We start from the raw sequence: 144,179 nt of genomic DNA on the forward strand, positions 1-144,179 counted from the left end.
TACATTATTGCCCTACATATGATTCTCAGATTCAGTTAATAATCTGGATAAATATTTATTGAGAAAACCTGAGTCTGCAGGTCATTGCAGAACTTTTATCTGGAGAAGAAATAGATGGGCTTAAGAACATTTTCAATGCAATGGACGTTAACAAAAATGGGTTGATTAGCTATGAAGAATTGAAGGCAGGGCTTCACAAGCTAGGGTCTCAGCTGGCTGAAAACGAAGTCCAACAGTTGATGGAAGCTGTAAGTGTATTTTTGCTTGTTTATTTGTCATTCAAAATTATTCGTTGAACATGCAACATTCATTATTTTGATTCAGCAAACATATGACATTTACAGTCATTAATTCCCTTTGTAATCTGAAATAATGTTCATTTACTATATGTTTGAAGTTATTTTGCCATTCTTCCCATCACTATAGTTTTTTTCTTGAGGTATGTGAGAAATAGATCCTATTAAAACTTCAAAATAATGGACCTTATCATTTTCAACGATATTTTAAGATAAGTTTATGTGTAGTAAATAGTGGAAGTCCAGTCTATTTGGTCACCAGTGTGAAAAATACAATCATTGTGGCAACATTGCAAGCATGGGAGGTGAAATTAACCTGTGAGACAATGTTGAATCTGTTATGTGACATCTTAGGAGCTTGAATGAGATGGAAAAAGAAGAAGAAAAAGAGTTGATAATAAAAGCGTACAAACATGGTTGCATTGTGATCTCATTCATTCGTCAATGGGTCTAGGATTGTATGCAGTTTATACTTGACTGTTAAGATCTTCATTCAACATGGGGTATGGGGAAAAGAAGAAAAATATACTATCAACTGTGTGGAGGAGGAGAAGCAATAGGGTAAAGAGTTATGGAGAAAACTGTATTAGGTGAATGCAAGGTGGCTTGGCAGGGAGGTGGATAACTATTTTTGAAATTTGCATTGGAATAATCATTCCATGGATTACTATACTTAATGCCTTCAAAAGCCTGAAAATAACAGCATGCACTCTAGAATTTCCATCTACAATATCAATTATTATCTAAAAAGTATTAGTACATCTTACTTCTGCTTTACCTGGCATGAAGCCCAATTTAGCATGAATTGTGTTTCTCTTATTTTCTTTGCAACTGATTATATTCTTTGTATTGGGTACCAACTATTGCATTGGTAACATGACATTCTAAGAAGTTAGATTATAATTGAGCTGATATTATTATTTCGTAGGCTGTAGAGTAAGCCCAAAGTGCTTCATCCATATTCTGATGACAATCTTTCCTGAATTCTACTACCATTTTTATGAGTATATTCTGCAAATTAATGCTCTTCTTATATAATGTCTCACATGTGCTGTTTTTTCATTTCTTTGTTCACAAAATACCCCCTTGATCTCACTTAGGACCTTAAACCAAGTTATAGTCCTCTCTTACATAAATTGGGGATGTTTTTGTCTTGAAAGGGCTTCACTATTAGTTTCATCTGTTCATGGGCCAGCCAAGCTTCACTTCTACATTCAATCGAGCAGAAGAATACAGCCATGTTAAGATTGAACTTGGACATTAAGTATTTTACCTTTCTGTTATGGATGCCTAGATTTGGAAGAGATTTAAAGCTCATGATTATTTAATCATGAAACATTACAACTCAAACGAGGGTGCCAACTGTCGACTTTTGGAAGAATATTGTAATATAATGCTCCACATAGTTTAAGTGTGCATTGTGGGTGTTACTTTCCATGTAGATACAAATAAAAAATCCAAGAGAGTTTTTTTATAAAATAAACTCCTGCTTTTCGTTGGAAAAGCATGGATTTAGAATGACGACAATGTCTGGTGAAATGAGTCTGTGGAACTTCCAAAGTGCAGGAAATCATCAATCAAACCACGTATTCAGCTAATATTTCGTCAGGGGTGTAAATGTTATATAAATGAAGAAACATCACCTTATTATTTTGGATTCACGAAAAACTTATTTCATACCACGATGCTAGATTGCTCCTGGACAAAGGCCGGCATTGGGGTGCTAGATTGGTTCTGGACAAAGATTGGCATGTTGGCTCCTTGTTGGCCCTAAAGACCGGCATCCCTTTTGGTATTCTTTACACACACACACACACACACACACCACCAAAAAAATCCAATGCTAACTAGATCGACGAAACATCAATTTGATCCTCTATCTTAGGGAATTTAGGGAATAATGGTTGCATGTCGGCTGTTCAATGAGGGTTCTGATGCATCTGTGAGGATATGAAGTTGCTTCGGATTAGTTGATTCCATCTGAAGCTTAAGATGAATGGGAAAGTCTCTCCATGATAATCAATGATCATTTGCAAAACGAGTTGGGACCTCTTTGTAGAAAGACTGCATTCATCCTCATATGACCATGCACATGCATCCTTATCACAATTCCATAAGCAGATGAGTTGCAACTTCTCATAGGCTACTCTGTTGCATACGGGCATTGCAACCCGACTTCTGGCATGATCATGGTCCTTGGGTGTTGCAACTGGACTTATGGTTCCCTCTTGTGATGTTCATTGATGATTCAGCTGTTAGTACCCCCACTTAGGAAGGAGTCACATACAAGATGATTGCAACCCGATTTCTGGCATGATCATGGTCCTTGGGTGTTGCAACTGGACTTATGGTTCCCTCTTGTGATGTTCATTGATGATTCAGCTGTTATCAGTGGCCACTCACCAGTTACGAGTTTTTACTAGAATAGTACCCCCACTTCTTAGGAAGGAGTCACATACAAGATGATATGTTGATTTGGTCTCATAGGTCAAAATTGTGCTCATCATGGACGATAAAATATCTATTCTATATCACTTCATATTGTCAATGGATAGATGATTCCTGACAGCTAGTAATTTTATTATTATTTGGATATGAGGGTATAGGACAGATTATTTGTGGACTTGCATTTAGCTCTATTTTCATTCTGGTATAGATGGCCACAACTCTGTCTTGTTTTGGATTCCAGGTCACTTGATATAGCCTTCAGACACTGTTAGACTCTGTATTCTCCTTGTTTCTACACTTTTCTTTTTTCATGTGACATCTTGCACAATGTTCCAAGTTTGTTGCATATATTTCTGACTCCATTAGCATAGTGATTTTGCAATCTGATTGTGTTTTTTGACGTTTGTTGTCTCATGTTCTACTGTACTCTCCATCTTGTATTGAAATAATTAAATTTTAGTATGCTTTATTTGTGTGTCAGTTCAACTATTTTGAAATAATTAAACATTAGTATGCTGTGTGTGGATTTCCGAATAAATTTTTATTTTCAAATGTATATGTATATTAAACAAAAGTTTGGCATTTCTGGTTTCATTTGTGCCTGTTTCCCCTGTTTTCCATCAATACTGGTATCAATGATACATCCTTTTATGTGTTGCAAACTTTGATTGAACCCATATTCCGTTGACAGCCATTGAATACAAATGGCATCATCGTTTGTACAACCTTCGATTAGTGCCTATGCTACCATATATAAGAGTGTTAAATAATGGGAATAAGTCTTCTATAATGTGTCTATGAGATTTCCTACTAACATTGAGTGATAAGATATCATGAGATTTCTTTCAAAGATACCACGCCGCATTTATCATTTATCTTACTAAGCGATGCCTTATATTTCTTTTTCTATCATAAAAAATGTGTTCCTTCCAATGGGTGTGCTATCTGTTATTCAGGTTGATGTTGGCAAAGATGGAACTCTCGACTATGGGAAATTTGCAGCTCTTACTGTACACCTCCAAAGAATGGATAATGATGAGCATTTGCACAAAGCTTTCTTGCATTTTGATCTCGACAGAAATGGTTTCATAGACTTTGAAGAACTAAAACAAGCATTAATGGATGAAATGGCTCCTGATGACACCGAACTTATCAAAGATATAATGACTGAAGTAGATACTGATAAGGTGAGTACACAGTATACTAACCCTCATAAATTTCTCCTTCCTTCATTTCATTTAATGTACAGAAAGATGTCACACATTGGTAAAAATCAAAGTGTTTCATATACATTTATAGGATGGACAAATCAGCTATGAAGAATTTGCGAGTATGATGCGTACGGGTACTGATTGGAGAAAGGCATCTCGTCATTATTCACGAGGCCGATTTACTAGTCTGAGCATCAAGCTAATGAAGGATGGATCTCTTCACTTCGATGATATTGAGAATGCTGATGAGAAGAAGTGAGTGGATTATGATGGTGATGGTGATGATTTCATGTTATGGGATGATCATTTGTCCAAGTTTTGTCTTCTGGGAGGGAGGGGTCACATTTGTTGCCTCATTCACCTTGCAACAGTGGTAAAATGAAAACACAATGTGGAACACAGCATTAAGATCGCTGTCTACTATAAAATGGCCAGATCAATCGGTATGTGTTCTTTGTTAAGCCTGTGGGTGGATGGTGAAACACAGTTGTAATATGATTGATTTGACTGCTAAAGTTAGTTGGGGCCACTGGTATAAAAGGTCAGCAATCATTCCTTCTGGTGCTTTGGCACAAGATAGTTCGTAGTTTGCTTAAAAAAACTTAAGCAATCAAATGAAAGAGAGGCTTTCACATTTGCAGGGTCCTCACCCATCTTTTCTGATTCTTACAAATATCTAACTCAAAAGGATGAAATGTTTTTTTGGATACATGCTTTTCTGATAGTTTTTTTTGTACAGTGCTTTTCTGATGGTAAAACATTGGGTGATTGGGGAAATTATGGTCTAGATTCAACATAGTATTATTTGTGAATTGATTAGCTTCAAATTGCTTTGCTATCAATATAATGATGGCTTTAATGAAGACATAACTTTAGGTTTGTACATGAATTGGATAGTGCTTTGCTTGAAACTACACATACATAGGTGGTCCATGTCAATCGTGAGTAGTGTCTCCAATGTGGGGAATGTTCCAAGGAACTGGAAGATTTGGTCGATAGTATGGATGACTGGCTGAGAAGTGATCGGTTTGTTTTTGTAAGTTGGTGTGGCCTTCTACTTTTTCCCACTACATGGTTGGTTTACTGGTACAACCTTTGTCACCTCATGGTATATTTGCTCATGGGTTGTGTACTTGTTGATATATTGTGAAATTGTATGGACAAGATATATACAATGAACAAGTAACCTTAAACTTGAGCCCTCCATTGTGATGTCTTAACGTTGGGCCATGTGCCAGACTTGTATGGATCATGTATATGCATTGATAAAGTTGCCCTTACCTTCTTCATGCATGGAGTAGTGATATGGATTAATTGTAAATTAGAATATAATTTAAAAATTTATTCAAATTTGTTGCTTTGTTTAGAAATGTTTTGATGTACGCCATCATATGCTCAACTAGTTGCATTGTAATAGTTAATAAGAAATTTCTTTGGAAAGAAAGAAAAGTTAATAAGAATTAGAAGGATTTTCCAAATATCATTGATTGAGACTCACAAGAACATTAATACTCTATAGCAAGCAGAGAATGAATGCCCTAGTCCACTAGGTGATGAGACAAGGACAACATATGCAATGAGCATGACAAAACGTTTCTATATTTTGGGCTCCCTTTTGAAAATGTAAAGGTGGTTGGATGAGAATGCCAACATAACTTTCGTTCTTTTATCGTAACATCTCAATGTGTGGTAGGAAAACATTCTCATGCATAGTTAGTCCATTGGCACATGGAAGAGAGGTGTGCGATGTCAGAACCAATGGTACATATTGATTGCAATGGGATGGGCAAGTGGGAAGGAATGATTGTGATTTACATGGTCGGCAAAGGTGGGGTTCCTACTTCAGTGTAATATAATGGCTTGAACGTGAGCCTTGTTTGACACTAATTTAAGCTTCAAATTGGCTAATTTAAAACCGTTATGTATGTGAGCATTCTAATCCAATTTTCGTGATGTTTATGTGAAGAGAGAATCTTACAACCCATCTCAGGTAAGTTTGGCTAAATTCTACAAAATGTTTAACCAGTTAGTCACACGTAGTATGTCATATATGCTTGGTTTTTATATAACTAGAGGGTATCTTAACATTTGAACTACAAATATGTTATGGGATTAGCTACATATCAGTGAGTTAACCCTTGGATCATTGTATGAGCCATGACTAGGAGCAACTTTTGTGAGATTGTTGCTTGATTTAATGCTTAAACAAATTATTTATTTAGTAGAATACTAATTGATTGCAACTTATCAATATCGATATTTGCACCAAAACAAGCTTAGATCTCGAGATATGATTTCCCCAAATCAACTCAATTTGCATTACTAAACATTATTTTTTAACTAAATGACCATGTTGATATGAATTACTTCATATTTTTATACATTCGAATGGTGGAAAATATTATAAAAGTATCCATGAGAACGTAAAAGTAGTTTTGAGCTATTTGATTTCTCTACAAATTAAAGCTTGGTGATGATATTGACCTTCGAAACTTTAAATTGTCCTCTATTATATCATCAAGTTGTGGTATTATTTGTGTTTGTTATCCATTCGATCAAGTCAACTAATGGAATTGGGGCCTTGTGTAATTAGGAAGTTCTTGAAAATCTATAACACATTTCAAATAGTTAAGTCCCTAGATCTTCCATTCTTTAAATAACGAGTGGACATCTCGTAGTCTGTTCACCTTATCAAGACTTTGGGCAATAGTCACTTGCCAAAAGCATCTATAGGCTTATGGTTTATAACCTTGAGGTCTCTCTCTTTGATGGATAACAATAATATAATTTGGGTTTCTCTTTCTTTTCTTTGTTATGTGGCTGATGGCTCCGGCCCTCCAACATATGAGATAAAGATCTTATGGATGATAAGACAATAATGTGAATGGTTATGTTGGTACCTTCAAATTTTTTGTATATGGAGATGGACACCACAAGTTGGAGTATGAGTTGTCACTGATGGCAACAATGCTAGTAGCATTGCTATCACATGGCGATCAACGAGAGAGTCATGAAGCATTGCAAGATGATTCATCTTATTACTAAATTAAGAATATGATTTCCTCCTTAGCTTTTATATCATTAATGTTATCTTTGCTCACATTAATAGCATATGGTTTTGCTACTAAGAAATTGAGCCTAGTGTGAGAGATGCCGCTTGATTACTACTATCAATATTCTAATATTTCCAACAATGTTGACACCATTCAGCCACCATTGCCAAGGAGTATGTCTGTTAAAAAAACTGAGCTCGGCCACAACCGAGGAATAGGATCAACTCACAGAAAACAGGAAATACAAAATGCACGAAGACAATGGAGAGCAGAGTACACAGAATGTTTTACGTGGAAAACCCTAAATGGGAAAAACCACGGGAGTCCTCCAACTCCAACTATCACTATAAGCAGAGATGTACAATGGTGAAGCTACAAGGCAACAACCTTGAGCTCACTGTCTTCGCCACAAGCGGCGGTAATACACAGAGGCAACGACCTCTTCGTCTCTCTCTCTCTCTCTCTCTCTCTCTCTCTCGGCTGCTCACTTAGCTCCCTCTAAGTGGAAAACCAGAAAAATGAGTAACAACATTTAAACTGTTTGCCCTAAGTCATATTTATACACATATGACTTTCGGGCTATTTACAAATATAGCCTCAAGGGCCCTTGGCAAACATATTCACTAAAATGTCCCCGCATCCGGATCTTTCTCCGGGTACATTCATCATCCGGCTCCGTAGCCGGGGTCTTCATCATCCGGCTCCGTAGCCGGGGTACTCATCATCCGGCTCCGTGCCGGGTACTCTTCATCCTCCGGTTCCGTAACCGCAACCGGGCTTGCCGTCATTCATCTCCGGACATCCCATCCGGAGGGACCGAAACCCCAACAAACTCCCCCTTCACTTCGGCATGGGATGTCTCTCCAATCCGATCCTCTTCCGGCATGCTTCCAGCTTGTCGGGTGTGAGCACCTTGGTCAGCATATCCGACCCGTTCTCGTCCGTGTGGATCTTCGTCAGCACGAACTCCTTGTCTTCTATCCTTTCCCGGATCCAGTGGTATCTACGCTGGATGTGTTTCGTCCGGGAATGGTAGGCCGCGTTCTTCGCAAGGTGAATGACACTCTGACTATCGCAGTAGAGCCGGTACTCCTCCTGCCGGATACCGAGCTCTCTAATGAAGTCCTTCATCCATATTATTTCCTTGCCGGCTTCAACAGCCGCCATGTACTCCGCCTCCGTGGTTGACAACGCAACCGTCTTCTGCAACCTCGACTGCCACGAAACGGCTCCCCCTGCATATGTCATTACATACCCAGATGTAGACCGGCTGGTATCCGCATCAGCCGACATGTCCGAATCGGTAAATCCATCGAGTTCGGGCTTACCGGAGCCGAATCGGAGGCACATGTTCGAAGTGCCCCTTAAGTATCGGAGTATCCATTTGACCGCGTTCCAGTGCTCCTTGCCGGGATTACTCATATACCGGCTCACCACTCCGACTGCGTATCCAATGTCCGGTCTTGTACACACCATTGCGTACATCAAGCTTCCGACGGCAGAGGCATATGGTACTTTCATCATGTCCTCCTTCTCAGCCTTTGTCTTGGGACTTTGCTTGCTGGACAACTTGCAGTTTGCCGGGAGGGTTGACCCGACCGGTCTTGCTTCCGACATGTTGAACCGGTGAAGCACCTTTGTCACGTACTTCTCCTGTGACAGCCACAACTGCTTCTTCTTCCGGTCACGGATGATGTGCATCCCTAGTATTTGCCTCGCCGGACCCAGGTCCTTCATTGAGAAGGTTCGGTGAAGCGCTTTCTTCAGCATCCGTATCTTGACCTAGTCCCGTTCGACGATCAACATGTCGTCCACGTACAGGAGGAGTATTAGAAAGTCTCCTCCTTCGAACTTCTTCACAAACACGCAGTGATCGGACTGCGTTTTGTGGTACCCTTCGTCCGTCATGAAAGAGTCGAACTTCCGGTACCATTGCCGGGGAGCCTGCTTCAGTCCGTAAAGGCTCTTCTTCAACCGGCATACCAGGTGCTCCTTCTCTTTCTTCTCGAATCCTTTCGGTTGCTGCATGTAGATCTCTTCTTCGAGGTCACCGTGAAGGAATGCCGTCTTCACGTCCATCTGTTCTACCTCGAGGTCCATGCTTGCCGCTATGCTCAGCACTGTCCGGATGGAGGTCATCTTCACTACCGGGGCAAATATCTCGTCGAAGTCGACGCCCTTCTTCTGCTGGAACCCCTTCACCACGATCCTGGCTTTGTATCTCGGGGGGTTTTCGGCATCTCCCGGTTTCAGCTTGAACACCCACTTGTTTCGAAGTGCCCGCTTTCCTTTCGGCAACTCCACAAGTTCATATGTGTGGTTCTCATGCAGGGAATCCATCTCCTCCTGCATGGCACTTAACCACCTGCGGCTATGGGTGTCAAGCTTTGCTTCTTCAAAACTCTCCGGCTCCCCTTCGTCGGTTAGCAGCACGTGCTCTGGTTCCGGAAATCTCCGGGGGGCCCTTCTCTCTCTTAGAGGATATCTCCGTTCCGGGGCTTCGGTAACCGGCTCCTCCGTTTCCTCTTCATCCGTATCCATTTCGGGATCGGGGCCGGTTTCGGTATCAGTTTCATCTTCCTCGGTCGGTTCTGTTTCTTCACCGTCTTCGGCCGGATCCTCGAGTGCTAACCGGTCCCTTGCCGGTCGGGACTGCTCTTCGTAGAGTTGATCCTCACCAGTCGACTTGGAGCTCTTCATCTTCTTCTACGACTCCCAGTCGGCGAGTGTCTTGTCCTCCATGAAGATGATATCGCGACTCCGGAATATCTTTTTGTCGACCGGGTCCCATACTCGGTAGCCGAACTCGTCATCGCCGTAACCGAGGAATATGCATGGCCGGGTCTTTGGATCTAGCTTTCCTCTCCGGTCCTTTGCCACATGCACATATGCGAGACACCCGAACACCTTCAAATGCCGGTAGGATACTTCCCTACCGGTCCACACTCTCTGCGGCGTGTCTCCGTCCAAAGGTACTGAGGGTGATCTGTTTATCACGTATGTCGCCGTCGACATTGCCTCAGCCCAAAACCCCTTGGGTAATTTCGCATGCGCCAGCATACTCCGGACCCTCTCCATTATGGTCCGGTTCATCCTCTCGGCCAGCCCGTTCAGTTCCGGCGTCTTTGGCACAGTAAACTCGAGCCGGATTCCCATCGAACGGCAATACTCCTCGAATTGCCCTCGGTATTCTCCTCCGTTATCCGCTCGTATCGCTTTCAGCTTCTTGCCGGATTCCCTTTCCACTCTTGCGTGGAGTTCTTTGAAGACGCACAACACTTGGTCCTTTGTCTTCAATGGTGCCGTCCACAGCTTCCGGCTGTGGTCATCAATGAATGTCACGAAGTACTGGGCTCCGCCATGTGACTTCGTTTCTACCTGACACACATCAGTGTGTACCAACTCCAATGGTACACTACGTCTCGTCGGTGGCCTTGAGTGGAAGGAGGTTCGGTTCTGCTTACCGGCCAGGCAATCGGTGCACTTCTCCAGGTGCACATGCTTCACTGGGATAAGGTTGTCTTCTGCAAGCCTCTTCATCCCCTTCTCACTCATGTGGCACAGTCTCTTGTGCCACAACTCACCGGCAGTGTCGGCTGCCACGTTCAACTCCTCCGGACACAACCAGGCATTCATAAGGTACAATGTGTTGGCTTTCCGGGCCCGAGCCACTATCAGGCTCCCTTTGCTGAACTTCATGACACCGTTCCGGATGCTACCCGTGTAGCCTTCATCGTCTAGCCTCCCGGCCGAAATCAGGTTCAATCGAACCTCCGGAACGTGTTGGACATCCTTCAGCAGCATCTTGCATCCGGTTGATGTCATCAGCCACACGTCTCCTATGCCGGCAATCCGGCATGTACCTTCATTTCCCATCCGGACACAGCCGTGCTCACCGGCTGTGTAGGATGAGAATTATTTCTTCTCCGGGGTCAGGTGGAACGACGCTCCGGAATCGACCACCCAGGTCATCTCTTCACCGGCAAGGTTCAGCTCCCTCTCTTCGGTAATGAGCATTATCTCTTCTTCACTTGCCGCGAGTGCCGTTGTTCCTTTCCGGTCCTGCCCTCGCCGATCCGGACCTCTCCGGTCCGTGGCTCCCCGGTATGCACCGTTTCGCTCTGGTGACTTCTTCGAATCGGTACCGTCGGTTCCGTTGTCTTTCCGGAAATGCCGACAGTTCTTCTGGAAGTGCCCCGGCTTCCCACAGTAGAAGCATGTAGGTCTTCCCCTCGACTGCGACCGTGTCCCTGACTTCTCCCGTCTTTGCGGACTCCGGTTCCGTTGTCTTCCCCGTTCCGATTCGGTAAGCAGCGCCTTCGAGTCGGAGGCCGGTTCTTTATCTCTCCGACGCGCTTCTTCATTTAGAATACTTGTCTTTACCGTTAGTAAAGACAAGTTCTCTTCCTTACAGGAGGTGCTGAGAGTAACTACCAAGTTCTCCCAGCTCTCCGGAAGGGTACACATCAGCATGATGGCTTGCATTGTGTCATCCAACGGGAACTTGATCGCCGCAAGCTGGTTCACGAATCCCATGAACGTGCTGACGTGTTCGACCATGCTCTCACCGTCCCGGTACTTAAGATTCACTATCTTCCTCATCAGGGAGGTCCGGGTCAGAGCATTCTTCCTCTCATACAGTCCGGACAGCTTCTGCCACATCTCATAGGCGTTTGTATCGTTCGCCACATGTTGCAGGACACTTACATCGACATATTGCCGGATCGTCGCTACGGCTTTCCGGTTCAGGAGCTTCCACTCCGACTCTATTACCCCCTTGGGTATCTCGGCATTGTCGATCGGTTCGTACAGGTCTCGGACGATGAGAAGGTCTTCCATCTTTATCTTCCAGTCGGCGTAGTTCTGTGAGTTCAACACCATCATGCCCGGAGGCCCACTACCGCCGCCTTCCATTTTCTGTGTTACCGTCGCTCTGATACCAAATTGTTAAAAAAAAACTGAGCTCGGCCACAATCGTGGAATAGGATCAACTCACAGAAAACAGGAAATACAAAATGCACGAAGACAATGGAGAGCAGAGTACACAGAATGTTTTACGTGGAAAACCCTAAATGGGAAAAACCATGGGAGTCCTCCAACTCCAACTATCACTATAAGCAGAGATGTACAATGGTGAAGCTACAAGGCAACAACCTTGAGCTCACTGTCTTCGCCACAGGCGGCGGTAATACACAGAGGCAACGACCTCTTCGTCTCTCTCTCTCTCTCTCTCTCTCTCTCTCTCTCTCGGCTGCTCACTTAGCTCCCTCTAAGTGGAAAACCAGAAAAATGAGTAACAACATTTAAACTGTTTGCCCTAAGTCATATTTATACACATATGACTTTCGGGCTATTTACAAATATAGCCTCAAGGGCCCTTGGCAAACATATTCACTAAAATGTCCCCGCATCCGGATCTTTCTCCGGGTACATTCATCATCCGGCTCCGTAGCCGGGGTACTCTTCATCCGGCTTCATGCCGGGTACTCTTCATCCTCCGGTTCCGTAACCGCAACCAGGCTTGCTGTCATTCATCTCCGGACATCCCATCCGGAGGGACCGAAACCCCAACAATGTCTTGGTTGCTACCAATAAAGTCATCATCATTGCCATTGAGATGCTACCTCTAGTATGACATTGTTGCCAATGGAAACACCATGACCAATGGCGCAATCAACAAAGGAGAGGGCAAAGAAGAGGCATTATGATTTAGTAGATGAAGAATGAGGTAAGGAAAGACACTCATAAAAGAGCGTACAACAAAGACATTGCCATGTTGTGGCATACGCCTAGGGAGGAGAAGGTACTAACGTCATATTTTATTCATTGTCGTGTTGTGGCATACATGTAGGATGAAAAGGTATTGAAGTCATGCCTTATGGTAACTCAGTTGTCTTGTTGTGGTGTATGCTTAAGGGGGGGAAACATAAAGTCAAAACTTTATGGTAGCTCGAGAATCCGGTCAAACTGACCATTCAAAGAAAGATGAAAAGAAAGAATTAAAAATAATGAAAGATAGCTCAAATGGTAAAAAGCTAACAATTACCATAGGTGTAGAATATTTAGTATACAATTTAGCTACAATATGTATGCTATGTATTCTAAAAGTATTCTACATTTTTTTAAAATACTTAGAATATATATCCATAGATTAAATACGATCAATATTAAAATGTTAGATGGCAATCACATCTTCCATTCCATGCAAAGGTGTTTCTTTGGCATGTGATAGTTGGTGGCTTGCCTTTGGTGATGACCTTAAACCGAAGACATATTTTGAATGGGACATGTTTTTTTTGCACAGTGGTTGATGAAGATGCCAGACATAGGTACATTACATGTTCGGTTGCTAAAGCGATTTGGGTGGTTATATCACAAATTTGGGCATCGATAACAAGAAATATTTTGTCACCTTATAAATGGGTTTTTATGGATGAGGATAAAGCTATGCCCACACCATCATATAAGGTTGTTTTTTACTACCTTAGATATTGGGGGACATGGTTTAATTGGACCATGAGAAATGGGTTCTTGTTTTATGGACTTCATGGGGTAACACAACAACTCCGTAGGATGAAAGGGAAATTGATTTGACAATTTTCACAACTATATTGTATGGGGATGTTGTCCCAAGAGGAGATAGAGGTATGCCATCTAGTTTTGCAACACTTGAGAGGGTTTCCCTTGCACTATTACTATTTAAGAAGTAGTGAAGACAACAAGGGTTGTATTATCTTCTTGTTTTAATAACAAACATTGATTTACGAAGAGAGAGAGAGAGAGAGAGAGAGAGAGAGAGAGAGAGAGAGAGAGAGCAAGCGATGACATTCCAATAATAGTGTTGAAACATGTTTTGATGTAACTTTGTACTCGGATCCGTTTTTTATGATATTTGGCTTGTTGCGAAGCTCATTCAGAGAGCTTTCTAAGGATTATTTGGAAGTTAAGTTTCGTTGTTGTTACAAGAAGCTACAATGAAAATTGTCATCATTGTGGTGTTATTTTGTATTTCACTAGCAAACTTCCTTTGGTATCATGGATTAAGCGGTGGTTGAATTCATTCATAATGCCTAATTGTGTTGAGGATGTGTATGTGGGTCCAAGAGCTATAATGTGGTTTTTTGGTCGTCAAAATACCGTACAACTTTGATGGCAAAGGTGCCAATCTTTTTTGATAGACGATTAGTGCATGTGATGGAATGGGTTCCGGTGGTTGATTATAAAGATTTATTAAAACAACAATGTCCAATTTGGGCCTACTTTGGGTGACTGTTGATTGTAGTAACTCATTCTTTTGGGATTTACTACCAGGGTTGATGTCTCAGATTGGTAAAGTTTTGGTTGCTCCTCATGTTAATTCGTTGAACAAATGTAGATTTTGCACAGGATGGTTGAGTATAGATACATCTTGATTTGGTTGATTTCATTTTAAGCTTCAATGGGAGACTTTTGCACGACATTGTTTTAAATGTGGTAAATTGGGGCATTTTATGGTTGAATGCCAATATCATGGTCAACTATCCCCGAAAAATTATGTCAAAGGGAAAAATAAGGAAGATGTTGAGAAAGTATATTGTCTTAACCGTTGATATGGTCATGGATGAGGGAACATCTCATGGGTTAGAGCGAGATCCTAAAGTTCACGGTCATGCCAGAGGTGTTGGGGAGGAGATTGGAGTACATATTAATGATGACCCAGATGTTGAAGATGGAGAGTGGCATCAAGTGAAGCATAAGATAAAAGGGAAGGGTGTTGTCGTACAAAGGGACATAAAAAATACTAATGGTAAGACATTACCAAAAGATAATTTGAGATTGAATGAGGGCTTTAAAAAAATCCTTAGCAGAAAAAGTGCAAAATCAGAGAGTGTCCAACCATTTACAATTCAATTCTTCAGGAAGGGTGGCACGACCTCAATTAAATCAAGGACTTCGTTCTCGTGGATCTAGACAACAAAACCCTATTATTGGTGGAGGGGATGTAGTACACATGAATCTTTATGCAACTCTTGAACAAGTAGTCAGTACATTCATGAATACACTTGCTCATAAAGAGCAAGTTCTTACTAAATGTGTTAAATGAAAGTGGTATCATTGAATGTGCGAGGGGCATCTTCTCCTCATAAGAAATTTATATTATGGAAAACTTTATTTGATAAAGAACGAGATGTTTTATGTGCAGTTGAGCATAAGTGTCATGATTTAGGATCTGTGTTACATTTGTGTGGATATTCCGCATATTATGCAGGACAGTTATCACATCATTACTCAGGGGTAGTCATGATTATTCGTGATTTTTTTTGTCCACATATAGTCTATAATGATCCATATGGACGTTTTTTGGTGATGGAAGTCAAGTATTTTGAGGATTTGATATGGTTGGTAGGAATCTATGCACCCAATAATGCTAATCAACGCATTGAGTTATGGTCTTCAATGTATCCACGGTTATTAGTAGGCCGTGTTGGTTTGTTAATGAGTGATTTTAATATATGTGTTGATGCTTCACAATCTACTTCACGATTCTCATTGACGGATTCTCTTGAGCAAGCAGTTTGGGACAAATTGGCATAAGAGGTTTTGAAGTTGGATGTATGGAAATGGTTGCATCAAGACGAGGTTGGGTTTACATTTCAGTCAATGCAATATAAGGAAACATGGAGTAGGTTAGATAGAATGTATGTTATGCATGATGAGTCCTTTTTGCCAGCGATGCTTAATATGTCAATTATGCAAGAGGTTGTGATATCGGATCATTTTCCCATATGTTTTGAGTTTAATTTAAAACATAGGGTAGATATGTACAAAATATTGTTTGATTGAGTTCCTTTGAGGTTTAATTCTTCTTTATTATTACATTCCTTATTTGATGCCTATATGCAACAAAGTTTTGGCATGTTTTCAAAACAAGTTATTTGCTCTACTTGGGAGAGTTGGGCTATTGAGATTGTTTTCAAATATTCTTATTGGATTAGACTCATGTGTAGTAAGGATTTGATTTACCTGACGCTTTGGTCGATTGGGACAATTGACTGCAATATGTTCAGGAACCCCACAATACAAGCATAAGCGATTTGCTCAACGTCTTTGCTTTTTCTCATCTGATAATGGTCCCCGTCTTCGTGTTGCTTCAATCTCCATTGGCGTAGGCACATCCGTTGGAGTAATATTAGATGATTTCCTAGAAAGTGGTATTGCCGCAACTGATGCCTAAGTAGGATCTAATCTTGATTGGACCATAAGTTGTTGCCGCTCAGAACACCTTTTGAATTGTCTATTGTCACATCTAACCGCTCTACTTATTGCCTCCGTAAGTGATTTGGGATCCTCCGAAAAAGTAAGAAGCAAATCCTTCACATCATTGTGAAGGCCATATCGAAATTGTTCCCTTAATGCCTGCTCATCCCACGGGATGTCAGATGCGAGGAGACAAAAATCAGCGGCATAGGCAGAAGTTGGACGATCCCCTTGTCATAGCCTACAGATCTTATTTATGGTTGTCCTTACACTGTCTGTATCTCCAAAACATGCTTTTAATTCCTCAATAAAAGCTTCAAAATCATCTAACAATGGAGATTTTTGTTCTAATAGTGGTGCAAACCAAGACAAAGTTGAACCGCTTAATAAAGTGCCTACTAGTCCCACTCAGGATGCCTGAGTTGGATAACGTGTCGGGTGCATTTGAATTACTAATCGTACCTAATTCAGAAAGCCCCGAAATTGCGAGCGTGTCCCATCAAACCTTGCTGGAAGACTTATCTTAGGTTCCTTAAAAATGCCTTGAGTTTTGACTGCTTGTTGTTGTGAAGAAGCTAGCGCCATCTCTAATTGTTGAACCCACTCCTCATATTGTCGTACTCGTTGTGTCAATTCTTCATCATGTTGTCGCTTCTCCATTGTGACTTGTTGTAGATCTCCACGTAGATGTTGATTCTCTTGTTCAAGAGCCAGGAACTTGCCTTTCAAGCATTCAAGCTCTGATAGGACAAATTGATGTTCCTCAAGGCTAATGGAAGCCATCAGAGTGTTAGGAGATTTTGGGTAGAACAATAATTCCGGTTCAAACTGTCAGCACGCGGACAAGAGAAAGGGATAAGGATATTTAGAAGAAGCGGAATGGAGATATCATTATTATTATAAAGAGAGAATGTTACAACTAGAGAATTAAGAGAATGATCGATAATGTAGGCTAGAAGGGTGGAGACTGGTGTTGAACCGGAATAACTTGAAAATACTGAGGGGCTTCAATCTATAGGAGTAGGTAATGACACACGCAAGAGTAAGCAATGCTACATGTCATCCCTTCATGAGTTTCGTTAAATGTTCTAGAAAGTTCCACAATGTTCCATAATGATCCAGAATGTTCTATAATGTTGTATGCATACATCTCTTAATAATGACATAAATTATTATCACATAATCTAAATGACCTAGTGGGTAAGGTGTTATAAGATGAGTGTTAGGGTCGAGGGTTTGAGCTTTGGCATGACCAGTAATCATGACAATGGCAAGATGCATTATCTCTTTTTGAATGGGAACCATCAAGTGATCGAGAATCTTGTAATTCATTACAAAATGAATTTCTTGTTTCTTCTTGAGTGTTGTTCTACCATGGGAAAGAGAAGTTGAGATCTCAATTCAATCGTTTATTTTGATTGGGGATTGTACATTTGGAAGATGTGGTTGATAATGAATCTCAAAGATTGTCGGAATTTGAAGAATCTGTTAAGCGATGATTATGTATTCCCCCAAATTGTGGATTTATTTGGGAGAAATTACAAGATATACCATTGTTGCAAGGATGTTTGCTATTGAAAACAAATGTTGCAACTTGGGTGGTTACAAGATGGTACACGCTTGTTACATGTCACTACAAATATATTGTATCATCATGCAATGGCATCATTATCTTGGCTATCTCCTAAAGCAGCAAAGTTGTGGAATGTATGTAACTCAAATGCAAGGTGGTGGAAAATATTACAACGTGGTTGGCATTCCCATCTACCATTTTGTGCAAAGGTATTCATATGGAGAGTCATGATTGGTGGGCTCCCATTAGGTTCGGCCTTAAAGAGACGAGGACTAGGGTGTGACACTTGTTTCTTTTACACCGTTCCATTGGAGGATAGTGCACATAGGTTCATTAAATGTCCTATAGTGTGTACCATTTGAAAATACTTATTGGACATTTGGCAAGTTTTAACCCATTGTTGTTTGAGACCTCAATATTCGGTTTTTTCTCAATATGTTCAAAATGGTCCAAATGATGAGATTGAGATATTGTTCCAATTTTTACGCTATTGGGGACTACAACACAATTGGAATATGCGTAATGCTTTCATGTTTGATAATAGACATGGAGTGAAAGCTTATATAAAGAAACTGAAAATGATGAGATTTGGCAAGTTTTAACCCATTGTTGTTTGAGATCTCAATAATCGGTTTTTTCTCAATATGTTCAAAATGGTCCAAATGATGAGATTGAGATATTGTTCCAATTTTTACGCTATTGGGGACAACAACACAATTGGAATATGCGTAATGCTTTCATGTTTGATAATGGACTTTAGAGCATGTGGGGATCATTTCCTCAAATGCATATTCAGGTTTTTTAATGGCATTACAAGACGTCCCTCTCAGCACATAGTCATATGATAGGTAGAGGAGAATAAGCAGTGTTGTAACTTAGTGGATTTTACATAAAATTAATATAATTGTGTGCTTTTACCAAAGAGAGAGAGCTTCAATAATAAGCTAGTAGTTTCCTATTTATATACATATAATTTTTTTGCCATTGTAGTGCGTAGCTTTGGGACACTTCAAGATATCTCACATTGCGTCGCATAGTGACATTACAGAAGTGACACATTTAGTAATGTGTTTTTGCGTCACTAATGCCCTATTTTGTAGAAGTGCTCAAAACCTATTGTTGGGAGCCTTCAAAACTATCTCTATGCAAACTTTCATTACTGATAAAGTAGTATTAAAAACGAGTTTTACCTCTCTCTAACATCACCCTTTCTATCTCTCATATTTAAACTCCCCACAGTTTTTTAACATTGAGGGTTGATTATCTCCTCCATACACAAATATGTGAAGTTTTTCCACTTTAGTTTTATTAACCAAATTTTGACATTTGAGGATGATAGAGAAAATATACATCTATTTTTCTCACTCTCTCACTAAATTGGGATATATGTATATAAAGCATATAAGGAACCATGGGATTGTGGCTATGTAATTTTTGTAGAGTACATATCAAAGACATTTTCCCAAGATGAATTCATGGCTTATCATAACAATTAAGTCTATTGAATTTATGAAATTGTATCAAGAGGGGGTGAAAGACAATCACAATGCATGATTGTTTTGCACCTTGGAAGTTGCAAAAAATAATTAGTTATGTAACCTAAAATATGTTACATGAAAAAAAAAATGTGAAGGGAATATTTAATGGCCCTTGGAAGGAAAGTATAAGAACCCCCTAAAGTTGTGCTTAAACAATTATAAGAAGACCTTAAAGTTGTTTAGTGGATGCTCATGTAGACTTTACATTTTTTGTCTACAATATTGTCATTCTTTAATTGTGGGATTTAACATCATATTGAGGTTTTGCAATAGTAGTAGAACCTATGGCAAGAATAAATGTGTCTACCCATTCGGAATAGATGGCAAAGAGAGTTTACACGTAGTGACCCCCTTTCATACAATGGCTCCCCTATTCAAGTCTGAACAAAACATCGAGTCACTATGACCTTATGATTACAAGGAACTTGAGGATGAATTGCTATTGTTCATCTCAACATAGTTATAAGGGTGCATTCACATAACTTCATTCAAAGATCTTGCTTGATCATTTTGCCATATTATCCGCTTCATTTTTCCACACACATTTTTGGATGACAAGTAACTAATAACTTTATTAAAGCTTTTAATTTGTTGAGAGTTTAGCAAATTTTTGTGCATTCGGTAAGAGTAACAAAAAAAAAAAAAAAAACCCATTTACTTGAATTTTTCTATTTCATTTTCATTTTTCAAACCCATGTTTCTATTAACTCACTGTGTTTTAATCCATTAAAATAATTTATTCAACCTCCCACATGTGAATCTGAAATGCTCCCAAGACGACTTTGAGAAGAATTTCACAATTTTTATTTATGTGACATTCCAATTTGAGTTTTAAACAAATCATTGGTTCAATTGTCGACTTGCTCAAGCCAATACTTTTGTACATTTAACATTTAATCTTGTTTTTCGTCAATAATTTGGTAGGTTATGTATACCAATTATTTTCTTGTAAATGCCCACCCTAAGATTTCATTAACGAAGATAAGATTTGAATCTCTTGAGTCACTTCTACTCTTTCAAAATAATCTAGAAGATACCACATTTTTTAGTGAGCTAAAATATATGGCATCCCACAGCTGGCATTGTCCCCTTCTCTGACATTCCATTTATTATTTGGGCACATTTCAATGTGACAGGACATTTCCTTTGACAATTTGATAAACTAGAACGTTGAATTAAAACGTCACACTAAGAATGCCCGTAGTACAAATTATCGAACATATAAGTATGAGTTGCCTTGATATGGTTTGGATTTCATAGGCTTACAACCATGTTAATGTATAGTCAACATTAACGACCCAAGAAGATTGTGTTAATTGTGCCATGCTACTATTGTTAGCAAAGAATCATATGAATCCAGTATTATTTGCTAACCTTAAATGTTTATAATTTAAATGTAACAAAAACAACTTGTGTAGCTTAATTGCACAAAGGACAGGGCTGAATATTATCAATGACACTTTTAATTGATTACTTTATCTAGATTACCTACTACAAGTCTCAAGAGGAGAACTGAAAATAATATCATAAATTATGCCTCTTTATGTATATAAATAGCTTTGTCAATGGTCAAGAAGTAAACAGGCACACAGTATGCTAAAGCACATTGTTTCGCTCCATTTGAAATTATAACTCAATAAGATGTGTGTGTAGCTTTAAATAGGTTCTCAATTAGTCCAAATCAATAGGTCCAATGTTGCCTTCAATGTACAAATTTACAACTTCAATGATGAAACCTTTTAATTAGCTATCAAATTGTATGTTTGCCCAAAAGAAATGGCTTTATAAATTTTCCATTCTTGATGGTAGTGCAGAGTCTAAAGTGGCCTTGAAAACTACTCTTTGTTAAATTCACGTGATATGTTACATGCTCCATGACTAGACCCCTTGGTAAAAATAGTTGTATCACCTCGTGATTAAGATTTACATGTTCCGTACATAGTCACACACTTGTGAATGTGTTGACAAAAACGGTGATTCTACTGATAAATATATCGCTTGATGATAGACACATCGATCATTTATAATTTATTGGTGCCATTGATGACAAGAAATGGTGTGTTTTTTATGGCCATCATGCAAGTTTTTGGCTATTCCACTTGTTTTTTCTCGACGGAAAATCAAAATCAAAATATCAATCTCGACGAACAAACGTTTTGTAAGATTGTCAAAACGAAACATATACTTTATATTAAACTATGAAAATTTATTACACACTCTACATATATGACACACATAATACAAACATGATTATATGATAAAATATATAATATGCTCTTCTTTCATAATGTAGGGAACAAATTCCCATGGGATAAGACTTGTTGCAATGATTTCAAACCTAAAGGAATGATGCCTCACATCGATGCATCACCAGAAACTTGAAAGTTGTATTCAAATGTGTGAACGAACATTATGTTCAATTGATAGTAGCTCAAGTAAATGCAAGGTTCCCATATTAATGCCTCTTTAATGCAACAAATTTTTTTTGTCCATGCCATTATGCCCTTGATGTAAGTGTTTCAAATGCAAAAAAGATGGTTGCAATTTTTTATTACAACCAAATCTTGATGTCAATTTATGCACTCATCAAGTAAACAATCCAAAGGCTTGTCGAGTTCAGCTTAATAGTTCCAAGCATTTCTGCACTCATGATACATTCTTCCTCTTGTGTTGTATGTATGTATTATCTTATCTAAACATTGGTAGCTAAAAAATCATACCAACCATAACATGCAACATCCATAAGTATCAAGTAAAAGGTTGCATTGCCAACATTATCATTTCCTCTTCTTGGCAATGCATGCATTGTCCATGGGCTCCATTGGTCTTTTGCATTCAGGAACGGTTTGTTGTTTATTGCATTTTCACTCCTTACATTGTAGAAAAACGTCCTTCATCAATAATGTGGTAAGCGATATTACTAAAAGATTAGAGTATAAGTGTCTACATGACCAAACTAGAATTAAAAAGTAATCAAGATGACTCAATAGGCAAATATGAGCCAAGTATCTAGTATGATGTACAAACTTCAAAGGAAACACTTTCACATTACATGAACACATTCTTTACTAAATCCTTACATAAATAGCAGATTATGCTATATATCCTTATATCAATACATTTACTAACATGCAAATATCATAAATGGAGGGAAAAGAGATTCTTCCAACAACATCATAATGTCCACCTCACTAAAACATGGCTCTATTTTGAATATCGCTTTTTATTCGTCATGTTGCTTGTTTCCTTTGTGGCACACATATATTGTATCATTAACTTGTTTGCATCCCTTTCTCTATGCACAATAAGAAATGCTTTACCTTAATTTCACGGATTTTCTACCCATGTGACATGTTTCATCAACTTTCATCATTGTTTATGCTTCCAAATCAACCTTCAATCACATATAAACATATCTACCAAGTGTCCATATTTCTTCTTGCAAACATACTAGGTCGAGCTCCTCTATTTGCTAATGTTTTTGACATGGTATTAACTTAAATACATGTTGTCTTATTGAGCATTTACAAAAGTATATTTTAAAGGCTATTTTGGACAATTGATGCACACTCTCCAATGAACCAAAAGAATCATATATGAGCCCATTGCCCATAATGTAATTTGCATAACAAGCTGAAGTAATTCAAACCCTGGTGGACAAAGTTCATGAGCATTATGATGTTTCACTTGGCCCACCCAGTACATTCCAGTCAAACTTCGAGTGAAAAGGTTGAGTGACAATTTGAACCATGTCCTACTGGATTATTGTAAATCAGTTCTAGTAACTGTATGAGAAATTGTATGCGCAAGAAAGGACACGAATGGTCAGCTGGTAAAAGAAAGGGCACTGAAATGCGATCCGAGAGGACAAAAGGTCTCGAGCTGACAAAACCTTCAAACTTGGGCAAGGACAAAGTTACATATATGTACATATGTACTTGTGTTAAAATAGTATGGGATAGATGGTAGATCCCATTTCATTATTCATTAAGTCCATGCCCATGGGCCATGGTTCTCTCTCTCTCTCTCTCTCCAAAAGAACAAAAAGCAAATCTATTCCCTTACATTAATATGCTTCCAAAAAATCTCTCTCACACACACATACCCTGTGTCTGGATTGGCTTTTCCTATTTTACTTTTTTGTAATGTTTTTGTAGCTTTTCTTGTGATGATGTCTCTGGCCTCCTCCTCCTCCTCTTGTCAACCCCCTCTTCCCCAAAAACAAAAAAGCAAAAAAGCAATGAATCCTCTTTTGTATGTACTTTTCTCACTTGTGCTTGTCCTCTCTTTATCCAAGAGAGCTTATCTTTTCTAGAATATATTAATTAATAATTTAGTCAAACCATCTCTTCTTCTCCTCCTCCCCTTCATATCTTCATCCTTTTCTTCTTCATTCATTCATTCATTCATTCATTGCATTTCATCTCATTTCAATTTGACAATTCTGATTTTGATTTTATGTGGCCCATTGATTCCTCATTCCCATTCATTCATTCATTCATTCATTTCATCTCATTTCAATTTGACATTCTGACTTTTTATTTTATGTGGCCCATTGATTCTTCATTCCCATTTGACACTCATTTCAATTCATTCTGATTTTGATTTTGTGTGTGGCCCCCCATGTATTCTTCCTTCCCATTCATTCATTCATTCATTAATTCATTCATCAAGCAATTCAACACACAGACACACACAGAGTTCCATGGCTTCATGTACATGTAATTAAGCAAATGTATGTATGCATACAATGGCCAGACTACTCCTCCTCTGTTCTTCTTCCTCCTCCTCCTCCTCTCAATCTAGACTTATTTCCTGCAATCCATGTTCCTTTGCTTCTAGAAGTAGCCTTTGCTTCTTGCTGCTTTTGTTTACCTCAGCTGCAGGATCATTAAGTAACCCTAGAAGGCAGCTTACAACATCACCATTACCATCAATCCAATCTCTTCGTAACAAGACTAGCCATGATCATCACATGATAAGTACATGTCAGGATCCTATCATTGTGTCACAGGATTTTCTCTTCCCACTTGGTGGTGCACCCTTCCCAAGTTGCCATAGCTCCACCATTGTGGAGGTACATCATCATGGATGCTACTACTACTACTCTATACCACATACATACATAACCTACATACATACACACACATACATAACCTACATACATAACCTACATACATACATACATACATACATACACACACATACATAACCTACATACATACATACATACATAACCTACATATGTACATACATACATACATAACCTACATACATACATACATACATAACCTACATATGTACATACATACATACATAACCTACATACATACATACATACATAACCTACATATGTACATACATACATACATACATCACCTACATACATACATCACCTACATACATACATACATCACCTACATACATACATACATCACCTACATACATACATACATACATCACCTACATACATACATCACCTACATACATAACCTACATACATACATACATACATACATACATACATACATACATACATAACCTACATACATGCATAACCTACATACATTACATAATGTAAATTCATTCATTCATAGCCTCTTATTTGTTAATAATGTGTACTGCTAATTCAATGACATGTGATTTTCCAATGTCCCGCCAGGCCGAGCCCGGGGTTTTCGTCGTGGCTTATTTCGGGGGTAGTCATGAAGGCGCGCCAGATGTGAAAATTTGGATGCAGACATACAAGGTACACACACAAAAGAACTATTCCATGATGTGGTTTGGTATGCATGGATTTGATTTGATTATTTGTGTGTGAGTGAGAGAGAGAGAGAGAGAGAGAGAAGGGGGGGTGGGAGATAATTGCTTGCAAATTGGATTATATTCATTGATTTTGCATGCAATTAATCCGATCCTCTGCATAATTACTTAGTACATAGAAGGAAGAGAATGAAATTAACTGGCAATTAAAGATCATGATGTGTTTAATTATTATCGCAAAAAAAAAAAAAAAAACTAGCAGAATGGGTCTTGGTCTTGGCCGGAGGTGATCGATGAGGAGGCAGGGGTGCCGCTATGGAATCCAGTGCTCTTCAAAATGCCAGACAATCAGATCCTCATCTTCTACAAGATCGGGCCGGAGGTCCAAAAGTAAGTCCCTCTGCTTCAATTTAATCTTCACCCTGCAAATCCACTCTTCCTTTTCTCTTTTTTAGAGGAGAATGGTCATGTGTTGTTTGGTCAAATGCATTGACTTTTCACTACTCCATGGCAAGACATTTCACTAGTCAATGGTCATGGTCATGGTGTTAGGCAAATGTATTGACTTTTTAACAAGTCAATGGGCATGGGCATCATGGTGGTGTTGTTTGGCAAAATGTTTTGACTTTTCACAAGTCAAGATGGTCATGGTCATGGGTATGGGCATGGCAATGGTGTATTGACTTTTTTTTACTTTCATAAGTGAGTGGGCATGGCGGTATTATTAGGCAAATGTATTGGGTTTTCACAAGGCAATGGCAGGACTTTTCACAACTCAATGGGCAAGGTCATGGTGGTGTTGCTTGGCAAATGTATTGACTTTTCACAAGCCAGTGGCAATGCTTTTCACACCTCAATGGGCAAGGTCATGGTCATGGTGGTGGTGTTTGGCAAATGTATTGACTTTTTACAGGCCAATCGCAAGACTTCTCACAGCTCAATGGGCATGGGCATGGGCATGGTGGTATTGTTTGGCAATTGTATTGACTTTTCACAAGTGAATGGCAGACTTTTCACATGCACATTGGTCATAGTTGTAAAGCTAGCCTCTTTCGTTTGTTCCTTTGTTTGGAGGTACCTCTTGGAGATCCCCCCTGTTGGCAACCACCCAATGACCCATGTGTCCATCGCACGTGGCTCATACATATATATTTTAACACCCTTGTGTTCCGGGCCACCAGCCCTATGATGTTGCTACGTCAAAGGAACCTGCATTCATCCATTAAAGGCAAATGCTTTCACATTATGCGTTCTGGCGCCATTATTTTAGAGATTTTTCTTTTTTTTAAGTTTGTTGGTGGAACTTGGAAGGTCCCAAGTGCTAGTGGATCAACTTTTACATAACTTTCTTAGATGTGTAATGCTTGCATTGAAATTACACCTTTTCCTTTTGGCATGCCTTTCTTACATTCTATGATTTCGAATAAATGCTAGAGTATTTCCTTGATTGTAGCTGTTTTTTCTTGGAAGAACTTTCTTTGATGGACTAGTGGATCCACCATTATACACAACACTATGTACTAGGAATGGTCGGCCACCAATAAATAAATGCTAAAATAATAGTGGAAGCGCATTACCATATATCATTCGGAATACAATCTATGAAAATGTTCATTCATAAACATGTATTCATGTTTGAATGAATTTAGCTGCAATGTTCCTAAGGCTACACTTAATTTTCTCATATGAACTCGAATTGTTTTCACGAGGTTGGTTATTGACTTTTGTTAGGTGGAGTGGTTTCATGAAGAGATCAAACGATGGTGGAAAGACTTGGTCACGTCGAAACCAACTACCACCAGGAATCTTGGGCCCTAGTAAAAACAAGGTATTCCAAAAAATAATAAACAATAGAAATAAAAAATGTGCCAAATTTCAGTTTTTGGGAAAAAGTTTCGGTTGTACTCCCTCGAGTTTTCTATCATTTTGGGTCCACCAAGGAAATTTGAGGAAATAACAAAAAAAAAATCAAGGGTATTTCACAAGGTTTGCTACTAGCGCATGAGAAAACGCAGAAACTCGAGGTTGTTTGGGGAAATAAGGGGAATTCATGGGTACTTCCAAGGGTTTTACCTTTTTCTTACTCTACAATCGTTGTATCATATTTTATAGATTTCATCCTTTTAAAAAACCCAACATTCTACCCTTCTTGTCAGCCTCTTTTATTGGAGAATGGACAACTTTTGTGTGGATCCTCGGTGGAAAGCTTCATGTCATGGGGAGCATGGGCGGAGGTAACAAATATGGAACTTCCTTCTTATGATAATGTTGAATGAATGTTCTTTCTATTTCATATTCATATTATTACAATCAACGTTGATGTCTATAGATTACACACGATTTTGGTGAGACATGGTCCAAACATGGACCCATTTATGTGAAAAATATTCCTTTCGGAGTCATTCAACCAGTGCCCTACAAAACACAAAACAATACGATCCGATTCTTATTGAGGTCCACGAGGTTTATCGGGAAAGTATGCATTGCCGAGTCTTTCGATGGAGGATTAACATGGGACTACGTGAGACCAATACAACTCGAAAATCCAAATAGTGGTACATATAATACCCATTAAACTTTGTCACAATAGTGTTATGTCTTTGCTATGGTATTAAAGAAAACCTTCACCAAAAAACTTATGTAGATTCCCTTAAGGAATCTTTATTATTCTTGTACTTTAACTATTTCTCATTGGAGAGAGCTACAAAAATCGTTATATTCATGGATTACATATTAACATTAGGGATATTGAATGTATCGATACTGATATTGATTTAGCAACTTTGCCCAGTAGATTCCGTTTAACTATGGTGTAGAGCTAAGACATGAGACCAAGGGTTAATATTATATGAAGATCTAGCTACCACATAGTGGATTTTCAAATGGTAATATAACAAACTAAAACTCAGAATTTGTCGAAAAAATCAATTTAGGTATTGATGGTGTGAAGCTACCAGACGGCCGTCTAATCCTTCTTTACAACACAGTGTCACGTTCTGTTCTTAAGGTTGCAGTTTCTTATGATGATGGTGAGACTTGGAAAGAAGTGTTAACTTTGGAGGAAAAAGAGAATAATGAGTATTCCTATCCTGCAATCATCCAAGCAAGTGACCAATTACTACATGCGACATACACATATAATAGGACACAGATTAAGGTAAAACCCATTCAACATCTCTTCTAAATTTTTAACAAAAATATGCAACTGATTTCCTTTGAGCAAATCTCTAAGGAATGGAAAATTTTGCTGCAATATTAATGGAAGTATATCATAGTATAAACGGGCTCTCTTATCTTACAACAATATGTATCAGAAACAACATTTTTGTTTTTTGACCATAGATTTAATCTCATGCCTGATGGAGATAAAACAAAGCCATGCATTCAACCCCTACATTCTACACTAGCAGCTAGTACAAGTAAATTAGCTTATATAGTGATATTGGAATCTAGGCTCAGAATTAGAGAAATACTTTTAAAAAAAACCACAATGAACTCAAATTGGATGTAACACATGCAAGTAATATTAATTTTGATGTTTTGGATAAGAAATAATACTCATATCTACCTATTTCTTTGTGCAGCATCTCGTGCTTCGAGCTGATCTTCTATTATAAACTCGGAGCAAGCAAATGTTGATCTTAACAAAAGAAAGAATTTATAAATGTAAAAGAATCCCTTGTACATACGCTCTAGAATTGTAATATCGGTAGAATTGTAATATCAGATACCCTTTTCATCAACAAATAATCATTTGAACACATACATAGTATACGATGAGTTCTCGAAAGCCTCCAAAAAACACTCTCTCAAGTCACATATGATTATGAGACTTTGTAATCCTCTGTAACCTAATGACTTGATTGGCACTGAAGAATAAATATTGTTTTGAATGTTCAAACCACATTTTCAAATACATGAGACTTGCTGTTAGCAACAAACTCTTCCAGTTCGATGAACTGATGTAGTAACTAACTCTTCCATTACAACAGAATGCAGTAACTGATCCTTCTAATCCGATATGACTTCATAATAGTTGTTCTTGTCCAATGACTTGATGTTGCAGACACTTTCACATGACCTAATTTAAAAGGTCATAATCATCAAGCCTATCATTGTATTGTAGAACTTTCCTTCTTATCTTGGAAGTGTCGACCCATGTAACAAAGTCTTCCATGTTGCGCGTCACTAGGTAGGCCGGATCAGTAATTGTCTCTGGACCCACTCGTATATCTATAATATAGGGGATCCCTCGTGTGTCATAAAACTGAATTAAAAAACTAGAAACTGAAAAAGAAGAGGACAAGATGTGAAACGTACGGCCTTGTTCAATAAACGTGACAGCCTCCTGGAGGTTCTCAGCTAAACGGAGCCGTGCCATCACAACAGAAAGCCTTCGCCTAAAACAACATAACCCCACACAGGAATCTATATATGTGTGTGAGTGTGTGCATATGCACACGTGAGCATGCATGTATACATGTATATGGATTAAGTGCATGTATGTTTTGCCTAAAACAACACAAAATCATGTTAAGTGTGGATACAGATATGGATATGCATGATGTCTGATGCATATCATATGCCCATATACATTGTCCACTGTGCATTTATCCATTACACCTTATGCCTTATGCATGATCCATTATGCAATATTTTATACACTATGCATGTCATATGCCCATAACCATATGGATATGGATCTGTGTGTGTATGTGTGTCCCTGTGTGTGTACATACCTACAGAAAGACGATACCGACAATTTGTCACACAATGCCAGGCTTTTCTTGCTTGGAATCACACCCATGGAATACCTGAAAGAACAATGGTTATTTTGCCAATGTTTTTTAACTTTTTATCTTTGATAGGCATGTATATACAGGAACGCATTTAGAAAAATAAGGACTCACAATTTTTCCAGTAATTGCTCAGTCATCTTTAGTCGGAACGGATCATTTGTATCAAGCTTCCTCACTATACTAACCATTTTTGTTATCATTCCACATATCTTATTGTACCTAGCATCCATAATGTTTCTTTAGTAAACATATGAAAATATCTTGTAAAATGGTTTGCTTAATATATAAAGAACTTAGACATAGTTATGCATATATTTCTATAAGCAATAAGTTGGTAACATGAATCTAGCGAAGATCAAGAGATACGCGTATGCAATAGAACATTTACTATCACATTTTCCCTCAAGTTATGAATGAAATTTTCCCAGCTGATCCAAACTTGTAATGGTTTCTTGCAAGTTTTGGCAAAAGACGACTACAGGATGTAATACTATTACAGTGTATATATCGGGACAAACTAACAAAATATCAAAAAATCCCTCTTTCTCTACTAGAGTGGAACTAGCTCTCCTTATATTGCTTTCCAGGTCTGTTTAGCCATACTTGGCTTTCCAATTCTGAGAATCTATCTAATTTATCTATTGATATGTGCATTTCCTTCTTCTTAAGTCTGCCTCCTCTATTAACTATAATGGCTCCTTTCTTTTCTTGATTCTCCTTCTTCCTCCTCATATATACTTCAATTTCTCCTCCTCCTACCTCTTCTCAAATAAGTAATCTTGTAGACTTCTTTCCATATATACATCATTATCTCCTCATATACTCCTGGTGATATATAATACTCCTTTCTTGACTCTTCTTGCAATTACTCCTGTACTACTACTACTACTTATTATAATAATTATTATTATTATTCTCATATATGCATCTTCTTAGCTCTTCTTTCTATACATCTTCTTCCATCTCATTACTATTATCCTTCATATGCCCTTTCCTTCCATCTCTCCAAAAAAAATATCTTGGCTTTCAAAAAAACACACAGAGAAAACAAGAGATAGACATAAAAAGGAAATACGAAGAAGAAGAGCTCACTGTTTGTAGTCGTCTCTTCCGGTGATGTGATATCGGCGCATGATCAACGCTTCTCTCTGACCCCGCTCTCTTTTCCATTCCAGGAAATTCACCTTCTTCAGAAGCTTCTGCTCATGATACTTCAGCTTCCTCATCTCTCTTCCCTCTCTCTGTCAGTCTGTCTATCTGTCTGTGGGTCTCGCTGGGTCTCTGTGGCTGTGCCGCTGGACTCCGCTCTGTTTCTTCGTTTGCTCAGAGCAGAGTATATACCCTCCTCCTCCTCCTCATTTGAGCGCTCTTTATATTCTTTATTTCCCCAAATGCCCCTGACAGAGCTTCCACTTTATTTATTTCCCCAAATGCCCCTGAGAACTTCCACATTATTCCTTTTCTAGAAGTACCCCTCCCCCCGCCTCTTACCCTCATCGTTCCCTCTAACCATCGGCAACGGTTCGGTTCGGTTCGGTTTGAGAGGGTCAAAACTGAACCATTTTAACTTTTTTTAAACCTGAACCCGAACCAAACCACGAAACCGTTAAACCTTTTTCAAACCGTAAAAACCGCGGTTTCATGGTTCGGTTTCGGTTTTCAACTTAGGTCAAAGTTTTTATTTTATTTTTAATTTATAATATTTCATTATTTTAAAATTTTAAAATTTTAAAGATGTTGGTAAAATGTGAGAATAAGGTCTAAAAATGAAAAGATTGTTTTAAAACAATTTTTTAAATTTTATTTAAAAAAATTAAAATATAAAATATAAAAAACCGTTTAAACCATGGTTTCTGACTGTTGAAACCGAACCGAACCATTTTTTTAAAGGGAAAAGTACCAAGATACCCTTGGAAGTTTGTCTATTTACCAGAATGCCCCTGGAAGTTCCAAATTTACCAAACTACCCCTATGTCCAAAAAATTACACTTTATAAAGTATTATACACTCAAATCTTTGATACATAGGGCTAGTTCTTCCATCTTTGGTAAATAGGGCTTGTAGATTTGAGTGTATAATTACTTTATAAAGTGTAATTTTTTGGACATAGGGGTAGTTTGGTAAATTTGGAACTTCCATGGGCATTTTGGTAAATAGATGAACTTCCAAGGGTATCCTGGTACTTTTCCCTTTAAAAAACCTAAACTTGAACCGAACCGTTGAAACCGTTAAGTTGTGGTTTCGTGGTTCGGTTCGGTTCAAACCAAACAATTGATGTTACTTATTCACCGGACAATGAGAGAGAGAGGACACGTAGCTTGAAACCAACACCACCGAGAGTGGCGGCTTAATCCTTAAGCAAGAAACTTTGTCAATCTAATCAAGAATAGCAAATAATATGTATGGATTCGTCACATACCTTTCAAAAAAAATAAAACCCCACATTGATATCTTTCTAAAACCATCATTTTGGATGAAATACATCAATAAATGTTTACGTTCCATAACATTAAATCAATTGTTAATACAGAGGAAGTTTACAGACGTTGAACCACGTGTGTTCTATCTTGCACAACCCATTCATTGATCACCTACCTAGATGCATTAGCATTGTCAAGCAGTAAATATCTCGTTGTTTTCACATTTTGCTAGTTGCTTCTGTGTTTGATTGTGCGCATGAAACTTGACTTGTTGCATTTTCTACTATATATTCTTCTAGTTTGGATGCTTCAAGTAGTCAAATCGCAATAAATGAACATTCAACCCGCATAAGTAGCACCAAACTGCATAGTGCTAATGATTTTGAGTCATATCAACATGGCAAACACCAAAGTGACCAACTAAAAACACTCTTTCACTTTATCGTACACATGTAGGTTCAATCTTACATGGCACAACTTTGTTTGCTCAATATAAGTTTGTCTAGCCTCAAAGGTAGCTAATGAAATACAATCAACATGAACACTTATTTCCACCAAGGTGCTTAGTTTGAAAACAGGCCTAGTCCGTCCACTTCTTTTTGTGGCTAATCATTTTGAGTCATATCAACATGGATTTCAATTGCATGGGGAAACCCATACACAATCTTCACCTTAGTGTTTTCAAATGATGATCAAGAATAGAAAACAAGCGTTGCTTGACCTAGTGACTACCCAAATTTGAACCTTGTATGCTAATTGACCCAAACACGAGCACATGTAGCATGATCCACAGATGTGGCCATGATCCTGGCCAGGCGCAAATGTGACCATGATCCTAGCCTAGGCCCTAGCCCTAGCCCTAGCCCTAGCCCTAGCCCTAACCCTAACCCTAACCCTAACCCTAACCCAAGCACACACATGCACTAGCACTCAATGTTAATGTGAACCCTCACCCAAGCCGCTCACCCAAGCCCATGCGGATGTACCCAATGTAAATAACTATGTATGAACTCTTTTCTTTCTTTCTTTTTCATACTTCTATGTTTGTGTTAAAATAACATGATAATCGAAAGAAAACCTTGCATTCTCAACTACTTCATTTTTTAGCGACATGGCAAAAGTTTACCCTCTCATGTGCAATAATGCTAGATGACATAAATCTACCTCTTCTTGGGATTTATATGAACTTTTTTTCCCCTCCGGAGGATGTGATTTTCTCGTTAATAACTCTTTTCTAGTAATCAAATGATTTGGGTTCTTCATTGTTACTTCTTGCGATCAATGATTTTGGGTTTTTTGTGACTTGTTTCAATGCTTTCTCTTCTTCTATAATGTCTTGTGTGAGTGTTTGTTTTGTATATGCAGAGGCACAACCCAAATCAGATACACATTCCAAGCACAAAGAAACCCATGAATCCTTATGTGGAGAAGGAGAGAGGATTCTCATTCCACAAGATGAAGAGGAAAAAAGGTATCGGGTTGTGGATACCTGCTTAACATGAGCTTTGTCCATTCATTGGCTTTCCTGAAAGAAAGTAGAAAAATGGGCATGGAATTGGTGAAATTGTCCATGCATGGGCGTATTTCTCAGCACTTTTACTAAAGTGTGGAGATGCTTCAAGGTATCCAAATAATATTTATTCATTCATGAAAAATAAAGGGTTGGAATCTCATCTCATACTAGGAAACCCACGGGATGCTGAACAAGGCTTCCATAACTTCTCTCATAAGGATGAGGTAAAATGGAATCACCTGGTCATTGGTTATATAAGGAGTGGTAAGCTACATCATGGTATTGCCCTATATGATCAACTCCACAAAGACAACAGTTCTATACAACCAAGGGAGCACACCTTTGTTGCCTTACTGAAAACTTGCGCAAAGCTCAAAGATAGAGAACAGGGGATTCGATTACATGATCACATTGTGAGGATTGGATTGCTCAATCGAAGCCTTTTTGTTGGAAATGCCTTGGTTTATATGTATTCGAAATGTGGTTTGTTGGAGAATGCACAGCTTGTTTGCAATATGATCCCCGTCAAGGATGTAATTTCTTTGACCACTTTGATATCTGGATATGCCGAACATGGACAGGGCAAAGATGCATTAGGTTGTTTCAGACGAATGTTTTTGGAGGGCATCTTCCCAAACTTGATCACATTTATTTGTAGCTTGAAAGCATGTGGTAGTATTGGAGCAATAAGAAAAGGACTCGAAATTCATGCAGGAATTGAGGGGCTTGAATTGCCTGAACAAGATATTGCCGCCAGTACGTCTTTGATAGATATGTATGCTAAATGTGGTTCGCTCGAAAAAGCAAAGGAAGTTTTGTATAGGCTTGGGAATCGAGATGTTGTTGCTTGGAATGCATTAATTGTAGGGTATACCGAACATGGACATCATGAAGAAGTTCTCAAGCAACTTGAACAAATGCAGCTTGAGGGCGTTTCTCCTGATTCTGTCACATTAGTTTCTACTTTGAGAGCTTGTCTTAGAATGGGTGCATTTGTGAAAGGCCAGGAAATTCAGGCAGAAATTGAAAGAAATGGATTTCTTGAAAGAGAAAGAGGGATTGGCAATGTGTTAGTTGATATCTATGTAAAGCATGGTTTGCTTGGTGAAGCAAAACGAGTTTTCAACAAACTTCCAGTGCGAGATGTACTTGCATGGAACATGTTAATGACAGGATATGTGGAGCACAGACAAGAGGAAAAGGCTCTAGAGTGTTTTGAAGAGATGCAGTTTCAGGGTGTCCATCCTTCAGCCATAACATATGTTTGCTGCTTGAAAGCTTGTGGCATCTTACAAGCAATAGATAAGGGCAGAGAAATACATGCAGAGGTTGAAAGACAATGTTTACCAAAAAGAAACATTGTTATTGGAAATGCCCTGGTAGACATGTATATCAAATGTGGTTTGTGTGAAAAAGCTCATTGTGTGTTTGATAACCTTCAGACCCGAGATGTGGTCACATGGACCTCTCTTATTTCAGGATATGCTGACCATGGGAAACCAGAGCAGGCAATTAACCTATTCGAGCACATGATACATGAACATGTCATGCCCAATGCTATCACATTTCTTTCGATCTTGAAAGCTTGTAGCGTCATTGGAGACCCCAAGCAATGTGATTATATTCATTCTAAAATCGAAAAACATGGTCTATTTGAGAATGACCATGTTCTCAGCACCATGTTAGTTGATGCATATGCTAAATGTGGATCATTCAGTAAAGCACGGGATGTGTTTGAGAAGGTTCCAGTTCAAGATGTGGTCTTATGGAATACGATGATGTCAGGGTATGTTCAACAAGAGCATCATGAAGAAGCACTCAAGTGTTTCGATCAGATGCATGTTCATGGCATCTCTCCTAATGCAGCTACATTTGTTTCCATCACAAAAGCTTGTTGTAGTATAGGTTCCACCAATAAAATGGCTGAAATACATGCCGAGATAGAACGGCTGGGTTTACTAGAAAAATGTAATGTTGTTGGAAGCTCATTGGTTTATATGTATTCAAAATCTGGAAACTTAACAAAAGCGGAACATGTGTTTCATAAGCTTCCAATTCAGGATAGGGTCTCATGGACCATACTTATGGGAGGCTATGCACAACTTGGAAATTTTGAGAATATGCTCCTTATCTTTGAGAGAATGCTTGGAGAAGATATTAAGCCAGATCCAGTTGCTTTTCTTGTTGTTCTTGATACATGTACTCGAGCAGGTTTAGTTGACAAGGGTTACTCATATTTTGAGGCGATGAGCAAGGATTATGGCATAGTTCCAACTCTTGAGCACCTTGTATGCATGGTTAATCTATTGGGAAGCCAAGGCCAATTGCAAAAAGCATTAACGATGAGCGAGGAAACATCAGCTTCTCATAGTCTTGCAGTATGGCGAACGGTGTTGAATGCATGTAGAAATTGGGGAAATGTGGAGTTAGGGAAACAAGCATTTAAACATGCAATGCACTTGGAAAAGAAGGACACTGTTTCTTATGTGTTCATGTCACTTATCTATGCAAGTTGCTATGATGTAGGAGCAAATGGATAATTGGATGTATTTTAAGCATGAGTTAGTCATATTTATTGAAAATTTGAGAGGTATATGCTGGGATATGTGCAAGGTGCAACTTGATTTGAGTGTCCAATCAAGCCTCTTATCAAGATGATACCACGGAACTGCATCACATTGATAAATTCCTTCTTTGCCTTTGGACATGTTCTGAAGAACAATTTAGTCAATTCAAATGGGACAACTGAACTGGGTCGTTTGGTACATGTCATCATCCATCCCAGTCAACTTGGGTGGGTGAGAAGGAAAATCATCCTACTTATGTAACCAACAATAGCTAGTGTAATACATAAAATGAAATTCTGAACACGATAGCTTGTGTCTTGTTGAAGTCAATAATATATAAATTGTGATTCTTGGAGACAATTTAGCCCAGCAACATTGTGAACTGCAACAAAACCACATTTATTTGAGTTCAAATTCAATTGAGCTTTTCAATTGTGTGAGTCACAAGCTGATAGCGTTCATCCGTTATGTTGAATAGTTTAAAATTATCCAAGGACGCCTCCATAAATGTCAAGATGAATTTTTAAGAAATTGTAATATGCGTGTGGCATTCTTGTCAGGCCGAATATAATCACAATAGCAACAGATACATGCTGCAATCTCACATGGGAAACTGTTTGTCCAATCTCAAGGTTGGTGAGTTTGATTCATGCTATGGGTGTGCTCATACTACTATATGCATAGAATGTAGACTTGTATTTAGCAGGGAGCGGAATTGAATTTTCGAGGTGGCTTAGAAGTCAAGGGCATAAATCTCTAGGTCCATGATAATAATACAAAATGTGTTCAAAATTTTGCCTTAATTAATTGATTGGTAAAATTATGGAAGATGTCATATTTCATTGTTTCTTGCAATCATATAGCTCACAACACTTATTACATGGTAACTACATCCATATAACCATCAACAAAGATTCTCCATTTCACAAGTTGGATTTGAGATTGGAAATGGGCAACAACTTGTCATATTGTATTGGCACATGGGGTGAATAATGACGGTATAAATGGTTTCTTGTTGAGTCAGAGCATGAGAACATCTCCTAGCATATGAGCTCAATTGGAAAGAGAGTTTTGCTGATAACAAGGTCACATGTTAAAAACGTGCGTGCACCAAAAGTGGGAGTTTTGATGGTATAATGAGCATCAGAACATCCCCTGGCATGCTAGCTCAATTGGAAAGAGAGTTTTGCGGATAACAAGGTCACATGTTCAAAACGTGTGTGCACCAAAAGTGGGAGTTTTGATGGTATAATGAGCATAAGAACATCCCCTGGCATGCTAGCTCAATTGGAAAAAGAGTTTTGTTGATAACAAGGTCACATGTACAAAACCTGCCTTCACCAAAAGTGGGGGGTTTACAATAAGATAAAAATTGATAAGTTCATACAAACCTGTTAACTGAGTGAGACATCTTCATAAATTAGCACCAAAGCTAATTTTTGTCTTTTTTTTCTCGAAGGGCTAAAGCAATTCAGCTACCCTTTGTGATAAACCTTGTAAGGTTGAAGAGAGCACATTCTCCGATCTAATAGTTTTTTAATCTCTTCTAATCTTCTTTCCCCTAATTATTGTTTCTCCATTTTGAAGGTTTTCCTAGTTGGTAATATGTACTAAAAATGCTTATAACATCATTGAAGTTTGACCCAAACTAAGCCTTATCCAAAGACAAGTAAGAGTCCTAAGAGAATTTTTGACATCATAGGAACAAAATCCAAACGATGAATGTTTATCTGGGTATGTCGACCGCATTGCACAGGCACTCCAAAGATCACAAGTTCAAAGCCATTAATATGGTAACCTGAAAAAGGGAGAATGTATATTAGATAATCCAGATCGTAACATGGCATGGAAATTTTGATAAGAATCCATACATATCTATAAATGTGTACATGCATGAGAGCAAAAACCATTCATGTTGTGCTGAGAAATAAAACCCTACTGACAATACAATAAGCATGTGTGTACATACATATACATGTATACCATTTTCCGAGACATTTCGCATATGACCTTTTTTGTTTGCTCTTGTTTCGGTCTCTGCCTTCATTTTTCACAATACTCCGCAAAATTGAAACCTCGCTATGAATGTGAATCTGTTTCATCTGGCAAGAAAAAAATGGTGATCATCGAAGCTTTTTATACTATAATATCAAAATGAGGAGACAAAAAATTAGGGGAAATACAAATGACGACATTCAGTGGTAAAAGTTATGCGCACTCATGAATTGTAAAAACTTGGAATCATAACATAATGCTTTAAATATGCTAACATCAGGCAAAGGTAGTTGATACTCCAAACTGAGCAAAATAGAAATTTAGTATATCAATAAGCAATGAGAATGTGTCTAAGATGATTCATCATGACGATAAAAGTTGCAATCATTAGAAGAGTCAAAAGATGTATGTTTATATCAGAAGTCAATGCATAAAAATAAAATAAGAGTTCAACAGTGCAACTAGTCAAAGAAGGTAATGGAATAGAAATGGCGTTTTGATAAGTACCTTGGGAAAATTAGTTCATATTCAAATTTTGAGTCAAATCAATTCCATGAATGCATCAGATTGATGCATAACTCATGTTCTCATATTTCCTTGGATCTCTAGCCCATTTATTAGTAGTTTCCAGCTTTGAGCACTCTCTTTTATCATCATAAACTGAGCAAACATGCAAATTCTTCTCCGATATGAGACACATGTTTTAGACGTAATTAATCCATTCTTGGGTTTCATTGGCCAAGTCTGACCTGTGTGCAATAGAGAGAAGTAACCATTTGGCCATCATTTCTTCTGCTGTTCTCCAAGATGAGACAATATTTTCAAACAAGACCACATTAGGAGCTCAATGGACATTCTTTCCTATAAACATAGAGAATAATCGATAGTCTTCGTTTCCTTATGTTCTCAAAGATAACATAACCTTTCATATGTAAATTCTTGTAAGGTGTCCACAGCCATTCTATGACCTATTAGCATTATATAAGTTGTCATTTGGCCCCTTAAACAACACTTTCAGATGTAATATCTTGTTGGTGCCATTAATGCCATTATGATGTATCTGCATAGAGAAATAGCATTTGTGACCCTCATTTGTTTCTATTATTCTCTAAGACGAGACAAACTATTTCTGATGTAATCTTGTGGCATGTTTAATTCAAGAGATGTTTAATATATGTCTTCTTTTTTATCTTTATGGTTCATGTCACCTAGTTCATTCCTTGTTCCATAGCAATGCTTTTCGATGTACCTGGAATGACCATCACCAGCGTATATGTGAGATAGAAAGACATAAGCTGAACCATCAGTCTTGTCTAAAAGAGTAACATGCTTGAAAGCCTCTTTTCCATACTCTACATTCCCCCAACTTTTGCAAGCACCCAATATAGTGTGCCACACTACAACATTTGGACAAATCGGAAGCTTTTCAATCATTCCAGACGCCTTATCCAATTGACCCGCACGACTAAGTAAATCAATCATGCAAGCATGGTGATCAATGATGGGAATAATACCATAGACTTTACTCATTGCTTGAAAATACATCTCCCCCTTAGACCATAGTCCCATACGACTACACGCATTTAGAACTACAATGAACGTAACTGAGTCAGGTTCTGTACGTTCTTCTAACATCTTATGAAAAAGATGAAAAACATTTTCGCTTTCACCGACGTGGTTATATCCTGTCATTAGGGCATTCCAAGAAACTACATCGTGAACCCGAAGAGTGTTGAACACTTGCTGCGCTTTTACTAGAGAGCCACATTTTGCATACATGTCAACCAGAGTAGTGCCTACAAGAGAGTCTCTTTCAAGGAGTCCCTGTCGTTCAATGTCAGCATGTATTTCTCCACCCCTGTCACTTGCTCCTACTCTACTACAAGCCTTCAAAGTGGAAAGGTAAGCCACAATATCTGGTGAAACACCTTCAAGTTGCATCTTATCAAAATATTTCATTGCTTCTTCACCTTGCCCTTGTTCAGCATTTCTTGTGATGAGGGCCGTCCATGACAAGACATCTTGTATAGGAAGTCGATTGAAAATTTCTTGGGCTTTCACAAGCAGACCACACTTAGCATATACATCTACCAATACAGTACCCACAATACAATTACTTTCCAGAACGCCTCTTCTCTCAATGTCAGCATGTATACCCATCATTTTATCTATTGCTCCTATCTTGCCACAAGCTTTTAAAATGCAAACATATGTGATATCACTGGGGGAGATACCCTCCGCTTTCATATGCTCGAGAAGATTGATGGCTTTTTCTCCCAGACCATAATCAGCGTACCCCGCCATTAAAGTATTCCAGGATACCACATCCCGAACAAAAAGGTCATCAAACACTTGATGCGCTTTCACAATTCTGCCGCATTTAACATACATATCAATCAGAGCATTGCCAACCAAAATATTTGTTTCAAGAAGCTTTCTTCTCGATATATCAGCATGTATTTCTATCCCTCTCTCAAGGTCACGGAGTCGGCCACAAGCCTTTGAAATCGCCACAAAGGTATGCCCAGATGGATCAAATTCCATGTTCTCATACATTGTAAAGGCATGTTGAGGGGTCGACGAATTGGCATAAGAATTCATAAGGGAGTTCCAAGACAATTCATTCCGAACCTTCAATCGATCGAAAACTTGACGCGAATAATGAACACAACCCGTCGATCCAGCCAACATAAGGACAAGATAGTTCCCTACTGATCTCTCTCTTTCAAGACCTAATTCACATATATAAGCATAAACAGAAAGTGTGAGTGATTTATCCTTACCTTTCCTACATCTTTTCAACACAAAGCTGAGTTCGTCGATGGAAGGAGGAAGGGTCGTGAACCCATCTCGCAAGGAAGCCAAGGATTCTTCTAAGCTGAGCATCTGAAACGCCCACTTGCTGTAGAAACATCTCTGAGGTATAATGCATTCACAGGACAGGGTCATGTTGGGGTGGGGTGGTCATGGGTGATGAGGAATTACCATAGCTATATGTACTAATGTGAAGGAATGAAGAAATGAAGAAATGAAGGGTAGAGCCTATGAGTGTGTTCCTCTTGTTTTTTATGAACACTATATGATATGATCTATATATGCATGCATATGTACTATACATAAGTATGTTGGCATACAATACCTGAAATACCCTTTTGGACTATCCTCGCCTTCACAACCTCATAACATCTGTGGAGGAGCTCTTTGGGGTTTGGGGACATGGCTCGGCATGTTAATATTTTGTCTCCTTCCAAAACACCTCATGATGCGCGTTCAGACTTGTGCAAACTAAAGTAACATGATCCGTCGAACATTTTCGGGGAAATGTGAGTGTAAAGTTCCTGTTGCACCTGGTTGGTTGGAACCTTGTGTTTAACAGTGTAGAAGAACATTGTAGGGGAATATCAGTGATAGACCTTACATGCTCAAACCAATTAGTCAGGCAAGCAATACCCCAACTAGTAGGAGGATCTCTCTAACCTATACAGAGTTGAGTACGTTCAACTTATTTGTGTAATCAATCTTCATTAGTAGGTTGTTGATCACCTTAGCCTTCGCGAATAATGGTATTGGCTACTACTGTTTTATATGCTCGTCACCATACTTCTTCTCTTCATTACTAGGGGCATGATAGTCCTTCTAAACGGGGCCCTTGTCACACTCCACATTCTTCAATCGGAACTTACTTCGATGTTAAGTCTTGTCGTCCAAAATTCCCCTTTACCTTTTGGTCTAGGAAATCTTACCATGTGAATCTCGTGCATTGTATCCCACTACACCATTGCGATTGTCCCTTAGTAAGAAGCATGCCACATACATCTTTCTTTACATGAATGTATGTAATTGGCACACTCATACTTAGAGACATGCAAAAGATGTGCCATAATCTAAATAATGTGCACAAAAGTGTTACCAAATACATGAATGGATCCATCTTCATCTCCAACATATTCAATTGTTTCAATTGTCAAGTGATTTCATCATACCTGTTTATGTGGCTAGTGATGGAGTTAATTCCCTTTATCCAGAACTCGTGCAACTTCCTCATCCATGTCTAATGAGTCTCTTTTTACTAACGAGTTTCCACTAGCTCCATTGAATAATATATCATGATTCTATTTTTTCTATCGCAAGACGTTATTTCTATCGAACTTAACATCCCCTTGCCTTTGCTTGATTGTGATTTTTTTCCCCCGTTGCCATGATGTGCAGGACATCTCTAATGACATTTCTAGTGCCACATGTTTGTCAAATAATTTCATAAAGGTGGGCCATTGATACCCAGCCTAACAAGATCATTGACCCACCAATTATAGGAGACATTTTGGTGCGACCATGCTCCCACCACAGGTGGATTCCTATACGCAACACATTGCAGGATTGCAATATATCGTTCGGTTATTTTAGCTGAATAGCCATAACACCATGTCTCCTATAGTTTTTTCCATTGTGTGCTCGAATTGGCTCTCTCTCTCTCACACACACACACACAACCTTTTCTGAATCGTTAGACATGCGTCTAATGGTATCGGGGGGGGGGGGGGGGGGGAGCCGACAATTGTGATCGCCACCAAAGAGTGGAAGGTTTGGACTAATATCTCAGGTGGTTAGTGTATTACGGACGGACGGATGGACGGACATTCCTCCGGGAGTCTTCTCGGGATGGACATATGGTATGTATAGTCGAGCCGGACATTACATCCATCCCATCCAAGTCCCTCAAACATTTGACCCCACGAAGAAGAAGAAGAAGAAGAAGAAGAAGAAGAAGAAGAAGAAGAAGAAGAGTGAAGAAAAAGATTATGGGTCTCTCTTTCTCTCATTTTTGTTCTCCTTGACCCTTCTTTCTTCTTCTGATTTTGTCGCTCTGCAAGGGTTTCTAAAACCCCTTCCATCCTTCCATACCTCGCCATGGCCACAGGCGCTTTTCTACGCCTCCGACGACCTTCGCCTCCCTGCGTTCTTCTTCTTCTCCTTCTTCGCCATCGCCATCGCCATCGCCATCTTCATGTTCACCATCACAAGATCCATGGCCATTCTCGCGGCTTCAGGTTTGCCTTCTCATTTATGCTTCTTCTTCCTCTTCTATTCAGGCCTTTTCTATATCTCTCTCTCCCCCCCCCCCCCACCTTCTTTCTTTGAATAAACATGGGTTCTCAGTCATTCGTTTTCTTTTACTAGTGATCAAACTATGCGCTTTCCTTCATCCGCTGTGGGAGAACATGCGGTGAGTCTTCCATTCGTTCTTTCTCGTTGTTCTCTAAGAACTCATCGCAATTTTCTCCTTCTTTCTCGTTTTCTCTGAACTTTGGAGGATTCTGAGCCCATTTCTTTTTTCTTTTTCTTCTTTTCCGACTGTAGTCAGTTCGAGGTATGGAAGCATCAAATGGTGTACACACCTCTACTGGAGAGATTCATGTGCTCCCACTGGCAAAGAAGCATAGAAAAAGTATGGAAAAAGTACAGTCCCGTCTCTTCAAAGAGTTCATTTCGCATTGCAAATTATGTAACTATCATATTTTCATTGCATAGAAAATTTGAAGGAATGCTATGGAATGGTAACCTTCATAAAAAGGATATTATTACATGGAAATTGTGGAAGAAAGAGTCATTGACATCGTTTTTTGTTTGTGAGAGGTAACAATGATTAACATGGCATGGTAGACTTGAAGGGGTTCTCTATTCCACATTAAAACCTCGAAAGAGAGAATATTATCAGATGGAAATCTTGGAAGAATGAATGATTGCCCTGTGAGGATATTGAAAATGCAATTAGGTAACTTTGATGTGCACCATGAAGGAACCCACAATTTGGTCCTCAGAATATAGATTTCACGAAAAAGGATCAGGGGGAAAGAAACTATAATGCTTTTCCTCCCTGGTATCCTCTAATTTCTGTGTAGGGAGGCCATGACCATAGCATGTCTCAAAAAACCTTGCCTGCTTGCTGTAGATTGTGCAAACTTTATATTGCACAGCATGGAAAGAGAACTCAAAAGCGGGCTTGCTGAGCGGTTGCATTTTTGTGAATGAAGAACAAAACATTCTTCTTTCATTGATTGATTGAAACTGTTTTGACTTGCCTTCCAAGAACTTTTGCCATATCTGAATGAAAAAGATTTGGTTAGAGTGGAAACGTAAAATCTGTTGAAGGTTTTCTATGGAGGTTCAGATACTGCCTTCCCCATGATACTCTTGTCTTATAGAGTGGAAACGTAAAATCTATTGAAGGTTAGAGTGGAAACGTAAAATCTGTTGAAGGTTTTATATTCCTAGTTTTTTCTAATTCATATAAACATGTTAACAAGTGTTAATTTCTTCACCGTTTTCAGAACTGTAGGGAACTATGCTCACTATCTTGGTTTTCAGGATTGACATGATTCCCCCAGCCTCTATGTAACTCTAGCCGGTTGTTTAGTCTAATTGGCAGAATCAGTCAATAGGTCTTCTGTGTGTCAATCAATTCACATCAATGCCTATTGACTTGGTTGTCAACAGGTGCTACCAACTACTAAGTGGAATACTACTTGATAGTGGATGCTGCTACATAGATGCAGTATTGGTTAGATCTCTTGGTTGGTTGGGAACTACATCTGGGCTCATTTTGGATGACACTGTGATTCTCCTATGCAATAATGTGAATTGGCTAGATACACAATATAGATGCCATCCCCCTCAGTGAACTTATCCCTGTGACTGGTGTGGCTTCTTTTGCAAGTTGCAAGCCTTGGTTCTGGTGACACGTTATCTTCAATGGAAATGCTATGGATGAGTTTCTTCTGAAAATTTCTGATAACAGTGTTCGTGAAGATTGTGATTTTATCTTGCTCCTGCATTTGAGTGGTGGCTTCCTTTGGGAAGCAATGAGCAGTTCTCTTTTGGTGACTACTCATGCATTGTCTCAATGGTGACTATGGGAGGGTTGGCCTCTGTATCACTTACATTGGGTCCTGGGATCTTGGATAGTGGTCGTGGTCCTCTGCTTCAACATTGGCAGATGTCGTGGTATCTTTATTCCTATTTTTCGTATTGAATGATTTTGACAAGATAAATTGGTTGTGATTAAGAATGGTGGCTAATGTTGATTAAAGATGATATATCAAAATTGTCCCTTGTATGCAGGGTAATATTGACTCTACTCTTCACAATTCCATCAATTAGACATTTAGGGTTTAGGTGATTGTTCTTGAGAAGGATGTAGGGGTACTTTATTGATCTGGTCCATATTGGTGTTTTCAACTTCTCTCTCTGTCTTGTGATTCTAATCAAGATAGTCCCAAGAAGTTTTGGTCCTTGCATTCCATTATATTGCGGAGTGGGCAAATCCTTTGTGAAGAGGGAGTGGTATCTACCCCTTTCTGAGGGATGCTGTCTCAATTTCCAACTGATACGAAGAGATCCTGAGCTTCCCTATTGCACTATAGAGTCCATGAGAGATATGTATCCTTATAAGGTGTTCAAGTATAGATCCATCAGGTGATAAATGTAAAAAGAGAGCCTTATAGTGACCCATCTTCCTAGCAACTGGTGTCGTGAGGCTGATCCATGTTGTTTATGTATCTAGTTTGATGAATTCTGTTCATATCAAGATGTGGGCCGTTGAGGCTGTATTGGAATGGAGGTATTGTATCTATGGTCATGTGGTGTGACTTAAACCTTTCTTTCATTTGATTGTTATTAACACCATAAAGCTCTAGAAGGACTGAAACAAACACATTCTTCACCTTATGCAAGCCAAAAAAATAACTTGCATATGCAAATTTCTATGTCAGTAACTATGCTTCTGTGGTTTCTGTGCTTATATTTCAGTTATAATGGATAGAGAACATACAAAATATATTCTGGTCTATGCTCTTAAGAAAATAAAAATTTCGAATTTGTAATGCACCTTTGCTGTTATCTTACGAGTTTTTTAATTTTGAAGCTATATCCACAGCGGGAATGGAGTTTTTGTGTGCTTCCAATTTGAGCTCGCAAAGGAATTCATGTCAGATGTCGTTGGCCTTCACTCGGCCATTCTCTTCTCGGTCTCAGGTTGCCTATTTATGCATTAGACAATAAAAGTTTTGAAATCCATTTGAAACCTGAAAAGGATGAGTGCATTCTCTGTCTTGTATATCTAGAGCAGAAATACAGGAAACAGACCAGTGCATGGCAGACCGGTGCGCGATGTGGGAGATACGGCTGATACTAGCGAAGAAATTGATGGTGAACACAGAAAAAATAATTCTGATTCTGAAGATGAATATGAAGAGGAGCAAATCATAGAAGATGAAGAAGAAGATGAAGAAGAAGATGAGGATGATGAGGAAGACCAGGGAATCACACAATCACAACCGGTTAAAAAGAAAATGGACAAAAAGTATGCTAAACCTGCACCACAATCATTAGATCAGCAAGGACGTGTCTTAAATGAAGATATTACCGCGGAAACTGTTCGTCTTGTGATCGATGGTGAAGGTGTATGACTTAGCTTTACTAAGAAATCGTTTCATGTACCTACCTTGTATATGTTTCAACCTTTTACACATACATTTATTTCCCTATAAAAAGTGTGAAATGGTGCTGATAATTCACATTTTCTAAATTATTGTTATCTGGTGTGCGCCTGCGATTGATGTAGGTCATCGAATTGTTTCTAGGAAGGAAGCGTTACATTATGCTAAGGAGAGGAACTTGGACCTTGTCCAGGTGAATGCACATTTCTTCTATGTTGTATTCTTATTCCATGCTTTTGAGTACATACTGAATGCAATGACCGTCTTCTCTTTAGTTGTTCTTGTTTGGTTCATATGGAATGTAGTTTGTGTCTGGTTACTCTGACTTGATTGATTTCCTAACTGCAATTCAAGGACAGTAAGCATCTGACATATGACAGTGACTGCATGATACATTGTAAGTCTTCTGTGTTGGTTCATTGAGCTATCATGCCCTAGAATATATCATATTCCCATGTAATGTGATAGTCTGAAACTGAAGTTACTTGGTATTATTATTATTATCAAAAAATTCACCCACATCTACTGCAATTATTGTTTGATATCAATGGCATACTAGTGCTTGATTTATAATGTCTTTTGTTTGAGGAAAACTCATAGGAAGTACTGGCTATAGCATAAATACTTTGTGTCCAGGAAGGCAAAAGAAAATGAAGTAAATTTTTCTTTTTTTTCAGTAACTTGGTTTGAAGTCACAATCTTTGGTTATCATGGAGATTTTTCTTTGAATGCGAACCTTGCAGGTTGATGGCAAATCAAAACCTCCTGTGTGCAAGGTGTTTAATTTTCACAAGGAGGAATACAGGCAAGAGCAAGTTCAGAAAGATCGCAAGAAGAAGAAGGTCAGATGGAAGTCTTATCCGTGCCTATTGTTTAAATTGGTTTTCAAATTCTATAAAATGATATTTTTATTAAGTTTGTTTATTTTTATTTATAGGGAGAGATGCTTCGCTTAAATGATATTAAGGAACTTCGCTTCACCTCCAAAACTGTAAGATTCGAAGCTTTTTAGCTCTTTTGTTATTCCAATTTTTTGTCACAGAACGGTGTTTGATGACAAGAATTTCTTGCAGGAACGGAAGGATGTAAAAATGAAAGTAGACAAAGCTAAAACATTCATGGATCGTGGACATCGTGTTAAGGTATATACTACTTTACAGACATTTGTTTGAACCTGTATATTTGATCTCATTTTGTAAGACTTCACCTTAGAAATCTTGGTTCTATTAAGAGGTTCTGGTTTGGCCCCAAACTATTTGGGTCCTTTCCATAGTTTCTGAAAGGTATGATGCTTAAACATGCGGCAGTAGCCGTTGGTTGCGACATGCCTTTTTTGATGAAATGCATCTTGGTGTAAAATTGTCAGGCACTTGTTGAAACTGAATGTGTGCCTCTTTGTCAAAGTTTTGAGGGTAGTGTACAGGAGGCAGATATCCCCAACAACAATGGTTACAGAAGCTTGTGGAGATTCACCTTCTGCGAGGGTAGGGTGTATATTGTAGGAATATTGTAGGCAGCAACCTTTTTGGTCAATCAAGGCAGCATGGTGGTAGAGCAGAATTGAAGCAGTTAGAAAATAAAAAAGCTGCAGAGTGGTTGTGGCATTGCTGAAGACAAATAAACTACTACTGGTGCTACGAAGGCAGTATCGAAAAAGTAAATAATAACTGTGTGATTGTGAACCACAGTTTCTTGTGCACATGAATTTTGGAGAATAATAGGGTCTCTTCAGAGTGACATAACGTGGTTTTTGGAACATCAGAGTCCATTTCAATTAGCAGCAGAGAAAAGATAGAGGAAATGAGCTTGGCTAGTTGGCAAAGGTCAGGTACGTTGGACACCTTTGGCCTGGAAGCTGCAGAAGAAGAATCAGATTTATTGGGCACTTGCAGATTATCATGGTTGGCTGAGTTCGCTGAGGAACTTACTGGACAGCAGCAAACAGGAATTGTGACTTCATGGAGAAGAAATGACGACAGTTGTGAGATACAACAAGAATTATAGTTTTAAGTTAGGAGGAAAAGGGATTACAGAGTCGTATCCTAGTTACTATTGCCATATGAAGGTGAAAATTCTAGTGTTATGGTTTGATGCATCCCAGTCGGCTTGTGTTTCCTTGGCCAAGTAATCTTACAGTTTATTCAATAGAAAGTTCCAAATCTCATGGTTGAGAGAGGTTTATCTATTATTTTATTGATAAGGTTTCTGTGGTGCTAGATGCCATCAATATAGGCATCCTCCACACGCTTGACCCACCAACATAATGACATGCTTAAGACATATGAACTTAAATAAAATATTGCTCTTTTTTTCAGTTTGTTGCTATTTTCAAGGGCCCAGATGATGAGAAGAAGCGAACTGAACAAGAAAAAATGATTAATGAAATAATTGACATGGTATGGAGATCATATTTGTTTTTAACTACACTTTTGAACGTTGCCAATTATAATCTATCTCTGTGAAACAGGTTGAAGATACAGCAACAATAGATCAAGGGCCAAGAATAGAAGCTCGTCAAGCCTGGGTGATGCTGCGTCATGTGAAATTTGGAGTAACCAAGAAAAAGGTATTTGAGTGCTGCAGTAGCTTAACAATGCATTGTTGTAGATTCTGATAGACACAATGAATTTTGCTTGAATAATAAGATTGTATATTCATTACCAAGTCTATTTGGTCCAGAGTCAACCACACCCATCTATTGTTTCTTTTACTTTGAAGACAAAAGTGAATTTTAAGCTTATAACGATGCAGGCACCTCCAGCATCTAAACTTCAGGCAGTTGCCCAGGATGTATCACCAAAATCAACAGCAATCAATCAAGATTTGCCTGGTTCTTCAGATGATGTTTGGGAAGATGTTGAAGACTCTGAATCACAAGACCAAATGAGACGGCTCGAAGAAAAACATTCAGAAAAGACACTTCGTCAGGGTACAGCAATTCCCTTTCGTTCTTCATCAGTTGAATCTGGATATTCACCAGCATCCAGGTTTCCCCAAAATGCAAAAAGTTCTGAAAACGGAACTCCAAACTTACCTTCAGGAGGTTCCTTAAGATCAACACCGGGTTTTTCACATTCTCCAAGATTCTCTGAGCAGGGAACTCCAAGGTTACCTTCAGGTGGACCCTCAAGGTCACCACCTAATTTTTCACAAAGTCCAAGAATTTCAGAAAAGGAAATTCCAAGGTTACCTCCAGAAAGTCCTTCAAAATATCCTTCCCATGCAACTTCCCATGCACGACAGCGAGAAGGAAAAGTTGAACCCTATGGAAATAGTGAAGAAAGATTCTCTCAACCATTGCGCCATGCTGCAGAATCAGTCCAGAGTGTCAATGCAAATTCAGGATATCCCATTGCTTCTAGGTTGCCACAAGGTCGGGGCCAGGCAGTTACGGGTTTATCTTCACGAGGTCGTGGAGTGGGGTTATCTCCACAAGATAATGGACATGTAGATCCTGGATTATCATCACAAGGGCGTGGACAAAATCTTGATAGCCCCCTTCTAGATTTCTTTGCATCTCCAGAAAGGTCATCACAACCATTGCAAGGATCACCATCTAGCAGAATGCCAAAACATGCTCCACCTATTGGTCAACAGAGATATCCTTCACATGAGCAATCAGGAAAATTCGATCAAGGTGCTGAAGGATATCAACCAAGGCAAAGTCTATATCAGCACAAGACTGACCAAGATTCACCTAATTCTTCTGGTACTCGATATGGATCACAAGATGATGTTAAGCCCATTTTTCAAGGTCATGGTCGTGGATCTGTACCAAATCCTCAAGGTCGGGGACAAGGAACTTCACGGGTACAAGAGTATCCGAGGTACCAACCATCATCACCCCCACACCTTAAAAAACCAAGTCAACTGCCCAGCAATCCTCCTGGAGCCCAAGCAAGTGAATATCTGGAAGATCAACAGCGTCCACCCACTAGAACCATAGGGAGAGGGAATGGTCGGAAGTAGAATGTAATGTCTCTCACTTATACAGAAGATTTTTTACGGGAGAGAAAAATGTAATCATCGATATTATAAAAAACAAATTATAGAACTTGGCTAGTATCCTGCTCTCTACAGAACTACAGAAGTCATTTCGAGTATATTAACTCAACAGTCTGTGCAAGATGGTTGCCAAGTTTTACAGATGCAATTGATCCTCAAGAGCAGTTAATGGCGTAATAAGACGATTTTCCTACCATGTCGAATACAATTTTGATTTGTTTTCAAGTTTTTTCTTTTACTTTTTGTCACTGATACCAGGAATCATTGATAATGTTACTTTGCTCAGCATAATGAGATTTGCAGTTGCCTCGACTATGATGATCAGGGTGGTGGCCATTGTGTTAAGAGGTTTGACAGTTCCATCGTGTGAAGTTGGTTGGATTCATTACAAAGAAACTATCAGTTTCAAGTCCATTCCTTTTTTCTATTATTCATAATTCTAATAAAGAATGTCCAAATTTACCTAAGAATCTTAATTTGTGTGTATGATACTGTCTCTATTTGAGAATCTGGGAGGATGTAGGACAAACCAGAATGTTATGCTTTTATTGGTAAACATTATTGATTAAGTGATATGAATCTTATAGTAACAGTTCAGCCTGAATTTGACACTCAGTGTATCTTTTATTTATGATATCAGTGTACACAGTTGTAGTTTTCAGTTTGGCTTTTGTTATTCTTTCAATTATAGATCATGTACATGTATTTGCGATCAAAGATTATGATGTTTGATGAGATGCATCAGCTCTCTTCCCTCAGACAAGACGTGAGTTAGTTAATAACCATTGTTTCTCCTCAAACTTGAAAATAAAAGGTTTTAAAAGCTCCCTTTCATCCAGTCCTTGGTAGGTTGAATTGTATGCTAAGATGTATTGTCTTCAGACTTGAGTTAGTTAACAACCATTTTTTTCCCTCAAATCTGGATATAAAAGATTCTAAAGCTCCTTCTCATGCAGTCCTTGGTAGAGATTGGTGACATTGTGTGCTAAAATGTCTTTTTGAAGTGTCAACTTTTGATGTAGTTCATAAAAATGTTTGAGAGGTGGCATTGTATTCTTAGCGTTCTTGTGAAAAGGTGTCCCAACTACTCTGACGGTTTAGTTTTTATCTAGTTTGTATGTGAGTTTACATCAGTAAACCCATGAAATCCACCGGGTTTGGAAAATTAGGCAAAGGCTGTGCAGCTGGTGTACAAGCTTGCATGTTTCAAGAACTCTTTCTTTGCTTGTGGTAGTACTTTTTTTCATGACCTTATGCCTGTGACCTAACTAAAGTCATCCAAACCAGAACCAGCTGGCCGGACTTGAAGTTGTAACATTGTACTAATTACTGATAATGCCTACACACATTTGGAAGGAGAGTCGATTAGATTAATGAGGGGGGTATGTTAAGAGAAGAATGTATAATGCAAGAGTTTTATAAAGACATAATTGTGGGTCAAAAACCAAATATAACTGCAATTGGATTGTTGGATCAATCGTTGGCTTGTCAATGTTTGAACCTGTTGTCAAGTTGGTGGGCCAGTGGCTTTGGGCTTGACTACGTATCTCAAACATTGGTACTTTAGCTAGTAGCTTTGGGATGTGCCACTCCGGATTGATGTATACCATATCGTGTGATGAATGGAAGCCAATTGTTGTATTCTTCCTAATTAATTGCATTTAAGGTTTGCTCCAATTTTGCCCTACCAATGCAAGGCATTCAATGTTGCTGCAACCCATCATCATTTAACATATCATCCCATTCATTTCTAGTCTCTTTGAGCATTTCCGGCTTTGATACATCAAGATCATGCAGGCTTCCAGATTAGAACTTGGATTGGGCTATGGCTCAGGCACAATATGGTAATGCTCATGTGCCCTAAAATTCAAATGTTGAACTTGAAAATTATCTCCTCATTAAAACTTGAGCCACGAACAATATATCTATGATTGTAATTAGCTACCCAGATCATGGCACATTAGGAAATGAGGGTTCTTAATCTTTCGTGTGTATATTGCATGAATTATCCTCGAATAGCAAGTCACAACATCCAAGCAAGCTTTTGTTTTCAATCATTCATTGTCATACATGATTCATTTTTATTTATAATTTATAACAAAATACACATTCCTTTCTGTCTGCATCCTCTCTACAAATCGAAAAGACAACAGAAATTGAAATGTTTGAGATGATAAGGAATGATGAATGTGCGGAGAAAGAGAACAGATTAATCAATATATATATATATATTATGAATTTTCATGTTAATGAATATCTCATGTCCGGATGGTGTAGTCGGTTATCACGCTAGTCTCACACACTAGAGGTCTCCAGTTCGAGTCTGGGTTCGGACAGAATGATTTAAGATTAGCCATTTTTTGCTTAAATAATGATATCTTTCTTTATCCTTCACAACTCCTTATCTAGATATATACTTCACACTTTATTTGAGATGCCATGAGACATCTACATTTTGATGTATGTATCTATCACATAAGATTTTCACCTATTTTTACATTACCATATATATCTCTTGTCCTTTCATGATAATTAGTTACACACACCATTGTCATAAGGCATGCAATTTCAGACTTCCTTACAATTATTGATATACATATACATATATAGTTTTTGTGAGGCCATTATATAAATACATGTCTAATGTTTGTAACACAAATGCCTACAATGACCACAATGTATATTTGGTCTTTGTAGGCATTCCCCGGAGAAGGACACTTTTGCTCCTTTCAAGTGAGGAAAACTAAAGTTACTACTACGGTTAAAAGAACTATGGTCAGAAGCAAACAAGAAAGCATTGCTAGATATATCTTCGTCTTGTTCTTGGATGTCTTGCTACACAATTGTTGTAAGGGCCATTTCATTTACTTGAGACTATTCTTCTAAGATATAGTCGGTCTAAGACAATTGTGGGGAAGTTTGGGACTTCCTAGTTGTCGCAAAAATAGTTGTGAACTTGTGAAAATTTGAGCAGAACCAACTAGGACCTAGACTAGGAAAGATGGCTTTATTGATGGCATGGCTGATGAAGGGTTGCAACATTTTATGTATAGTCTGAGATGAGATATTGCTTCTAACAAACTTTCCCTCAACTTGCATGAGTGTAGTTGTAGGTGAGTGCTCTATGTGGGGGGAAATTTTGATGTAATAGAACCTTCTATGTGTAGTGTGGTTTGGATTGGTAGATATGTGATCTGGAATATGTAAATGTGTATGAGAACTAAGTGAGCATGTCTATATTTACATGATTGTAATATGGTGGAGTATAATGTATATAACTACTTTTGTTGTTTTCTATGGATATGGATACCTTGAAATGTGTCTATGGAATAGCTTGCAATTAGTGGATTGTTTTCTCTACTTTTGCCATCCAATATTTTTCTTCTTTGCTTAATTTATAAGAAAAAGACTTTTGGTTAGAAAACTCTTTGTTAAATAATTGTGTAAAAGTTAACACAAAAGATTGATTTGCATTGATCATGAAAATTGAAACATAGAATTGTGGTTCTAAATTTCTTGAACCATTTGGCTTGACCTTGAAAATCTCCAAATTTCGATTGTTGATAATATAGATTGTCATAAGGCTGACACAAGAGTGGCTTGACAATTTGTAAGATACATATTCATGGTTTCCCCCCTTTCAATTGGGGTGACCACTTGGCCTAAAGCTGTAGAAATGTTTTTGTTTGATCCCCATTTTACCTAGTATTATAGTAAGTTTAGTGTCAGATACATTGGTGTTGATGTCTTCATGGTTAGTGCGACGTATTACACGTACTTAGCATCTTGGCCCTCAACCTAATGAATGCACACTCTTGGGTGCACAATGTTGTGCCATGACCCACATGGTTGAATTAAAATTAGAATTAGAATTTTTATCGTCCATAAAGAGGCTAGTTTTGACTTATGGGATCAGAGTATACATGTGTTCTTGATATGTCTCCTTCCTAAGAAGGGGTATTCATACATTGGAGCACAAAGTCTCTATGCGTGAATAAAGCATACACATATGAGCTCAACCTTCTAGGTAGTGTCTTAAGTATCCATTTCTTCCAATTCATCAATGCATAGACCAAATAGTGTTGGTGAGAGTGGGCATCCTTGCTTAACACAAGAGAGAGAGAGAGAGAGAGGGGGGGGGGGGGGGGGGGGGGAATGAGAGGAAGGTCTTTATTTATAGGCTTGAATATAGCTGTTTTTGGGAGTCGCTCTGCTACGTTTACCAAAGCGCATCACTAAACCTGTCTCACAATGATAGGCCATCAACGATGTGTTTTGTGACGTGAAAATAAATCACTAATGCCCCCTTTTGTTGTAGTGATAATAGGGAGGATTTTTAATTCATGCTATGGACAAAGAACACGTTTGCGTTCACAAGTGGAAGGATCGCACGTTCTACTTGTAGATTCCTTCTGTAATTATCCAAATATACCCTGTCTACAAAAACTGGATGCACCAGTATCACATGTTCAACTACTTGATTAGAATTTGCAAAATTAATAATACACGATAGGTCTCAACATTTGAAATTCACTCAACTTTGAAATTGTTGATATGTTGATGCGACTTTAATAAAGCTCAAGAATGGCTCAATAAGACACTTATTTTAGACATGTCAAACACTCAAATGGAAGTATCTTTGTTTGGTAAGTTTTGCCAAACGTTTAGGTGTAATTGTATTCATGTTAATAAAATGAGTTATAATTATGAGTTTGACCCATACTCATAATGGTCTGTATAGTCTTACATCTACTTCAACTTGTCCATTATGAAATAGTACATGTCACGATTGGAAGTGATATCTATATAATTGTTCTTAAGGTTGACACAAACTAATCCATAAATGAATCATGCAAGATAGTGAACCTTAGGATAATGTTATTGAAATAACAAAGATATTTAAACTTTCCATATTTGGGATTAAAGTTGATGCAATCTAATCCTTAGGTGAATCTTGTAGGATTGTACACCGAATGATAATGTTAGTTAAACTGCAAGGGTATTAAACATGTGGATATTGATGAGAGGTGTTACTCTCGGGTTGTGCAACTAACATGAAACTATAGGTGTGTCCATTATCAACACACTATCCATACTAAGTAGCAATAGAAGATAAACAAACATAATATGTGGACAATATATTAGACACACTTTGACAGTCTTGACAACCACTCCCAATCATCCACTTTGATAGTCTTGATAGTTTCCAAATTGACAGTCTCCACACTGTGCTGTGCAATGGGGATAATATGTTGGGTACACTTTGACCCGGAAGATTGTCACTATCAATAAGTCATGTTTCTCCAAATTAGATACAACAAAAAATGTTCCAAATCGAGGCTTAGGTTAAGTAAAGTTTCCAATTGTATAGTGTGGCTTTATTTTATTCAAAACATTATAAACAAACCAATTGTATAGGAATAAAATTAAAACATATAGAACAATGTAAACAATCGACCACATGAATGATAAAAACCAAAAGTTATATTAGAACGTGGAATTCATAAGTTTACATTTGATCAAAATTACATTCTATCACATTGCAATCAAGTTATCTACGTCATTATCTTCATTTTCCTTTTGAGGAGTTTCGTCACCTATTTGTGCATGGACTTCTTCACTAGTTCGCTGAGCAACTATAGGATCTTCTATAAGCTTGTCATCAAGGTCAATTAGCTCCCTAGGTTCTCCAGCTAATGGAGGAATAGGCTCTAGGAAGCTGGTTGAAACCGTTCCGTATCAGCGATGTGCTTTGCATCAACCTCCTCGTCTTTGTTTGGGCATTCCCACAAGGACTTTATCCTCATATTTATAAATATAACCTACTCCTCGTCCTTCTCCAATGCAACAATATTTCGGAAGAGTTTCAAAGCACACGTAGACGTTGCACCTTTAAAGAAATGGGCAAGAAGACTATGTTAGCCAACCATCAGAATCTATATTGATTATATGAGCAACCTAAACCCGGTTTTAAGGATTCCTGTGCCAGAAAAAAGTTTAATATCCATTCTCCTTCATTCGAAAACATTTCGATCAAGCGCACCATAAGTTGTTGAGGTTTTTGTTACAGGTTGACAAGTTCCCGTTCTGTGGTGGTAACATGTCGCAATTTGCGTGTAGCTGTTGGATATACCAGCAGGTTTGAACCCCCAACTTCATTAGAGTGCTCCTTGGTTCTTTGCTTTTTTATTTCGTCGAAGTAACCAACTATAATGTACTCAATTACGTTTACAAACCGCAAGGTCAGTCCTCTATTCACATTGGTTTTTATCCTATCAATTACAAGTAGGTGAGTTAACAATAGATTCTATAAATTAAGAACAAAAGGGCTATAGATAATCCTTACCATGCAAGGTTCTCGATGCCATGGCAACGAGATCTCAACGGTTGAGCCACTAAGTACCCGTGGTCCATGTAGTGAAACACAACTATCCTCCACAAGGATGCCATGGTCAGCTCATCGAAATCTTTCACCATTCTTTCTAATAGTTTGAACCATAAAGGTTCATTGTTGTAAGATGATCCAGCCATACGAAAGCCGTAAGGTATATTAGCAATCAACAATGTGTAGTCTTTCTTTGGCACTTTCTCGATCATCTCTGTCACAACCCCACAAATAACATTGTAGTATAGATATCTCGTAATATCTTTCTTGTGGCTAAATGTTATGAAGGCGCCGCCGTCTTCAATCTCGTATGCCTTGACTATGCGACGATCCTTTTCTTTTTTGATTCTCTCTAGATGTGCAAGTCGGTACTAGAGGTTTCGGCTACCTGTGAAGTCGACCTTGTGTTGTGTGTTGGGCCGTTGTGAAGGGTTGGCACATCCGAAAAAATTACCCTTCGGACTTTGATCGACTTTTCGGCTGATTGGTGCATGGCTGACTCACTGAACACAATGTCGGAAGCTAATTTCGCTGTCTGGTCCATAACCAAGGAAAATACATTTCCTGAACCTTGGTGCAAGTTTGCGGCGATCATCTTTCGGGATGAGGGCGCACGGCTCGCACCTGAAAATCCTTAGCTTATCATAATTTGGTTTATTGCCGGTTCATAATTCATAAGGTATCCAAAGTCCTAGAGGCCTGCTGTGCGACATATTGATTATGTGTATTGCCATAAGTAGTGCCTCTTCCCAGAAGCTATCTGATAGTCCGAAGTGTTGGAGCATGGAAACTATCCTTTCTTGAATTGTTCGATTCATCCACTCAGCAATTCCGTTCTTCTCCAGACTATATGGTGCCGTAAATTCACGTCTTATGCCGTATTGTCGGCAAAATCTGACGAATTCCTCTGATTTGAACTCTCCCCCGTTATCTGCCTGAAAGCATTTCAGTTTTCGACCGGACTAATTCTCAACCATAGCGAGCCAATCGGAAAAAATCGAGAACACTCGATCCTTAGTTTTAATTGGGTAAGCCCACACCTCCGAGTCGAGGCATCAATAATGCTGATGAAATACAAGGCATTGCCGAGAGACTGATGTAGCATAAGACCACAAATGTCTGAGTGGAGTCTGGTCCAAATTGAGGGGATTCGATTCTCGCGGTGCTGATATTGGATGTGATGCAGCTATTTGTTTGCCGTATTCGCAATGCTCGCAAAACTGATGATCCAAGAAGGAGAGTTTGGGAATGTATCCGGCTCTGGATAAATGCGTGATGCCGGTCTTGCTGAGGTGTGTCCAAGTATTCCATGCCAAAGTGATGACATGGGAATCTCGACCAAGAACAAGTCACCCTCTCCGAGTGTGACATATAGCGGGTACAATGAGTGTACTTTCGGTCATCGAGCAAGCAAGAGGTTCCCCCTGTGCAGTGTCCACCCTCCTAATGAGAAGCCGACACAGATGTTGTCTTCATCCAATTGTCCGACTGAGATCAAAGGTCTTGAGAGCTCAGGTACATGTCAGACATTATGTAGTACTAGTGTAGAGCCGCCCGAAAGGTTGAGCTCTATTGTGCCAATTCCGATAATCGCGCAATGTTGTGAGTTTCTGACTCGAACTGAGTTGGAATGTTGGGCCAAATATTGCTGAAATTGTGATCGATGAGAAGTCACATGATATGAAGCGCCCGATTCCAAGAGCCATGTGCTCGATTCCTCACTCGTAAGTAGAATTTTTGATTTGACTAGGTTTTCAATGGATAGAATGTTCAGGTCGTTCGACAATACTTCGGCTGAAGAGCCGACGTAGTTGATCTCCTCATGCCGGTCACTCTTCTGATCCGCTCGATGAGCCTTATCGTTTTTGGCCTTGAGTGCATGAAAATCGGCTTTGATGTGTATGGGTTTCTTGCAATAGTTGCAGACTCGATTATCCTTGGAGTTGCTCCGACTTCACTGGTTGTTTGGCTGCCATGGAGAACCTCTTCCTCGGCTATTCAATCGGTCGGTCAAACCTTGTACTACATACGCATTATTGGTAGAATCTTTTGCAAACGATTTCCTTCGAGCTGCTTTAGTCAGAGCTGCGCTCGTGACTGAGGAGTATTTCACAACCGCAATTGATGCGTTGCACACAGTTGTGACGAAAGTTTCCCACGAAGGAGGGAGACTACTCATAAGCAACATTGCTCTTAGTTCATCCACGATAGTCGTCCCTTTGAGCCGAAATTTGGGAGCTTAGACTTTCGTACTCATTGAGGTGTGCTTGGACCGAATCAGATTCTTTCATCTGAAGGTTATATCGGTGCCGTATCAAATATATCTTCGTGGCGGTGACCTTCTTTTCGTAAGTGTTCGAAAGTGTCTTCCATAGTTGGAAGGCAGTTGAACACGATTGCATCGTAAAGCACATGGACTCCGATAGGTGCATCTGAATAGTGTTAGAACCAAATAGTGGCTCGGACAATTATGTTGAGCTTCTCCCGTTCAAGGGGCTTGTATCCTTTTGGAGAATTTTCATTTTCAATGGGGTCGATTTGCCCCTTGACTATTAAATAGTCTTGCATTTGCTCCTTCCAGAAGTTGAAGTTCGATCCGTCCAACTTCCTTAGACTCATCTCTGATGAGCCGGATGTTGATTTCATCCGTGTCGTTTTTGGGGGGCTTTGTTTGGGGTTGGCTATGAACAGTGGTTGGGTGTAGCAGATTGGCTTGCCCGAATTTGTTCTAGCCGAGTTTGAACACAAGTCGAATCTGATTCGAAATTTGGGAGACTCGATCCGAAGTGACTACAACTGACTAACCTAGTCGAGTTGCACCCAAGTATGTCGATTTGATTTCGAATGCCGATTTTCTAGATTTCCGAACACAGAGTATGTGCCGATTATCCAGGTCGATCTTGCTTCAGATGACTACGACAATGAGAGGAACATATTCAATTTTCGAATGTTTTCGAGCCGAATGAAGCACGGAAAGGGGTTGTTCCTGGAGCCCAGACAACGAGTGATTATGACAAGCGAGTGACTAGCGTCAGGTGACCTATTCGATTGTTGTCTAATCCAATGTAGTACGGCTGAGGCAGAGATGTTGTGAAGCGAAATCTCACTCCGCGCGGCTACAATCACAGGAGTGAAGTGCAACCGATTGGCTCACTTCAATGGTGATTTAGAATAGTGGAGTACAAATTTTGCCAGTGTCTCTCTTTGCGAAAGCAATCTTGTAGAGAGTTGCCAACTAAGATCTTCATGGTGTATAGAAGAAGAGTTGCTAATGGAAACTAGATAGACGGCACGACAACAGCAAAATTGAAAGAACCTCAAGCTCTGATATCAAATGTTGGAGACGCGGCCGTCTAGTGTGGAACAAATCGATTCAACACTCTTCTGATGGAAGATCAATAAGCAGATACAATGAAGGTAGATTGATGGCAACAAAGACATAAAACAATGATCCACTTAGAACGCAAGAGAGAGAGAGAGAGAGAGAGAGAGAGAGAGAGAGAGAGAGAGAGAGAGAGAGAGAGAGAGAGATGATGGGCACAGGATGAATTAAATTATATTAACCAACTTTCAACCAGGTTACAAGGTCAGTTAATATATTGACTAACTTAGGGAAACTGCCCTTCTCATTATTTACATAAATAGCCTAAACCTAGTGTGTACAATGGGAGACAATGTGAATACGTCCATTAGAGACCTGCATTCAACACTCCCCCGTAATGGGCATATACATCAAAAATCTGTAAATTGAAATGAATGTACAATACATATTGATACAAGGTTTTTGAGCAAATCGAAATTTCGTTCGAGTTGGTGACTTCGAAAAACAGAAGGCCAAACTGGCCAAAGTTGTGGAAACTAAGGTTGAACTTCGAATTGTCGAACTTGATTGTTCGAAAACATCCTAACTACCCGACTTAATCATACTGATTCTTCGTTACACCCATTTGGTGCCGAAGGTATCAGAATCGATCCGCCGAAAGACACTTGGTCATCCCATCTACAACATTATCGGCTGTGAATATCTTCTCGAGGTCAATTTTCCTTGAAATGACACAGTCCTGAACAAAGTGATATCGAATGTCGATGTGCTTCGAGGCATTGTGATGAACCGGGTTTTTCGACAGAGCGACAATGCCCTGACTGTCACTGTAGACAACTGGAACCAAGTCGGATTCGACTTGTCAAGTGTGAATATATCCATTAGAGACCTGCATTCAACACTACTCTCCACAGAGACAACTTCATGTCATCGGCCGCTTCTTCAATCGTGAGGTCGATTTTCTTGGCCGTTGTTGATTTCAACTCTAGCTAGGGGTCCATTGTAGATTTCTTTTGCCGTTGACCCTTGACCTCCTTATTCTCCCACATTGAAATAATTTGATCTTGACGGTCCCAAACTTCCCCATCTCTAAATGCTAGTTGAAACCATGACTCGTATTTACGTACCATCTAACTTCACATTATCGTCCACAACAATGCCGACCTCATGAAGGCATTGACTTCGTAGTCCGGGGTGAAGCTTTGGACCAAATGTTTGTTTGACGTCTAGGTACTCGTGATGGAAGAACCTTATACGCTCAATGGATGACATTTTTTGCCGATAGTCATTATCATTATTGTGGTCCCATGCCAAACAGTTTTCCCTCTTCAGTTGTGAGGCCCACATAGATTTTACATTCAACATACTTGAAGAAAAAGGTTGTTGGGTGTTTTTGCTTACAGGTTGTCATCATGCTTCAACGGAATGTGACCCACCAATAACAAAATAATTGTATTGGACGTGCTTCCTCACATCAAATGATTCAGTTGTAGCACATTCATCAAGATCCACCATTACAATGAATGGTACAACTGTGGCATGTGGATTTATTTTCATTTTTTTCTTGAGATTTTGTACATGGATTTTATGTGGCTCCCTAATCTCAAGTGGTCTTCATCCTGTTTTAACATCTACTGGTGGCCTCTAGATGTGTGTGATAAGCAGATTGAAGACTTGACCTTTTCTCACCAGTTTCTTTTGCATTATCTCTCTTCGAATCTTGTTCTGCTCAGAAGACAGAACACCAGATGCTATCTCAGCACTTGATGTGGCCCAAGTTTCCTCAGCTTCTGTTGAACTTGATGATTCAGACTCTAACATTTTTGAGACCTTTTTCTTCGCTGGTCTCGAATGCACCACCACCTTCTTTTGTGGTGCCTTCACTGGAGATGATTGCGCATCTCCCAAAGTTATGTGTCCTCGAATGTATGGTCTTAAGTTGTTATAAGATTGTTTGAAGTCTTGATGGCGACTTTGAAAGATTCATGACCACATGAATCTTTAACAAGTCGATTTTCAAACACAAACATTTTTCGGACTCCCTTCGAACAATCCACTAACAATATTAGATTGAGGGAGTTGGGGTCTTCCTAGTCAAGCTGTAATATTTGGCCATAACCAAAGGGTCATTCTTTAATAAGTTGACCATGGCCCTTCTTTTTATCAATCAACAAAACGACTTTCTTGTTTGTGTCGACATATTGCATGGCCCACTCGTGGTCTGTTATGTCCTGATCAGGTAAGTCTTCCCCACCAACGACTTAAACCATCTTCTTCTGACTAACAGTGTCAAATGGTTATTCCGTTATGTCATCGCTAAAGAGTAGTTTTTTTCCTTTCTTCAAATTAGTACCCACAGGCTGTTTGGGAGCCTCCACCGATGAGTTTTGATATGTCAACCTAAATTTTTTCACCGGACGGTCTAAAAGATTCTCAAGAGACCTATTATAAGGAAGAAGTATTGAAATATAACTAACTTGGATAATTAGGAATTGACTTGTATGTCGAAACACCTTACAAATTCTAATGTAACTTGGGGTCTTGTCAATAAAACATAATTGAATGCTTTAAAGTCTAAATAATGGAAGATAGTTGTATACTTAAACATTTGTCTATGTAATATGTTGTTGACAAGTTTCTTTAGTACTTTGTATGTCTTTAAAATGTGATGTTTCTAAATTGTATTAAGAAATCTTGAATTTTGTAGTTATAAGGCTAAAGTAATGCCATTTTCATGTATATTTTGGCAATAAATTTGCCATTCTACCTATGTTTTTTGACGTCAATTTTCCTATATATTTGGTCCTAAAGTCACAAACTTCATTTGATTCTATGGTTATGTCTCAGTTGACCATCTAAAATAGTACCACTCTATGGATTTTGTCCTCGATATTTCTATTTTAATTAGGATCTCGATACAATGTATCAAGTTCTTGTTTAAAACTTGATACAATGTATCGAGTTCGTGTTTAAAAGTTCCTCTTCGTGTGACTTCCACGAAATGAGGAGGTCCTATTTATAGGGCGTTTAACTTCCCATATTCTTCTCTTTCTTTGAATAAGCCTTTTGTACTCATGCAAATGCTTTTGGTAATTTTCTTTATCTTTAACTACATCCAAAATCATAAGGTGCTTTTGAGCTTCATGACATTCATTATCAAACCATTTTTTCTTTAAACTACATTTCTTGGTGTATTTCGAAGATGTACACAGAGAGAGAGAGATAGAGAGAGAACCAAAGAAGTGACAGTTTGTTGATGTTCAACAATTCTCTTGTGTAACACAATAGAGACCACCCAATCAACCAGTCACAATGTTTATTTGACACTCTTACACCTTTTTGAAGCACCTCATTGTCGTATTTCTTTAAAAACTTAAATATATTTTCTAGAACTTGAAATTTGCCCATAATCTCAACCTCTTATTCTATAATTGAACGATCTCTATCATAGTATGTAACATACTCGAATGCATTTGCAAACATTCTTTTTCATACGTTCGCAAATGAATGTCATGAGTAGATGAAACCCCATGACGTTTAGGGTGACTCGAACCTCATGGGGTTACTAGATCATTGGCACTACGCAGAAGCATTTCTCCCAAACCTACAGTTGATACAAATAATGAAAATTTTGCCATAACAGTTTTTGTACATCACACATAATCAATGGATAATGGAATGGATAATAATGAGCGAATCAAGAGAAAGAATCTGGATATATTACTAAAAGTGCTAACTTGAATACTGTCAGGAAAAACCGGAAAAGACTTTACCTCCCACTAGTACAAAAGAAGAATCATGCTTATTACCAGAGATAGTAATGAGATTCTATAAAGCAAAATTTTGTCTCTTCCTTTATCCAATAAATCAGTGGCAATAGTCATGATTAAGCCGAGAATCAATATAGATTTCGGAAGAATTGGCAAATCAACAAATGAAAGCGAAAAATAAGTTTTATTCGTAACCCCCCAGGAGCTTATCACAGTCTGGGTGGGACTGATTAAGTGAGTCGCCTACAAAAAACCCGGATCAATCAACGATACAGTGCAACAACTAACCTTGCAGCTAAAATGCTTGTTGCAAAGGCACTAACAACTCCTAAGGAGAAGCACTTAGCTCTAGCCATTAGGTTATATATGTTGTACATAAAGATATTATAATTTACTTTATTATAATATTGATAATGTAACCCTATAAATATCCAAAGGGTGCCATGACCCTTCAATATCCCAAAGGGTATCATGACCCTACAACATCCCAAAGGGTATCATGACCCTACAAACATCTAAGGGGCACATACTACTCCTATATAAATAGGACATATTGTATTGTTAGAACCATTCTGGTTCAACACCAGTCTTTGGCAAATATTCTAGTTCTTGCTCTTGTATATTTTCCTATTATAATCAAATATAGTCATTGTTCTCTCTTTCTTTATCTCTCTTGTTCAATAGACTTCTTTTGTCAAGCTAAGGACTTGATAGTTTGAACCATAATATCTTCTCTCTTTCTCTCTCTCTTTATCGCCAACTCTCTCTCTCTCTCTCTCTCTCTCTCTCTCTCTCTCTCTCTCTCTCTCTCTCTCTCTCTCTTCTTTCCTTCTTTTTCTTGAGAATCCTATCAAGCGTTATCCTCACCATGGAGTTCGTTAGCAAGCAAGAGTATGTTCGAGTCGTCTTTGAGCTCGAGCATCTCACAAATAAGTTTTTGGCTCTAGAGCAAGAGAATCAATGATTGCTTGGAGATTTACAACAAGTAAGCATAGAAAAGGCACAACAATATGATGAGTTATCAACATGTGTATTGCAACTCGAAACAACATTGCGGTCTCTTCATCAACAAGCTTCGATGCAACAAAGCTCTCCCAAAGAACCAAAGATTTGTTTGCTCGGGAAGTTCGATGGTAATCGATCACAATTTCGAGGATTTCTAAATCAGGTGCGTCTAGTAATTCATATGTATCCTAATAGATATCCAACCGATACAACTCGAGTTGGACTAGTAGGAACCCTCAACAGGAATGGCATTAGCATGGTTTGCACCACAGCTAGAAAAGAAATCTCCTCTCCTTCAAGACTTTGAAGGTTTTATTAAAGAATTTCAAGCAAACTTTGGAGACACTGATAAACACGTTTGCGTTCACAAGTGGAAGGATCACGCATTCCACTTGTAGAATCTTCTTGAAACTATCCAAATATACCCTCTCTACAAAAATTGGATGCACTAGTATCACATGTTCCACAACTTGATTAGAATTTGCAAATATAAAAATACATGATAGGTCTACGAGTGGAGATCATTAGAAATTCAAATAAGTTTGGACGTGTTGATAAGTTAATGTAGGCATAATAAAGTTCAACAATGGCTCAATATGTCACTAATGTGCGACATGGGAAACACTAAGTTAAAGACTTATATTAATTTGGTAAGTTTTACAAAAATATGAGGTGTACTTGTAACCATACTAATAAAATGAGTTATAATTTATACTTTGACCCATACTCACATGTATATAATTGTGGACAATGTAGGATAGTGCACTTTAGGATAATGTGATTGGAATAACTAACTTATTAAGGTATTTGATACTTGTATTTAAAGTGGATCTAATCTATTCCTCAGTTTGTTCGTATGGGATCAAACCATATGTATATAATTGTGGACAATGTAAGACAGTGAACTTTAGGATAATGTGGTGGAAATAACAAACCTATTAAGGATTTCATACTTGTATTTAAAATTGATCTAATCTATTCCTTAGGTGATTCACACGGGATCAAACTCCAAACGATAATGCTAGTGGAACTACAAGCGTATAAAAACATGCGGATAACGCTAGTGGAACCATTATCAACACACTACACAATCTAAGCAGCAATGGAAGAGAAACATAATAGTTTTAACAATAGAAGACAAAGATCCATAATAACAACATGGACAGTCATAGCAACAATTCTACGACCATGTTATGTTAAGGTAAAGTTTGACCAAAATCAGCCTCAATTTAAACTAATTCACGTTTCTCCATAAATTTGGTAGTCAGCAATGCACGCGGTGAAACCAATGTCATAAGTCTACTAACCAAGTATATAAAAACAAAATTGAAACGTATAGAAGATTATAAAAAATAGAATCCACCAAGTAAAACCCAAAACTTGTATTAATAAGTGAATTCCAAACAATACATTTCGCGTTTTTAAAAGAGTCTATTACATAGCAAGCAAATCGTCAATGTCATTTTCTTCGTCATCTTGTATAGAAATCTCTTTGGCTATACGTGCATTCGCTTCCCCTGTTAGCCGAGCCAACGAAATATCTTCTATAAGCTCATCATCAAGCTCTATTACCTCCCCCGGTTCCTTGGCTAACGGAGGAATAAGCTCTCGCGAAGCAGGTTGAAACCTTTCGGTATTAGCGAGGTTCTTTGCACCGACCTCCTCGTCCTAGTTTGGGCACTCCCACAAAGCCTTAATCCTCATGTTTATAAATATAACTTGCTCCTCGTCCTTCTCCAATGCAACTGTGTTTCTAAAGAGCTTCAATGCACATGCAGACGTTGTCCTTGTGAAGAAAGTAACAAGAAGAATTAGTTCTCAAACAAAAAAGATTCAGTATTGGTTATCTCAACATCGTTAACCTAGTTCGAGGAATACCTGTGCCAGAAAAGAGGTCTAATATCCAATCTCCTTCTACAGAAAACATCTCGATCAAGCGCATCATAAGTCGTTGAGGTTTTTGGTATTTGGGTTGACAAGTCCCCGTTCTGTCGTGGTGACATGTCGCAATTTCCGTGTCACTGCTGTATATACCAACAAATTTGAACCTCCCACTTCATTAGAATGCTCCTTGATTCTTTGTTTCTTAATTTCATCGAAGTAGCCAACCATAATGTATTCAATGGCATTTACGAACCGAAAGGTTGGCCCTCTATTTACATTGGTTTTTATCCTATAACAAATATTACATCGAGTTAAGAATAGATTGAACAATCTTAAGAAAGGCAATATAGTGAATGAGACATATACATAATCCTTACCATGTAGGGTTCTTGATGCCATGGCAACGAGATCTCAAAGCTTGAGCTACTGAGTACCCTTGGTCCATATTATGAAAGACAACTATTCTCCACAAGGATGCAGTCGTTAGCTCAGCAAAATCCTTGACCATCTTCTCTAACTGTTTTAAACCTAAACGGTTCATCGTCGTATGATGACCCTGTCATTCGAAATCTGTATGGAATATCCGCAATCATTAGCGTATATTCTTTCTTTGGCACTTTTTGGATAATGTCAACGACATCGCCGCAAACCACGTTGTAGTAAAGATCTCTTGTAATATCCTTTTTGTGGCTAATTTTTTTGAAGGAGCCATCTTCCTCAATTTCGTACGCCTTGACTAAGCGACGATCCTTTTCTTTTCTGGCTCTCTGGAGATGTGCAAGGAAGGATGTCGGGAAATCGTGTATATCCTTAACTTCTCCTTGTTTCTTGCCACGACATGGTTTCTAATATAAGCAATAAGACATCAAGTATTATTACACAACCTCTACATGTGAGGAAAGCTTAATGAAAAACCACCAATACTAACCCAATCCTTGAATGCAATAAAATACTCGGATAACGCCTTAATTGAAGACGTTAGAGGATAATCCTCGGTCACTTTTTCCCAAGTTATATATCCAAGTTGTTTCATCATAACTTCTAGGATATTCATGTACACCTTATGACTGTGAAATTAGAAAACGAGATTAGAACTTTCAATTGCACCATATTGAATTCAATATCACTATTTGAAATACTTACTTATTGAACGAACTTAGTGACCATTTCTTCAAGGCTTAAATCTTTCGCCACAACCCTTGACAAAATAGACACAAGAAGCTGCTCGTCCTTAATACCTTGCATCGCTCTCCATAGAGACACCTTCATGTCGTCAACCGCTTCTTCAATTGTCAAATCAATTTTCTTGGCCGCTTGTGACTTTAATTCTAGTTGAGGGTCTACCTTACATTTCTTTTGTCATTGACCCTTGACCTCCTTATTCTCCCACATTGAGAAGATTTGATCTTGTAGGTCCCATACTTCTCCATCTCTAAAGGCAAGTTGAAACCAAGACTCATATTTCTGAAGACCATTAAACTTAACATTATCATCCACCACAATGCCGACTTCATGCAAGCATTGACATCGTAGGCCTGGATGTAGCTTCACACCGAACTTTTGTTTGACGTCCAAATACTCGTGGTGGAAGAACCTTATACGCTCAATCGATGACATTTTCTGCCTATAGTCATTATCGTTATTGTGGTCCCATGCCAACAACTTTGCCTCTTCAGTTGTGAGGCCCACGTAAATTTTGCACTCGGCATACTTGAAGAAGTAGGTCGTTGGATGTTCTCTCACAAATTGTCGACGTGCCGCCGCCGAATGCGATCCACCAATTACAAAGTAATTGTATTGATCATGCTTTCTTTTGTTGAAATCTTCAATGGTTTCGCATTCTTCGGGATCTACCATAACAATAAAAGGCACAACGGTAGCATGTGGATTAATTTTCATTTTTTTCTTGAGATTTTGAACATGCATTCATTGTGGCTCTTTGATCTCAAGTGGTCTTCGTCTTGTTTTTTCATCTATAGGGGGCCAATGGATGTGTGTTATAGGCAAATTAAACACTTGCCCTTTTCTGACTAGTTTATGTTGCATTAACTCTCTCCATATCTTATTTTGCTCGGATGACAACACACTTGATGCCAGCTCAGCTCCTGGCGTCCCCTTAGTGTCCTCATCTTCGTTTGAGCTTGATGAGTAAGAGTGTGACATTTTAGTGGTCTTCTTTTTTGCTGGTCTTGATTGCACTTTAGATGCCCATTTTGGGGCCTTCACTAGGGAGGGCAAGGGCTCCCTTAGAGTTACATGGCCTTGTATATAAGGCCTCAAGGTGACAATAAGGTTTTGTGAGCTTTCTAGATCTTTTTTAAAAGATTCTGGCCCACAAGATTCCTTTACTAGTAGATCTTTAGAAAGGTACACTTTACGTACCCCCTTAGAGCACTCAATCATTACAAGTATGTTGGCTGAATCTGAATCTTCGTAGTCAAATCTTAGAATATGGCCATACATAAATGTGGTTTCATTTTCAAGCTAACCTTCTCCCTTCTTCTTTGCTGTATACAACACAACTTTTTTCTTGGAGTCGACGTATTGCATACACCATTCCTTGTCCATTAGAACACGGTTAGGAAGGTTCTCACCACCAGTAGTTGCTAACATTTTCTTTTGGTTGACCTCATTGGATGGTTGAGATTTTGTCTCCTTGTTGAAGAGAAGCTTTTTTCCTCTCTTCATGTTCTCAGGAACTACTAGGGTCTGGGTTTCAATTGGAGAGCCATGTATCTGGAGCTTTATCTTCTTTAGAGGTCGGTCCGACAAGTTCTCAAACAACCTATTTAAGAAAGGACATGCGAAAACATAAGTTAGGTGGTCACGTAGATTAAGGTTGTATATTAAAATATACATAATTAGATGAAGACTAAAACTAGCAGGCGATTTGTGGTAAACTATAAATATCAATCATGTATTGAGTGAACATGATAGTCCTTTATTTGGAAATCCATTCTAGTAAGGGCTATTCAACTTCGAAAATTATATATCTTAATAAGTATACAAGGATATATATCATCTTGAAGGGTAGGTATGGCTTATATTGATTCTATATCCTTATTGTAGAGAATTTGCATATTACAGACTTAAATTGGGTATAATATAGGTAATTCTTGGGTTATTTTCTATTATTTTAAGCTATAATAGGTCATAAAACCTGTTTAAGTAAGGCCCCTAGTTATTACAAAATATGGCAAATGTCACTAAAAAAGTTTGAATTTACCAGAAAGTTTGGTATCTTTCCACACATATACTAAATTGTTCCCCCAAAGACACAATATTCTTGTTTAAAATTTGAGTTTTGTACAGTAACTCGATATGCCGTATCGAGTTCTTGTATAAAGTTCATGTTTATAAAGGAACTCGATACAGGGTATCGAGTTACACATACTTTACATAGGAATTCGATACGAACTCAATACGTCGTATCGAGTTCCTGTGCAAAACATAAACTTTAAACAGGAACTTGATACGGCGTATCGAGTTCCTTTATAAAACACATACTTTACATAGGAACTCGATACGGCATATCGAGTTCCTGTATAAAACACAAACTTTTTACAAGAACTCGATAGTTCCTATATGAAACAAGAACTTTATACAAGAACTCGATAGTTCCTATATGAAACAAGAACTTTATACAAGAACTCGATACGTCGTTTTCGTGTGTTTTTTTATACACGATATGAAAACTAGTAAAATAATTATTTACGATTAGCTTAATATATGGATATGGAAAGATAGATGTGTTAAAGAGCTTCATAGCGTATTTTACTACGCATAAAACCGATAAACAAGTATCAAGTTATGTGAGTGTGAAGTTTGAAGAAAAGAAAAGAAAAGACAAAATTGTGAGATATCCCACATAAATAGGACAACATTGGAACCCATAATATATAAGGGAAACCAAAACATATTCATTCTATCAATGTGTGGAGCATAGGATGTTCAAGGTGACTTGTGCTACACTATGTGGTGTGCACGTTTTGGGTGTACGCGCGTGTGCATGGACGCGTGGACGTTTTCGGAAGTACGCGCACATGGACGTCTTCGGATGTACGTGCGTGTGCAAGTTTCGGGCGTATGCGTGGATGTTTCGGACGTACGCGTATGTGCGAATGCGTGTGTGTGCACGTGCTCATGTGTGGACGTACGCGTGGATGTTTCGGACGGACGCGCATGTGCGGCGCCGACGCGTGTGTGCGCACACGCGCACGCGTGGATGCGCACACTACGGCGCGGACGAGACTTTTGTGCGCGGATGCGTATATGGTGCGGGTTGGACGCGCGTGCGCGTAGATGCGTACACTACGGCGCGGTCGGGACGTGCGCATGCGTGGATACGTACACTACTACGCGGTCGAGACTTTTGCGCAGTGACACGTCTATGGTTTGGTTGCGACGCACGTACGGATTGCGCACGGGCTAAACTTTATGGATGATTGTGTCATTTGGCCGAATTATACGGACAATCGCATGCAACCAAAAGCCAAGGCCATGCAACTAAAAGTAAAAGGCATGCATCTAAAAATGGAAGCATGCAACTAAAAGCAGAGGCCATGCAACTAAAAATAGAGGCCATCCAACTAAAAGGTGGCATGCAAAGTAACATTGGGGAGGAGGATCAACGAGGAGCTCAATATATGTCCCATTTTTTCCCTCCTAGTTTTTTCCCCCCCGTTTTTTTTCTTCTTCCCTCTCGGATTCGAGAAACAAATTATCTCACATATTGATATCAAACTCCTAGCTTTGTTTACTTGATGTTTCTTGTCAAAAATTATCTCTGGCATTCATATCGGACCACTCCTTGCATGGTTGTTGGATCCTTTCTTTGAAAATTAATCTCTCATTTCTATACCCAACCCATTGTAACACGATTCTAAAATTACAAAGAATCGATTTTCTTTTGCAATAAACTAATGATTTGTCTCTCCCACTTGTCTTATGCTTAAAGCTTGCTTGTGTTGTACATGTTGCTCTAAATCCTTCTAGTCCAGAACCCCGGTGGTTCCGTCTCACGATCCGCACATAGGGACGGATTTTCACGACACCGTATCAAGTTCCTGTATAAAACACGGACCTTATACAGGAACTCGATAGGCCGTATCGAGTTCCTATATAAAACACGAACATAATACAGGAACTCGATACGGTGTATCGATTTCCTGTTGAAAACGCAAACTTTATACATGAACTTGATATGGCGTATCAAGTTCTTGTTTAAAACAAAAACTTTAAACAAGAACTCGATACGGTGTATCGAGTTCCTGTTGAAAACACAAACTTTGTATCGAGTTCCTGTTTAAATAAATTTTTTTAAACAGGAACTCGATACGCCGTATCGAGTTCTTGAGTGCCAAAACATATTTACAAAAATGTCCAGAGTGTCAGACGCTTAAATAGGAACTCGATACGGCGTATAAATTTTGTGTTTTAAACAGGAACTCAGTATGCTGTATCGAGTTCTTGAGTGCCAAAACATATTTACAAAAATGTCCATAGTGTCAGACGCTTACCTGGAGTCTTGGCACTCGATTTTCTTTGAAGACATGGTGGATGTTGTCGATGCTTAGGGGGAGATCTCAGTTTGGTGCTTCGTGCTCTGTGTGCTCTTGTGCTCTGTTTTGCGTGTGTGCTTCGTGTGATTGAAATATGAGGAGGTCTTCCTATTTATAGGGATTGACCACAGTGGTTAAAGTAACCATAGTCACTTTAACCAGGGTTGGCAACCTTAAGGTTAGTTAGTTAGTAACCACAATCACTTTAACTAGAGTTACTTTATTTAGTACCTAATCTTGAGTGTACCAATCACTCTCTAATGGATTTGAAATAAATGATGCTTATGAATGCATCAATGATTAAATAGTCAAACTAACATAATAATGATTATTTTATTAACACGTTCGTGTTCAGAAGTGGAAGTATCGCGCAAAAATGGAAGGATAAGGAATATTCCCTCAAATTTGGGGGTTTAGATACTCTATTCACAAAATGTAATGATACCATTATCACATGTTCTCAAAATGTCGTTGGAAAACCTCAAAAAATCATCATTTCCTAAACTTGGAAAAATGCTAAAATTATGCTACAATCGAAATGGTACAATGTTCACTATCACTGAGAAGTCAAGAAGTAATGTATTTAATGTCTGTACAAAGCAATAATATTTCTAAACATAATTTACGCATATTTCGAGTATTACAAACGACACTCTCTTACATTAGATACCAAAATATCATTGAGGAGTGTAAAATTTACAAAAATCACTCGTATCATGATCCAGAGTCGCTACAATAACTAATATACAATGCAGATTGTTCCTCGCCATCTTCGGATGTACCTATTAAGGCATTGTCTTCATCTAAAACTAGATGTTGACATTCCATGTTATGTATAGACCATCTTGTTTGCCTTCAACATGAGACCCCTTGTAGAATAGGTAATTTCTCCTTGATAATATCTATTGTAGACTTCCTAAGACATCCAACTTTTGTTAGTGTGAAGTCGTAAACAATAATATCTACGTCACCAATGTCTAGGCATGAAGTGCTACAAATATTTCTTTTCCTCTTCTATTCCCCCTTGACCGTGGACATTCCATCATCTCTAAAGAATACTTGCTAGTAAAGGCATTTTTGCTTTTAGTGTTGTACCAATGCACCTTTATAGACTGGATTTGGCTTTGGTTCTCATGCATCACCACATCCAAAACCTTACCAATCCAAAATTGATGTCCCAGCTCATTATCATCAGCAGGTGTAGCAATTAACATACCCATGTTCAATTCTTGCAAGTTCCCTTGCCACCTTGCTTCCGCTATTTTTGTCAGCCTGGGTCCAACATATATGTCCCTTTGTGGTGGATGGAGCAAGCTATCATTAATTGCATTAGGTGCAAGAGGAGAAGTCTGAGAATTATGACATTGTTGTATATTCCAGGTGAAGGGTATTTGCACGGTGTCGTGCCTTTCGGCTCCGAATCGTTGCATGAGTCGGGCAGGAACCATTGAGGTTTTGGACTAGGAGAAAAGAAAATTCTAAGGCAATTAAGAATATGAAATATATTGTAAGAAAGAAAGATATGAAAAACTCGTGAATCCCACGAGTATAGTGTATTAGTGAGTACTCGGATTAAGAGAGAAAAATAGTTAGCAAATTCGTGAATCCCACGAATATATTATATTAATCACCCCTTGTAAAATAATCAACAACCCCATACATCTTTTTCTCCTCCTTATATAAGGATGGAAGAGGCTAAGCATAGCTTCATACTTTTTCTAAAGTGTTCATACACACTAAATGTGCACGAGTAATTTTTTTATTGGTGTACGTTTTTCTTATAAATAAAGTATTCATGCATTCTAAAAATGCATGAATTACCTTTTAATAAAGGTAGGCGTAAATAAAGGTCTTATACGTATTAAATCTATATTTAAAACACTTAGGATAAGTTAGTACATTGGTAAGGTTGGGGTTTGTCTACGTAGAAGTATAGGGTTTGAATCTTGCCCTATGCACGTAATAAATATTTTTAATATTTTATTTTATTTATTTTATGTACTTTAAATCAGATATAGTATTTTACATATTTCACGTAGTGTGTGATTCACACTATGATAACAGTCCAAGTACCAAGGACACAATTGTCAACAATTTGTTCTTGACCTTTAAAGAACACATCCCACCATGATGTGTCTTGTTCCATAGCATACTTCTTCGCATTGTCAATGTGCTTGCGTTTGGCTTGCAGCGCTTGCATCCAAATATCCTTTGGATTATCAACTAGTACATTGGTGACAACTTTCTTAGTCTCAATCGGCATTTGTCCTGCACCATAAACAAAAGTGGAAGGCATATGAAGTAGAAATTGACACCCGCCTTCAGGCTCCCATTGGGGGGAGGATGAATACTGCTTTGCATATAATAATGTACAACCACTATGATCATTTTTATTTATTAAGAATACGTGGTTGAAACTTATATTATTTAAGGGCGCTAACACTTTGGCATTTCGCTCACCACCATCTAATATGTATCTCTTGAAATCATATATTTCCTTCAAGTGTTCCACGATTGGGCGTGGCGTATATGCATCACGAATGATGTTGAACAACTTAGGTAACGTAAAAGCATCATATCGTGATAACTGCCTAGAGAAGTTACTAAACATCTGATCGATATGGTCATGTGTGTGACCAACCAATAGAAAGTTAACTTTCACTTTCCTAAAAATTCCTTGGTTCACTAGCATACTTAGATAACCAAACACCATAGAATTTTTGTTTTCCCGAGCAGTATTGTCTAGTTGAATATATAAAACCGGTGGCAAAGACTGCCCCCAAGACATCAATACTTTTTGAATCACAGTGATTGTTAAATTATGGTCATTGTGGAAATTTGGGTAGGTGACGAAGACATGAGGCTTCACACTTCCATTATAGGCTAAACAACCCACCAAGTGCATTTGCACGAGACAATCGTCGTTGACATATTTAGGAAGACGTTTAAGATGAGGTAGACACGTCTTCTTTTGGTCCATTCCATCTATCATTAAACATATGTACTTACTTGGATTGTTTATCGACTTTTCCCTATGGTGCATAGCTCTTTTTCACTCTAATGCTTGGGCTTCTTGGTGATCTTGTAACAATTTCTTATTTAGCTCCTTCTCTGTCACTATCTTTGCCCCTTTACACACGCTCTTTAGGTTTGCACATATTGAACAATACCCCATACGTACTTTACGAGGTATAATAACATTACGTGCAATGTCCACAACCTTGTGAACTGACTGTAGGTGACATACTTGTCACAACAAGTTGACATTTCCAATATATAGGAATCATAAACTTCTCGACGTGTGTAATTGTCAGAGAGATGCAACCTACCGGTAGTTGGCATTATCTCACAATTGAACTTGAAGTATGTCTTCATCCAGCAGATCGCATTTCTACCTAATGCACCCTTCATACTTGGCAAATTATCATCTTCAATAGGATTGTTGCCATTTAAAACTCTTTGTTGCACTCTATGTAATCTCATGTTGCTAACACAAAGTGCGATCTTGAATGCCACTCTACAACATTGTCGTGCCGTAAAAAGGTAATACTCGAAAGAGATCGAGATATCTGAGGCTTTGTCTGACACCATTTGTAAGTGTGTCATAAGATAGGTGTCTTGTTCATTACCATTAAGTGAAAAATAGTAACGTCTCAAAGACCGCAAGTTTTGCTTTCCAATCATCGCCATACACCCACGAGCACAACATGTCTTTTTAACATCTACGGTAAGTAGAGCCTCAGATGTCACTAAAGCAAATTGTTCTTGACTAATACGTCTTGAGACCCTTTTGAAAAATAAGGGGCTCATTGACCTATTTTCATCCTTAGCTGATATTGGTGTGTCCTCCTCTTGGCGCACATTTGTTCTCTGTTGCTGGGTAGAAATACTTTCGGGACTTTGACAATCACCTACATTCTCACCCGAGTCCGCGTATGGGTCATACTCTTCAATTGAGAATTCAAGGCATCTTGTCGTATTGACTGGACTGTCGGAGATTATATACTCCTCAACGGAGAAATTAGAATCTTGAGACCAATGGTATTCTTCTACCGAAAACCCTAGAGAAGGTGAGGAATCTGATGACAGTTGATATTCCTCAACAGAAAAGGGTGAATTATTTCCCATTGTTTGAGGTTCTAATATCCTTTATATTTCACTCCCTAAGCATACAAATTGTAAGACATACTTAAACTACAAATAGAATTCTAAGGAAATATATATGTCCACGTCACATAATTGCATAATACCACTATCCTCACCCAATTAGTGAATGTTCTCAAAATCAAAATCATTAGACTACCATAAATGTAGATAAGTATTCTCAATCATAGGACTAACCTTGCACATGTATTAAATCATAATAAGTACTAGATCATAATAGGTACTAAATCATAATACACATAAGTATGAAATCATAACTACTAGATCATAATGATCATATTACACATAAAGTATAAAGATAATCATTATTTTATGATAATAATAAATACAAATTCTAAGATAAATAACTAAAGACACTATTGGCATTTAATTCTAACCATGGTTACTTTTTTAACTATGGTCCCTTCCCCTCCCATAAATAGAACCGACCTCTCTTTTTCATTCCCCACAGTTGAGCGTAACCACTCTCCAGAGCGCCAAAGCACAGACGTGAGAACTCCCAAGATACCTCACGCATCCCCGAACTGACACGATCATCATGTCGAGCAAAAAGACTGCCCGTTTTGACACCAGGTAGGATCTAAACCCTAAACTGTACGGACATATGACCATCTACATGCTTTATATTTTGTATTAGAACTCGTTACGCCGTATTTAGTGGCTCCTAAGGCTAGAACTATATACGTTGTATCGAGTTAAGACGCCCAACTCGATACGTCGTATCGAGTTATGTCCCCCAACTCGGTACGTCGTATCGAATTGTTGCCCTAGGTGTCACAACTCGTTACGCCGTATTGAATTGGGGGATATAACTCGTTACGACGTATCGCGTTGTCATGGAGAAAACCGTCCCTAGGAGGAAACGAGAGAAACCATGCACGAACCGGCCCTTCCATGTGTGGGCGTGTGAATCGATAACTTGTACATAATTATGTGTAGGGCGGCTGATGTAAATATACTAGGTGCGACACATTTATTAGGAAATCGATGCGTATCTTTGTCCGAAGGGACAGAGAATAAAGTAATGTGAATGTGACTGAAGGAGAGGGGACTCCCCCCCCAACGACCGAGATAAGGAAGACGAGATGGAAGAACAGACCATCGTGTGTTAACGAGGACGAAGTGCTGCCGGACCGTGTACCAAGCTCTTTCTGTCTCTCCTCCTTCGGTTGTCATTCTTTGCGTGTTTCGGAGATCGTCGCCTCTACTTCGTGGACAGCCCATGCGCTTCCATCAGAGGCTCTCCCTTCATATTTCTGTGTTTGGCGTGTGACATCTGTGTGTGTGTGTGTGGACTCCTATGTAGGGTCCATTGTCGGTGTGCCGATTGTAATCGTTATTGGTGTTATAATCGAATTGTTCTGTTTCCTCTCTCTCTCTTTCATTGTGTTCAGCAAAACGCTCTCTCTCTCTCTCCTCTCTCACGCTCCTTGGTTCAGGGCCCCTGCGGTGCCGTCTTATTTCACCCGCGAAAGCGTAGTAACACAACATATTTGGTGAACCTGACGTGAAGGAGGTGGCAAAGGAGTTGAAGATGAGGGGATCTGAGCTTGCTGAAGCTATGGCATTAGCCGTTGACCAGCTAGTGAGCACTTGTGAGGGAACAACTACCCTCGACAGAGCCATAGAATCGATTGTCGGCAGCATAGGCCGATTTGGTGGTAAGAACACCACGAGCTATTTGGAGGCCTATCGGGCCAAGATGATCATGAGAGACATCCCTGAAGATAGGCAGTTGTCCAGATTCCCTCGAATGGTGACGCTGAGCATCCATGCAAAGGTGCTCGAGGTGCTGGCCGGATGCCAGACGTGGGAGGTTTTCGGGGAGCGGCTCCTTGAAAAGTATGGGTTCGACGACTCGCTTCGACTGTCGAAGCGGGACTTCATGGCATGGGTCGAAAGCCCTGGGAAGGGGAGGATCACATTGGCGCTCCTTCGGGAATTCGAAATGCGGTTCGCGCGGTTGTCGGCGTTAGACTGGACCGTGCTCGATACGAGCCGGGTACTGCTGTTCGTCAAAGCGGTTGACGCATTGGATAGAGAGAAGGTAGGTCTCTTGTTGGAGACCAATGGAGGGCTCACGACTGACTGGGCCGTGGTTAAAGGAGTCTGTAGCCGTTTCGACAAACGGCAGGAGTGGAGTGATGAAGGGTCGTCGGCAGCAAGGCCCATCCCGGCAAGGCAGTTCGAGGAGCCTTCGCCGGCACGAAAAGAAGAAACCTGAAACTGGCTTGAGACGGGGTCGGCGTCAAGCGGTGTGGTCCCTCCGAAGGGACGACGCTGGAAGAATTGACACAAATGGTGCGCGACCTCCAGATCGCACATGCACGATGAGAGAGTGGCGACCAGTCTCGCGATCAAAGGCCACCGGTAGGGCAGCGATGCATATGGTGCGACGCATTCGGCCATGCCCGTAGAGACTGCGCGGATTTCACAGATGCGCTTAGAACTAACACGGTGTACCTCTAGGGTGGCCAGGTGCACTCCAACGAGCTCGGAGAGCCCTGGAAGTGAATATCAGGCGTGGTGGAATGAAGAGTCTGATGGAAGAGGCCGCCGCGCGACACACTCAGGCCGTGAATTATGCGGCGTCGGTAGGAATCCGGGTCGGGGGCAACGAAGGACAGAGGGCAAGCCACTCCGGGTTCTGGCCACTGGTGCTAGAAGGCCTCTCTGGAGTATGGTTGAAGAAGGAAGAAGCGGACCGCGTGGAGCAACGGATCCGAGAAGAGACCGGGTGGGAGGACCCGATCGAAGAAAAGTCTGGCTTCGTAGAAGCTGCATGCCAGAACTACGAGGTTCTGGTGGAAGACAAGCGCGTGGGAAAGGCTGGAGGGGCCGGTCCCTCACAATGGTACGACACCCAGTTTGGTCCGAAAAAGAGTGATGGCGGCAATTCCGGCATACTAGACAAGGCCAAGCCTTCCGGGTACTGGCTAAGCACCGAGATAGAAAGCACGATAGACTTGTGGAAGGTCCTCGAAGAGCGGATCCTCGACAACAAGGTGGACTTGTCACTGAGGGAGGTGCTTGGAATCACCAAGAAGGAGGTCCACGACTCCATTGTGGACTTGGTGAAGCGCAAACGGCTCTCCGCGGAACCGGAACTGGAGAAGCCCGTAGAGGTGCGGACTATGCACTTAGAGGATGCGGTCTTGGAGGACGAGTTGGCGGAAAGCCATTATTCTAAATTACACTGGGCCAGAGCCACTACCGAGACCCCTGTCGGGGTCGGGGATGTGCAAGAGCCGGTAATGGCACTAATAGACCATGGATCCGAGATCAATCTGATGTCCATGGACTTTTACAAGAAGGGGAAATGGCCGATCAACACCAAACACGGCTGGAAGATACGCGCGGCGACCCGTGCTACGGAGGAGCTACACGGGGCGTGCCCGAACGTATGCGTGAAGATCGGCGATGTCGAGATAGACCAACACGTTTTTGTGCAAGAGACGTCCTCACACCTAGTGATACTCGGCGAACCATACATCATGGCAACAGGCATGGAGACAAAGGTGCTCGACAACGGCTCGGCATACGCGCGCATGAAGACTCAAGATGGACGACACTTCTTCCAATTTCTGACCGTGAGACCGAATCATGAGCGTAACCATGAGACTCTCGGCGGCAACAGCCGAGGGGATTTTTAAAGAGGGCTATCAAGGCGTGGGGCCGCGATAGTCCGTACACGCCGGAGGAACCCCACACCTGTACCATAGGTAGGAAATTTTGGCTCTCTGACAACGGAGGTTGTACATTAACTGGCATCAGTAGCAGGGAGAAGAAGAAGGTGGAGGAGCGGCTCAGGTCATGCGGGGCTCTCCACCTCGATGAAGAAATTAGCGGCACCGTGGAGGCGGTCTCGTTTGACGACACCTTGGGAGAGCTATGCGGTGTAGTCGATGAGGGCCTTAGTGGAGATCGGATGATTCCGGTCAGCTCAGTGGAAATGTACGAAGTCATTGCGGACTTTGGGGAACGGATCAGGTCGGATCGGACGGCTTGCGTAAGTACGAAGTACAGGACTGTGGACCGGAAGGTGAGGCCCATTGCGGCACCCTTGCTGGAGGGCAACGAGAAGCGTATAAAGGGGGTCGCGTCGGACCCAAGTTTACGGAATCCGGCCAGCATAGGACACCGGTTCACTGACATAACGCTACGGGAGCTCAAGGTTGGTGGGGGTGGGTTTCTACTGCCGGCGGAGGAGGACAGGTTTCGGAGAATGCTCGGAAGGCACGGGAAAGCCTTCGCATTCTCGCCGGAGGAGATCGGGTGCGTAGACCCGACAATCGTAGAATCGATGGTGATCTTCACGGTACCGCACATACCGTGGAATCTCAAACCGATTCCGGTGCCTAAAGCTGATGGAGCTGCTGAAACAGAAGGTGGAAATGGGCATCCTCGAACCGTCGAGTGCCCCATATTCGAATTGGTGGTTTACCGTGCCAAAGAAGAATGGCACACTGCGCTTCATATAGGACCTGCAGTCGGTCAACAAGGTGACCATTCGAAACGCAGGTATCGGACCGACCATTGATGAGTTCGCGGAGGCCTTCGCAGGGAGGTCGATCTACCCGGTCGGGGATCTGTACTTAGGGTACGATCAGTTCCAACTAGCCGTAGAGAGCAGGGATGTCACGACGATGCGGACTCCTCTCGGCCTAGTTTGGATGTGTACCCTACCGCAAGGGGGAACAAACTCGGTGGCGCACATGGTGAATGCGATGAACAAGGTGTTGAGGGATTGCATCCCGGAAATCACCATGCTGTTTTTGGACGACATCCCGATCAAAGGATGTCCGGTGGAGGACAAGGACGAGTTGGTCGGGCCCGACGGTTGCCGGAGGTTCGTGACGGATCACATCTGTGACTGTGAGAAGGTGCTACAAAGACTCAAGAGCGCGCGACTCACCTTCTCCGGAGAAAAATCAGCCTTCGGACAGCCAGAGATCCTAGTAGTTGGACACCTGTGCGGGCCTTACGGCCGGAAGCCGTCCCCGGCGAAGGTAGAAGCGATCTCCACAATGAAGGATGATTGCGGGTCGGTCACGGAGGTCCGAAGGATCCTGGGGGCATGTGCGTTCTATCACATCTGGATTCCGCACTGCGCGCATGTCGCGGAACCGCTGTATGGGTTATTAAAGAAAGGGCGCCGGTTCGAATGGAGGACGGAGCACACAGAGTCAATTCGGAGACTGAAGAAGGCGCTCGTCGCGGCACCGGCTCTCCGGAAAGCGGTTTACGGCAAGAAAGTCCCCATTTACGTGACGGTGGACACGAGCCCGACCGGGATCGGGTGGGTGATCAATCAGGAAGACGAGGATGGCATACGGTTCCCGATCCGGTTCGGGGCAAAGGTATTGAGCGAGTGGCAGCGAGGATACGCCCAAATTAAGCGCGAGCTATGAGGTATCGTTTCGGTAGTCAAGGTCAACAAGGACTATTTGATCGGGACGAAAGTGATCATCGAGATGGACTGTCTACCGATTCTGGGTATGGTTTCCGGATGCGCGACTCCGGACCTGGCGATGCTCAGGTGGATCGCGTACATCAAGTCCCTGGAAAGAATAATGCCATGGCCGATATGCTTTCAAGGGCGCGGCTCAACGACAAGGATGGCATGGTTTCAGATAACGAAGAAGTTGGCAAGGACTTCTTTGGGTCAGCTAACGTGGCAACTGGGACGGGGAGCACTCCGGCGCTTAACGAGTTCGACGAGAACGAATACGACGGGGAGTGGCTCCAAATAGGAAGGTTCCTACGGACGATGACGTCGGACACGGCGTGGACTAGAGAAGAGGCCAATTGGGTGCGGAAGAAGGCGTACCGATTCTTCCTACAAGGAGGATGCATATGGAGGCATCCGAAGAAGCGTAATGGCACCCCACTCCACGTAGTGGCGAGGTAAGACGAGCAGAAAGCGTTGCTTACGGCATATCACGAGAGTCCCTGGGCCGGACACCGCGGGACATGGGCCATATTCGAGAAGCTCAAGGGTAAGTATTGGTGGCCGGGTTGGACCGGGATGTGCATCATTTTGTGACAACCTGCAAGAATTGCCAGATGCACTCTACAGTTCGGCATCAAGATGAGCTTCATCCAACCTACCCACTGACCGTCCACTTCAAATGGATGATGGATTTAGTGACTATGCCGATGGGGGTAGGACAGATGCGATATCTAGTGCTGGCTTGGGAGGACCTGACGAACCAGGTGGAAGGCCGAGCATTGTAGAACAAAACGACCGCAGCTGTGTGCCGATTTCTGATTGAAGAAGTGGTGTGCCGGTACGGGTGCATGGGAAAGATCATGGCCGACCGTGGAGAACTAGACGCGCAAGAGGTTGAAGAGCTGTTTGACCGAATGGGGGTCAAACTTGTTGGGAGACAGGTCCCTCCAGATGGGAAGGAAGAAGAACAGTGCCGACGAACAAACTCGGCCGAGGCCGAAACGGTATGAGGAGAACCCGGCTACGGAGAGCCGGATGATGCAGGCCCGGTATGAACCGGATGAGGAGTACCCGGCTACGGAGAGCCGGATGGTGCAGGCCCGGTATGAACCGGATGAGGAGTACCCGGCTATGGAGAGCCGGATGGTGCAGGCCTGGTATGAACCGGATGAGGAGTACCCGGCTACAGAGAACCAGATGGTGCAGGCCCCGGTACGAACCGGAGGAAGAGACATATTCGTAAATATGTTTTTGAGAGCCCATCGATGCTACATTTGTAAATAGCCAAAAAGTCATATTAGTATAAATATGACTTAGGGCAAACTTTTAGAAACTGTTGTAGTCGTTGTTACTTTTCTTGTTGGTGCAAGAAGAAGAGAGAGCACGTAATAGTGTACAGAGAGAGAGAGAGAGAGAGAAAGAGGTCGTTGCCTCTGTTGTAACCGCCGCCTGTGGCGAAGAGCGTGAGTCCGAGGTTGTTGCCTCCGAGAACTCACTGTTTTGCACATATATACATAGTGACAGTTTGCAGCCTGTGGGCTGCCGTGGTTTTTCCGCTAGTTTGGGGTTTTCCACGTAAACCTCCTGTGTAGTGTGTGTGTTTCTTCCTCTCCTTTGTATCGTGTTTTATTTCCCGTTTTTCTATGTATGAAAATAATCTCGGTTGCGGCCGAGCGTAGCGCATAAGGAACGTTCGGTTCCCGTCAAAACTCTCCCTAACTATGGCATACAATGAGGAGGCCAACGGGAAGGTAGAGTGTAGTCACAGGCACATTGTGAAGGCGTTAGTACGTGCATGCGAAGGACAAGTCGGGAATTGGCCGCGGTTCCTTCCTTACGCACTATGGGTGGATCGAACTACGCATAGTTCGGTGACGGGGTTCATGCTAGAGGAGCTGATGTACGGGCAGAAGCCAATCATGTCGGCGGAGAAAACGATCACTTCGTGGGCCACGATGGACTGGAAGGACGAGATGAGCCGGGAAGAGTTGTTGGCAGCAAGGATCCGGCAACTCGAGCGAAGACCGGAAGACGTGAAGCGGGGGAAGGAAAGGTTGCGTACAGCACGAGAAAAGAACAAAGGTTGGTTCGATCGTACTCATCGACTAAGGCCGAGGAAGATCGAGAAAGGTAACTGGGTGCTGGTGTACGACAATAGCCTCGACAATCAGCACAAGGCGGTGCGTAAGTTTGCAAGGAGGTGGTTCGGGCCCTATGCGGTAACAAGTGCGAATGACAATGGCACGTACCATCTCGTGGAGCTTGACGGGACACAGATGGCGGTGCCTGTAGCAGGAAAAAGGGTCAAGGTATTCAAGAAGCGGCAAGAGGAAGAGCCAGACCCGGAATGTGCGACTAATGACGACAACCGACTCGAAATGAATGATGATTCGGGCAGCGACGGGTGATAGCGGGCCGATTTTCTCCGGCAAGTGTTGTATCTGGCGCGTACCAGTGGACGTGCGGTTTGGTGGGGGTGGATGTCGTGGAGAAAACCGTCCCTAGGAGGAAACGAGAGAAACCGTGCACGAACCGGCCCTTCCATGTGTGGGCATGTGAATTGATAACTTGTACATAATTATGTGTAGGGCGGCTGATGTAAATATACTAGGTGCGACACATTTATTAGGAAATCGATGCGTATCTTTGTCCGAAGGGACAGAGAATAAAGTAATGTGAATGTGACTGAAGGAGAGGGGACTCCCTCCCCAATGACTGAGATAAGGAAGAAGAGAAGGAAGAACAGACCATCGTGCGTTAGCGAGGGCGAAGTGCTGCCAGACCGTGTACCGAGCTCTCTCTCTCTCCTCCTTCGGTTGTCATTCTCTGCGTGTTTCGGAGATCGTCGCCTCTGCTTCATGGACATCTCGTGCGCTTCCATCAGAGGCTCTCCCTTCGCGTTTCTGTGTTTGGCATGTGACATCTGTGTGTGTGTGTGGACTCCTGTGTAGGGTCTGTTGCCGGTGTGCCGGTTGTAATCGTTATTGTTGTTATAATCGAATTGTTCTGTTTCCTCTCTCTCTCTCTCTTTCACTGTGTTCAGCAAAACTCTCTCTCTCTCCTCTCTCACGCTCCTTGGTTCAGGGCCCCGGCGGTCCCGTCTCATTTCACCCGCGAAAGCGTAGTAACACGACAACATTATGCCTCCTTGGGTTACAACTCGATACGTTGTATCGAGTTGGGGGACATAACTCGATACAATGTATCGAGTTGTAGCCCTAGGAGCCACACCTCGATATGGTGTATCGAGTTGGGTGACATAACTCGATATGCCGTAATGAGTTGGGGGACATAACTCGATACGCCGTATCGAGTTATGTCTCCCAACTCGTTACGGCTCCCAGGGCTAAAACTCGATACGGCGTATCGAGTTGGGCGTCTTAACTCGATACGCCGTATTGAATTGTGGCTCCCAGTGCTAAAACTCAATATGCGGGGGGCTTAACTTGATACGGCGTATTGAGTTGAGGCTCCTAGGGCTTAAAGTCGATATGCCGTATCGAATTGGGGGTCTTAACTCGATACGACGTATCGAGTTGTGGCTCCTAGGCTAAAACTCGATAGGTAGTATCGAGTTGGGGGTCATAACACATATTAGACCAAAAATAAGTAGTAAAATAGGTTCAACAATTCTAAATTAGGTCAAAATACGGTCAAATTAGGTCAATAGAGTTGATATTTAGGTACTGATGGGGATACCAAAATCTTACTAATTTTAGTGTTCGGTGAACTATGAGACGTTAAATATACATTTTCCTCTGTCCAGTCCCTAGGTTTCAAATCCATAACTATACTGGATTGCTAATTTGGCGTTCCAAACTACCAATCTGCATATTGTATATAATTTGACACCCTATAATTTGAGAGATTATAGGTTTAGGTTCATCTGTTGTATTATTTTATGCAGGTCGACTGACACTAAGGAGGAGAGGCCACTCAACAGAATTCGGATTAAGTATCAAAGCTCACCTCCAGACAACACAAAGATCCCTATTGTGACATATCCACAAAAGGGAAAGAAACCCATGTTTGAAGACGAAGTTGTGAGGCAGCCGTCTAATGAAGTGAGGACTAGTTAGACATAGACTTAACTGGATATGAGTGGGCAATGCAATATGTAGACTCGAAAAAGAAAGTAGTACTGTTAGTTACTAAACTGGCTGGACGTGGTATGGTTGCTCAAGATCGTGCATTTAGCTATGGCAAAATCTTGCGGCTGGACTATGAAGATGCGGACTCAACTAATTTGATTGTATTAGTCAACTGTACAAAAGGAGTCCGATAGATGATGGTCTCCGAAGACTACTTGTTGAAGGATTCATGCGGGCCAGAATCCTTCCGACATGCTATTGAGACAAGCACTAACTTAATAACAACACTGAGCCCATATATTCAAGGTCATGTTAATTTGAAGGCAGCCTCCTTATCGCCCATTAAAGCACCAATAAGGAAATCTGTAGTGCAGTCTAGGCCCTCAAAAAAGAAGGTGATGAGAATGTCAGATTCTGAGTCATCGAGTTCAACAGAGGATGAAGAGGCTCAAGCTACACCAAGAGCAGAGCTGGCATCTGGTGTGTTCTCATCAGAACAAAATAAAATTAGAAGGGACTTAATACATAGAAAACTTGTGCAGAAGGGGCAAGATTTTAACCTTCCGATAACCCATATTCAATGCCCCCCTCTGGATGATAATAGAGGACGTCGCCCTTTGGAGATCATGGAACCACATAAGAAGCTGCACGTCCAAAATTTAAAGAAGAAGATGAAAATCAACCCTCATGCAACGGTCGTGCCTTTTATTGTAATGGTGGGTCCTCTTGAGTGCTCTAAGCTAGAGGATTTTGATATTAAGAAGCATGACCAATACAAATATTTTGTGATTGGAGGATCTCACTCGGTGGAGGCCAGACGACAATTAGTCTGCGAGCATCCCACAACGTTCTTCTTCAAATATGTGGAATGCAAAATTTATGTGGGTTAACAATTGAGGAGGCGAAGTTGTTAGCATGGGACCACAATAACGACAATGACTACCGGTAGAAGATGTCCTCCATCGAATGCATTAGATTTTTTCACCACGAGTACCTCGACGAGAAAACCAAATTTGGAGCGAAATTATATCCAGCTCTACGACGTCAATGTCTCCATGAAGTGGGAATTGTGGTGGACGATGCGGTGAAGTCTGATGGAATCAGAAAGTATGAGCCGTGGTTTCAACTCGCATTTAGGGATGGAGGAGTCTAGGATCTTCAAGATCAAATATTTACGATGTGGGAGAATAAGGAAGTGAAGGGTCAAAGACAAAAGAAGTCGAAAGTTGACCCTCAATTAGGATTGAAGAGCTAAGCTGCGAAGAAGATTGAGCTTACCATTGAGGAAGCGGCAAATGATATGAAGTTGTCTTTATGGAGGGCAATGCAAGGGAACAAAGATGAGCAACTTCTTATATTTGTGCTTTCAAGAGTTGTAGCGAAGGAGCTGAGCCTAGAGGAAATGGTTACGGAGTTCAAGAAGTAAGGTCTTACTAAATTTTTTATGGTTTATCTTGTTTTAAGAAATGAATTTTTAATGTTGGTTTATAAATTTTCAGCCACAAAGTCTATATGAAAATACAAGAAGTGATGATGAAGCAACTAGGTTGCTTATCGTGGGAACAAGTGACTGAAGAATATCCAATAACATCTTCATACATGAACAAGGCGTTATCGGAATATTTCATTGCATTTAAGGATTGGGTGAGTATAACTCTTTGTTTGATCAATTTGTGGTGGTCCATCCCGTGTATCACTATAACTTTGTTGATGTCTTATTGTTTTTAGAAACCATGTCGGAGTAAGAGGCCTGGTGAAATAAAGGATATACATGACTTTCCAACATCCTTTCTTGCGCATCTTGAAAGGGCCAAAACAGAGAAGGATCGACGCTTGGTAAGGGCATTTGAGGTGGAAGATGACGGCACCTTCAAGAAGTTTAGCCACAAAAAAGACATCACCAGAGATCTATACTACAATGTTTATTGTGGTGATGTGGCTTACAGGATCCAGAAGCTGCCAAAGAAAGAGTATACATTAATGGTAGCTGATATTCCATACGGTTTTCGTATGGTTGGTTCGATCTACGATGAAGAACCTTTTAGGTTCAAGCAGTTGGAAAAAATGGTAAAAGATTTCGCCGACTTGACCACCGCTTCCTTGTGGAGAATTGTAATATTTCATAGCATGGATTAGGGATATTCCGTGGGTTAAGCATTGAGATCTCGTTGCCATGGAATTGAGAACCTTGCTTGGTATGGATTTTATTGAAAGCACTGTATTTCAATAGGAATTATATATTATAATTTAAACTGCTTATAACTTTTTTCTCAATGATCAGGATTAAAACCAACGTAAATAGGGGACCGACTTTTCGGTTCGTCAACGCAATGGAATATATAACAGTTGGTTATTATGACGAGATCAAGAAGCAAAGAATCAAGGAGCATTCGAATGAGGTGGGATGCTCAAACCTGCTGGTATATCCAGCCGTGACACGGAAGCTTCGACATATGACCACGACTGAGCGTGGGCTTGTGAATCCCTACCAGAAGCCCCAACGTTTAATGATGCGCCTTGTGGAGATGTTTTCGAATGAAGATGATTGGATATTGGACTTGTTTTCTAGCACAGGTAAATGGTCGAATAATTTTCCCAATGTGTTGAAGGTTTTATTTATATTTAGACCTATGATAATACTCATTATTTCTTATTTATGGTGTTTAGGCACCACTTCGGCATGTGCTTTGAAGCTTTTCCGAAATTCGGTCGCATTGGAGAAAGATGAGGAGCAGGTGAACTTCATCAACATGAGGCTTCACGCGCTTTGGGAATGCCCCGATCAAGATGAGGAGGTAGGGGCCAAACATATGGTAGATACCGAACGTTTTCAACTTGCCTCCCGTGAACCGATTCCTCCTTTGGCTAGTGAACCTAGGGAACTCATAGAGCTTGACGATGACTTAACGGAGGACCCCACAGTAGCGAGTCTATCTGGAGTGGATACTACAGCGCTAAAAGTGGATGATAGTTCATCGATTGATGATGAATCCAATGATATGGATACTCTCCTAGCGATGTAGTTAGAGTTTATAAAAAAACTTTTAATGTATTTACTTCTGATCAAAGATCTTTTAATCAATTCTATTTCCTAATATCATCCAATTTATTTGTTTATATGGTGTTATATTATGTTTTAATTAATGTGTTGCTATGTTTATATCTTGTGGCACATATTTATTAAATTTGTTGGACTATCATCTAAGTATATAGTTAAGATCAAAGAAAATGTATGTTCATTCTTCATATTTACCCATTAATTGTGTTTATAAAACTTAGTTCCATGTTTGCTATTGCCAATCACTTTTTGAATTTATTATACTTATAGAATAACTATGATAAATAACATTTACTGGGACTGAAGGAGGCATTTGTAGATTTTGGGGAGTATTTGCTTTATTAGAGGGGATTGTACAACAATAATCATGTTTCTATCGTTGATGGTTATCTGGACTGGATGTATGGAGGGCTAGATTATTATTACTCCATTTGTATATATGTGTTTAACCTCTTGATTTAGTGTTTATGTGTAGACAATCAAATGAAAATTTTAATGCATGCTTTAACGTTAATACCGGAGAGTTATCTCTATTATGGCACCCAAAAATTTAGCACTGCCTATACCTTAATAATAGTCATATATGTTTTGGGTATATTCTTGTATTTCTAATGTAATGTAAAGTAATAGTTATGAGTACGCTTTCTACTTCTAATTTTCACGTGTTGTCATGAACATATACATTTGGTATTATATCCTAATGATCTTTACTAACTATTAGTCATTATGTATTGTATTCAATAATATGTAAATATCAATTTCTCAAATAGCATATACACCTCTCTTGGAAAGTTTAACCACTGTAAACCTATGCACTTCACATCTCGCGAAAATGGAATTCATGTTTGTTAATACTTTAGTCAAATAATTAATTTGTATAAAATGAATGCGCGGTAAAAAAAACCCTAAATTTGTAAAGATTGCAAGAATAAATCTAGTACATTTATATTTTCTCCAATAAATAGCATGTTCTCTCGGTATAGAGATGTATCCAATTAATAAATCAATAAATTCACCCTCTGTGGTTTATCATGTGATACTGTTGCATGTCATATTTCACAACAAGCTAAAATTGTGTGACTATAAAGGGAATCTAAAAGTGGAATGCGCGATCCTTCCACTTCTGAACGCAAACGTGTTTATAGTCAAACTAACATACAATGACTTTGAAGGTCATGAAGGAAGCAATGATAGAGGTTCATGAATGAACCAATGATTAAATACTCAATGCAACATTTTTATGACTCTTAATTGCTTTATAGTAAAGATGTGGCCATGAATGAACCAATGATTGAAAAGTCTTATATTTAAAATGGTGGGCATGAATGAACCAATGATAGAGAAGTTCTATATTAAATATAGGTGTCATTAATTAACCAATGATTTTAACTTTAAACCAACATATATATGGCTTGGTAATGATTGTAATTATATTATACTTGATTTAACTTTATACAAACGTGTTTAAGTAATTATTAATATGTTGAAAACAATTAACATATTAAAAATAATATCTTTATTTATTGTATTAATATAATATTAAATAATATAGACATTATATTGAGGGAGCTTTTATTTAGAGAGGAGTTTATGTGTAGAGAGGAGTATATGTTTAGAGAGGAGCTTATCAGTTTTTTATGTTAGCCTAAGCACATAACTTAAAGAGCTTTGTGTGGACCTTAAGCCATGAGTGAAGACTCACCGTTCTCGATTGAAGAATATTGTTTGTCATCAAACTCTTCGTTTTCTACTGAAGAGTATTGTCTGTCAACAGACTCAACATTTTCTATGGAAGAATATTGTCTGTCGACAGACTCACTAGTGTCTATCGAAGAATATTGTCTGAGCTCATCTTCACCTACAACGCCTGTGAATAATGACACATGTGAAGAGTTCTCTGTTGAAGAATACGATATTAATAAAGATATAGAGAATGAAGGTAGTGCCAATAAAACATCGAATATCATGGGCGATGGTCACAACAAAGAATTGGATAGTAACAAGGTTACACCAACTTCTATGCAGGAAGAGAAATCTAGAAGCCCTATGCATATTAGAAGAATCCAACGAAGAATTCGTCTGGCTAGATTTAATTTGGTGACATCAGATAAGCAGATTGGATTTGATGTCAAAAAAATATGTTGTGCCCATGGTTGTATGTCTATGATTGGAAAATCAAAGTTGCGAGAATTAAGGCGATACTATTTTACGATGACTGGTGATGAGCAAGACACTTACCTCGCGTCACATATGCAACTATTGTCTGACAAATGTACGGGGATCAAAGTATCATTCGAGTATTATATCTTCCATGCGCAAGAGATATGTAGAGTTGCATTCAAAATTGCGTTATGTGTTAGTAACATGTGGCTACATAGAGTACAGCGACGTCTACTTAGCAGGGATCAGATGCTCAATTGTAAAGAGGTTCCAAGTATGAAAGGTGCAATTGGAAGACATGCTATTGGTTGGATGAAAAGTTACTTTTAGTTAAATTGTGAAGTAATGCCCACTACAAGTAGGATGCACCTCTCTGATAATTACACACGTCGGGAAGTTTATGATGTTTATCGATCTGATATGGTGGGCTCACGTAATAAGTTTGTCACATATAGCCAATTCACAAGATTATGGAGAGCTTGGTTTTCAAATGTTATCATACCACGTAAAGTACGCATGGGGTATTGCTCCATTTTTGCAAATCTTAAAAGTTTGGCTAAAGGTGCAAAGACATCAATGGAAAAGGATATGAGTAAGAAGTTACTACAAGAGCATCGTGAGGCACAATCGTTAGAACGAAAGAAGGCGATGCATCATAGAGAGAAGTGTTTTAAGAGGCCCGAACAATACATGTGCTTAATGATAGATGGCATGGACCAGAAGAAGACGTGCTTGCCGCATATGGGGAGGCTCCCCAAAGACATCAATGATGAGTGCCTTGTTTAAATGCACTAGGTGGGATGCTTGGCTTATAATAGGTCAGTTGGACCTCACGTCTTCATTACATACCCCAATGTTCACAATGACCCTAACTTAACAGTTACAGTGATTCACCGAGTTTGATGTCTTGGGGCCAACCATTCCCCCCTGTTCTATACATTCATTTGGACAATACTACTAGAGAGAACAAAAATTCAATTGTGTTTTTCTATCTAAGTATGTTGGTCAACCAGGGATTATTTAGAAAAGTGAAAGTCAATTTTCTTTTGGTTGGCCACACACGTGATCATATAGATCAGATGTTTAGCACATTCTCCAAACAGTTGTCCCGGCATGATGCTTTCACATTACCTAAACTATTTGATGTCATTTGTGATGCATATACACCACACCCAAAAGTGTTATACTTGAAGGAGGTATATGACTTTAAGAGATATATATCAAATGGGGGTGTTGGGAATGTTAAAGTGCTCGCCAAGTTAAACAATATAAGCTTCAACCACATTTTTATGATAAAGAAAAATGAAATAAGTGGTTCTACGCTTTTGTATGCTAAACAATATTCATCTTCTACAACATGGGAACCTGAAGGTGGTTGCCAGTTATTACTTTGTATGCCGAGTACAATTGTCCATGGAGCTAAACAAATGCCAATTGAGAAGAAAGGACAGTTGCATAGTGACTTGGTATCGGAACAAAAACGATTATGGCTCCAAGCCTTATTAGAAAAAATAAAGCATATTGAAGCCACCAAGAAATATGCCGCCAAGAAATAGACAATTGTAGTGATACCAATTTTTAGTGATAAGAAAGGAATTATAGACAATTGTGTATTTGGTGATAATTGGAATTTGGAAACGCCATTCACATGGTCGCTACAACATGATTGTGTAAATAAAACTCCGGAGCAACCAGCAAATGCGATTAATGACAGTTTGGTCCATCCACAACAAAGAGACATTTATGTGGGACCAAGGATGACCAAAGCAGCCGATGCTAGCTGGCAAGGCAATTTGCAAGAGCTCGCGGCGGGGATGTTGATTGCAACGCTGACTGATGAGAACTCACATGGCCACCAATTTTGGGTTGGTAAAATTCTAGAAGTGTTAATGCATGAAATAGAAAACACGATCAAGTCTATAAACGTTCATTGGTACAACAGTAGAAGTGCAAATGCTTTTACAGTAAGTATACATTGGAGATGATTGAATGCCCAACCACAAGGGGAGGTAGGAATAGGAAGTGAACCGTTCATAACACCTCGACCCTTGATATCTCTGATGTGGATATCATCGTGTATGACTTCACGCTTACAAAAGACGGACGATTAAGGAAGTCAACAATAGATATAATAAAAGAAAAATTATCAGGTCTACAAGGTGGCTCGGATCGAAGGCAAACGAGATTTGCTACATATAATCTAGAGTCAAACCATTTGGTTTATGACGAAGATAATGCACTGATTGGTACATCCGAGGACGACGAGGAGGAATCGTCATTGTATATTAGTTATAGTAGTGATTCTCCGTAAAGGAGTGATCATGAATGTATTTTTGGCTATTAAGTGTAACTACATTCCGCTTGTAACAATCGAGTAATATAAAAGCATGTGTTTTGAATTCTTATGATTTCTAAAAAATCGTTTCTTATAAAATAACATTGGTTGTAAAGTTTGTGATATAAATTGAGAATGTAACTTTTTGAAATTCCTTTTTTATTTATTTACTTCTAAATCACGAAAATAGTGGAGTTCGAACCTTTTTCATAGTATATTTGAACATGTATGATACTAGTATCAATGTGTTTTGTAAAATCATTTAAAAAGCCCTAAAATCAACCAAAATATTCCTTATCCTTCCATTTATGCGCGATCCTTCCACTTGTGAACGCGAACGTGTTGATAGTCTTAGAACGGCGATCAATAAAATTCGAAGATTGAGTCAAGGGGATTGTCCCGCCTTTGAGTACGCCGCAGATTTCTGCCTCCTAACTTGTGATATTCCATGGGATCAAGAAGCATTAATGGATCAGTTTCGCCATGGACTACGAAATGATGTAAAAGATTTGTTATTAAGTTTCCACAAAGATCCAAGATCACTTAAAGAAGCAATAAGTCGTGCAGTGCGATGTGACAATCGCTTATTTGAGCGACGTTCAGAACGACAACTAATGTCACGACCAAGAACGAATCAAACATATGCTTTAGTAGTAGCCTCGACACCTACGAGCACTACCCAAACTTCACACATGATTCCATCAAGTGGTCCAAGTCCGATGGAGATTGATGTAACACGTCGTCGAGGGCCTTTGTCTGAAGCTGAGAAGCAACGATGCCGAGCAAACCGTCTATGTTTGTATTGTGGTGGTCCGGGACACATATCAATCACCTTCCCACATAGGCCAAAACGACAAGTAAATCAAGTAAGTACTAGTGAGAAACTTAATTCCAATTCCCTAGTTAGATCATCTATCCCTAGTAGCCCCATATGTCAAGTCCAGTCCAATAGTTTTTAGGTCTTGAGTCAGCTTCATGAAATATTAAACGAATAAGTCCAATCAAAATCGGAGCCATTTTATTAGAGATCTAGGTACTAAAGTAAGCTTAAGATAAGGATAAACTAATGATAGATAGAAAGGAGAAAGAGAAAGAAGGGTGCCGATCCACCCGACCACCCCCGAGCGAAGGGATCGAGACGGACTCAAGCCTCGATCGGCGTCCCATACCACCGCCGTGGCGTTGAGTTGTACCTGGTGCTGGTGTGCTCGCTACAAGAGTTGACCCACCACAAGAGCAGAGTCTCGATGTAGTCAAAAGATAATCGAATGAGGGTAGCTAGGCCTCTTATTTATAGCGATACCCAAGGCCCCCAGGCAAGTTCACACTTGACCTAATGGGTTGTCTCAATCCCGAGGATTAAAAGTAATCCTCCCCTTCTTTACACTCTCGTTTAACCTCACACTTATCGACGTGTATAGAATACTACGGTAAATTCTCACCACGGGATATTAAATGGTCATGCCCGTAACATACTCCCCCTCTTTAAAACATTGCACTCTTGCAATGGAAAGTTAGGGAAATTAGTTCTAAGAGTATTTTCGCGTTCCCATGTGGCATCTTTTATTGATTTATCCATCCATTTTATTTTAAATTCTCGGATTTCTTTAGTACGTAATTTTTTTGTTTTAACATCGAGAATTCTTTCTGGTACATGTGGTTTAGAAGATAATTCTTCAGAAGTAACCAGAGTTTCAGTTGTAACTGTATTGTCGCCAGAACCTAGAAGTTCTTTTAGATGACTCACATGAAAGACTTGATGAATTCCAACACCATCGGGAAGAGCGAGACGATAGGATGATGACCCAATGCGTTTGAGGACTGTAAAAGGTCCACAAAACCGTGGGGCTAACTTAGCGCACTTACCCATAGACAATGTCTTAGAATTGTGAGGTACACGTAAAAATACCTTCTGTCCAGGGTTGAATACACGAGGTTGCCTATGATGGTCGGCATAAAAAGCGCTCTATCTTGAGTTGTTTTTATATTATCTCGTGCAATATGCAACATGTCTTGCATATCCCGAAGAAAGTTTTGCGTACTTCGCAACTCATCATGATGTATATTAACATCAATCGGGGCTCGTGGCTGAAAACCATACATCAACATAAAAGGACTATATCCCATCGACATATGCTTGGAGCTGTTATAAGCAAACTCCAAAATTGGGAGATAACGTTCCCATTTTGTTGGTTTTGCACCAACGTATGCTCGAAGCATGTCCTCAATAATTTGATTTACTCGTTCAGTCTTTTCATCGGATTGAGGATGATCCGTGGAGCTCATGCTCAACGTAGTTTCTAACTTCTTAAAGACTTGCGTCCAGAAGTCACTAGTAAACTTTGGATCTCGATCACTCACGATATCCATCGGTAACCCATAAAAACGAAATAATTCGTCAACAAATTGGTAAGCCAATTCAAGAGCTGTTACCGTGGTTTTAGTAGCAATAAATCTGGCCATTTTAGTTAGTCGATCAACGACAACCCAGATGGCATCATGACCTTTATGGGTGCGAGGAAAGTTAACAATAAAATCCATGGATATACTTTCCCACTTATTAATTGGAATGTCCAAGGGATGTAAAAGTCCTGTGGCTTTAAGTCGCTCGGCTTTGTTAACCTGACACTGGTGACATTTAGTCAAATAGCTATGTATGTCAGGACACATCTTAGGCCAATAAAATTGAGTGGAGATGAGAACGAGTGTACGATGTATTCCAGGGTGCCCTGCTGAGGGTGCATCATGGCATTAAAAAAGAATCCTCTTTTTGACCTTGGGTAAATCTAGAACACAAACCTTCCCATTACGGTAGAGCAAACCGTTAGCAATGTGGAAGTATTCCTTCGAGGATGTGGTGGTGTCTGTTCCAGACTCAACTCTTGCCCAGTATTTTGCAAAATAACTGTCATCAGGATACTTTCCTCGAAGGTGATCATAAAGATTTGATGTTATTTCAGTGAAGCTAAGCATGTTAACTTCACGGATGCGACTTAGTGCATCAGCGACAGTGTTCATGGAACCTTTACGATATCGTATGGAAAAATCAAAGTCCTGGATGAGATCAGCCCATCGTGCCTTACGACCTTTCAGGTCTTGTTGGTCACAAAAATATTTCAAGGACTCGTGGTCCGTAGTTACCACAAAGCGATTTCCATAAAGATAATGGCGCCATGTTTTGAGCGCATATATAACTGCGAATAATTCCTTTTATTGAACGGTATACCGACATTGAGCAGAATCAAGTTTCTTACTCTCGAATGCTATTGGTTTACCATCTGATACAAGACAACACCTATAACATAATTGCTTGCATCGGTTTCAACCTCAAAAAGTTTTGAAGGATCAGGTAAAAGAAGTGAAGGAGCCTTACAAACCAGGTCCTTGAGTTCCTTAAAGGCGAGGTCTAGTGTAGCATTCTAGACAATAGGTTTTGTAGACTTACGCGTTTGACCTTTTAAAAGATCAGTAAATGGCGTCGTCAATTGGGAGTAATTACAAAGAGACTTTTGCAAAAACCCGACAAAACCAAGGAATGATCGAACTTCTCAAATATTTCGAAGAGTGGGCCAAAGCTTGATTTTCTCAATGTGAGAAGGATCAATTTCAACTCCTTGTTCGGTTATGAGATGTCCTAGATAAGTAATTGATTTCTTGAAGAACTCACATTTTGAGATCTTCGCATAAAACTGTTTTTCACGCACTGTTTGTAAAACAAAGCGGACATGTCTAGCATGTTCTTGTAATGTACGGCTATAAACTAAAATATCATCCAAGAAAATAATGACAAATTTTCCAAGTTGTTCTTGGAAAATGTCATTCATTTCTTGTTGAAATGTAGCCGGAGCATTGGTCAAACCAAAAGGCATAACCAAAAACTCGTAATGGCCATAACGCGTACGAAATGCCGTTTTAGGAACATCGTCCTCACTTATTCATATTTGATGGTAGCCAGTATGGAGATCAAGTTTCGTAAAATACCGAGCTCCCTAGAGATGGTCAATTAGATCGTCAGCCCGGGGCAATGGATACGAATTCTTGATCGTCACTTTATTCAAGCGTCGGTAATTAATACATATACGCCATGTGCCCTCTTTCTTTTTAACCAAGAGAACTAGTGCACCCCATGGAGATTTACAATAACGTATATAACCCATTCGTAAATAGGCCTTGAGTTGCTTAGATACCTCATCTTCTTCGGATCGACTTAAGCGATACGGAGGTGTACTTATTGGTGCAACACCAAGTACAATATCTATACGATGGTCTATATTACGTTTAGGAGGTAAGCCATCTGGTAGTTCACTCGGAAAAACATCACGAAAATCATTTAAGATTTCATCAAGTTGTTGTTGTTCAAAATATGTTAATTGAATCGAGACATTATCGATATTATAAATGTGAATGTCCGGATAAGTACACAATAAAATAGAGTAGAACAAGACAACTCGGATATTGATGGACATGAGGAAACAATCGAGAGGAATTGTTTTTTTACACATTGAATAAAATGTGTACAATTGTTCAATACAAAAGAAATGGAATGGCGAACCCAATCAATAAATAAAGAAGAGTTTTTATTATCAAACCAGGGATAACCTAGTATTACATCGGTGGTACAAAGATTCATTACATGGAAGTCTACTTCCTTTATATAAGTATCAATTGAAATTCCTAATGAATGAATCGCCCCGTTGATGTATTGTACTCTTCCATTGGCCAAGTGCACCATGTAGGTGTGATCACTCACGGTGGGTTGGATTCCCCATATCTGAATCAAACGATCATTCACAAAATTGTGTGAGCTTCCCGAATCAAATAAAAATTGTACGGTGTCGTGAAGATTTTCGGCAATAGTGTGAAAATCCCATAAAACGTACAAAATCGAGTATGAATCACATAATACAATAATTGTGAAGATAACATTTTAAATAAATTTAATATCTAAGTATAAAATGATGGAGGTTTCGAATGCACTTTATTACACGAGAAACGGACAACTAAATGTCAAGATATGAGGACATAAAGTTTGTGAAAGGAAAAGAGAAAATTGTGAGATATCCCACATAGGCACGACAAATACGGCTCTCATCATATATAAGGTAGAGCAAAAGCTATTATCTTTGTGTTTATGTGTGGAGAATAGAGAGTTCAAGGTAACTTGAACTAAAAGTGGAGGTGGGCTAGCTACTCGTAAAGGGTTTTGGTTGCCAAAACAGGACCGACGATGGAGCCGGTGATCCGGCGGCATCCGACGGCAATCCGGCGACGGCGATGCAGCGGCATCTGGTGACGGCATCCGGTGGATGCGCGGTTAGGTGGGGGCGGATGTCATGAAGAAAACCGTCCCTTAGCGCAATCAGTGCATAGAGCGCGTGAACCGGCTCTTCACGCGTGCGCGCCCTTAATGTATATAATAGAGATTAAGTACGTAGGTATATCCTGGGTAGTTAGATTCGGTAGGTAGGACGTAAATGAGGGAGACGGCTCCCTTCTTGACGCTATAAAGGAGAGGGAGACGCAGAGAGAAGGGATCGCGCATTAAGGAGGACGAAGTGCTGTCGAACCATAACCGAACGCTTCTCCTCTGTTCGTTCTCGATCGCTCTTCTCTGCAGGGTTTCGGGAGGCTCGCGCTGCTTTGAGGAATGCCCGTGTGCTTCCGGCAGCACCTCCACCCTTTTCTCCTTTCGTGCGCAGACGAACAAGCATCGACATCTGTTCGCCGGCCTGTTCGGTTGTAATAGCTCGCGTGCTTTGTTGTGTATTTGTTACTCGTTAAGCTACAAAAACTTGTGTCTCCCTGTCTTTGTGTCCATTCGCGTCTTCTGTGTTGACGGGTCGTGCCCCTGTGTTTCTTTGCTCATACGTGACAGGGTGTCTCTCTCTCTCTCTCTTTCCCCTTCTATCACCTGCTCTTCGGTTCAAGACCCCGGTGGTCCCGCCTCGTTTCTCCACGCACGCGCGTAGTAACGCGACATATTTGGTGAGCCCGACGTGAAACAAGGCGGCAGAGGAGCAGAAGATGAGGGGGTCGGATCTTGCAGAGGCCATGGCTTCGGCCGTGGACCGGATAGTGAGCGCGCGCGAGGGCACTGGCGCCCTTGACAGGGCTATTGAGGCGATCGTCGGTATGATTGGCCGGTTCAGTGGAAAGGATGCCACGAGTTATTTGGCATCCTACCGGGCGGAGATGTTGATGAGGGATATTCTGGAAGAGAGGCGTCTTGCCGGATTCCCTCGAATGGCGATGTCGGGCATCCATGCGGAGGTGCTCGAGGTCCGGGCGGAGAGCCGGACCTGGGAGGAGTTCGAAGGACGTCTCCTGGAGAAATACGGGCTGGATGACGTGCTTCGACTTTCGAAGCAGGGCTTCATGGAGTGGGTGGAGTCCCCCAACAAAGGAAGAAATGCGTCGGTACTCCTCCGGGAGTTTGAGGAACGCTTTGCGCGCCTTTCGGTGCTCGATCGGACCGTTCTGGACACAAGTCGTGTCCTATTGTTTGTCAAATCGGTTGACGCACGGGATCGGGGGCAAGTTGGCTCCTTACTGGAAACCGAAGACGGACTGACAGCCGATTGGGCCGCGGTAAAGAGAGTATGCGGCCGTTTTGACAAACGGTGGGAGTGGGCTGATACAGAGGCGACCGGGGCGGGACCTGTCGCAGCAAGGAAGCTCGAACCGATACCGCAGGCGCGAAGGGAAGAGACCCGGGAGTGGCTCGAAACCGTTCTTCTTCGACCGGCATGATCAGAGGCTCGTCCGGGGGAACAGCTCTGGAGGTTTCGTCGAAGCAGCTTGCCAGAACTATGAGGCTCTAGTTGAAGACAAACGGGTAGGTAAAACCGGAGGGGCCGGACCCTCACAGAGATACGAAACCCGATTCGGGCCGAAACGGAACGAGGCCGGTGAGTCCAGTGCCCGGGATAACCACAAGAAGGGCGGATACCGTTTGGGCACGGAGATCGAAAGGACCACGGACCTACGAAAGGTCCTGGAAGAACGAATCCTCGACAGAAAAGTGGAACTGTCGTTGCGGGAGGTGCTCGGAATCGCCAAGAAGGAGTTCCACAACTCCATCGTAGACTTGGTGAAGAGGAAGAGGCTGTCGACGGAGGCAGAACCGGAAAGGCCGGTGGAGGTGCGGACGGCGCACATAGAGGACATGGCGCTGGAAGAAGAGTGGGCGGAGAGCCACACTGGGCCCGAGCGACCACGGAAACCCCGGTGAAGATCGGAGATGTTCAGGAACCGGTGGTGGCGCTGGTGGACCACGATTCGGAAATAAACCTGATGTCCATGGACTTCTACAAGAAGGGGAAATTGCCGATCAACACCAAGCACGGGTGGAAGATACGGGTAGCGACGCGCGCCACCGAGGAACTACACGGGGCCTGCCCAAACATGCAAGTCAAGATCGGCAACGTCGAGATAGATCAGCACTTCTTTGTGCAGGAGACGTCCTTGCAACCGGTCATACTGGGAGAACCGTACATTATAGCAGCACGGATAGAGACCAAGGTGCTGGACAACGGGTCGGCTTACGCGAGGTTCAAGAGTTAGGACGGGCATCATTCGGTCCAGTTCCTGACGGTGCGACCGAACCACGAGCGAAACCGCGAGTCCCTCGGTGGCGAGAACCGAGAGGATTTTTAGAGAGGGTTGTCAAGGCGTGGGGCCGCGACACTCCGGACACTCCGGGAAAACCCCACAAATGTACGATAAAGGTGAAACCGAAGAAACCTTGTACCATAGGTAGTGGAAGTTTTGTTTCTCCGACAACGGAGGGTGTACGATAGTCGGCGTCGTTGGCCGAGAAAAGACAAGGGCGGAAGAGAGACTTCGGGCGTACGGAGTTCTCGGTCCTAGCGAGGAAATCAACGGAGCCGTGGAGGCGGTCTCCTTCGACGATACCTTGGGAATACTACGAGAGGTGGTCGGAGAGGACCTTAAAGAAGACCGGACGATACCGGTTTGTTCGGAAGAGATGTACGAAGTCATCGCAGACTTCAGTCGAGGGCTCGAGTCGGATAGGACGGCCCAGGTTAACACGAAGTACAAGACTGTGGACCGGAAGGTAAGGCCAGTCACGGCACCCTTACCGGAGGGCAGTGAGTTGCGAATCAAGGGGGTTGCGTCGGACCCCAGTTTACGAGATCTGGCCTGCATAGGGCACGCCTTCACCGATAGAACGCTACGGGAGCTCAAAATCGGTGGGGGCGGGTTCCTACTACCGGTGGAAGAAGACCGGTTTCGGAGAATGCTCGGAAGGCACGGGAAAGCCTTCGCATTCTCACCGGGAGAGATTGGGTGCGTAGACCCGACGGTCGTGAAGCCGATGGTGATATTCACGGTACCGCATGTGCCGTGGAATCTCAAACCAATTCCGGTACCGAGAGCTCACATCCCGGAGCTGATGAAGCTATTGAGGCAGAAAGTCGATATGGGCATCCTCGAACCGTCGAGTGCCCCGTACTGGAACCGATGGTTTACTGTACCGAAGAAGAACGGGACGTTGCGCTTCATTCAAGACCTGCAACCGGTAATAGAGTGACCATTCGGAACGCAGGAATCGGACCAACGATAGACGAGTTCGCAGAGGCCTTCGCCGGAAGGTCGATCTACTCGATCGGTGATCTGTACTCGGGGTACGATCAGTTCCAACTAGCCGTAGAGAGCAGAGACATTACGACGATGCGGACTCCTCTCGGCCTAGTGTGGATGTGTACCCTGCCACAAGGAGGGACGAACTCGGTGGCCCACATGGTGAATGCGATGAACAAGGTGCTGAGGGATTGTATCCCGGACATCACCATGCCATTCTTGGACGACATCCCGATCAAGGGATGTCCGGTGGAGGAAAAGGACGAAACGATCGGACTGGACGGATGCCGGAAATTCGTGGCGACACACATTGACGACTGCGAGAGGGTGCTGTAGAGGCTAGAGGACGCGAGGCTCACCTTCTCCGGGGAGAAATCGGCCTTCGGGAAATCAGAGATCATGGTCGTCGGACATCTATGCGGACCGTATGGCCGGAAACCGTCTCCGGCTAAGGTGGAAGCCATCTCCGCAATGAAGCCCGACTGTAACTCGGTCACGGAAGTACGAAGGTTCTTGGGAGCATGCGCGTTCTACCACATATGGATCCCGCATTACACCCACGTTGCCGAGCCGCTATACGGTTTGCTGAAAAAGGGGTGAAAATTCGAGTGGCGAGACGAGCATACGGAGTCGGTCCGAAAGATGAAGGAGGCTCTTGCTGCAGCTCCGGCACTCCGGAAGGCGGTCTACGAGAAAGGCACTCCCGTCTACATAACGGTAGATACGAGTCCGACCGGGATCGGATGGGTTGTCAACCAAGAAGATGAGGATGGCATTCGGTTCCCAATCCGGTTCGGGGTGAAGGTCCTCAGTGAGCAACAGCGAGGATACGCCCAGGTTAAACGCGAACTCTGGGGTATCGTTTCGGCGGTGAAGACCAATAAAGACTATCTGATCGGGACAGAGGTGATTATCGAGACGGACTGCCTGCCGATTCTCGGCATGGTTTCCGGATGCGCAACCCCGGACCTGGCAATGCTCAGGTGGATAGCATACATCAAGTCCCTGGATCCGGAAATACGACACATTTCTGGGCAAGACAATGCCATGGTCGACATGCTTTCAAGGGCGCGATTCGACAACGAGGGCGGCATGGTTTCGGAGGATGAGGAAGTCGGCGTGGACTTCTTCAAGGCGGCTTACGTAACAACCGAGGGGGGGAGCACTCCGGCGCTTAACGATTTTAACGAGAGCAAGTACGATGGGGAGTGGCTGTAGATTGGAGGATTCTTGAGGACGATGACGCCGGACGCGTCATGGACAAAGGACGAGGCCAACTGGATCCGGAAGAAAGCATACCGATTCTTTCTCCGGGACGGATACTTGTGGAAGCACCCGAAGAAGAGAAACGGCATCCCGCTCCGAGTAGTGGCGATGGAGGAGGAACAGGAGGAGTTGCTGAAGGCCTACCACGACAGCCCCTGGGCTGGACACCGTGGGACGTGGGCCACGTTCGAGAAACTAAAGGGGAAGTACTGGTGGTCGGGACTGTACCGGGACGTACATCGGTTCATGACAACTTGTGAGAGTTGTCAGATGCACTCCATAGTCCGACATCGGGACGAGCTTCACCCTACATACCCTCCAGCCATCCACTTCAAATGGATGGTAGATTTGGTGACGATGCCGATGGGCGTAGGGCAGATGCGATATCTGGTGTTGGCCCGAGAGGACCTGATGAACCAGGTGGAAGGCCGAGCCCTGCAGAACAAAACGATTGCGGCCGTGTATCGGTTCCTGATCGAGGACGTGATATGCCGGTACGGGTGTGTCGGAAAGATCGTGGCTGACCGCGGGGAGTTAGACGCCGAAGAGGCCAAGGAGCTGTTCGACCGGTTAGGGGTCAAGCTCTCGCTCACCACAGCGTACAATCCGGAGGCGAACGGGAAGGTGGAGCGCGGGCACGGACCGATCGTCAAAGCGCTAGTCCGGGCGTGCGAAGGACAGGTCGGGAACTGGCCATGACTATTACCCTATGCCTTGTGGGCGGACCGGACAACGCACAGTTCGGTAACCGGGTTCATGCCATCAGAGCTCATGTTCGGACAGAAGCCGATCATGCCGATGGAACGGACGATCTACTCTTGGGCGACAGTAGACTGGAGAGACGAGGTGAGTCGGGAAGAACTGCTAGCGGTGCGTATACGACAGCTCGAGCGGAGGCCAGAGGACGTGGAACGAGAGGCGGAGAGACTTCGGACGGCGAGGATGAGGAACAAGGCCCGGTTCGACCGAACGCACCGGCTCCGACCAAAGAAAATCGAGGAAGGCGACTGGGTGCTAGTCTACGACAGCAGTCTCGACAACCAGCACCGGGCAACACAGAAGTTTGCAAAGTGGTGGTTCGGGCCTTACGTGGTAACGAGCGCCAACGATAACGGGACGTATCACCTGGCGGAACTCGACGGTACGAGGATGGCGATACCGGTAGCATGGAAGCGGATCAAAGCGTTCAAGAAGCACCACGACGGCGAACCGGATCTAAGAGGCCTGGGCAACGACGACGAACAGTCCGAAACGGAGGACGAACCGATGGACGAAGAACCGGAACTCGGACCGGTTTCCACCAACTAGAGCACAACTTTGGCGCATACCGGTGGATGCGCGGTTAGGTGGGGGCGGATGTTGTGAAGAAAACCGTCCCTTAGCGCAATCGGTGCATAGAGCGCGTGAACCGGCTCTTCACGCGTGTGCGCCCTTAATGTATATAATAGAGATTAAGTACGTAGGTATATCCTGGGTAGTTAGATTCGGTAGGTAGGACGTAAATGAGGGAGACGGCTCCCTTCTTGACGCTATAAAGGAGAGGGAGACGCAGAGAGAAGGGATCGCGCATTAAGGAGGACGAAGTGTTGTCAGATCGTAACCGAACGCTTCTCCTTTGTTCATTCTCGATCGCTCTTCTCTACGGGGTTTCGGGAGGCTCGCGCTGATTCAAGGAACGCTTGTGTGCTTCCGGCATCACCTCCACCCTTTTCTCCTTTCGTGCGCAGACGAACAGGCATCGACATCTGTTCGCCGGCCTGTTCGGTTGTAATAGCTCGCGTGCTCTATTGTGTATTTGTTACTCGTTAATCTACAAAAACTTGTGTCTCCCTGTCTTTGTGTCCATTCGCGTCTTCTGTGTTGACGGGTCATGCCCCTGTGTTTCTTTGCTCATACGTGACAGGGCGTCTCTCTCTCTCTCTTTCCCCTTCTATCACCTGCTCTTCGGTTCAAGACCCCGGTGGTTCCGCCTCGTTTCTCCACACACGCGCGTAGTAACGCGACAACGTGTGTCATTGGAGCGACCTCACTTGAAGTGGGTCAAACCCTATGTACTCAACATCATTATGGCTATAGGCGTTTCTTTACGTAACGAAATCGAGGTCATCAACGGGGTTGTCAACAATAAAAAATTGTTGAAAAAGGGATGGTGACAACGCCATTCTCACAAAAATGTGAGGACGGCCACCAACATCCTTTTCCCGACAAGGACAACTTTCGATATAATCACGTAATAACGAATATACACATATGTTTACTTATCACATATATACAATCAAATACGTATATACGTGACCACATATGCCTATATTAAACATATTGTTATATTAAATAGCCACAAATGATAGGATTGAGATATGTAATCGAGGTATATACCTCTACGCACACGAAACATCCACAAATAAGAGATCATCGTAATACGCAATTGAGGTATTGACCTCTTACGCATACGAGACCAAAAGCATATCCTTTACAACAAATCAAGGTATTAAACTCATACGCAAACGTAACATATGTTCGTGAACGTAATATGTAATTGAGGTATTAACCTCGTACGCATACGACACTCATCACATATTATTTATATGTCAAACGAGGTATTGACCTCGTGCACATATGTAAAGGTTTTAGATAATCAATTAAAGACCACTACAACATCATTGACTTAATGAAAAAAAAATGACATATAAACTAAACACATGATTAGATGGAAGAAGAGAGAATAGAAAAAAAAATTACGAAAAGAGTTACCGAAGTTCTTTGTTGATCGTTGTCTGGATCAAGGCCGACCGCACATCGATCAATCACCATCAATCAAAAGACAAAAGACAAACAAAGAAACATTAGTACATCGCTCTGAAACCAAATATTAGAGATCTAGGTATTAAAGTAAGCTTAAGATAAGGATAAACTAATGATAGATAGAAAGGAGAAAGAGAAAGAAGGGTGAGGATCCACCCGACCACCCCCGAGCGAAGGGATCGAGATGGACTCGAGCCTCGATCGGCGTCCCATACCACCGCCGTGTCGTCGAGTCGTACCTGGTGCTGGCGCGCTCGCTACAAGAGTTGGCCCGCCACAAGAGCAGAGTCTCGATGTAGTCAAAAGATAATCGAATGAGGGTAGCTAGGCCTCTTATTTATAGCGATACCCAAGGCCCCCAGGCAAGTTCACACTTGACCTAATGGGTTGTCTCAATCCCGAGGATTAAAAGTAATCCTCCCCTTCTTTACACTCTCGTTTAACCCTCACACTTATCCACGTGTATAGAATACTACGGTAAATTCTCACCACGGGATATTAAATGGTCATGCCCGTAACACATTTGGTTGGACAAACCAAAATACGTAAAGTCAACCCCAAGTAGTGGTTCCATCTTATCGAAACATGCTAGTAGAGTTTTTTCGTCACAAGTTGAGCTTAGCACTTGTAGGTGTCATCGAGTTCTTGCATCCGTTCTCTTATATTCAAGAGCCAACTCTTGTTTTATGGACAAAGAATTTGCTTTATCCCAAAAAATCTGATTGAGAAACCTCCCTTGTCCTGCATCGGTTATAGTCATTGATGGTCGCCCTATTGCATCTGGGGATATAGTCGAAGAATCCGAGCCAATTCGAGTAGTCCTTGGCAGCTTTGCTTGTGTGATTTCTTTCAATATAATTAGTAGCCATGAGCATCTAGTTATCCTTGGTTTGCAGTAACGACAAATCCATCCTCTAGTTCACAAGGGGCATGTACTCACCTCCCTACTAAGTACTTGGATTTTGAAGACATCTTCAACAAAACTAAAGCTAGTTCTCTTCCAGATCATCGTCCTTATGATTGTCCGATCGATCTACAACCTGGGAAAGAGCCAACATGGGGGCCAATATATAATCTATCACCTTCTGAACTCGAGGCCCTTCGAGAGTATATAGATGAGCACTTAGCAAATGGATTCATTCGACATTCTAAAAGCTCTACTGGTGCACCCATATTCTTTGTCAAGAAGAAAGATGGGTCTTTATGATTGGTCGTGGATTATCGAGATTTAAACAAAATCACAGTTCGAAATAGATATGCTCTACCCTTGATATTGAGTTTACTAGAGCGTCTTAGTGGAGCTAAAGTTTTCACAAAGCTAGACCTTCGAGGTGCATATAACCTTGTGCAGATACGTCCAAGAGACGAATGGAAGACAACATTCTGTACTCGATACGGACATTTCGAGTACACGGTTATGCCTTTTGGTCTCACGAATGTGCCCGTAGTTTTTCAACCCATGGCAAATGATATTTTTCGCAACTTCTTAGATTCATTTACCATAGTATATCTTGATGACATCTTGATCTAATCTAAAAGTCAAGAAGAGCATGACACACATGTACGCCAAGTCCTCCAACACTTACAATAATATGGGCGTTATGCCAAACTAGAGAAATGTAGCTTTGATCAAAACCATGTGGAGTTTCTAGGGTATGTGGTTTCACAACAAGGTATATCTATGGATCCATCCAAGGTGCAGACAGTTCTAAATTGGGAAACACCTAGCTCAGTGCGTGATGTTCAGTGTTTCTTAGGATTTGCAAATTTTTACCGCAAATTTATCAAGAACTACTCAAACATCATGATGCCTCTCACGGAGCTTACACGAAAGAACAAGTCGTTCACATGGAGTTCAAGTACCGCCAAAGCTTTTGAAAACCTAAAGAGAGCATTCACTTCTGCTCCAATTCTACTTCATGTTGACCTAGAAAAACCCTTTATCATCGAGGCGGATGGATCTGATTTTGCACAAGGAAGTATCTTGTCGCAGGTTGGAGGTGACGGAAAGCTGCATCCAATTGCTTTCCATTCACGCAAAAATTCGAAGCAGCAGAGATCAATTATGAGATTCACGACAAAGAGCTCTTGGCCATTATAGACTCGTTTGAACAATGGAGGCATCTATTAAAAGGTTCTCCCCACCAAATCATTGTTTACAATGATCATAAAAACCGCACATACTTTCAAAATGCTAGAGTCTTGAGTCGACGCCAAGCTCATTAGGCAAAATTCGTGACGCGTTTTGACTTCCTCATCACATATCGTCTTGGAGTACAACAAGAAAAGGCAGACGCTCTATCACGAAGATCTTATTTGGTGCCACAACCAGGTGAGCCCACATTTGATCATCAAAAGCAAGTCATCCTGGGGCTAGATCAGTTACGATTATTGACTATTAATGCCTCTAAAGCACCTGAAGATTCCAGGCTCCTTGATTCAATCTGAATAGGTATCATTTCTAATGAATTTGCTCAAGATGTATTGAATCATATCATTTCAGATCGTGCATCTTCTTCAAAATCCAAGTATCCTTGTAAAGATTATAACCAGTTTCAATGGCAAAATGGATTACTTTTTCGTAACACTATTTTGTATGTCCCCAATGGTTCGTCTCGACTCCAAGTAATGCAATATTGTCATGACGACCCAATGACTGGACACTTTGGAATCCACAAAACTTTGGAGCTAGTTTCTCGAAACTATTGGCGGCCTCATCTTTGGGAATTTGTTGAGGATTATGTTCGTACTTGTGACGTGTGTTGTCGATCAAAGATTCCGCGACAATTGACCATATGGGTTATTATAGCCATTGCCAGTTCCTACTAGTCCATGGAAATCCATCTCTATGGACTTTATAACAAATCTTCCACTTTCAAAGAGTTTTGATGCTATCCTCACTGTAGTAGATCGATTCACAAAGATGGTGCATTTTCTTCCATGCACGAAAACTATCAACAGTAAAGAAACTGTAGACATCATTATGAAAGAACTATTTCGGCTTAATGGTCTTCCAAATGACATCATTAGTGATCATGGCCCACAATTCATCTCAAAATTCTGGAAACACTTGCTTGAGATGCTCAGAGTCTCTTGTAAACTTTCTTCAAGCTATCATCCACAAAGTGACGGTCAAACCGAGCGCACAAATCAAACTCTAGAACAATATCTTCGATGTTTCATCAATTATCAACAGGATGATTGGGTGGAATTTTTACACTTTGCAGAGTTTGCATACAATAATTCAGTTCATTCCTCGACAGGATATACTCCATTTTTTGCAAACATAGGATATCATTCCCGTTGGATGATGATCGAACATCCAGAAATCTTGAAAAATCCTGCCGCTGAGGACTGTCTACGCCAACTCCAAGAAGTTCATGTTGCACTTTCTCACCATTTGCATATTGCTCAAGCCAGACACAAGAAGGTTGTTGATCGTCATCATCTTGACTCCTCACCAGAGGAACCAAACTTTCGAATTGGGGATTGTGTATGGCTATTACGACGTAATGTGAAGACCACTAGACCTTGTAATAAGTTGGATTATCAACAACTTGGTCCATTTATTATCTCTCATCAAATCAATGATGTTGCATTCCGCAATGCCTTGATCTACCCCCACACATGCATCTACACCTAGTATTTCATGTCTCATTGTTGGAACCTTACAATGCTAGTTCCATTCCAGATCGGGTTGTTCTACCCCCACCTCCGGTTCAACTTGTTGATGGCCTAGAATTCGAAGTCAAAGCTATTTTGGACAGTCCAAGATAGTACGTAAGAAGCTTTATTATCTCGTGGACTGGTTAGGTTATACACTCAATGATCGTACTTGGGAACCAACCGAGAACCTTGACAACGCCTCCGATCTGGTAGCTGAATTTCATCGCCAATATCCAAATAAACCGAGCCCCAATTCATGCATGTGGAATTCGTCATCGAAGGAGGGAGATGGTGTCATGAGTAGATGAAACCCCATGAGGTTTAGGGTGACCCGAACCCATGACCTCCAAAGGAGAAACACTCAGCTCTAGCCATTAGGTTATATATGTTGTACATAAAGATATTATAATTTACTTTATTATAATATTGATAATGTAACCCTATAAATATCCAAAGGGTGCCATGACCCTTCAATATCCCAAAGGGTGCCATGACCCTTCAATATCCCAAAGGGTATCATGACCCTACAAACATCTAAGGGGCACATACTACTTCTATATAAATAGGACATATTGTATTGTTAGAACCATTCTGGTTCAACACCAGTCTTTGGCAAATATTCTAGTTCTTGCTCTTGTATATTTGCCTATTATACTAAAATATAGTCATTGTTCTCTCTTTCTTTTCCTCTCTTGTTCAATAGACTTCTTTTGTCAAGTTAAGGCCTTGACAATGAATGTGTATGTTATGACAACATACTTCGGGTTTTTTTTACGTTTTTTACCTTAAAAAGACATTTTACCTTATAATAAATCATGAATACAAAAGTATGGTATTTACCATACTTTGAGGGTATTTACCATACTCGAAAGATTGAAACATACTCGAATGTGAATGCATGTATGGTACATATGGTTCATACTATGGGACTCTCTATATTATCTCTATCTTGTATCATTAGGTTCATAATATTTCTCATCATTTGTGGAACTCTTCATTTTGCATTGCTATCATCTCTCCTTGTTGCTAGCAGTGGGCATGGTTTTGGCTCAAATGCAAACCGAACCGAACCGAACCGTTAAGCCATGGCTTAACGGTTTATTGGTTCAAAGATAAATAAACCATTTGGTTTGGTTTCAAATATTATGATCCGGTTTGGTTTTGAATTTTATGGTTTTGCGGTTTAATGGTTTATCGGTTTCAGTTCGGTTTGGTTTTGAATTTTACAGTTTAGCGGTCTAGCGGTTTCGGCTTATGTGGTTTGGTTTAAAGGTTTAAAAGTTTTGAAGGTTTAAAGGTTTATAGGTTTATCGGTTTAGAGGTTTGGTTTGATTTTGATTTATGATAAACCGATTTGGTTTGGTTCTAAACGGTTCAATTTAAATGGCTTTATAAAATTTAAATAGTTTGGTTTGGTTTTAAGGCCAAGAAACCAAATCGAACTGCGCCCATTGCTACTTGTCACATTTTTACGTTGTATTTACCAAAAATGTCATCGAAATTCACATGTGTGTGAAATGTAGAGCAGAATCACCAAGGTTCTGAACCAAGGAAGATGGGTTTGAGGGCATTGTCAATGAAGGTTTCTGGGATTCAATATGATAATTGACATTTTCTCGTGCTTCTTAAAGATCCCGTCTTTAATTTGTATATTCTATGTGATGTCTTCTTTATGTTGCATGTGTTCGAGAGTTTGTGTATTAACCCGTATATAAATATAATTTTGTTACGTACTTATAGTATAAATCTATGTAAAAGATTTGAGTGTTGGGGGTGCTAAGGGAAAGGTGTTTAAAAGGGAGAAAAAGTGTGGAAGGAAAAGAAGTGAAGGTGGAGGTGGGTCCAAGCCAGGGCCGAGCCCATGCATAGTTTTGGGAGTAAGGTTGCATGTTAGAGAGAGAATCATGTACCAAAGACAATATGTATACATATAAGAAACAAGGGATGGTAATACAATGATTGAGTTATGACAACTAATCCCTTATCGTACAACCGACATTACAAAAAGGGGAGAGCATGCTTTATATAATGTCACCCTCTCATTGAGTGTTATAGTATAAGGACATGAATGCATTAAAACTTCTATCAAAGTACACATAGAAGCTAATAACAATCTAGTAATGATTACAAGAGTGACCGACATATCTAACCCTTAAAGTATCCATTGTGTTTAATGGAAAAGGATCTCCTATTCACAAAGATAACGGTGGACTCAAATACGTGTTCAATAAAGTGTTTGGTTGAGTTTTTTTATCTCAAAAAGAAATACCCTAAAATTTTCTAAATAAACACTATAACACCTTAATCCTAAACTCAAAATAAGATTATGAACTTCCTTGAATCACATGATACTGTAAGGATTATAACTTCAAAGGATAGAGATGAAAACGGTAAGAGATTACAAACTAGATATTGGAATTAACATATAAACTTGTACATGTATTCTTTGATGAACTCACACTCAAATAAGTGGTATTGTTGTGATTTAAATACATCTAAAATGTGACTGTTGTAGTTGTAACAGTCACTCCTATTTTTAGATAATGCTACCTAACTAATTAGTTTTTATTAAAATTAGAGTTATTTTCAACACCCCCCCTTAACTCTAATTCCTATAGGTTATTGAGAGAGACTCAACCCGATATTTTTGCAACAATTCCAATGTTTAATACTTGGAATTGGCTTCGTTAAGAAATTGGCCCACATGTCTTGAGTAGGGGTATAGTTGATGTCAAGGTTATATTCTTCAACAAGCTCTGTTATAAAGTGGTATCGAACCCGAATATGTTTATTTTGGTTGGTGATTTTTGGGTTCTTGGTGATCTTGACACATGATTGATTATCACACGATAACCTAAATTTGGAAATTTGTAAAATATCTAAAACTTGGATTATCGATTGAAGCCAAAGACCTTCTTTAGTTGTGAGCGTGGTTGCGATATATTCAACTTCAGTAGAGGAGAGGGCGACAATGGCTTGCTTTTTCGTACGTCATGCAATTCCTCCTCCTGCAAAAGTAAACAAAAAACTTGATGTGGAGCGAGAACAATCAACATCTCCTCCCCAATCTGCATAAGTCCATCCTTGTAGTGGTGTTGACAACCATCCTTGTATTTTGGAGTTGTCGGCCCCAAAGTATGCCTTATATGTGAGTACCATATTTCGAATGTACTTTAAGTACCGTAGTACTCGTTTGAGTGCATCCCAATTATTAAGACCTGGTTTTTCCATAAATCTTGAGAGAAAACAAGTTGAAAATGACAAATCTGGTCTTGTGCAGCTCACCAAATACCGAAGGTGTCCCTAATACTTGGTGATAGGGAATATTTTTCATAACACATGCTTCTTCATCATTCTGAGGAGAGTCTCAAGATGAGAGCTTACATGGTAATAAGTAGTGTGGATATTGGAGAGCATTCAGCCATGCCAAGTTTATTCAAGATGTTGTCCACATAGTATCCCTAGTGTCATGAACACATGACCATTATTGCGTCACCAGGACTTGAACCTCGAACCTTGTAATCCATACTTGAAAACCTCAACCAGTAAGATAGCTTATTGTTATATGAAACAATAAAAGCTACTTCTTGTATTACATTGATTATTATAAAAACTCTAGATTATTCTAGAATGTTCTAGAATGTCCTAGAGCATTCTAGGTCTAGAACATTCTAGAAGATTCTAGAAATCTCTAAGCTATTCTATAGGAACCTATAAATAAGGGCATACATGTATTCTCAAATCAATTCGAATCAACACCAGTCTTTAGCTCTCATTACATATCTTGTATCCATTCTCTTTCTTTCTCTATCTTATACATCTATTCTTCTCTTAGTATTTGGTTCCTTTCTTCTCGTGTTCTCTAATATCCTTCTTCCCATCACTTTATCTTTTATCCTTGGTTCTGACATTTTGATTCGAATTCTCTCTCTCTCTCTCTCTCTCTCTCTCTCTCTCTCTCTCTCTTATCCTCCTTTGTAACCATCCTGAAACCATGGCTACCATTAACTCAGAAGAATATCTCACCCTTGTTGCAGAAATGGAGAACCTTAAATCCAAGTTCGCATCTCTTGAAGTAGAGAATCAACGTCTACTTGAGGATCTACAAAAGGTTACTATAGAGAAGCAACAACAACAAGAGGAGTTCACGCGACGAGTGCAACAGTTAGAGTCGACAATCGTAGTCTTACAACAACAAAGGGTTGAAGGTCAGGGACTTATCAAGGAGCCCAAAATTAGCCTCCCAGCTAAATTTGATGGGTCGAGGGCGCATTTCCGAGGTTTTTTTAATGAAGTATGGTTGGTGATTCAAATGCATCCCGTGCATTATCCAACAGATGCATCACGAGTCGGGCTAGTGGGCACCTTATTGACTGGCATAGCGTTGTCGTGGTTTGCTCCATTGCTAGAGACCAATTCTCCTCTACTAAATAATTTCGAGGAATTTATCAAGGAATTTAAGGCTTGTTTCGGAGATACTGATGGGGCGAGAACAACTATCAACAATATTCGTACACTTCATCAAGTTGATCAACCAGCTTCGACATATGCTGCCAATTTCCGTCTCATCGCAAGCGATATTCCTTGGGATGAACAAGCCCTAATGGAGCAATTCCGTTCAGGCCTTCGTAGTGATATCAAAGACTTACTTCTTACCTTCCCCGAGGATCCAAGGTCACTTACAGAAGCTATTAGTCGAGCAATACGGTGTGATAATCGCCTTTTTGAGCGTCGATGTGGGCGACAACAACAAATAACAAGATCAAGATTCACACCAACTTATGCATCAGTAACGGCGCAATCATCCCCAAGGCAAATATATAGCCCTGCTCCAACTCCAAGGCAAACATGTAGTCCAGTCCCAATGGATAGTCCTGCACCCATAGAGATCGATATGACTCAACGACGAGGACCGTTGTCAGACGAAGAGAAGCAACGTCGTCGAGCAAACCATATGTGCTTATATTGCGGAGGTCCAGGACATATAGCCATTCATTGGTCTCGTTGGCTGAGACGTCAAGTAAATCAAATTCACTATAACAATAAAAATGAGTCCAACATTTTAGAAGCAGTTAGTGAATCTAATATTATGAATAATCCACCCTTGTCCAATAAATTTGAAGTCCTAAGCCAATTAGAAGAGGAGTCAAACGAATAAGTCCGGCCAAAATAGGAGCCATTTGGTTGGACAACCCTAGATATGTACAACCTAGTGTGGGTTCCATTTCTTCCAAGCATGTTAGTAGAGTCTTCTCAGCCCTAGTACAAATTAGGACACCCAGTTGTCAACTTCAAGTCCAAGCCCTCTTAGATACTGGAGCCAATTCTTGTTTCATGGATAGAGATTTTGCCCAAAAACACCAAATATCCTTGCATACACTTCCTTGTCCAGTTTCCGTAGTAGTGATTGATGGACGCCCCATAGCTTCCGGGAAGATATTTGAAGAGTCTGAGCCAATACACATACTCTTGGGTGATTTAGGATGTGTAGTTTCCTTTAACATAATCCATAGTCCTGAGCATCCAATTGTCCTCGGTTTGCCATGGTTCGAGCTACATAACCCTAGAATCGATTGGAGGAAGCGAGAAATTCGGTGCCCTTTAGCAGAAAATATCATTATCAAGGATCGAACTTGGGATTATCCTCCTAAAGTATATGGTTCTACCAATGCACCATATCCTTCTCATCAAATTTCAGCCATCACATTGCAACAATTACGCCAAGTGGGAGGCAAGGAGGACCTTTTCTTATTTGCAGTATCAGTGACACCTTCTAGTGTCACTCAAGGGAATTCAGACATACAAATTCCCAAAAAATATCAAGACTATGCTGATGTTTTCGACAAAGTCAAAGCTAGTGTTCTTACAAAGCATCGGTCGTACGATTGTCCTATTGATCTCCAACCAGGAAAAGAGCCACCGTGGGGTCCGATTTACAATTTATCACCCACTGAGCTTGAGGTTCTTTGAGAATACATCGAGGAAAATCTTGTACATGGGTTTATTCGACATTCAAAGTCTCCAGTTGGTGCTCCTATCTTTTTTGTGAAGAAAAAGGACGGCTCCCTTCGTTTGGTCGTGGACTATCGAGGCTTAAATAAAGTCACCATAAGGAATAGGTATGCTTTACCTTTAATCTCCAATCTCTTAGAACGCATTGGTGGGGTAAAGCATTTTACCAAAATTGATCTAAGGGGTGCATATAATCTTGTTCGAATTCGGCCGGGAGATGAGTGGAAAACAACATTTCGTACTCGGTATGGTCATTTCGAGTATATAGTCATGCCTTTTGGGCTCACAAATGCACCTGCAGTATTCCAACATATGGCAAATGACATCTTCCGGGATTTCTTGGATATTTTTCTAATCATCTACTTAGATGATCTATTGATTTACTCTAAAACACAGGGGGAGCATGATATACATGTGCGGCAAGTACTTGAACGCCTAAGGAAGTATGGTCTTTATGCCAAACTTGAGAAATGCAGTTTTGATTGCGAACAAGTCGAATTTTTGGGATACACTACTTCATCCCAGGGTGTTTTCATGGACCCGGCAAAAGTCCAAACAATATTGGAATGGAAACCCCCATGCTCAGTTCGGGATGTCTAGTGTTTCCTCGGATTTGCGAACTTCTATCGCAAATTCATACATAATTATTCAAGCATTGTGTTGCCCCTTACTCAACTCACCAAGAAAAATCAAGCATTTTTTTGGAGTATCGAAGCGGACAAGGCTTTTACGTAGCTGAAAGAGGCATTCACATCAGCACCCATCCTAGCACATATTGATCCTGAAAAGTCATTTACTATTGAGGCAGATGCATCAGACTTTGCATTGGGGAGTATCCTATCGCAACCAGGCGAGGACGGGCAGACACATCCAATGGCGTTTCACTCGAGAAAATTTACTGTTTCGGAGATAAACTATGAGGTGCATGACAAGGAGTTACTAGTTGTGGTCGACTCATTCGAGCAATGGCATCATTTTCTAGAAGGATCACCTCATCAGATTATCATTTATAGTGATCACAAAAATCTCACATATTTTCAAACAGCTCAAGTATTAAATAGACGACAAGCTCGGTGGGCCCAATTTCTAATGCGTTTCGATTTCAAGATCATTTTTCGCCCCGGTAAACAACAAGGGAAAGCAGATGCTCTGTCTCGGCGTTCGTATCTAGCACTTCGACCTGGAGATCCGGCCTTTGACAATCAAAAGCAAACTCTCCTCATGCCATCAAAGCTACAGGTAACAACAATTTATGCCACGCCACTTGATTCTACCCTTCTTGACACTATTCGGCAACAACTTCATTCGGATGATTTTGCTAAGGATGTCTTAGCCCACTGTGGTTCAAGTCGTCCATCTTGCTCCACATTGCCAGGGTCATCTCAACATTATCAGGACTTCAAGTGGCAAGATAGCTTACTCTTCTACAAGAATCTCCTTTACGTCCCCGACGGATCACCCCGACTTCAAGTGTTGGAACATTGTCATGATGCCCCCATGGCTGGACATTTTGGTATTTCCAAGACCATTGAGCTGGTGAAACGTTCGTTTTGGTGGCCTCACTTGCAAAAATTTGTCGAAGATTATGTTCGCACTTGTGACACCTGCTGTCGCGCCAAAATACCTCGGCATCACCCTTATGGCTTACTACAACCATTACCCCCTCCCAACAAGCCATGGCAGTCTATTTCTATGGATTTCATTATGGATCTGCCACCTTCCAAAGGCTTTGATACTATTTTAACAGTAGTGGATCGGTTCACCAAGATGGCACATTTTGTACCATGTGTAAAGACCATCAATAGTGAAGAAACTGCAGATCTCATTATGCGTGAAGTGTTTCGCCATCATGGTCTCCCGAATTATATTATTAGCGATCGAGGTCCTCAATTTATTTCACACTTTTGGAAGCACCTATGGGCAGGCCTCAAAATCTCTTGCAAACTCTCTTCGGCTTATCATCCACAAACTGACGGACAAACAGAGTGCACAAATCAAACGCTGGAGCAATATCTTCGATGTTTCATTAGTTATCAACAAGATGATTGGAGTAATATTTTACATCTTGCCGAGTTTGCATACAACAACACGGTCCACTCTTCTACCAAAGTTACACCTTTCTTTGCCTACACCGGCAACCACCCTCGATGGTGTATATTGGATCTTCCCGAGGTGTCACGAAACCCTAGTGCGGCGCATCACCTCCACCGACTACAACAAATCCAGTTCGAGTTATCGTCACATCTTCAGAAAGCGCAAGCACACCATAAGACCAATGCCGATCGACATCGTCTTAAGTCTCCGTTTAAGGTTGGTGACCGTGTATGGTTGCTTCGTCGTCACATCAAGATTACCCAACCTTGTGCTAAGCTTGACTATCAACGCTTAGGTCCTTTTGTCATCACGGCGCAGATTAATGATGCAACATTTCATCTTAACCTTCCTACACATATGCGGCTTCACCCTGTCTTTCATAGCTCTCTTTTGGAACCTTGCCGCACCTCTTTAATTCCTAATCGTGTCGTGCCACCACCGCCTTCTGTACAACTTGTGGACGACCCCGAATACGAGGTAGCTGTTATTCTTGATTCTAAGATTGTGCGCAATAAGCTTTATTATCTAGTTGATTGGCTTGGCTATCCTCCGAGTGATTGCACTTGGGAACCCATCGATAACGTTTGTAATGCTGAAGCTATGATCAACGACTTCCATCGTCACTATCCAAACAAGCCCGGCCCAACAATGTTAACGCCGACTTCCACTCGACGTTCTCAAAGGAGGGATAGTGTCATGAACACATGACCATTATGGCGTCACCTGGACTTGAACCTCGAACCTTGTAATCCATACTTGAAAACCTCAACCAGTAAGATAGCTTGTTGTTATATGAAACAATAAAAGTTACTTCTTGTATTACATTGATTATTGTAAAAACTCTAGATTATTCTAGAATGTTCTAGAATGTCCTAGAGCATTCTAGGTCTAGAACATTCTAGAAGATTCTAGAAATCTCTAAGCTATTCTATAGGAACCTATAAATAAGGGCATACATGTATTCTCAAATCAATTTGAATCAACACCAGTCTTTAGCTCTCATTACATATCTTGTATCCATTCTCTTTCTTTCTCTATCTTATACATCCATTCTTCTCTTAGTATTTGGTTCCTTTCTTCTCGTGTTCTCTAATATCCTTCTTCCCATCACTCTATCTTTTATCCTTGGTTCTGACACCTAGGCTCTGATTCCTTTGTACATGAATTCCAAGAAAATGCTCCAATGGCCCAAGATGCTTGACCTGAAAATGATGTTGTAGCTCCTTGATCACCTCTAGTATCTCTTTTTCATAAGTTCCTGCTATGGGCAAGTCATTCACATAAACTCCTAATATGATGAATTTTGATTTTGTCTTCCGTACATATAGGTTTGGTTCAAAGTAAAGACGTGTGAAGTTGGAATTGAGCAAGAACTTATGTAGCTTGGCATACCATTGTCTTGGAGATTGTTTTAATCCATATAATGGCTTGTGTAGCTTGCATACATAGTCAAGATAGTTTTCATTTTTCATCATTTTGGGTTGTTCCATGTAGATAGTTTCTTCTAAATCTCCATGAAGAAATGTTGTTTCGATATCTACATGATACACTTCCAAATTGAGGTATGTTGATATTGCAAGCAAAAGACGAAGGGATGTGATTCACAATGTAGGTTAGAAAGTTTCATGATAGTCGATGCCGAGAATTTGTAAAAAACCTCGAGCTACCAATCGAGCTTTGAATCGGATTGGAGTCCCATGAGCATCACACTTCTTGGTAAAAAGCCATTTGCAACTGACAATGTTGGAGTTAGGTGGTCGAGGGACAAGAGTCCATGTCTTGTTTTTAGTTAGAGCAGCAATCTCCGTCTACATAGCCTCTATCCAAGATTCCTTTTCTATGCTCTAAAGCACTTGCTTAAGATTAATGATCGGTGCAAGATCCCCTCCTTCATCTTTCATGTTTGTTGTAAAAGTTGATATGTCGAATTCGACTTTAGCAATGAAGTGCTTTGAGAGGTCTTCTATGGTGTTATAGATGTCGCTTAACAGTTTTACCTTTTTCTTGCCCCCTTTTTTATTGTTTTCTAAAACCTCATCTTTGTTACAACGTTTGTCATCTGAATCTTCGTCTTCTGAACTAATTATATCATGTTTGCCTCCTTTCTTTTTATCTTGTTTGGTTGATTGAACTCGTTCCCTGTTATTTGCAGGTTCTTTGCATCTCCTAAAAACCCCATCGGTCATGATGGTGTAGGGAACTTCATTGCAACTTGCATGTGGTGCTCGAGTTGTGCTATCCCCTTCCTTTCCTCATCATCCAAGCTCATTGAGGTAGGGATCTCCTTCTCAGACTTGGTTGCAGCTTCAAGTAAAGGGTTTCCATTATGAATTTGTTTATCGTATGTCTTGGTTTGATTGTTGATGCCCATGCCCACATCACATTTTGCTTGGTTTTCTTGACGAGTTCTATTGTGTGTCTTGATGGTATATTGGGGTTCTTCATCAAATTTTCTACGAAATTTCTTTTCCTCCTCAAGGTCTCCCATTGAGTCAACTTCGTCGCCCATGCTTGCATCGGTGTGTGGTTGTTTTAAAGTTTTCCTTTGTAATTCGCATCCACTAGTGTCTATTTCTTTTTCCCTTGTGGCTGCCATGTGTTGAAAGATGTCACACGAGGTGCCCTCCGAGGATGAGGTCTCTGATCTTCCAATCTGACCACAAATCACAAATTCTTCATCAAATTTGACAGATCGACTAAACACAATTTTACCTGACTGGGGGAGGTAAATCATGTAGGCTTTTACTTCGTAGGGGTCTCCATATCCAATAAACCTCCCTTTGGTGCAATGATTCTCTAGCTTTGACCTATTCTTTGATTGTATGTAGGTATATGCTATTGCGCCAAAGACTTTGAGATGTGAAACATCAGGAGATTGGTCATACCATAGTGTGAATGGTATAGCTCCTTGTAGAGGGCGGTGAGGAGTCCTATTTTGCAGATAGCACGTTATTGCCACTGCATCTTCCCAAAATCGCTAGTGCATTTTGCTAGTTGCTAGCATGCGTCTAGCTGCATTAAGAAGTGTTCGGTTTTTCCTTTCAGCAACACCATTTTGTTGAGGGGTGCATGGTACTGATTTTTTATGAAGGATTCCATGTTGTTGGCAAAACTTTTCCCACTCTTCTGAAGTAAATTTCCCTCCATTGTCACTCCGGATGACTTTGATTGTATGATTCGTTTGGTTTTCTGCAAGGCTTTTAATGCTGAAAATGCTTGTGCCTTATGCTTCAAGAAACTGACTACTGTGAATCTTGTAGTGTTGTCTATGAATGTAATGAAATATTTTGCACTAGACATAGATGGAATAGAAAATGGACCACATAGATCAGAATGTACTAATTATAGTGGCTTAGTAGTGTTTGTGCTACTTGGTGAGAATTATTTATGTGACATCTTTCCGTAGAGACAACCTTCACATACCTTGATGGTTTCGAAACTTACAGTTGGCAGGCCTCTTACAGATTTTTGTTTTTGACATTCTCGTAGTGCTTGAATATGTATGTGTCCAAACCTGCAATGCCACAGGTATGTGGAAGAAACATTATCTTGATTATGGTTTTGACATCCTCTGTTGACAATGCCTCTATTTGTTTTGTTGCAACAGGATATAGATGGCCTTGTTTGGGACATACTATTACTTTGCCCTTGTCGAGACACTCTTTCTGTGTGTCCATCCTTTTTACAATACCTACATGTCACCTTGAAGTTGCCACTTTGTTGAGTTCCATATGGATAACTTCTTTGCCCATCATTCTTGTGACTTGATTTATTTGACTCAAGGGCTTTCCCTTTCCAAGCTTTATGTCTTTGTCGATTTGCTAGTTTATATTGTTGATATCTATTGGCTGAAGTAGCCATGGCCATTGGTTGATTTGCCACTTTCTTTTGTCGCCAAATGTCTTCATGACGAATCTTTGTAAGTAACTCTGGAAGTGATTTAATGTTGTTGTTCATGGTAGTGAATGTTCCCCATGATTCATGAAGTTTGTTTAGTATTAAACCTATCTTTATATATTCTAGGATGAGGTTGCCAGTGGTAATAGCATCGTCCATGGCTTCCTCCCAGTTAGCTAGGAAGGTAGAAACATCTTCCTCTTCCTGCAACACACACATAATGAATAATGCACCTAATGTGTGTAGCTTAGTTGTACCATCACGTGGCTCGTACAGCTCTTTCAGTTTTGCCCACATTGCAGCAGTCGTGGTGAGTCTTCAGATAATGTCTGCTTGCTTGTCATCTACATGTAGTCGAATTTCCAAGCATGCCATTTTATCTCGAGCCTTCCATGTTTTCCATTCTTCTGATGTTTTATCTATTGGTTCTTCCCAAGTGCCATCTACATCCTCAAGGAGCCCTTCAATATCTAGTACCAATTCTATCTTCGACTTCCAATTTTTGAAGTTTTTCTCCGTTAGCTTATCTAAGACATATTTCCTACTTGATGTAGTGATACTAACAATGGACAACTTTGAGTGTGCAAGGATTATGACTAGTGGTTTAGAGATATATGGCTCAAGAGGATAACGCTTACGTTTTTTATCAAAACTCTGTTCTGATACCATGTAAGGATTATAACTTCGAAGGACAGAGATAAGGACAGAGATGAAAAAGGTAAGAGATTACAAACTAGATATTGGAATTAACATATATTCTTTTATGAACTCACACTCAAATAAGTGGTATTGTTGTGATTTAAATACATCTAAAATGTGACTGTAGCAGTTGTACAATCACTCCTATTTTTAGATAATGCTACCTAACTAATTAGTTTTTATTAAAATTAGAGTTATTTTCAACTGATACAACCAAATGATATGGGCTTATGAAAGCTTGATACCGTTGTAACATTTTCATCTATCCAACTTTACTTCAAAATATCTTTATGATCAACATCATTTGTTGATACCACGACAAGACTCTTATTCCTAACAAAAGTCCAATTGAACCTGTATTATCCATCAAATAAAAATCGGAGGTGGCCCTACAACATTGATATTCCCAATAATGTCTCCCAAATATAGTTATAATTTCGTGGAACACCAAACCTTGACCTTAGTGTCTTGAATGTTATTAATTTATTTTGTGTATTCAACATGAAATCTCGTATTGTGATTAAACCCCTATTAAATTGTTTACATATTGTGATTGACCCTCTATTGTGCAAAGAAGATATTTCGGGTGGAGGGTTCCATGGTATAAATTTTAGCTTCTCCTCCGCATTATAAACAAGTGATTAACAACGAAAGACCTTCCAAATTTTCTTATGCATTTCAGAATTGATTACATTTTTTTTTCCTAAAAATATCCTTTCATTAGTTATAAAGAGTTGTTACAAGAATATTGACCTACCGTCAAGCTTCCCTTGGTATGTTGCGCTCTTCCATGAGTCCCCATCCCTAAAGGATAGATAGTATCAACACTCCACCACTCAATAACCTAGTTACGTAATTGGTGGTGGGAACAACCATACTGGTGGTACTAAGCACCACATGGGTTTTGCATAATGTAGTGGTGAGAAAAGGGCCCTTCTTCCAATAGGCGATAAATTCCACCAATTTGCTTTTACTTCTGTAATTCCAAACTTGATCCCTTCTCAATAAATAAATAAAAAGCCACCTATTTGATGCAAAATTGAATACCCTCAAACATAAATCATAGTAATGAAGACTTCGAGCCACCATATGCTTTTACAAATTCAAATAGTATTGCTCCTCCCAAGTCATTTAGCACTACAAATATGATCCCATACCAACCACGAAAATGCTAACTTTGCCTTTTTCTATTCCAAAAGATGACCATGCCTTTTGAGGAGTCTCTTTTGAAACAAGACAATAATAATGAGCATGATTGATTGCACTGTCGTCAGTCATACATGAAAAGGTTGTGATCGTGACTTCCAGTGCATAGCGGTAAACTTTGTCCTCAATGAAAGGTTTATCTCTCCCATTCATCACGGTAACAACAATCTTTCAGCTTAGATGCATTTTTATCTCTAACATAAACTAATGCGCAAATGGGATGTTCCCCCATATACAATTGGATAATAACACGTGACCAATAGCAACTCGGGGCTCATGGATGCATCCAACTTTAATCACAATATTTTTTGGTTGCAAAAACACACTTTGCCGTTAAAAAAAAAAAAACTTTTGTCATCAACCAACAAGAGACCAATCCACATAGTATTATTGTGCTTTTTAATGATTTGACCAACAAACCAAGCACATGGTATGCTACTCTATAATCAAATAAGAAATAAAAAACCAAACCAAATCAAGTTCCATGCTTAAGTTTTCTAAGGCTGAATGAATGGGTGGATAATATGTAACTGTGAGCAAGCAATTCCCCCCATGCCACACATTTCAGTCAATTTTGATTAGAGACCAGCATTTTACATTCACTGATTAGAGAGAGAGAGAGAGAGAGAGACCACACATTTCAGTCATGCATGGATCCATGACCACATCAAAATCTCAGTCAATCCAAAGTCAAGTCAATCTTCTTGACTTGGTATATACATACATACATACATACATACATACATACATACAGACATATACATATACACATACATATACACATACATATACACATACATATACACATACACATACATACATATACATATACATATACATATACATATACATATACTGTTATACATATACATATACATATACATATACATATACATACATACATACATACATACATACATACATACATACATATACATACATACATACATACATACATACATAGCATACATAGCATACATAGCATACATACATATCCTCAGTCAAGTGAAGGAGCTGCACCTGCTTCTTCTGCAACTGAGAGAGAGAGAGAGAGAGAGAGAGAGAGAGAGAAGCTTGTTGGCTATGGCGTCTTCTCCTCCTCCTCATGTAGTCGTGCTTCCTTTCGCCCAGCAAGGCCACATCAATCCCCTCCTCCAGCTCGCCAAGAAGCTTGCCGCCCATGGCTTGAAAATAACCTTCGTCCTCTCCGAGAACACCATCCCTGAGAACCCTAACCCTAACCCTAACCCCAGCCCTAACCTCACCTACGCCGGCGTTCCAGATCTCCTTCCTCCTGAGAGGTCCCGCGGATCTGTGTTCAGGGACTCTGTGGATTCCATGACGAACATGGAATCAGGGTTCCGAGATTTCATCCATGGTCTTCATCATCCCGATCATCCTGTCACTGCAATTATAACGGATGTGTTCATGCTATGGTGCCACGGAATAGCTTCCGAGCTCTCCATACCTTGCTTGGCATTCTTTACGTCTAATGCTACAGCTGGCTCTGTTTTCTATTATGTTCCTTCTCTCATCGACATGGGTGTCTTGCCCTTCCCACGGGGTAGGAAAACACATCTTCATCCTCATCTTTTGCACTCTTTTTCAAATTCCTGTTCAAATCTATTCTTCTTTCTTGATGATGCGGTGGAACATATAACTTCTCTTCGTTCCATTCTTTTGATCACAATGTAACTGACTATCTTGATAAATTCTATGGCTTTCTTCATCTGATTCTTCCCTGCAAGATAAGCAAATAGTTCCTTGTTTTATTTTATGCCTTTCTTCTTCCACATGATCTTTTACAGTGACATCTGAAACTCTCTCCATTTGTTTCTCTGCAAAATCTTCCACTGCTTTCCTTTAACATGGTATTTCCATGGTTTCATGGCATTATTTTCTGCAAAGTATTTCTCATGATTCGTTTCACTCTGATGGTCTGGTAATGCTATTTGCTATTATTTGTAATGCACGAGTTCTCCATGCTTCCTTGATTCTATGAGTCTTCTGCAAGATTTCCTGTGGTTTCCTGATGTAACTCTCTGAAATCAAGAAGTCTTTTGCTTTCATGGAAATGGATTCTGCAAAGTTTCTCGATGCTTTTCAGTGTCATCATCAATTTTGTATTTCAGATGGATCTTACTGGTAACAAAAATCTAACAAATTCGAGGGGTATTTCAGGTGATTTCAGAGGGATCTTACTGGTAACAAAAATCTAACAATTTCGAGGGGTATTTCGGTTGATTTCAGAGGGATCTTACTAATAACAAATCTAACCATTTCCAGGGGTATTTCGGGTGATTTCAGAGGGATCTTAATGGTAGCAAAAATCTAACAATTTCGAGGGGTATTCCGGGTGATTTGCAAAAGCCAATTCTGCTGACATTTATGTATACATACATATACAGAATTAGCAGGATTATTCATATGCAAATCATTATTTATGTTCAAAAGCCAATTTTGCTGCCATTTATGTATACATATACAGTATTAGCAGGATTATTCATTTGCAAATCATGATTTATGCTTTTTTGCTTTTTACCTTTCTAAATTTGTGTATGTACAATGTAGATGACAAGGGTAACCTGATATCCAGAGAGGAAGTGAGAGATATACCTGGTGTGTTAGATCTCCTCCCAGAGGATTTCCCACTATGTGTAACATTCGATGAAACACACTTTAGGTTCCGATTCATTACATCCATGTCATGCCTGATCCGGGATGCTCCCGCCATCATCATTAACACAGTCGAGGAGCTCGAGAAAGATGCAGTGGTAGCCCTGAACGACAGGAAGAAGGTCTTCACAGTCGGGCCCCTTTTGCTTATGTCCGAGCCGCCCATATTGCGACTAGATGTAAATTATTGGACCGAAGAAGACCATTGTCTACAATGGTTAGAAAATCATGGTTTGTCTAGAGTACTTTACATCTCATTTGGTAGTGTTGCATCGCTGTCATTGGAGCATTTCCGAGAGTTTGCGATCGGACTCGAGGCGAGCAATCAGCCTTTTTTGTGGGTCGTGAGACGGGATTCGATCGATGCACCATTGGAAGAAGCTCTTCCCGATGGATTCTTGACCCGAACAAAAGATCGAGGCCTCATCATTTCATGGGGCCCTCAACTTATGATCCTCTCGCACCCTGCCATCGGTGCCTTTCTCACCCATTGCGGTTGGAACTCGATCATAGAAAATGTGGCCACTGGGCTTGTTCCGATGATATGCTGGCCTCATGTGGCAGAGCAACGTCTCAACCGCCGTCTCATCACCAATTCTTGGAAGATCGGCCTTGGCTTCAAACATAATGAGGATGGAAGCGTTAGTCGAGAGGAAATCACCCGAGTCGTGAAGGAGGTGATGGAAGGTGAACGTAGTCACGAGCTCCGATCCATGACTAAAACACTTCGAGACTCGGTTCGCAGGTCCGTAAGTAAGGGTGGCTCATCATATGCTAGTTTCGAGGACCTCTTGGATTACATTCTTCATCTCAATGAATAGGAAGGATTGACAAGTTTGCTCCCAGAGTTCCTTTCCATTGAAGTATATCAATATTTTACACTTGGGGATATGCTAATGAACAATGTTTTATATATATTCAATTCATTTAACTACTGAATGTTATATTCAATTCATGTATATGTGTTTTTGGAAAACTTCCATGAAGAGAATTTGCAATATGTCTTGAGCAAAGCTTGAAATGTTTGATGCGGAGCTCCAGATTACTTGAGATCTGGTGGGTGCTATCTCCCCATATGGTCCCTTTCCAAAACCAATGATGCCTCAATCCTTGAACCCTAAATTGAAAGAGGAACATCAAACACTTAACATCAGAAAAGAACCATTAAGGACGTAGCATTCTTAGAAACATCAGAGTTTTATTAGTATATGTTCTCATAATAAAATATCCCTAACATGGATTCAATTATCACTGAATATTCTAGCAAGCAAAAGAACCTTATATAAGCGCACCAAAACCTCTTTGCAAAAGGTAAGTCTAGTTGTGTGGAAAAGAAACAAGATAAATTTTCAGTCAATTGGTATTGCTACATATACATGGATTGGTTGATCCCATATATGTGAAATACAAATGTACATTCAAATTAGGAACCCATTTGTTTCAATTAAACAATATTGCCTATGAAGACTTGGGATAGATTGGTGTTTGAAGGGTACCACAAAATTGTTAATGGTAAGTCCTAACCTGTTGTATCATCATTCGGTGGCATCACTTTCATGTGTCTCATCTAAAGCACAAAATGAGTGAAATTTAAGTGAGCTATATGCAAAGTTGTGGAAAATGGTGCAATGTAGTCTGGCATTCTCAATCACCATTTTGATCCAAGATCTTCAAATTGGAGAGTGAGAATGGCTATGTGCATAACTATAATTGAACATAATATAGGTTATAGATTGACCCATGCGTGAAATTCGTAATATTCGTAAAATTCAAGAATACAAAATGACCCCAAGAATATTACAGAACCATTCGTTTATTTATTTATTATTTTTAAAAAATATATATATATTATATACAAAAATATTATTAGTCAAAGGTCTCCTTTTTAATGTCAAGAGAGTAAAAAGTGGGGAATTAATGAACCTTTTATTTATGTTTTAAAAATAAAACAAATACTTTAAAGTTTCTCATCTGTTATAAGAATATTATTACTGTGAGGTCCCCTTTTTAATGTGAGATAAAAATATAAAATTTTGTGAGAACCTTTTATTTATTCTATTTATTTTACATATATTTTATTTATTTTTTGTTTTATTAAAAATTAAAACATATACATCTAAGTTTGGTAAAATATTATTAGTGTGAGTTCCCTTTTTAATGTGAAATAAAAATATGAAATTTATGGAACCTTTTATTTAGTTAATTTATTTACATTTATTTATTTATTTTTCGTTTTATTAAAAAATAAAACAAATACATTTAAGTTTTATATATATTATAAAATATTATTAGTACGAGGTTCCGTTTTAATAACAGATAAAAATATCAATTTTGGTGGGAGTGTAAAGTGGGAAATTAATGAACCTTTTATTTATTATTTATTATGTTTTTATATTTATTAAAAATCAAACAAATACTTTTAACTTTTAAGTTTTCCAAATGGGTGATAAATGTACAGCTGAATTTTTTCATGCAATGAGACCCAATCATAATGCGGTTTCAATCAAACAACTACAAGATGAGAATGGGACCATCTCATCTGACCCTAAAGTGATGAGAGAAATAGCCACACGATACTATTCCAACCTACTATCAGCTATTTCATTCTCCGATGAGGATTTAATAAGTCGGTCTTGTGTATGGAATAAAATGAGTTCAAGAATAACACAGGATATGAATGCCAGTCTTCAAGACGTTCTTACTCATGAGGAATTGAGTGAAGCACTCCAAGCTTTGCCTAAGAATAGTTGTCCAGGTATGGATGGATTAACCCCATCATTTTTCATTAAATATTGGGACTTGTTTAAATCAGATTTATGTACAGCATTCCAACAAATTCTTCGAGAGGGCATTATGCCTTCACATTTTACAGAAGGAATAATTTACCTTATCCCTAAATCAGAAGGTCCTTCATTGGACATCAAGAAATGGCGCCCAATTACATTACTGAATACGGTGTATAAAATCCTAGCTAAAGCGCTTAGTATAAGACTTGGTACTATAATGCCTATAGTTATACATCCGTCGCAAACAGGATTTATTCAGGAAAGGAGCATATTGGATAATGTGTATACATTTTGGGAATCTGCTGCCTTGGCAGCCAAATCTAATCAAGAGTTAGCCATTGTTATGCTTGATTTTGAGAAAGCGTATGACCGTGTTGACTGGGAATTTTTACAAGGTGTACTGGCTCGTTTTGGTTTCTCGAAAGAATGGATAAAAGGTATTTCTTCATTATATAATTCGGCACAAAGCAGAGTCTTACTGGTTGGGAATTATGGACCTTTGTTTACTATTTCTCGATCAGTTCGACAGGGTTGTCCTTTAGCTCCTTTCTTGTTTCTGTTTTTTGCTGAGGCAATGATTTCCTTTTTGAATGCTGGTGATATTGGTATACGCGGAATACGCATCCCATTCTCACATATAGAAGTAAGGGACGCTGAATTTGCAGATGACACTGCCCTATATTTAAAAGGTGATTTGGAAAATCTGCAGAAAACAGAATTGGCCATATCCACATTTTGTAAGGCTTCGGGGGCACTGGTTAATTGGAACAAGTCCTTTGCATTTTGGGTGGGGGATGTAGAGCCTCCTCTATGGAGTCCACACCCGCAATTTCGATGGATACCATCAGGTTGTCCAGTTCGATACTTAGGGTGTACGATAGGTATTGATCTTTCAATGGAAAATCAAGTGGCACCCCTCCTATTGTCACTGCGGAAAAAGTTGTTGTTATGGAGTTCAGCCAAGCTATCTTTTGCTGGTCGGATTGTAGTGGCTAATCAGGTTTTATTGGCTTCAACATGGTATGTTTTGTCATGTTGGATATTCTCCAAGTCATGTATTCTGAAAATACGTAGATTGGTTCGTAACTTCTTGTGGTCCGGTAAAACAGAAGGCAATGCTCGGTCCAAAGTGAAATGGGATGTTATTACCTTACCTCGCTCTAAAGGAGGATTAGGTATTATTGATCCAGTGGACCAATCAAGAGCATTGTTAAGTAAGTTGCTCGTTAGAGGATTTATGCCGGGGCAAGAGATATGGAAAGTATTATTGCTTGACCGTTGCTCAGATTGCTTTCCTCGCTTAGGTGCTCCCTGGTCGAAGGATGTGAATTGGATATTTAGGGAAAATTTCCGAGTACCTTCAGCCACTAGATGGGAAGACAAATTTATTAGGACATTATTTGCAGCATGGAAACAAGTACTACCTGGTTTGCTTCGCAATAAACCGAACCCCAAACATTATCTTGAGTATCTCAGACAAAAGATAGTTTGGAACCCGTTGTTTACAACATCAAATGGTTTTGTGTTGGGTTCTAGACAATGGTTATCGTGGGGAAAAATGACAGAAGGTCCCGCGAAAACAGTTCAGACTTGGAAAGAATTTTTATCGCGATCGTTGGAAGAACAAAAAGAAATCTTACGTAATATGCATGGCGGACATATAATGTACCAACAAATTCAAGAAGCTATGAGTAGACAACCCATACCACCCAATAACACTAACCATAGATGGATTGGGGTTTTTTCAAGATTGGAAGTACTCTTGGCTGTTAAGGGTTATTCAAATGATAAGACATACCGGTTGTTTGAGGTGGATGAAACAAATCAATTGTCTCAGTCCGGGGAAATGGTGATAGATTACCCCTATGCCATTGAGCACAAGATAAGGATAATTGGATATGCCGATCGTAAATGGTATATTGATCCAATGATAGAGGAAATAAGGACACATTGGAAGTTGTGGGTGTTAGCTAAAAGACCGGTATTCAGATTAGATTGGGACCCAATTGACTATCATTGGACAGATCCTTACACGGGTAACAAGTTCAATTTCTTCCAATATTCTGTACAGTTGGGAAGACATGTACTTTCAGATACACGTGATGTGGTACCAGCTGCATCTCAATATTGGAATCAACAAGGTATTACTCCCCAATTCCTTGCAAAATTCTGGGCTATCTTATGGGCAAGAAAACAGCAACACAAAATATTACATGTACAGTGGTTAGTTGTACACAAGGCGTTGCCGGTTGGCACATGGTTGCATAGGATGGGAGTGTCTTCATGTTGTACTCGATGTCATTTACAAACGGAAACTCAAAAACATTGTTTATGGGAATGCATTGATTCTCAACAGATATGGCAACGGCTCCTTAGAATTTTCGCTAATTATTTTCCCCCGTTGGTTCTCACTTGGGGCATGGTCGTTTGGACATCACTTGCCCGTGATGTGTTTCATTATGGCATCGAATCTATGGACCATGGGTTTTACACTAAAAATGGAAGTGTTCGTACATTATCAATGATGTCATTACAGTTTTCAGGAGTAAGGAAGGAAGTTCAGCCAATATGGGAGATATTGAGTAGTACCACTGTCTATCACATTTGGAAAGCTCGGTGTTCTCTCGTTTTCCATAATCTGAAAACACCACCTGCTGAAGTGATTTCTAATATTTGGTTAGAGATAGTTCATGCTTTGAAGGGTCAATGGGATGGTATAGTGGGAGATTCTGATGCTAAAATTGCTCAACGGCATGAGTTTCTTATTATTTGGACAGCTACTCCATTTGTGACATCCAGGTACACTACTCCTTATTGGCATTTTCAGCCACCGAAATGGTTGTTTCCCCCGCCGATTACATAGAGGTTTAAAATCTTGTAATTTGTTTATACTAATGACAGGATATCTTCTTTAAAAAATAAAAAAAAACTTTTAAGTTTTCCATTTATTATGTAAAAATATTATTTAGTGTAAGTCTTCTTTTTAATGTCAAGTTAAATATCCCATATTTAATGTGAAAGTCTCTTTGTTATATGATATATATATTAGAAACTAAAAAGTAGGAACTCTTTTTTTTTCTTTTTTTTTAACGAATATTTTTCATGTATTCTTATGCGTATTCGTATGGTAACCCCCACGAATGCGAATATGTCACTTTAAAAATGGGACCTCACACTAATAATATTCTTATAATAGATAAAAAACTTTAAAATATTTGTTTTATTTTTAAAAAATAAATAAAAGGTTCATTAATTCCCCACCTTTTACTCTCTTGACATTAACCTGGTACAAACTCTGGTTTTTTTTAGGAGATATGGATGTTGGTGGCATGCTTCTCGGTTTGGCACATTTGGACCAGACGATGTATGTTTGTTTTTCAGTAACGAAAACTCCCAAGCGGTGAAGTGTTGCTAAACATTTGGTTTGAGTTGGTATCTTGGCTATGTGGACAATACAACTCAATTGAAGGGAACTCGGATGAAGCAGAACAAGCTCGGCCAAAGTTTTTGTTGAAATGCGGTCGTTCTCCTATTATGGTAAATTCAGCGTCAGGGCCTAAATAGAACTACCAAGCACCGAGATGGTTGTTTCCGTCATTGGCTTCAATTAGTGGACAAAAGATGTAATTATGTGGTTACCATGTAAAAAGAGTTAGCAGGATACTTTTGTTGTAAATAGCAAGGTGGGGATTATGCTTAGTTTTGTGTGGAGTAGTGTGAGTTTTGTTGATTATGGCTGAACTTTGATGTACTTCGTTTGCTAACTAATGGGAAGTAGTGTTTTTTTTGGACAAAAAAAAAGGGGACCTTAGATTAATAATATTTTTATATATAATATATAAAATTATTTTTTAAATAATAAATAAATAAACAAATGGTTCTGTAATATTCTTGGGGTCATTTTGTATTCTCGAATTTTTCGAATATTACAAATTTCACGCATGGGTCAATCTATAAGTGTGAGATAACAATTAAGTGTGTCATCACTTGACCAATTCACATAAAGTGGTCAAGTGTGAATAAGCCTAGGGTTTCTGCATATATAAGAAGGTTTAGGTACCTTCTTATGAGAAGGGATAACTTATTTTGAGGCTATGTCAATATGGCTATGGTTCTTGCTAGCTAAGCACGTGTTGTCCCCACGAAACCGAAGGTACCACTCGCATCAACCCTTGATAGTATGGGACATCAAGGCGGTTCAGGTTCGTCTCACATCATTGCTAGGGGGTGATTGGGTGGTTTTGCACCCCTCTTTCCTTGCTTTGGTCTATTATTCCGTATGTTTTGCTTAATTAATTTGTTAGACACTTATCAATTAAAAGATTGCACTCTTGCAATGATTGCAATGATTGCAACTAGAAGATAGGTCAATTAGGCAAATGAAATAATACGTTTTAAGGACTATGAAAGGTTCACACATTTGTGGATTTAATTTAGCTCAATTACCCATAGAGAAAGTCTTAAAGTTTAGAAATACACATAGAAATATCATCTGTCTAGGGTTAAATATATGAGGTTTCCAATGCTTGTTAGCATAAAATCATACTCTATATTGAGCAATAGTAACTTGAAACATATGTTTGCATATCCCTTAGACAGTTCATACAATGTATAACTCATAATGATGAATGTTAACATCAATCCAGGTTTGTGGCAAAAATAATACATTAATATCAAAGGACTACATCCAATCAATGTAGTTTGGAGAAAACTCGATAATAGGAAGTTATTATTCATATAAACTAGAAACATATTCTCATTTATTTGGACTCAGTTTGATTGGTCCAAATAAAAGTTGGTGTATGGAGCCCATGCTCAAGGTAGTTTCTAGTTCCATAACGGAAAATTTGACGAAAAAATCACTAGTAATTGAAAATCTGTCATTCATTATATCTATTGGTAACTTGACAACAGTCACATAATCATTAATATCAATACACCTCTTAGGCAAAGCAAAGAGACTAGAGATGATAACAAGTCCATGATGCCTTGGTGAGGGTTCAAAAAATATAATTCTTGTTTTGACCTAAGACAAATTCGGAATACAAACCTTTCCAATGTGGTTGAGTAGATCGTTAGCAATGTGGAAGGTTCCCTTCGAGGATGATAGCAAGTGTATAAGGTATTGGTAACTTGACAATATTCACATAATCTTTAATATCAATACACCTCTTATGCAAAACAAAGAGAGTAGAAATGATAATAAGTGTACAAAGTATTCCACGATGCCTTCGGAGGGTGCAAAAATATAATTCTTGGTTTGACCTAAGACAAATTCGGAACCCAAACCTGTCCAATACAGTTGAGTAGGTCATTAGTAATGTGGACGGTTCCCTTTGAGGATGCAGTGTTTAATAGCATCTATAATAGATTCGGCTCTTGTGCAAGATTTTTAAAAGAAACTATCAACAAGGTACTTTCCTCAAAGGTGATCACAACTATCAAATTGTTAACGAAATTAATAATGTTCATATCATAAATATGACTCAAGATATTAGCACCTATATTAACACATCATTTAAATCTATTTAATGGAAGTCCCTAATGAGCTTCACCCATTGTGCCATACAAATCATGAGGTTCCGTCGGTCACAAAATATTTCAAGGGTTATCAGTCTGTGGATACTCGAAAATGATTTCCATAAAGCTAGGATCTCCCTATTTCATTGTGCATTGTAAATATCAAATAATTTTGTTCGTGAACTATGTGTTAAGATTGAGTAGAAGAAAGTTTCCAACTTTTAAATGAATCATTGGATGAAGGGAATTGTGGCACGCGTTCTTGAGGTATGTTTAAGCATGTTGACTTGCAGGTTTGACCTTGTAGGAGGTTACCAAACAACATCGTCGATTGTGAGTTATTGCAAATAGATTTCTGTAATCATTTGACATAACCAACGAATAAACAAAGTTTTGGACATGATAAGAGTTAAATCCCAAAGTAAGTAACCAATGTTGAAACATAATTGCCATAAAATTTGGACTACAACATGACGTTAAATTCAAACTACAATAGTTTATACATAGTCGCCAATGTCTATAATATTTCACATGTAATAGAATTGATGTACCCTAGAGTGCCACCCTCTAACAAATGTGTCACATTCTTAAGGAATCAAGTTCAGGATCGATTTCATCTTCTTTGGATTGACTTGGTCAATACGAAGGAACAGAGGTAGGTGCAACACCATGTACGAGATTAAGACTTTGGTCAACAATATGTGTAAGTGTTGGCCTAGGTGATAATTGTCTAGAAAAATATCTTGAAACTCTAATAAGAGTACCAAACAATCTTTCGTTTGAGAGACCTGGAATGTTTGAGAAAAGAAGTACAAAAAGAGTTGAAATAAATTACTTATAACAAATTAAATAAAGTGCTACCAGAGTCAAACACAAATTATACTAAGATTCGTTCATAAGTTCATTTAAAAGAAACAAATGATTTAGTCTTAGGTGAGGTTGGCAAGATTGGGAAGTTATTTAGATGTTCCGTATTAATCTCAATAATTCAAAATTGCACTAGAGACATGGCTTTTTGCTCTTAATGCTTTTTTACTAGAGCTTGTGTCATTGGTCTAAAATGTGACCATTATTTTATAGATGCACATGAAAGACTAAGTCACATAGAATCATTAAAAATAATTCATTGTGTGTCTTGTGTTTCCTAACACGTTGTACTTGATTAGCCACATAAAGCAAGGGTTGTTATGGTTCCCCCTCAAACTATTTTTATAATGAAGTGTTTTTCAATATCCTTACCATGAACATGGAAATTATAGTCCAAGATTGAATGCAATATAGTAAACAAGCAATTTTGGAACTATCGAAATCACAATGGGGCCCAAAGTGAGATTCCCATATAACGAAGCCATGTGCAACAAATGCTTCGAAATCACAATGGGGCCCAAAATGAGATTCCCATATAATGAAGCCATGTGCAACAAATGCTTCTTTGGTTATTTCCTTCTTTTATCTCAAATAAAGCTTCATGGCTTTGGATATGTCACCATGCAACATCTACTAAGTGGCTGCCATTAGATGTTTTAAGTGTAGAAAATATAAACAGGGTGAAATTGATGTCATAGCTAAATATATGTGCAAATGTAGCAACAAGAATAATAATAGAGGTGCTTGCATGTGCCACCTCCAATTAGGAGGATCTCATGAATAAATCATTGATGTGAGCTATTGTGAAGTGTTTACACCTGAATTGGCAAAATTTAGACAATCATTCGAATAGAAAAAGATAATGTTTGAACTACATTCTACAAACAGTATTTGAGAAATTATCTAACGTCAATAACCCTCTAGATGTGTGAGATAAGTTTTGAGAATGGGGGTATTGTGTTATTACCCAACGTGTTTTAAAAACCACAGGGTGACATACAATATCTTTACCTTATCTCTATTTCAAATATTCATGGCAACTCTCAAGGCTCAACCATGTTGTCTACCTAGAGGCATTGTTCACATATGTAATTTCATTTCATTAATGAAATGCAATCATTGTGCCCATGAAAGTGGATTCGGCCCTTTTAAAATTCCCCCATCAGGACCCCGAATTGCACGTTGGTATAGTGCGAAGATACATGCATATATTTGCTAAAAAATGCTCGTCGAAAATTTTAGAGTATATTGTTATTAGTTGTCTCTCACATACTAACTACAGATCATCATGATCTGTAGTTAGTATTCAATTACCATAATCATCATGATCTGGTATATGCAATTGGATCAAGCATTCAAACAAGCTTATATGAAAGAACATCAAAACTTCTTGTTAGGGATGTCCTGTTTATGCTTGAAGGAAACAGGATAAATTTCAGTCAATTAGCATTGCTAGCTAAACGTACACTGATTGATTCCTTTAATACCAAAAACAAATATATTTTTGCTAACATGATGGTCAGTTAGGAACTCTTTTGTTCCAATCAAACAACAATGTAAATTACATTATCATATATGGCACAAGGGCTAAAAATAACTCTTTTAAAAACTGCTCACATAAAAGTATGAGAAATCCATTTCATAGGCCACAGCATTGATTTGGAGGCATACAAAGAGATTTCTTCATTAATGGTAGAAATGGTCACCTACCAACCTTCCCCAAGTTGTGTGCCAAAAATGTACACAACAAATTGTGATGATGCTTACAAATCTGCTGCTTCAATCTTCCTTGTCCTCGTCTTCCGAATCTGCATTAGATAATTAATGCCATCAATTGCATAAGACAATGTCCTTCATCAATGAATCCTTGATTATATTATCGATAATTTCTCCATTACTTTGAATAATGGTCTTGATTTGCACCAGATAACAATCTTGTATTAACAAACAACAACTGCAACAAAATTGTACACAAATATATATAGATATAAGTGCACAGACCTGATCGTACATCTTCACCCAACTTTCCCCTTGCTTGGATTTGTTTCACAAGCATCCGAAAAATCAGAACCCACCAGTAAATGTGAAGCACCAAGAGGCATATGAGAAGTGAATTAAATAGATAATAATATATTGGCCCTTCTCTTTTGTCTTTATGCTTCTCTAGTGATTGCAGAACTTCATAACTGCAAGTCATAACCACCAAACAGCAGAACTTCAATATGCTAAAATTCAATCTACTAAAAGCTTGAAAGTTACGTTAATATCATACAAGCTACCTGGTGCTCCAGATTATCCAAAATGGGAAGTAAATTAGCCGAAGTAAGACCCATGACACAGCAAACAATATGAATGCCAAGCTTGGTACCACGTTGGACCCACTATACTTGGACATTTTGCCAACCTCTAAAAAGACATCACTTGCATCATGAAGCGCGAGAACAACTGACCCCACTCTAGCAAACCTGGCTTTAGAAGTTCGCAGTCAGGATTCTTTCCAGATTGCACTGAAAAACATTATGGAATTTATTATATTGCGCAAATTCTACATACTTGGCCACATATGAGAAAAGAATCAGAACAAGTGTTGCAACATGATGTGACATCGAAACACCGAAATCAGAGCGCCTTGTTTCCCAAAATATTAAAGCAAATATACTGTATGTGTAAAAACCACCTGTGTACATGTATAATGTCCTTAATTTTGTCCTGTAAAAAATAAACCGTCGCATCTGTGTCACATCCAACATCTATGTTTCTATATAGGGAAAATTTTGGGTTAATGTACTTATAGTTTACCACAATTGCAGAAGTTTGCTTGTTGATTTTCAAGATTACTAAAACATGTGTGGTCAAAGTTGAGGCGTGTGATCAAATGATATTTAAACTTGAAACACATAATAAGATGGCATGAGGTATGTTTTGAAAAGAAATGCTGGAGGATAATCCAAATATATACTCTCAATTAAGGATAATGATAATAAAGATAGTCCCAATGTATACTTACATGGATTAAGTTAATGTACACTCTAAATCTAGTTCATGCCCTTGAATCATGTGTTTGATTTTACAATAACATGTTATTAGGAGCCTCAACTTTGACCAAGCATATTTCTTGCTAGCTTTCAACATGGATTCATTTTATAGTACGCAGTTGAAGTATTTAGAGATTCTCACTTTATACTTTGCTCTGGCCAAATCTGATCCCCCGGACCCACCCAAAATTTGCTTGTATCAGTGAACCAAGGTTCATTATACGTTACCGCCAGTGCCAAAATTTCTCCCGACAGATAATATATGCATTTCCATCCACTTTCCTTAAATTTTATATGTTTCTTTTTGCGCTCTTCGAGATCTGATATACTCAGATTTTGTGTGGGTCCTATAACAAACCTTTTCCCAAGCCTCTGCAAAATGCATGACCAGACATTGAAGGATATCATCAAATAAATATAACCAGACATCAATAAAAATAACACTTCAAAGAGGACCAAAAAATTTACACAAATACACATCCAGAGGTGTTGATTCCCAAAACGCAACCCACAAATCAACCTTTTGCACATGCTCGGTACATTGAAAGATATGATTAGAGTATTCCTTTCAATGTATCAACAGAAACTAATATATACACATCTCACTCAACCTTCTCTACCTGACACAGCGTTAAGCTAGCTAGTATGCTTCATTCAACAAAACGAATGTAAAAGCATCGATAACGGAACGTTTGAAGCATCTGAAAATGAGTGACTCTGAAATCAAAGATCTCTTAATCACTTCTATGGTGGAGAAGTAAGAAGTTTGAAATTTCACAATATGATGAAGTTTCTTTTTATACTTCTGATAAGTCTATAGTTCCATGTTGGTGTTTCCCAGGTTTTCGTCAATGACAGTGAAGTGCCACTGGATATTGAGAACCATCAATAAAACAAAGCTTCTCTTGAGGTTCGGGTCGCAAGTGAGCAAGATAGTAGTTCCATGTTCGTGTTTCCCAGGTTTTCGTCAATGACAGCGAAGAGCTACGGGATAGTGAGGACCATCGACAAAACAAAGATTCTCTTGACGTTCAGGTGGCAAGTGAGCAAGATGGCAGCAGGAGTAAAGACATCGTGAAAAAGCATTTATAAAAAAGTTAAATAAATAGCATTCCAGGAGTTAAACGACATTGAGCATGAAAATGATATTAGTCTCGGTGCAAATGCTGTCAAGATGGGATAGATGTGATCTAAGAACATTTTCTTTTGGATTTGGAAAGCGAGATAGGAGTCGCCGAGAATTTATCCAGACAAGCCCTCTCAAATGAAGTTAGATAAAACCAGATTATGGTGAATAAAACTACATCACCAATGATTCACCATTGCTTTGCCTTCAATGGAGAGCCCATTGACGTTATTAACTCCAAGTATCTTGGCATCAACATAACAACTTCCCATGAACCGTAGCATGCACAAAACATATCAAGTCAGAGATTTAAGGACCAGCTGTAATATGTTTGAATCAACATATGAATTGAGCAATCTCAGCTTTCAGATTTGGCAGATAAAAGTAAAGTCATCTCCATGCCCATTAATCCAAGTTCTATGAGAAATAGAGGACACATGAAGCACTTCTGGCCGTCATCCAAAAGGAAAACCCATCTTTTAGGAACTTACATACAGATCACTCAAGAACCACACAAAAGTGACAGAGACTCCCCTCTCTGATCCTTTAGAGGAGATTTCTACCCCATATGATTTTTCTCTGCTTTAGGTTCCATGGGTCATGTTATAGATTCTGGAAAATAATAACATCACCATCAGTATGCCCATCTACATCATCAAGATCACCACTACCATCTACACAACACACATCATAAGAATCGTAATTTCCGATGCTGATCAGTCTCAAATGGGTTCATGTACCAGACATTTATACAGGTACACGATACTTGAACAATATTCACCCTTTCTTTGATAGTTCCTTGCTGAGAATGAGAAAGCATTCCGTCTCTTTTTTCACCATCAAATATGTCATGTTTTTGTAATGTTCCATGAATTCTTCAGCAAATGCTGAAAAAAGTAAGGAAGATTTGTGAAGGCGGAGGAGCTTTGTCTGTTCAAGAATCCAACTGTTGGCCATGGACATTGTGGTAAATTTCAGAGGAGAATGAAGAAAAGAAAGGCAAGGCAGCACAGTAGAAAAGAAAAGCAAGGGAATATTCCTCCTTTTCTTTCGATGGCTGAAAGGTTCGAGTTCTTGGCGGAATTTAATCTTCTAAAACGCTCGATCTTAAAACAGGTGAAAGAAAGAAAGAAAGACAGAAAGATAGATAGATAGATAGATAGATAGATAGATAGATAGATAGATAGATAGATAGATAGATAGATAGATAGATAGATAGATAGACAGACAGACAGACATAAGAAGCAGAAGAAAACGCGATTTACATACCTCAAGACAATGAAAGCAGACACAAACAGATTTCCGAAAGAAGGAGAAGAAATGCTTCTTCTTCTTCTTCTTTTTACTTGGCTCAAGATAATAAAGAAGAAGAAGAATGCAAACTGATTTCGTAGAGATGAGGAGGAGAAGGCAAAAGAAAGAGTAGAGTAGACTGACTGACCTCGAGGAGAACTCGATCGAGGAAGAATCTAGCAGCGGGGAAGAAGAGCGCGAAGACGAGGATCATGAAGAAATCATGGAGCCCAGGTTCTTTCTCTTCCTCCCATCCGTTCATCATCTGTAGCCAAGAAGCCAACGCAGAAGCCGAAGCCGAAGCCGAAGCCACAGGCATTGAAAGAAATGGAAAGAAACAGAAGAAACAGAAGAAGAAGAAGAAGAAGAAAGAAGAAAGAAGAGGAAGAAGAAGAAGGTTTGGGCTATGGCGGCGACCTTCCCCTGCCTTGGGACAGCAATCAGTGACTGGTAGACTGTATGTAGTAGTGTCTGTTCAGTTATTCTCTCTTTACATACACATACACATACACATACACATACACATACACTGTACACATACACTGTACACATACACATACACATACACTGTACACATACACATACATACATAACATACACTGTAGTCAGAAGGAGCCCGACTCTGCGAAAAGGAGCCCGACTCTGCCACAGGGAGCCCGACTCTGTCAAAAAGGAGCCCCGCTGTCAGACAGCCTATGCAAGAGGGAGCCCGACTCTGTCAGAAGGAGCCCCGCTGTCAGATCACATCAGTAAGAAGGAGCCCGACTCTGTCAAAAGGAGCCCGACTCTGTAGCAACAAACATCAAAAACTCCACAAAATTGTAAGTGTACAACAAATATTTGCCATGAAACTGATCATAAAATTTCTCAACAAAACCTAAAGATTCAAATAACAAGTCTTACATAAAATATTAAAATGTCAAATGTTGACAACCCTAAAATGAAATATGAATATACACGTTACATATTAAGATTATGGCTCATGTCGGGATGATTGCAAGATGCAACCACAATTTTTACAGCATGTAACATTTGAGTCCCTTGAAGTCAAGGTCAAGCCATCACAACGCAAACACCGAACCTTCTCATGGTCAACCAATGGCAATCTCCTCCTAGCCCGACTAGCACCTCTTTGTAGTTTTCCGGAGTGGGATTTGGAAGTGTTTGGGGAGCTGCCAATAAGTTCTTGCGAGATGTCTATTGTTGCACTTCTTTTGGCACCGATTTGTTGGTTGCGACTTATTGATCTACCATCTTCTTTATTGGTTGATTTTGGTGCACCAACGCGATACACCTTCTCAGCCACATCTTCCAATGTTTGTATACCTTCGACAATAGTTGCACGGTCGAAGGTTCCTAACCCTTGCTCGAGACATTGAAGTGCTTTCATGACCGTTTGTATTTTGGACTTGAATGATTCAATCTCGGATATTGTGGGGTTTGTCTCCTCTACTTGCTCTACCTCTGCCTCCACTTCTATTTCTGTATTATGGTCCATTCGCATTTGGGTCGCGTGATCTATAAAAGGCAATGAGCCACATAAATGTGGCATATGCCTCTCAATAATCATTCGGATACCTAGTAAATGCTTACATTTACTCACAATGTCTTGGCAATCACAATATGAGCATTGGAGTGAGACATTATACCATAGAGTGGGAGTCGTCATGCTCAAGATTCTAAACCAATATCGGGCCTCGTCGACAATTTCAATTGTGGAAGTATTGTCGACATACCTTTCCAATATTCTCTCCGCTTCTTTAAGTCGGGACCTTTGATCCCTACAATTCGCACGGGGTGCAAACCGACCACTCTCACATATTTCTTGTCGTTGCTTGTACCACTCTATTACCGTTCCTCCTATGCAAGTGCCAGTTTCACTATCCCCGATTAAGACATGCAGAAGGTCGGTAATTGATCGGTTTATTCTTCCCCTCAAGGTAGTATACTTGATAAACTGCCAATGTCTTTCCACAATATTGGTAGTGTCAACGTGTCCATAGTTGAACATTCTACCAAACTTGGGCCAGAGTTTCCTCCACACACATGTCAAGCCACACCATCCTCCTTCTATATATTGCCAAACACCGGGCTTGTCCACATATTCTAACTTTAACTCCTCACACATTGCATTGAATGATGATTCAGTAATGCATTGCATCAGTTGGCACATTCGTTGATAAAGATGGATTCTCTCATTTGCACTTACTTTTGGCAACAAGTTGTCCACCCATGACTTTTTGGCGTGAAACTGACACAACAAAAGTCGACAATGTGTTTGGGACCGTTGCCCATTTACAACAATCCAAGATTGACGGTCTGTTGCAACCACATTAGTTATGGCATTATATGATGTCCAACATTTATCGATCACTATCGCATTTGGCCTCACCATGGGCATCCTTGCGAATATGACTCTCAAACAAGTTTCTAATTCCACTTGCTCATGGTTTGATCCCTTATCAGAACTACAAAGCATGTACCATAATGGGATCCCAATTCCCATGGCGTTGGGGGCAACTGCTGCATA

At 40.1% G+C, this 144,179-nt stretch overlaps 9 protein-coding genes and 1 non-coding gene across 19 annotated transcripts in view; 7 read left to right on the forward strand and 3 right to left on the reverse strand.

The window, feature by feature from the left end:
- The window catches only part of LOC147866196 (calcium-dependent protein kinase 13-like), a 7,345-nt gene extending 2,525 nt beyond the window's left edge, over window positions 1–4,820 (forward strand). Inside the window, exons 6-8 of the mRNA XM_087316557.1 lie at window positions 81–248; window positions 3,701–3,931; window positions 4,044–4,820. Of these exons, the coding sequence (XP_087172683.1) occupies window positions 81–248; window positions 3,701–3,931; window positions 4,044–4,214 (570 nt within the window). The 3' untranslated portion in view covers window positions 4,215–4,820. The remainder of the gene's footprint in view (window positions 1–80; window positions 249–3,700; window positions 3,932–4,043) is intronic.
- A 19,271-nt stretch (window positions 4,821–24,091) lies between these two features.
- LOC147866197 (BNR/Asp-box repeat family protein) lies at window positions 24,092–29,050 on the forward strand. 2 transcript variants are annotated; one of them, XM_087316565.1, is made up of 8 exons: window positions 24,092–24,433; window positions 25,019–25,105; window positions 25,379–25,509; window positions 26,851–26,947; window positions 27,276–27,353; window positions 27,449–27,674; window positions 28,053–28,276; window positions 28,704–29,050. In XM_087316565.1, exons 1-8 carry the CDS (start codon window positions 24,098–24,100, stop codon window positions 28,734–28,736), a joined length of 1,212 nt encoding a protein of 403 aa, XP_087172691.1. In that variant the 5' UTR covers window positions 24,092–24,097; the 3' UTR covers window positions 28,737–29,050. The 2 variants fall into 2 exon arrangements, with proteins under 2 accessions (XP_087172691.1, XP_087172692.1); XM_087316566.1 differs by having other exon boundaries at window positions 24,120–24,433; window positions 25,382–25,509.
- Window positions 28,835–31,175, reverse strand: LOC147866198 (Alpha-L RNA-binding motif/Ribosomal protein S4 family protein). The gene is made up of 6 exons (XM_087316568.1): window positions 31,011–31,175; window positions 30,030–30,137; window positions 29,859–29,933; window positions 29,440–29,519; window positions 29,096–29,352; window positions 28,835–29,060 (listed from the first exon to the last, which is right to left on the reverse strand). Exons 1-5 carry the CDS (start codon window positions 31,142–31,144, stop codon window positions 29,201–29,203), a joined length of 549 nt encoding a protein of 182 aa, XP_087172694.1. The 5' UTR covers window positions 31,145–31,175; the 3' UTR covers window positions 28,835–29,060; window positions 29,096–29,200.
- Window positions 31,176–33,306: 2,131 nt separating this feature from the next.
- On the forward strand, window positions 33,307–36,719 carry LOC147866199 (pentatricopeptide repeat-containing protein At2g33680-like). Its single transcript, XM_087316558.1, has one exon. The coding sequence runs from the start codon at window positions 33,986–33,988 to the stop codon at window positions 36,389–36,391; it is 2,406 nt and encodes an 801-aa protein (XP_087172684.1). The 5' UTR covers window positions 33,307–33,985; the 3' UTR covers window positions 36,392–36,719.
- Window positions 36,720–37,317: 598 nt separating this feature from the next.
- LOC147866200 (pentatricopeptide repeat-containing protein At4g38010-like) lies at window positions 37,318–41,400 on the reverse strand. 6 transcript variants are annotated; one of them, XM_087316561.1, is made up of 3 exons: window positions 38,921–41,400; window positions 38,429–38,520; window positions 37,318–38,216 (listed from the first exon to the last, which is right to left on the reverse strand). In XM_087316561.1, exon 1 carries the CDS (start codon window positions 41,360–41,362, stop codon window positions 39,581–39,583), a length of 1,782 nt encoding a protein of 593 aa, XP_087172687.1. In that variant the 5' UTR covers window positions 41,363–41,400; the 3' UTR covers window positions 37,318–38,216; window positions 38,429–38,520; window positions 38,921–39,580. The 6 variants fall into 6 exon arrangements, with proteins under 6 accessions (XP_087172687.1, XP_087172690.1, XP_087172686.1 ...); XM_087316564.1 differs by having other exon boundaries at window positions 37,318–38,177; window positions 38,402–38,520; XM_087316560.1 differs by having other exon boundaries at window positions 38,402–38,520.
- A 1,896-nt stretch (window positions 41,401–43,296) lies between these two features.
- On the forward strand, window positions 43,297–51,517 carry LOC147866201 (uncharacterized). 4 transcript variants are annotated; one of them, XM_087316569.1, is made up of 12 exons: window positions 43,297–43,461; window positions 43,592–43,637; window positions 43,772–43,859; window positions 46,335–46,444; window positions 46,534–46,870; window positions 47,034–47,101; window positions 47,652–47,750; window positions 47,846–47,899; window positions 47,982–48,050; window positions 49,224–49,304; window positions 49,376–49,474; window positions 49,660–51,517. In XM_087316569.1, exons 1-12 carry the CDS (start codon window positions 43,322–43,324, stop codon window positions 50,875–50,877), a joined length of 2,409 nt encoding a protein of 802 aa, XP_087172695.1. In that variant the 5' UTR covers window positions 43,297–43,321; the 3' UTR covers window positions 50,878–51,517. The 4 variants fall into 4 exon arrangements, with proteins under 4 accessions (XP_087172695.1, XP_087172696.1, XP_087172697.1 ...); XM_087316570.1 differs by having other exon boundaries at window positions 46,347–46,444; XM_087316571.1 differs by lacking the exons at window positions 43,297–43,461; window positions 43,592–43,637 and having other exon boundaries at window positions 43,772–43,870.
- Window positions 51,518–53,175: 1,658 nt separating this feature from the next.
- Window positions 53,176–53,249, forward strand: TRNAV-CAC (transfer RNA valine (anticodon CAC)). Its single transcript has one exon. It is a non-coding gene; the product is annotated as a tRNA-Val (tRNA).
- A 35,381-nt stretch (window positions 53,250–88,630) lies between these two features.
- LOC147866203 (uncharacterized) lies at window positions 88,631–89,570 on the forward strand. The gene is made up of 3 exons (XM_087316720.1): window positions 88,631–88,742; window positions 88,829–89,121; window positions 89,215–89,570. The coding sequence occupies exons 2-3, from the start codon at window positions 88,878–88,880 to the stop codon at window positions 89,568–89,570; spliced, it is 600 nt and encodes a 199-aa protein (XP_087172846.1). The 5' UTR covers window positions 88,631–88,742; window positions 88,829–88,877.
- A 35,773-nt stretch (window positions 89,571–125,343) lies between these two features.
- LOC147866204 (UDP-glycosyltransferase 85A4-like) lies at window positions 125,344–128,002 on the forward strand. Its single transcript, XM_087316573.1, has 2 exons — window positions 125,344–125,910; window positions 126,918–128,002. The coding sequence occupies exons 1-2, from the start codon at window positions 125,430–125,432 to the stop codon at window positions 127,841–127,843; spliced, it is 1,407 nt and encodes a 468-aa protein (XP_087172699.1). The 5' UTR covers window positions 125,344–125,429; the 3' UTR covers window positions 127,844–128,002.
- Window positions 128,003–137,658: 9,656 nt separating this feature from the next.
- Window positions 137,659–141,965, reverse strand: LAG13 (LAG1 longevity assurance-like protein). Its single transcript, XM_087316574.1, has 6 exons — window positions 141,798–141,965; window positions 139,373–139,602; window positions 138,749–138,904; window positions 138,475–138,660; window positions 138,197–138,381; window positions 137,659–138,003 (listed from the first exon to the last, which is right to left on the reverse strand). The coding sequence occupies exons 1-6, from the start codon at window positions 141,912–141,914 to the stop codon at window positions 137,975–137,977; spliced, it is 903 nt and encodes a 300-aa protein (XP_087172700.1). The 5' UTR covers window positions 141,915–141,965; the 3' UTR covers window positions 137,659–137,974.
- Window positions 141,966–144,179: the final 2,214 nt, after the last annotated feature.

This window comes from Azolla caroliniana, unplaced genomic scaffold (genome assembly GCF_043228905.1).
Source record: "Azolla caroliniana isolate FFs.n. ecotype wild unplaced genomic scaffold, voAzoCaro1.0.p SCAF_3, whole genome shotgun sequence".
In the NCBI taxonomy this organism is placed as follows: domain Eukaryota; kingdom Viridiplantae; phylum Streptophyta; class Polypodiopsida; order Salviniales; family Salviniaceae; genus Azolla; species Azolla caroliniana.

Excerpts from the sequence above, each read along its gene's own strand:
- LOC147866200 (XM_087316563.1), bottom strand. The coding sequence starts at position 41,362 with ATGACCCTGTCCTGTGAATGCATTATACCTCAGAGATGTTTCTACAGC.
- LAG13 (XM_087316574.1), bottom strand. The coding sequence starts at position 141,914 with ATGATGAACGGATGGGAGGAAGAGAAAGAACCTGGGCTCCATGATTTC. Across the intron at positions 139,603-141,797 it reads TCGATCGAGTTCTCCTCGAG|AGGCTTGGGAAAAGGTTTGT; the intron begins GTCAGTCAGTCT and ends TGCATTTTGCAG. Across the intron at positions 138,905-139,372 it reads TGGCCAGAGCAAAGTATAAA|GACAAAATTAAGGACATTAT; the intron begins GTGAGAATCTCT and ends TATTTTTTACAG.
- LOC147866203 (XM_087316720.1), top strand. The coding sequence starts at position 88,878 with ATGGAATATATAACAGTTGGTTATTATGACGAGATCAAGAAGCAAAGA. Across the intron at positions 89,122-89,214 it reads GGACTTGTTTTCTAGCACAG|GCACCACTTCGGCATGTGCT; the intron begins GTAAATGGTCGA and ends TATGGTGTTTAG.
- LOC147866198 (XM_087316568.1), bottom strand. The coding sequence starts at position 31,144 with ATGAGGAAGCTGAAGTATCATGAGCAGAAGCTTCTGAAGAAGGTGAAT. Across the intron at positions 30,138-31,010 it reads GGAAGAGACGACTACAAACA|GTACAATAAGATATGTGGAA; the intron begins GTGAGCTCTTCT and ends TATGGATGCTAG. Across the intron at positions 29,520-29,858 it reads TCGGTATCGTCTTTCTGTAG|GCGAAGGCTTTCTGTTGTGA; the intron begins GTATGTACACAC and ends ATGTTGTTTTAG.
- LOC147866199 (XM_087316558.1), top strand. The coding sequence starts at position 33,986 with ATGAAAAATAAAGGGTTGGAATCTCATCTCATACTAGGAAACCCACGG.
- LOC147866204 (XM_087316573.1), top strand. The coding sequence starts at position 125,430 with ATGGCGTCTTCTCCTCCTCCTCATGTAGTCGTGCTTCCTTTCGCCCAG. Across the intron at positions 125,911-126,917 it reads TGTCTTGCCCTTCCCACGGG|ATGACAAGGGTAACCTGATA; the intron begins GTAGGAAAACAC and ends TGTACAATGTAG.
- LOC147866201 (XM_087316569.1), top strand. The coding sequence starts at position 43,322 with ATGGCCACAGGCGCTTTTCTACGCCTCCGACGACCTTCGCCTCCCTGC. Across the intron at positions 43,462-43,591 it reads GGCCATTCTCGCGGCTTCAG|TGATCAAACTATGCGCTTTC; the intron begins GTTTGCCTTCTC and ends TTCTTTTACTAG. Across the intron at positions 43,860-46,334 it reads GGCAAAGAAGCATAGAAAAA|CTATATCCACAGCGGGAATG; the intron begins GTATGGAAAAAG and ends TTAATTTTGAAG.
- LOC147866197 (XM_087316565.1), top strand. The coding sequence starts at position 24,098 with ATGCATACAATGGCCAGACTACTCCTCCTCTGTTCTTCTTCCTCCTCC. Across the intron at positions 26,948-27,275 it reads TGGGCCCTAGTAAAAACAAG|CCTCTTTTATTGGAGAATGG; the intron begins GTATTCCAAAAA and ends CCTTCTTGTCAG. Across the intron at positions 27,354-27,448 it reads CATGGGGAGCATGGGCGGAG|ATTACACACGATTTTGGTGA; the intron begins GTAACAAATATG and ends TGATGTCTATAG.